Genomic DNA, 139,501 nt, shown 5'->3' with positions numbered 1-139,501 from the left:
CTGAGTTAAATCGTGTGGGAGCGGGGCGGGGGAGAGAGAGGGCTTGCGCGCTCCTCTGGCTGCTGTTGGCCGCCAGCGGGGAGACGGGGGTGTGTGAGGGGTCTGGAAGGGGATATTGGGAGAGGGGGGTGCGTGAGAGGGCTGCGAGGGGTCTGTGAGAGGGGGTGCGAGGCGTCGGCGAGGGGGTGGGCGAGGGGTCTCTGAGGGGTGCCTGAGGTGGGGTGTGGGGTCTGCGAGGGGTGCGTGAGGAGGTTTGTGAGAGGGCTGCGAGGGATCTGTGAGAGGGGGTGCGAGGGGGTGGGCGAGGGGTCTCTGAGGGGTGCCTGAGGTGGGGTCTGGGGTCTGCGAGGGGTGCGTGAGGAGGTTTGTGAGAGGGGGTGCGAGGCGTCGGCGAGGCGGTGGGCGAGGGGTCTCTGAGGGGTGCCTGAGGTGGGGTCTGGGGTCTGCAAGGAGTGCGTGAGGAGGTTTGTGAGAGGACTGCGAGGGACCTGTGAGAGCGGGTGCGAGGCGTCGACGAGGGGGTGGGTGAGGGGTCTCTGAGGGGTGCCTGAGGTGGGGTCTGGGGTCTGGGGTCTGCGAGGAGTGCGTGAGGAGGTTTGTGAGAGGACTGCGAGGGGTCTGTGAGAGGGGGTGCGAAGCATCGGCGAGGGCTGTGTGAAGGGTCTCTGAAAGGTGCCCGAGGTGGGGTGTGGGGTCTGCGAGGGGTGCATGAGGAGGCTTGTGAGAGGACTGTGAGAGACCTGTGAGAGGGGGTGCGAGGCATCTCAGGGGTGCGTGAAGTGGGGTCTCCGAGGGATGCGTGAGGAGGTTTGTGAGAGGACTGCGAGGGAACTCTGAGCGGTGCGGGGGGGGGGGAAGTATGAGAGGACTGAGGGGGTTTGCGAGGGGTGTGTGAGGGTGTCAGGGAGGTAGCGCACAGGTGCCTTGGGTGGCTGGGTTGCTTACAGCGAGCAGGCGCAGGACTGGGGAGATGGGTGCTAGGCAGAGCAGGTGGTGTTCCTTATGAGGTGGAGCAGCCCTGGTCATAGCTGTTTGGAAGGGGAAGGGGAAAGAGGCATTACCCCTGGACCCTTGGTTAGACCAAGGCAGCGTGCTGGCCCTGCAGGCTTGGCAAGGAGACTGCTCTGGGTCCACACTAGCGAGGTGGTTCTGGGTTTTATGCCATTCTCCATGCAGCAGCTTAGCTCTGATCCAGTTTCATTATAAGAGCACATCTAAGTTACAGTCTGCGCTTAGTGAGTTTGCACCTTCATTGAACAGCGTTAGCCCTGTGTCCGGGAAGCTGTACCCACATAGTGCACGCTGCTTAAGCCCTGTAAATTCATGCAGGGCCCCTGAATGCTGGCATACCTCAACTGTGGAATATTCTGTAATTATACTTCATGGCATACCTGCTGGTAGTTGAAAAAAAGAAATTTGGCATGAGACTGTTACATAGGTGCCACTAGAGTTCAGTTCTGGACCTACAGAAATCTTGCTGTTCTTGATTTAATGCCTAGTGACGACATGCCTCTCTCTTTTACAGCTGTCTTCATAAAACTAATGCTTGTCATGTGTTTTATGAACAGTATTTGCCATTTATTTGGAGAGACTTCACTGTGAATGTGTGGTAGAAGTTCTCACTTAGAAGTAATGGGGCTGGTTTGTGAAGGAATGTAAACTCTACTGAGTGGGAAGGGAAGGGAGATAAATACATCTGTGAAATAATAATATTCATGCAAAGTAGCCATGAACTTTTCACGGTCCACTTTCATCCCACCTTTACAATAAAGCTCCAAGAGCATGAAACAACTTAGATTGTTGAGACTTTTTTACCTGGTCGTACGAAGAAGCAGCAGCAGCATTATGCTTGTGGCTTTTATTGTATGAACAACAGCTGGAGAAAAAGGCAGAGTTGTGTCATGAGATGTGACCTTTAGGACCATGCCAAGAGCCTGGGAAATAATACCATTTCCTTGCTGTAAAAATCTCCGCAAATTGACAAGCATCAAAGCAATTTACTCTTCATATGAAATTCACCTTTGCCCTAAGCACTTCTTTTCATATTTGAGGCTTAGTACAGATTGATTAAAGGCAAAACAGCAAAGGATTTCTGAAATGTCAGGACCTTTCTGGTGTTCATCCAACTGCACTTGTCTCATTTTATTACTCGGCTAAGATGCAGAGGAGGTGTGCTGGTGCTCAGGACGCTCTGCGTTCCTCTCCCCTGCACCCTTCCCGCCCTCCCAGTCAGTTCAGCTGCACTCTACAGCAACCACAGCTTTATTCCAGCTTGCCCAGCACCAGGGAGGGCTGCTGCCTTTGCCATCAACTCTCAGCCCCTCTTTGACTCTGGAGTCAAGGTGAGCAGAGTTAGGGGAAGGTGATGGTACTTGCTCCCCATCAGGAGGGTACTGCCTTCCAAATTGCTGCACTCCCTGCAGCCTCCAGGCGCTTCTCCTCTTGAGTTGATGGTTGGACTTGATGATCTTACAGGTCTTTTCCAACCTTAGTGATTCTGTGATTCTCTCTCTCGCTTGGGACCTCAGGCACCCCTGCTGGGAGTTCTCCTTCCTACGGTACCCACTTTTTTACAGCCACCCAAGCTACAGTCTCTGCCGGCTGCTTGAGCAGCACTTAGAACTATTCACCTCCATGTGGTGCTGCCTTCCAGTCGATGCTCTTGCTCTGCTCCTGCCACAGCTCTGCTGAGATAACGCCTCTGACTCCCACAGCCTCCAGTCCTGACCGTACCGAAGTTACTGGATTGGCTTTAGGCATGTCCATACCACTCAGCAATGCCCTACGCTTGGGGAAAACAGCTATAGGGTAGCTGTCTTCTCTTGTGTGGGTGGTTCCCAAACACAGTCCAGCAGAGGACCATGAGGGGATTAAGGGACTGGATCATCTGTCAGGAGAGGAGAGGCTGAGAGAGCTGGGGCTGTTCAGCCTGGAGCAGAGAAGGCTGATTTTCCCAATGTGTTTAAATATTGATGGGAGAGAATGAAGAGGAGGGGGACAGGCTCTTCTCAGTGGTGCCTACTGACAGGACAAGAGGCAATGGGCACAAATTTAAAAAAAACCAACATTAAACTAAATCTGAATACAATAATTTTTAATTTTTGTGGTTGGTTGGTTTGGGGTTTTTGGTTTTTTTACCATGAGGGTGATCAAACACTGGAGCAGGTTGCCCAGACAGGTTATGGAGTCTCTATCTGTGGAGACATTCAACACCCCACTGGACATGGTCCTGGACAACCTGCTGTAGCTGACCTTACTTGAGCAGGGGGGTTGGACTAGATGATCTCCAGAGATCACTTCCAACCTCAACCATTTTGTGATTCTGTAGCTAGCATGCCCCAGCTATGACTGAGCCTCTCATATTTCCACTTCATTCTAAACCTTACAAATTTTGGTCACACCACCAAAACTGCCTGATTTTAGTAGGGATTTGGCTTTTCTTTTTTTTTGCAGTAAAACCTAAGTGTTGGCAAAGGTGTTGTTTCAGGGTCAGCCTGAAGGATGGGACTTGGCAGGAATGGGTGCAAAGAGCCTACCTGTGGGACACTGACCAGAGGTATGAAGCAAGGAACCCAGGTGGAGTGTAAGGGGAGGAGAGGAAGAACTGGCTGGGTGAAGTAAAATACCCATTAACCATCACCCGAAACCCCAAACATGCAGGAAACCTCATGTCACCTTCTGCAATGACCATGTGGTGAATTTAGAGGAAAACAGGCTTTCTCATCTTCCTGATTTTCACTGACAATGAAAGCTGTCTGCCCTGTGAGGCCAGGGGTTTTGGAAAGGATTGGAAGCAATGTTCCGAGGTTTCAGCATTTTGTCGACATAATGATAGCACTGCACTCCGCTTGGCCAATGATCTCTCCTCAGTGGAGCCCTCAGACCTTCCCAGAGTATTATTGTCTGTGAAGTTCATTAATGTGCAATTTGCTCCCTCCTCCTCCTGATTAATAACCATGTCAAATAAGAATAGTCTTAACAATCCTGCCTGTGGGGAATTTTTCTTTTAATGAGAGTGATTCAGGCTTCTTACTCAGACATAAATATGGTATTCCCTAGGTTTTCCCACATCGCTCCCAACCTCCCTCTCTGTTACTACTGCTTCATGGTTTTGTCGCTCTTTAGAGGCTTACATGTCAAATTCATGTGGGCACCCCAAAACTGAGACAGCTGCATGGCTTCTTTTTCAGCCTTTCTGAAATAATAGTTCCATATATGTTCAGCCCCTTTCTGGCTGTATGTAGTGATGACCCAGAGCATTCAAAGCACTAGATATATGTAAATGCAGAGGGATAACCCTAAGCTAAGTTTCTCTCTAAAAAAAAAAAAAAAAGTCCAATCAGATACCTTAGAGCTAAACACTCATTCTGGTTCATTGGCATTGTGTTTCCAGATTTGTTGTATTCATTTGTAGTAGATTCTGACACAGCTGTTAATTTTGCCTTGGAAACACAACAGGTAACAGTTTGAAAAAAGATCTTAAAAGAACTATTGAAGTTCCACCTTCTGGGTGGGGATTTCTCACCTATTCAAAGGGTGGCCCCACAAGTCATTGATTCAGCACTTAGCCCAGATGAGATGTAAAGATCTGTTCCTGATGGAGGAAGTTTCAGCTCGGCCGTCAGTGGACGTTGTGAGTAAGCTGTGAAACTCCTCAGCCCAGGCTGCTGTGGATGCCAGAAGATCGAGTGGTTTCAAGTGAAGGCTGGACAAGTATACAGAAGGGAGGTCCACTGAGGTTTATCAAATGCAAAGAGGAAACAACTCTGGCTCCAAAACGTCCCTGAGACACAAATTGTTCAAAGCTGGTATCTTGAGGAAATACTTACCCTCTCTTCTTATACCCTTGCCTAGCCATTGGCTTTTGGCCACAGCAGAAGGTGGGATTTGGGGCAAAAAGGACATTTGCTCCCGAGCTGCACAGCCACTTTTGTGATCTCGCACTTCATCAGGTTCCCGTCCCCTCCTGACCTCCATCCCCTTACCTCACAGGAGGTCTCCACAGCACCAGCTGAGCTGAACGCTGAATGACTGAGCTCTGACTGAGGCAACGAGAATCGCATCTGCGGGGAGAGGTAGTAGAAACCTCTTCCATAGGAAAATAAAAGAGTTATGGTTCATAAAAACAGTTACTATTAAAAAGCCTAGGGCTAAAGGAGAGTCCCTCCTTTAGAATGAAAATAAAGCAGAGGTTCTCTTGCTCTCCTAGCTTCATCTGATCCACAGCAAGATGACAGGAGCAGTCAGAGGGGTTGATGGTACCTGCCAGAATGCTTGCCTTTGCTGGCCTCCTGTTACGGAAAATGAAGATTTTTCCAACCAGACTAATCAGCTGCATGTTGCAGCTGGCTTACCCCATAATACTATGCAAAGACAGCATATGGCTCATTACAATATAGCCTGACTAAGTGTTCAGCCAAACAATCCACCAAGGCATTTTTGCTTCTCTGATGTGCCATTTGCACTTTTTGCAAACAAAGCAACAAACAATTCCTTTGGAGGCACTTTTCAATTTTAGATGAGGCTTGGGGATGCTGTATTTCTGGCTGTACTGTGAATGATGTTACAAGCTGATTCCCAATCCCTTGCTAGATGGACAGTTGTCTGTTGCAAACCAGCTCCAGTTCAGATTCCAGAGGGATCTGAGCTTCCTCACACATCACGTATCTCTGACAGTGGATAGTTGCTCTCAAGACGCCTCCCCTGGTCATGTCCCATCTGCGTCCAACACCCTTCTTGGCCAATGGCATCTGTAACTACTGTCTTGATCCTGCGCAGTTTCCCATCACTTAGACGTTACCTGCAGTGTCCACCCTGGGGTGGGAGCTCTGGTTTCACCACAAACGCCTTCAGGGGTTTCAGGCTGAGTAAAGGAGTTTATGAACCACACTTTTATGCTTAAACATCCTAAAAACTTAAACATAAGAAAAACAATGGAGTCCTAAGAGGCAGGATTGACCATTGTGGTGTCCCAGCAGCGACTGAGACAGAGATAACAGTGTTGAACGTGTAGGTGAGTGCTTGTATCTCAAAATGGTTCTCTTGAACAGTTGTGCTGCATTGCCTTTGATAGAACCCATGTGTTCTTCGTAGGCTCTTTTCTTTCCAAGCAGTCATCATTTGGCTGGAGTAGTGCGCATAATCTTGACATTTGTACTCTTCATTCTCTGCCTTATCATCAGCATACAGAAGACTTGTTTGGACTGTATCTCTCACTCTGGAGACTGCCAAAGATCCCACAGAAGTACACAGAAACACTTACAGGTGGTTTGTCTGGCAGAATCACAGAATCATTAAGGTTGGAAAAGACCTGTAAGATCATCAAGTCCAACCATCAACCCAACCCCACCATGCCCACTAAACCATGTCCTGCAGTGCCACGTCCATACATTCCTTGAACACCTCCAGGGATGGTGACTCCACTACCTCCTCCCTGGGCAGCCTGTTCCAGTGCTTCACCACTCTCTCAGTAAAGAAATTTTTCCTAATATCCAGCCTAAACCTCCCCTGGCACAACTTGTGGCCATTTCCTCTTGTCCTGTCACTAGTCACTTGGGAGAAGAGACCAACACCCACCTCACCACAACCCACTTTCAGGTAGTTGTAGAGAGCAATAAGGTCTCCCTTCAGCCTCCTCTTCTCCAGACTGAACAATCCCAGTTCCCTCAGCCGCTCCTCATAAGACTTGTGCTCCAGACCCTTCACCAGCTTTGTCGCCCTTCTCTGGACACGCTCCAGCACCTCAAGGTCCTTTTTGTAGTGAGGGGCCCAAAACTGAACACAGTATTTGAGGTGGGGCCTCACCAGTGCTGAGTACAGGGGCACGATCACTTCCCTACTCCTGCTGCCCACACCATTTCTGATACAGGCCAGGATGCCGTTGGCTGTTGACCAGCACCCCCAGGTCCTTTTCTGCAGTGGAGCTTTCCAGCCACTCCTCCCCCAGCCTGTAGCATTGCATGGGGTTGTTGTGACCAAAGTGCAGGACCCGACACTTGGCCTTGTTGATCCTCATCCAGTTGGCCTCAGCCCATCGATCCAGCCTGTCCAGATCCCTCTGCAGAGCCTTCCGACCCTCCAGCAGATCAACACTCCCGCCCAACTTGGTGTCATCTGCAAACTTGCTGAGGGAGCACTCAATCCCCTCATCCAGATCATCGATAAATATATTAAACAAGACTGGCCCCAAAACTGAGCCCTGGGGGACTCCGCCTGTGACCGTCCGCCAACTGGATTTCACTCCATTCACCCCATCTCTCTGGGCTTGGCCGTCCGGCCAGTTTTTTACCCAGCGAAGAGTGCGCCTGTCTAAGCCACGAGTCACCAGCTTCTCCAGGAGAATACTGTGGGAGACAGTGTTGAAGGCTTTACTAAAGTCCAGGTAGTCAACATCGACAGCTTTTCCCTCATCCATAGGCGGGTCACCTGGTCATAGAAGGAGATTGGGTTGGTCAGGCAGAACCTGCCTTTCATGAACCCGTGCTGAAGAAGCAGCAGAAGCAACAGCACTCTGGATTTGGAGGCAGAGCGGGCACTTGGCAGGTGGTAGCTTCCTCACAATGCCCTCAAAATGTAAAAAGCCCTTAACAAGGACAATCGCATGGATCTCAGCAGCTATTCCTACCCCAGGTGTTCCAATTAGTACAGTACTGGTGCTCTGCTCAGTATGTTTGGCCCCCATTAAATTTCTTAATCACTGCTGCTGCAGGTTGTTGTCACAGGAGTAACTTGTCCTTCAACAGCAACTCCAAACTGCAAAATAAGGCTTTTGGCCCTGTTCTGTCCTCGCAAAAGAAGTGAGATAACTTAGGAAAACCCCTCAGAAATGAATGTGTAAAGAGCCAAACGTCAGACAGGTGCTGCTGAGTGTCAGGTAGAAGCTCACAGTCAAAATTAGCAGAAGCTTGGAGACCTAAGAACACTGTGGCAGCGACATGGAACATCTCGTGAGGTCCTGCTTGTCTGACCTGATGGGTTTGCACCAGTTGTGCTATGTGGACTGCAAGGCACTGGCTGGCACTAGCTCAGGGCTATCCGAAGCATGATCTACTGAACTGTGTAGGCATACCTTAGGCTTCTGCACAAAAAGAGAAAGCATCCATGGGTGATGGGTTTCTGCATTTTTAGCTTTAGACATGGGAGATAGGGGATACTCATTATGTCAACACACAGGATGCCACAGAGAGGTTTTCTATAGGTATTAGTAGGGCATTTCTCCAGCAAACAGGTTTGCATCTCGGGGGAGTTCCCAAGACACAAACGTCTTGGGGACTTCATTTCTCAAAGTAATTCAGTTCTCAAAGTAATCTTGGGATCATGTAGGAGCATCCACAAAAGATGCCTGCAAGGGAAGAGTCTCACTCAATAATACCAGGAAGGGACAGCGCACACGACCAGGGTTTTGCAGCAAAGAACACTTTTGAAGCCCATGCAGCTGGGCAGTGGAAAAGGAGAATTTTAGGTATTTCCCATTACCCAAGGAAAGAGTTTTCAAGTCGTCCTTGTGTTCAGACATTCCAGTTGATATGTGGGGAAAAGAAAGACACCAAACCCCTCACACAGCACAGCATCCCAGAGAAACAGCTGGCTTTTCCCTCCAGCTCCTGGACACCTACAGTCAGAAGGATCTCTCAGCCATCCACGATACTAGTTTTTATTTTCCCAAGTTGATTGTTGCCTCAGAAATTTACAGTCTGGTGCAAGACATGAATCAATGAGAGCAATGAGGGACAGTGAAACGGGGATGCAGTAATGTGAATCCAAATGAATATACAAGTTATCTGGATGCAGAAAACATGGAGACAATGGGTTTTAGCACTGAGGTAAATGGTATGATACAAATGAGATCAATACGCTGGCACTGAACGGCCCATTACAGCTAATATGTGCTGGCAGATTTCCACAGGCACTCAGGTGGAAAAAGGTCCTGAGGAAGGCTTTCAAATGGAGTGGATTTGGACTGTATGGGGTTTCTCCATCAGAGGCAATGGCAGGGGATGTGAAAGTGCAGACGATGTGATAGGTGATATTACAGTGCCCTTAGAGCAGGAATGGGGTTTGACTGCCTATATGCTAAGGAACTCGGGAAGCCGGAAGGTCTCAGCTGGGACCTTCCTGTACATTTGGTTCAGGACAACCCGCAAACCACCGCAACAGGATGGACATGCAGCCCGGGTCAAAATGTTCAGCTGGCTGTACAAAGAAGCACTGCGGCTACGTCTGAATTTTGGAGAAGGTCAGATCTGTACCAAGGCTGGCTGTCCCACTGCTCATAGTCTGAATATTAGTAGCTGTTTGGTGAGTCTGGGAAGGAACTTCTGGATTCAAATACTTCAGTCTCACCTCTTTTTTACCACGCAGTTACAACCAGCTTTAACACGTGCTTAAATCACCCAGACACCAAAGTTGAGCATAACCATTGAAGTCATTCCTAAGATAGGCCCAGGAACAGGGCTTTGCAGCTCACCTGGGCAGGATTACTGTAATTTTTTGTAAGATAGAGAGTTTCTCATGTTCCTGCTCAGCATCCTCAGCAATTCCCACTCCTGAGAAAAGGACTGGGTGGGTGGGAAGCAGAGCTGGGGTGAGGCTCCCTCCGAGCCTCAGCGCTTGCCCGACGCAGAGGAAACAAACGCGGGATGGTGGAGCCCTTCCACCAGCAAAAGGGCCGCCCAGAGGAACCGAGGAAGGTGCCTGAATCACTGTTCAGGCCGGGAAAAGAACGTAAATAAATAAACCGCTGTGTTTGCGCCTCTCCGCGCTGGGAACAAAGAGTGCCTGCGGCGCCGGCCGGGGCCAGCAGGGGGCGGCCGAGCGCTGCCGAGCCCCCGGGGCCGGGGCCGGGGCCGGGGCCGGGGCCGGGGCGCTCCCCCGCTGGCAGCCGAGCCCCGCCTTGTGGCGGTCGGGAGGACCGTTGCGGGTGTGATCTCCCCATAGCGCCGTAGCAGGTTTTTCTCCCCCACCCCGGCACGTTTTCTGCATGTGCTTGAGGTTCCGCCCCGAACTTCGGAAAATGCAGCGGGGAGCAAGGAGGAACTCCGATTCACTGTGCATTTTATTTAATCGCTGCAAATTAGTTCTGCGGCCAGACGAGCGTCGGTTGCAAACTGCTTACCCACAGCATCATTCGAGCATCGGTCCCCTTGGCGTGTCTCCTGAAGCAGGAGTCGCAGAAGGCATTGCAACAGCTCTTGCATCTTGCTGCTTAAACACACTATTTAAATAGGACCGCCCTGGCATGCCCGAAATCTGGGTTTGAATGCTGTAGCCTGGTTTAATCTTTGTCAGAATATGAAGGCAGTCTCGTCAGATGTTTCTGGCAAAAGATACGCGAATTTGCCTTTCAGACTTGTAAAGATCTAGTTCTAAATTGCTGTGACTATCAATCGCTGTGCCCATCGCTTTACCACGCTATACAAGCATAAAGCTATAATATACAACAAAAGCCAATGAACATTTTTCTACCAGAGGTGAGAGAAGCAGCTGCTCTATAGAGGATTGACTTAGTCGACATGGCAATGCTAAGTACCAAGTTTACCAGCATATTGGTCACTTGACCATGATGGTCACATTTTCCAGACTGCTGGGGAGTATTAAATTACCGTACCAGGTACAGAATAGCTGCAAAATTTGTTTAGGATGGCAAAACCTAGGAAAAGGGCAGAGAGAGGGAATGTGGCCGTTCAAAGTCTAAATCACATAGCTGAACTCCTGGAGGTAAATGCATGGCGTGTTTTTATATCTATTTAGGCCTCTGGGCTATTGCACAGAAGCAAATTTGTTCTCTTTGAGTTAGCTTAGGCTGCATAGGAGAAATCCTTCCAGAAAACTGCAATGGGGGAATCCAAGTCTTGTGCAGCAAATTCAAAGACTTTTTAGAAAATCTGGATGATGCTGAAGTCTGAGAGAGTCACCGTTGTCCTCCAAAAGGAAAAGACTGTCTCTGAATTAAAAATACATGCTCTTCTGGTACAATGCATTCTAAAGGAATTTAAAATACATTCAGCAAAAGGCAACCAAATTTCTGGTCTTTCTGGATTTGTATGATAAAGGAAAGGGAGATCTTAATTCAGCTAATATTTTTACCCTGGAAAATTGTGGGTCATTCCCTGAACAAACTTGGCGACTCTGCTGCATGCATTCCAGATTCTGTTCTCTGTAGGTCTGTTGAAAATGTGGATGGTCTCTCCGAAACTTAGTGTTGCTGTTCTGGGTGGATTTCAGTAAAAGTTCTTACACAGCTCCATGGGAGCGTGTTTGGATGTCCCCCTTGATCCAGAGTTAAAAGCCATGAATGCCTGCGGTTCTGTTCCTGTGAATGCCTTATGACCCATGTTAGCCAAGGTGGGCTGTCTGACTCTGAAATGAGCTCCTTCTAGGACCTACCTAGTGGCGCTCACCCTTACCAGTATCATTGGTATGTACTTCATATAAAAGTAGCTGTATTGGGTCTGACCAAAGATCAGAACTGTCTCCACCACTGACCGATTGCAGACATCAAGGAAAGGGTATAGGGAAGAAGGAAAGCGTATCCCAAGACTTTCCAGCCCCCTTTCCCAGTCTTCTTGCAATCTGTGGCTGGTTCCGCCACAACTGATGGCTTTACGCTTGGTAGGTGTGGACAGGTTTTCTTCCACTGCCCATTCCCCTTTGGAAGTCCCACCAACTCTTTTGTTCACTGTGTCCTGTGGCAAGGATTTCCACTGTGTAACTACATCTTCTGTGAAAGAGGACCTCCTTTTGTTATCCTGGAACCCGCCACCTGCCAATGCCATGTTCTTCATTTGGTGAAATGGAGGAGGAGTTCACATCCTCCATGCCACTTGTAGTTTTATAAACTTTGATGGGCACTGTTAGATCTCCTGCTATCCTTCTGGGATGGTGCACGGAGGAAGAAGTTCCTGGGGAAATCTCTTTAGCTGGAAATGTAGGGAGAAAGTGTGTAAATGGTTCTCAGATATGTGATTTTCTGTGGCCAGCTCCCAAACCACTTTGCTCAGTCCAGAGCTGGCCATTGAGCAATCTGATTTAGGACTGTTGCTATAAATGAAATGAAAGCTGGAGAGCACTTGTAGTGCCGGAGTTGTTGTTGGTGCTGAATTCAAGCTACACACAGCCTTCACATCTACAGACTTCTCAGTGAAGGTTGCAGGCAGTGCTCCTGCTCCGTTTTCTCCTTCTGGGAGCTCTGGATTGTGAGAATAGTCAATCCAACCAGGTTTGGTTTCCTAATCTAATCCCATCTGATAGCAGCAAGCAGGTGGAGAAGGTTGGATACACATTCCTCCCCCCAAAAATCTGGACATCCACAAGCTGTACTTGTCATCTGTCCCCAGACCCTGCAGTTCTTCCTGGGATCGCTCTGCCCATCCACACTGAGACCTGTCTCCAGGAGACCTGTGTGGAGCCAAGGGAAGAAGTTTCCTGAGCAGGAGACAGTTCACACAAGCAGCTCTATTGGATTCTGGTGACAAGCAACATTAGTAAGAGCTGACATCAACTCGAAACCCCAGTAGGCAGCAGCAATAGAGAACCTCCCTTCTGCTGTTTCCACCACTGCCACGCAGGGCCTGAGGCCTCCTCTTGGAGACCGGGTTCATTCTTCATCACTTAGCTCCTCATTGACTCGAACTGCCAAAGAGGACATCTGGTAGCAAAGGGAGCTGGTGTTTTTTCTGAGGCAGAAAGACAGTATCTTTATTAGCAGCTGCATTTAGACTTCTAACTAATTTCATCTAGGCCACTGAACAGTTGGAGGATGACAGCAACTCCACTGAGTTTTGAGGGTACAAGTGCACCTAAAGGCTTCAGCTGTATTAACATGTTTGGCTCCTGTGTGACAGATCTGCCGTTGGGTATGAATTCAGGGATGGCACTCTAAGAGGAGCTGGCATTTTTGATCGGTTCGTTGGTCATGACACCTGAGGCAGGAGTTTGCATAAGTCTCAGACCCTATTTCCAACGCCTTTAATGATTGCAGTCACTGAAGTGAGTTGTGTCGAGGGGGCAGAGGCTCCATTAGGAGGGATAAAGCAAGCACAAGTGTGAACAGCTGCGTTACTCTTCACTGGGGCTCGGATATCCATCCTAACCCCAGGGTGGGCAAGAGAAAGGGCTCCAGGATCCTCAGCAGAGATTAACTTCCTCACTGCCTCACAGTTTATTTTTAAGATCCTCGAGTGTGGGTATTGGGAACTGAATCCCACCCTAGATTACCAGATCTCCCAAGGGGTAGAGTGGAGCAAGAATTCAGAAATTAGTGTAGGAGGCTTAGGGAAATGGAGGCCATGAGCCAAACTGATTTCATAAGCTTTATGAGATGCACAGGGAGTCAGCAACAGTGCTGGAAGATGTTAAGAGGTCTTTTTCCAGATGTAGCTGTGAAGTGGACTGCCACTATCCCTGGTCTTGTTGCAACATGAGAGAGTGTAGTGAACAGAGAAACAGATATGATATTTGATGAGAGCATAGCATGCTCTGGGCTGGCAACCTTCCTGCAGGAGGGAGACCAACAGTGGAAAACTCCCAATAAGGGTAGGCACAGTAGGACAACATATCTAGGAGGGTAAAATAAGGATTTTAAATAATTTGTGAGATGCACAGGAAGCCAGAAGAGTTTTAAACAGGGATTGTAGGGACAAGCTCATTGCTCAAGCAAGGAGAATCCTGATCCGGTTGACACCTCAGATGCTTGCCACATTTTTTATACTAAGTGGAAAAAGAAACCCAACTTCTTCAACTTGACTTGCTTTGCTTCCTGTGAAATGTGTTTCTAAGGATCAGTTTGTGGAGCTGAAAGAGATGCACGGGACATGAATGGAGCATGGTGCAGTGATGCTAACACGCTATAGCATTTCCAGTATCCTGCATCAAGTATCTCTGCATGGCACAATGGGGACCTACCAGCTCTTTCAAAACCAACTTACAGATCTTAACCTTGACATCCACTTGTATAACAGACTCAGTCATTCTGGGCTTGCTGAGAGGGACTTTGCTTGTTACTTCTTCGCTGGACATTTTTTCCTAGTCAGAAATGAACTCCATGTCAGTTCACCCCTGTTCAGTTCAAGTTACAGTGGTGGGAGAGGGAAAGCTACCAATGTTTGCTTTCTGTACCAAGAACAATAATGTTGGAAGCACTAATGAAGAGTAGGAAGGGTGTTTTCATAGAAAACATGTTGCCTACGTTTCATCTGAGAATGCGAAAAAAAACTGTGGTTGCCAGTTCTAAACTTGACAAGTTGCTGCCAAAACAGAAGCATTGCCAATAAAAGCAAGGAAAGATTTGCTGAGAATACAGGCAGAACTGCCTTTGCTCCTCGTGAATGGAGAATAGTTGGGAAGTGATTAGTCCACAGTGCCACTTAGAACAACTTTATCTTTATCATATGTGCCATATGGACTGCAACTCAAACTTCTCTATAGTTTAATAGTTGCTAATAAAGAAAGAAGTGAAAAAAGACGTATGTAGAATGAAAGGGAAAAAGTAAAAATGGAAATGGGAAGTCTTTTTTTGGCAGGGATGCGCTGCTAGACTAGCAAACAGTCAAGAGGTGGGACCCCCAGATTTGGCCATGGGGAGGAGATAAGAACTAGCCATCAGCCAGCATTGATGATACAGCTCCTGGGAAAGGGAATGCAACACTGGAGGTAGAACTGAACAGCCCCTTCTCCAGGACCTGCTGTGATTTTAGTAGTCCCATGTTCCCCACTGGCATGTTCTGGCCCATCTTGACCACTAGTTAAGTTATATTCTAATACAAAAAGAGGAACCATACTCCATAATTCAGATGGGGATCTAGTTTTCCAGCTATTTGAAAGTCAATAGAGACTCGTCAATGGAGTCAACTGAGAGCTGTGATCATAGCCAGGTCAGTCCTATGCAGAAACCACAGCACCTGAGGAAGTCAGTTCCTAGGTTTTAGGTTGGAGGAATCAAGCTTTTCCCTAAGCCAGGAAAAGATGGGGCCAGATTTGGATAGGCTAAGGTATTTTCACCCCGTGTGCCAGAACATACCTGCTGCCACCCCATCCATCCAACATTATTGCCTCTAAGCAAGACTGTTTTAAGAATACACTCATTAATTGCCGATTTCTTTTGAGTTCCAGTTGGGCTCATTGAATGAATTTATATGCCATTTCCAATTATCTGTAAATAAAACAACAGCTACACAGACACCAAAGGAGGGGAAAGCAGAAATGGAAGAGAGAATAGTCAAGGGAGCTTTTTGGATTCAATTAAAAGAAGTTTGTCTTTAATTCATCCTATACCAATTCCATATGAGGCTTTGGGATTTTTCTAAATTGGAAAGTTTCTTGAAGCGATTTGAATTTGCACTTGGAAGTTTAGCCCATTCCACATCAACTGAACATCCTCACCCCATGGTCAGTACTTCCTAAAACATACGTATTTACCTAGTGTCAATCTCAGATTATCCAAGCACCACCAGACAAGCCTGTTCACCTCTGTGCCTCCATTCCCCCCATCCCCTCCAGAAGGAAATAGATTATTCTTCTTACCTACATGCCAGGATTTTCCAGAACCTGCATGTTTCCTTATTTTGGCACTGATCCAAAAGCAGCTTAAGGTCAATGCAAAGATTTCAACTGATTTTCCTGGGCTTTACCTTAGTTAATAAATATACTCTGAAGTCTTTGGACAAATAGCACCGTAGAAATGCACTGTGTTAGTGCTAGTGCGTCTTATGCGGTCTTCAGTCAGTTCTTTGGCTGGCAATATTCCCACAGAAGACAGACTGAAGGAAAGCCAAGTGTCAAGCTCCAGATTTCACCCATTGTCTTCTAAAACACCTGACTTGTAATGCAAATTCTTCCACTTTGTCAGGAATGAAGTGTAGCAACTCACCAGAAGTGTTTATTCCCAGGGACATTTCTTGATAGGCAAGATGCATTGCGCCCAGGTGGTGGGGCTAACACCCTAAGAAGTTTAATGGCCACAGGAGATCTAGCTTTTTATTACATCTTAGGCAGCGCAAGCCTGGAGAAGCTTCCCTGGTAAGCAGAACTATCCTTATTTCCTAAGTAGGGAAGAGGAGGCAATGACAATTTAACGCCAAGCTCCTGGCAGACAACAGGAAGCCTCCCATTAGCCTCAGAAGTGCCCAGATTTATCTAATGAACGGGTGGCACAGGCAGGGAACTGACCCAAACCTCACATGAACAACAGTAGCTCTGCAGATTGCCCCCATGACTCTGCTCCTTCTTTTAGCACTGTCTAAAATCCTTGCATTCATTTAGCTGTGTTGATGAATCGTTGTCCGCTTTGGCCATTTGTCAGTGCTGATGCTGGGAAACAGTGTGGAGGCACTTATGGCCTTTTAGGTCTCATTTGGTTTAACACTGATCTGTGAGGTGTCTGTTTAGCATTCAAGACCCTGACAGGAGCCCTTCTGTGGTGAAGATCCAGCGCTAGTTAAAACTAGAAAAGAATCCTGCCAGATTGAGAAATCCTGCAACATTTCCTCAGTGTCGCCCAGGCTATAAGGGTTTACCTCCTAACAAGATCACCGAGACAAACAGATGCACCCTGACCTGAAAATTCTCAGCATTTTGATCAGTGTATTAACACCACAGCACTTGAATTGTCAAAATCATTTACACCTCCAAACACACTCCTTTTGCCAGGCCGTTGGAAGAAGTGTGTTGAACATCTAAACAAACACACGGACCTATATGTAAGACTTGGCTAGCTCTTTGGATCGCACACCCTGTAATGTTGCTTGTCAAAGCAGGACTGAGGTATAGTCCCCAAGTCTGAATTGCCACTCTGGAGTCACACCAGCCAGGACAGACGTTTCTTTGATTCTGGCCTAGAAGAGGTGCCACATGCAGAGAATCCCGTGTTAGCTTTCAGCGGTGCTGCTCATGCAAGCGCACCATGTCAGGTACGTAGGCTGGGAAAGACAATCACGCCGCTTCTCACAAGCTGCTTCCCAGGGCTGGGCAAGAAGAACAGCATTTATGGTCAGATAAAAGTCAGGAATCAGTAGGTTTCAGGGCACATTTCTATGATCTGTTAATCAGCAAGTTCATCTTCAGATCCTGTTACGAAAATGTGCTGCAGCATTCATCCTCAGGGGCTGTCTTTGAAGGACAGATATTGAAGATTTCTGTTTCTGTAGCCTAGGATGTCTTCAAGGAGCTGCCAACATCTTATTTCTGTCAAGTAATACACCATAGCCATCAGTTCATCTCAGAGGAGACCCACGGAGTAAGGAAGGAATGGGTAACAATAATTCGTTATTAGACCTGGACTGTTGACTTCTTCCACAGATGAATAGTTAGGCGACCAGGGATCAAAGACATTGCCTCCAACAGGAGGGATTTGCACACACATCTGCTTGGCACTAACAAAATTACTGCTAAACAAAGTGGAGACTCCAGCCTTTGAAACATACCCATCTATTGTTTGGGGCTCACAGTTCCTTGGACCTGATTCGCAGTGATTTTAAGGATACAACAAGAGACATCTTTTCTGATGTAGCAGTCTGTTGAAGTGGGAAGGAAATATTGGGGAACTGGTAAGTCAGTCTGAATGCACGTATTTTAATGCTGGCTGCCATTTAATTGTAAAAAGACGTCTTCATCCCTAAGAAGACTTTTCTTTTATAGATGGAGCCCTTTCTGGTTCTTACCCAGTGAGCATGTGGCAATATGGAAGAGGATGACTGCCTGCATTCCTGCAAGATCCAGAGCAAGAATGAGACTACATGGAAAGTAACTTGCAGAAATGTTGTGGGGATACTCTATTTTCAGTCTGGAAACCATGTGCCCAAGCCTGCAAGGCAGTGTTCTTGCTTTGGTGCTAACACCGTTGGTCAAGGAGCACATGGACACAGAAGTTAAGCTACCCCTTTCACATCTCACTGGAGGAAAAGGTTAAGCAGTGAGTGAGATTTTTGTTGTCGGTAAACACCCCCACACAATATAGGGAAGCCTGCAATGTATTCGGTGAGTACAGTGACTACAGGGAAACGAGAATTCAGAGAGCTGCTTTTGGGGAAGCTATAATGTGTTGGTGCTATACAAACATATAATGCAGAAGAAACATAACACAGAAGAACATACATACACTTAGAGCAACAAATCTGGCATTGGGACTCACTAAAGATCCCTGCAAGTTGATCCCACCTCTGAACTGAGAGAACTGCAGTTTGTCTAGAGGGGACAGACCCAGGCCTAGGGAAAGAGTAGCAAGGGCTGCTGAACTGAACCAAAGACAGCATCAAAACAATGCTACAGCAGAACAAGTGTATTTGCCAGAGCTAAGAGTTTTCACAAAGCAGGAAAGCCAACTAATAAATCATAATCTAGTGCACACCCCACAGAAACAATTCAAGAGACAAGGAGGATAATATACAGGTCATGAGCAGCTGTGGAAGATGTTGGAGAAACAGCACCATTTCACCTCCCAGTGGGGTATCTTCTGCAGAAGGAAAGCACAGCTGTGTAATGGATGGTAAGGTACATGACACAGACTTCCAGTGAAGAGGATTTCTGTAGCTTGATAACAGAGCCAGAGAGATTCACACATGCTAGACACATCTCTGAAAACTGCTACCCATTCAGCTACCATTGTGGTAACTCTGCTCTGAGACCAATGACCAGTTTGATTTCTGGTGGACTGCAGACCCAGCTGCTGTGTAATACTAACAAAAATGATAAGCAGGAAAATGAGCTGGGATAAATACATCCGTGTGCTGATGATATGCATTGGCCAGTGCAGGGCAAATGCAATATATACCATTTACAAACATACAATTCAATGTATTGTATACATATAATATATAAACATATCTATACACATATAATAAACATATAATGCATGCATTATTCTGTGCAGGAGACGGCAACCTATTATGTGCTTGAAACAGTTAAACACATCCTCTTTCAGGAAGGATTCAAAGGAAGCCACAACCATGCCTCAGAAAAGCCAGGAGCAAAACCACAACAGTGGGAAGAACTTCAGTGTTGATGTCTGCAGTGTACTAAAGCGAGCTTATCTGGGTACCAACATCTCCCAGAAGGTTATAGGCATGATGACTTCCTTGTCTCTCTGGATCAACACAGCAACATTCAGCCATTTCTCCCAACAAGAACCGGAAAGTTGACTGCCTTGTATTGCCGTGGAGTTGACCAGGCAGGACATGTCTGACAGCACCAACGTGACACCTGTCCAGGAGCAGCACGATAAGGACTACTCCACAGGGGAGGGCAGGCAGGGAGCTGAGGGTGACCTCAGCACAGTCAGGGCAGCACCTTCACCAACACAGCACAGTCCCATGGTACCTGAGCAGGGCAGAGCGGTGACAGTCCCAGACAAGGTGAAGTGATGGGTCAGGTCAGGGATCCTGATCAGGAGCAGCAGGAGACAGGGTCAGAGCCAGGACTTGGAACAAAGCTGCTTGCAACACAGGTCTGGTGTCCAGCCTTGAAAACCAGCCAGTAAAGGGAGGACAAGACAAAGGTACACCTAGGACACAACTCAGGAGGGAACTGAGTACCTGTGCCCTGAGCTTATATAGAGTCCTTGGGCCTGTGGGGGTAGGCTGTGTTGGTGGAGAGCCTAATAAGGGCTGGGCAGGGCAATTAAAGTTAATTGGTGCCCTCAGCATCCTAACAGCACACAGAAACACCCTTTTCAAGTAGTATTTCAAACTTTCAGACTGAAAACTTCAGGAAATGAGAGATACTATTGCTTAGTTTATGATATAGCACCATGGTAGAATGCCAGAACATCCTCACCATGTGTAAGGATGAAGACATTACTGTAAATCTTATCCAGCACTGTAGCAAAATATTTCAAGAAGGTGAAAGCCCTGCGAGGCTAAGATAAAGTTAGGTATTGACCCCTTTGTGTCACCTGTGAGACTACTGAAGTATAGAGTTCTGATGGCCCTGATTGTCAAGCCAGCAAACAACAAAGAACAGATCCACATCTATAGCCATCTATAGACTTTTTATGCCAACGTGAAGAGGAAAAGCCAGTGGCAAGACAAGCCCTGGTCGTATAGTGAAAATGGAGTATGCGGTCTGCCACAGACATGCCTAGAGTTCATGACCATGCACAGCATTAAAATTATAATTTCCATGAGTGACTGGACCCTTAGAAACTGAGATACTTTAAGGATGTGATGGGAATCCAGGAGCTTATTAGAAGAGATCAACAGATTCTGCCTACACCACTGAGAGAGAAGTGTACAAGCCCCTGAATCGGGCCATACACCCTGGGTACATCTGCTGTATTTCAAATGCAAATCTGGATATACACTTAAAATCAAACTTACCTCATGTCATCAGTGCATACCTAAGCAGCATCTGCCTTCAGTGTGGGCAATGGGAGACACAGTTTCCAGACTGAGGCTGCCACCATGATTCATGATTTGTATGTACCACCACAGTGATACCACATGAAGAGTGTTGGGCAGATAAGATCTCTGTTTGATCCTTACAGTGCCACACACCACAAGAGCCCCTGGGACTCATAGGTGGCCCAAGGTTGGAATGTCCTTATAGCAGCATGATCAGAGGAGTCACAGGCTGATGATGTACATGCATGGAGCATGGTGAGGTGAATGCACCACAGTTTTTGCTCGTTTCCCAAAAGTACGTAGACATAACAAGTGAAGCAGCGTGAGAATAGCCAGGGAGTTGCAAAAAGACTGTTGAAAAGAAATCATGTGGAGGGAATCAAACTTGAAACGCTACAATTTCTGGGACTTCTATTTAAGAGATCCCTGAACTAGTGATGCTGGAAGCGGTCCCTCGCTGTCTTGGTTTTGACATTCTTCCCTAGCCAGCTGCTGCTGACCACGGCTGGAGGCAGGACACTGGGCTTGGACTAAATTTCATCTGATCCAGGATGGCCACGCTTGTGACATGTGTGAACTGAGTGAAGAGTGTAACCACTAGGAATAGAAAGAGACTCTACGTAGATTTAAAAACCCCAACCCATCACTAGAAAGGGCCAGAGGCGCTGTTTGCTGTTCAGTGACAGGATCATGACAAGTTACTCAAGCAAGGACTGTGATCAGGAAGTTGACAGTGAGTTTTGTGAGGGCTGGTATACCAGAGCCACCTTATTCACGCAATGGATCAGAAGGCACTGCAAGGCATGACTAATTAGCAGTAATTCGGAACCTCTCCTCCAGATGCTGTCCCTTTTGAACATAGCAATCTTTGGGAAGGTAGAGTCAGTAGTGAAGGCAGCCAAGCAACAGATGACAAAAGCAAAGGGAGTAGAAGGGGATGCATGCCAAGCCGGACCATCACAGGACAACCTTCCCACATAACAGAATCGCCCAGTGTAAAGACTTAGTGGCCAGAAGAACAACACTTCTTCACCTGAAAAGTGGTCTCCTGCAACCAATGGCAGGAATGACATGTGGGATGCAGAACTGTTGAAAGGGCTATCAAGATAGGCAGGCCTGAATTACAGCAAAAGAGTCTGAGACTGTGCTCAGGAGTAGGTCTGCTTCAGCTATCAAGTAGTCATGCAGAGGGTGTGTGGCAGGCAACAATTTGAGCTGTAGTGAGATGTAAGTGCTGAGGTAGCTGTAGTCTCAGGACAGAGGGGTAAACACCAACCAACGGCAATGGAAGAGAAGCAGCAGACCGCACACCCAAAGAAATAAGAGCCACATCCAGAAATGGGAGCACTTATACGTAGCCTCTGCCATCAGCTTGCTTGACATGGGAGAGTGGGGAAGAAAAAGCTGTGGGAGCAGCAAGAAGGATCAGCAAAGTGGGTGCAGCAAGAGGAATGAAATTGTGCCCCTGAGAACAGCAACAGTGCAAACGATGGGTAAGAGAGGGAATCAGTGTCTGGCCAGCTTTAAAGGCAGTAGTAAATGTTCTTTCTAGATGGGGCTGTGCACTGGTAACCACAGGGTATGGCAAGTTTGCAAACATTCAAACAAAACAGAGCAAGAAAAGCAGTTAAAAGAGAGGTAATAGCAAGCTGCATGGGTCATGGAGCAGTGAGCACAGGGTTGGGGGAGGCTAGAGTTTGGAGGATGCCCTGGGAAGTCTGTCTAGCCACATGCAGGTACAATGCCTGCTGTAGCTGCAATGCCTCTAAAACAGCCGTTGCCAGTGAAGCAGAGATTTAGTCTTTGAAACATTGCACTGTTCCTTGCTGTGTGTCCCACTAAGCAGTGCATGAAACAATCTCAAAAGCTGTACGCCAGGTTGAATTCACTGCCAGTGGTCCCAGAGAAATTTAAGGCTCTCCTCCTGCCTCAAACTGCATCAGCCCTGGGACAGGGCAGGTTTCTAGAAGAACCTCAGGTCCAAACCGTACCAGGATTCCTGATTTGCCAATTAAATTGGCTTTTGGGCTGCTGAGGGTGAGCAAAGCTGTGCGATAAGACATACGGGAACGCCTGACCCAAAGCCCCTGTCTCCAATTCTTTCAAAACAAATAACATGCAAAAAAGGAGCAGGTTTTAACCAGCCTTGGTTTGCAGCCAACATGGGCACATGGTTAGCTTTAGCAGGACTGGACAGCATATGGCACAGCGACCTGGCTTGTTGTGAATAATGGAGTATAATAAAACCTGTCAAACTGCTATTGGCAGCTAGGGTGAGGAAAAACTCTCTGTGCACAGACAGTTTGAGAAAACCTACTTGTCACTGTCATGCAAAATATTTTCCAGCAGTAAATATACACTCATAAAGTGCCTCTCAGCCTAGGGTGTTTTATCCTCAGTTCCTGAATTTCTACAGGAATCCTGCACTACTGCTGGGATGGCGAAGTGGGGAATGCTAACAGCTGGGAGGAACAAAAACCAGGTGCATGGGGAGAGGAAGGAGAAGGAAAAAGAGCCAAGGAGCAGATCCAGAAGCAAGAACAGCAGCAGGAGCTAGAAGGGGTGGTAGCAGGACAGAGGAGAGTCATGGCCACCAACAGGTGTGTTGGCTGAGAAGCACATGATGGGGCTGCCGGGTGGCCGGGGTGGAAGAGGGGACAATGGTGTGTCCTCAGCCAGACGAAGGGAGGAGGAGGCAGGATGCTGTCGGAGAAGCTAGTGCTGGCTGGCTCGGTGATTGAGGAGGTCCTGGGTGATGCGAGGGCTGTATTTTGAGTGCTAAAGCTTGAAGGCAAGGAATCAACAGAGGAGTTTCTTTATAATCCATCTACCCAGCCAGTGCTGGCAGGGAAATGAGGGCTCGAGGAAGTGCAACTCTTTACCTATGAAAGTTCAGCCAGTGCCTGGCCTCCGTGACATCTCTGCAGAGCACGTGGGGCCATGAGGTGGGCTTGCAAGTGCAACTCCGGCTGATGTGCCGGGAACTCCAAGTCCCAGTTCCATCCCCAGCCTGGGAAGGCTGAACAGAGCTCTGCCAGAGCAACACAGGTCAGAACTAACCTTGAATTTTCATGGCTCGAGTCATCAGGGTGAGCTTTGATTTTAGGCTGCATTTCTGGACAAAAGCAAGTACCACAAAGCTTAAGGGCAGCTCAGCCTGGGCTTGTTTGTGCCCTGCAATGTCCTTCTCCCTCTGGCCTTGCATTTGACTGATTTCTGCAGTTGTCCTGCTCTCCAAGAGCATCACAGGGAAACAGGAGCACTGCTTAGTCATTACATCCTGCCATTTCAAACATCAGTCTTGCTTTTTTCGAAGAAAAATGCTGGAAGTACCTCCCTTATAGCCTCACATGCCTCAAAATGTTGCTACCGCTGCTTGGGGTGTCTGGTTTGTAATATCAACGGCCTGCCTTAGCTGTGCTAAATGCACTTACATGGGAGCAATAGCAACAATCTGGAATTCAGAAAGTCTACAAACAGGCAGCCCCGTTTTAATTAGTTGAGTACAGAGACTAATTAATATGCAAATGAGGAGCTTACCAATATTAATCATCTGTTTTACTAGGCTGCTTTACTAAATAGTTTCCAACGAATTTGCAGATTAAGTTTCCATGACATTAAAAATCAGCTAAACACCTATCTCAGAAATACTCTCCACTTAATATAAGGGAAAGAGAGAAAGGGAGAGTGGGGCTTTGTTTTTCTGGAAGGAAAACAGCAGCGACTAAAACTAATTTTGTCTTTGGCAAGTGTCGCACAGGCTGACTGAGTCAACCTTTTCCAAAACCTAATTGAAAGCATTTCAGCAAGCTAGACACCAGGAAGCACTTGGACCAGTAGCCGCACACGCGCGTCTGTGTGTGTGTGTGCGCGCGTAGGTGCTTGTGAAGCATATATTGATTAAAAAACTGCACTATTGAGTAAAAGCATGATTGACTAAAAAAATAACTATCTACCTTTGACATCTATCAATAGCTCTCAACACTGTGGAACATAAGCCCCAAGTAAAATCACACTGGGGTGTATCTTCTGTGATTTTCCTAGCTCTATTCCTGTTACTAATGCCTTAAAACACGGTAACTGAAATCCTGCCCCTGAGCTACGCCACTCTTTACTCTGCTAGGTTTACATTTTGCACTTCACTGAGCTTCTAGGTGAGTTTGGAGAAGCTTCGTCTCAAATCCACTCTCTGATTCTCATACATTACTTCAATGCAATTGCATATGGGTTCCCCTCACTGCCCCAGGGAATGCAGAAATCAAATGAAGAATGTTTTCATTTCTTACAGATCTGCCAAAGCATTTCTGTACCTCCTGGTTTTCTTTTCATATCCCTTTACCCCCATGTTCCGTCTATTAAAAGCGGAGCCTCAATTCTTGGTGTGATGTGTCCCTTTAAATGACTGAAAAAGTGAGAATGAGATTTGCAGATCTCTTCTTGAGTCACAGGTGGGACCAAAAATCCGCCAGCAAGATACTTCAAAAAATTAAAGACAGCCTTAAAAATGAATCCAAAAACACTGGCTGGTCTTCAGTGCCAGTGAATGGAGCTTGGCGGGTGGTTTGGATTAAAGAGGTTCCTGAGGTTGCAGAGCTGGAAAATGGAAATAGCTCAGCAGCACCTGCCATCACTCCTGAGATAGGCTTCTCCCTCCCAGCTGACCACGTGGAAGATACACATTTCATTTATTCAGAAACAAGACCCGGGCTGAGCCTGCCCTTGCTCTTCATCCACCTGCATTTAAGTGACAGCCAGGGCATGTTTCCTTCCTGAGCTGGGGATACTGAGACGAGAAGGATAGCTGAGCCCCGTGATCACTCGGTGAAAAATCCTACTCCTGCTAACTGGTACCCAGTTTTCCCGTAGCTGCCTGTAACATGGAAATCTGCTTTAATTTTAGGGTTTGCATTTAATGCAGGAGCATTGCTCATTCTTCCTCCCAGCACTGTCTCTTTTCCTCACTCCTTCCATGATGCTTTTAGCTCCCAGCCTCAGGAGCTCTTGGGGCGGTGCAGTAGTGCCAGGGGAGCGCCAGGGACGGGGATCATGCTGAGGTGCTTGCAGGATGCTGTGGGGGACAGAGCGGGGGCAAAGGGGAAAGGATGGGCTGTGGGTGCATGTCTGGAAGATCTTGATGTGCCTGGGAGTAAAGAAGGGCAGCAAAAGTGCGGAAGTGAGGACTGGGAGATGTCACGTTAGTGTGGGAAGATCTACAGGCTTTGAATCCACCTTGGGAATAGGGTTTAATACCAACTGCCCTGCTGTTGTGAGTGCATGAGCTCCAATATTCCTCATAGTCCTAAAGAACCCGAATCTAGCTTTCATGGAAAGAGCTGAGGTGTGCTCTCAAACCAAGGACGCTTCCCTAGGTGTTCCAGCTCTTTCGGAGGGGCTGGGGTATTAGGCGGGCGTGTAGTGTCTCCCTCCATACTCCATGCAGTACAAAGGGTTTTGCTTTCTTCTCTTTCTTCTTTCAAAATCTTTCCAGGTAAGGCTTCCCTTGTTTGCTCCTGTCCCAACATCACTTGGAGAAGACCCTCGCCCTGATGGCAGGAGCATGCTGGAGGGATTGTGCCCCTTTCCACCTACCCTGTCCCACCTTACACAACCCTTCCCCCTTGGTCCATGCCTTCCCCACTCTCCTGTCACGATCCCCCTCCCGGACCCCATCCCCATGCTCCCACACACCTCCCACACGCATGAAGATCTGAGCCTCATCCCTTTGGGTACTTGTGGCACATCCCATCTCCCTGTCTTCTGCCTGCAGAGCTAGGAACACCGATCCTGGCACTCCCTGAGTCCTGAGCCGCAGCATGGGGATGGAGCAAGCCGGGGGACAGGAGGCTGGCAACCTCCCCACGTTGGTTAAGGGTCCCCTTCTCCCTGAGGGATGCCTCTCTGCCACCTCTCAGCCTCGTCCCCTTAGTCACTGAGGTGATAGAAATATCTCCTTCTACAGAACTGCTGAAGGCTTGGGCGCATCTTTCCCAAATAAATCCACCTTTGAGTGGTCACAAGGAACTGGCAGGCTGCAGTCCCCAAAATGAATATTTTAGAAAGTTATGAGTGACTGAAAATTGGCGAACGGAACAAAAATGTTTAGCTGGCTTTAGCTGCAGCTGTCACTAGCAAGACACCCACATCAGCAGGCAGAAAGAAGGCGAGTGCAAGAGACGGGGAGGTGCGATAAATACAACCAAGTAGTCTAAAAAGCAAAGACCTACCATTTTGCTGATACGAGCAAGTTAAAGTAGCCTCAAAATTTAGGGTCTGTGAAACAAGCTCTTTCTAAGCTTAAGACTAATAGCAATATTCCTGTGGGGGGAAAAAAGACCCCATTGATTGGAGAGATTTTTAACAGCGAAATGTTTTCTCTCAGTATTAGCAATGCAAATAACAGCATGGTGCTAGAGTTTGGTAATGGAAGGATGAAATCATGTAGAAGCCGACTGAGGAAAAACCAGAAAGCGTGTCTTTTTTTCCTTTTTCCATGGAAAGGTAAGCAGATCTGAATGAGATGAAAAAAATCAGGCAGGATGTTTCAGGCTATTTTATACAGGAAATTTCCATTGTGTCACTAGCCAAACTTCTGGAGTCATTTTGGTTTGGTTTGGTGTTTTTTTTAAGGAAAATTTGCTGGCTTTAATATGGCTTTATTATTTTTACCACATGTTAAAAGTTTCAGGGGAAAATGAGGAGCAATTTTGTTCTTTGAAGGAAGCACAAGGATAGCAGAAAAGACAGAAAGAAAAGAGTAAGTATGAATAAACAGAAGGAGTAAAGTGTCTCACCTTTGATACAGAATCCAAGAAAAAAGACCATTGAAATGGTGTTTCCAAGCCCTGGAATCATGTGTCTGTATGATCTCTTCAAAAACCTCAGTGATTATTAATATATTTTTGGTTGTTTATATGAATGTTGAGGGGGAAAGGAAGCTTCTGCCATTTTAATTCCTTTGTTAATGTCTTTATGAATGCAATTAGCACTTCATTCACGCTTCTTTGTTTCTGGATCCCATTACGATATGGCTTATGCCAACTTCTCTCTCCCAGGAGAGGTGAGGCATCACGCAGCACTCCACTCAGCTGTGTGGCTGAGCACTGACAAACTCAATTTACTGGAGGAGAGCGTGAGATGACACCACGCAGTTGCTGTTGCTGTGATATGGACAAATGGCCTCTTTTGTTCCAAACAAGACATCACCTATCCTGGGGAAACGCGTCTGTACATAGGTAAGTGAAAGAAAAACAAGGTTGATTTACCTGACAAGAAAGTAACCTACCGCAGCTGGTCTTAAAACAGAAATATCTAATTATTCAGTCCCTTTTTTACTGTTGTACCTCACCTGCTTACAAAATACCCATTCAGTTGCTTTTCATTTCTAAACGCGATGCTAAAGTCACCCCTCTTATAACCCCATCAGTCTCTACAGTCCCAAACCAGGGATGGATCTGGCCCCTCAAATTTTTTCCTGTCTGCTCCAAATGGCTTTGACATGAGCTGAACTCCACAAGCTCCAGCTCCCGAGGCTGCATGGCTGGAAGCTGGACCTTTACATTACCAGGAGCTTGAGCTCACTGGGGTCTGATCCTGACCTCATGCTCCATTGGTGTGAGTTAGGAGGAAGCCCAGTGAGATGAGTGGGCTTGCAGTGGTGCAAAACTGAAGTCAGAAGGAGCTCAAGCCTATCAGTCTGTGAGGGCAGCTTTTCAGCGCTACGTGGACATTTACAGATGTGGGGACTGTATGCTTGAGTGCTGCAGCACCCATGGGCAGTGAGGAGCCTAGGTCTTTCTGAATAACCCACGGGGTGCCAATTCACACCTAAATACTTTCAGAAATCTGGTTCTGAACTCCTCCAAGGCCAGGGGCCAAGGACCAGCCCTGATTCAGGAGTGTGCTAACTGCACACAGCCAGGAAAATCCGGAGAGATTTAAGCCTGTTGGAGCCCAGCAATGCTCCCAGCTGCAGGGTGACGAGTTTTTTGCCACCTCCATCAGGGCAGAGGATGGAGGTGGATGCAGTTTACCCACAGGATAGATTCTTTAAAAGCATGGAATCATAGAATGGTTTGGGTTGGAAGGGACCTTAAAGATCATCTAGTTCCATGCCCCTGCCATGGGCAGGGACACCTTCCACTAGACCAGGTTGCTCAAAGCCCCATCCAGCTTGGCCTCGAACACTTCCAGGGCTGGGGCATGCAGTGACTACAAATGACTACAAATAAAAATTACTACAAATAACTGCAAATAAAAATTACTGCAAATAAAAATTACTACAAATATTCCACGTAGGGTGAAGACTTCTCTCCCCAGACAGCGGGATGAAGGCAGTGAAGCCATAAGCTGTTCCTCCTGCCAAAACCTTCCGGGGAGGGAGACTGGGGGAAGCTGGTTTACAGTGCTGTAGACCCTTTCTCCCACTTTTTTATGCTGGTCCCATGCACTCTTTGCCTTCCCCTGCGGATCCTGGCACACAAAGTGCATCAGCAGACACTGAAGTCCAGATGCTCCCTGTGGGCTCCAGATCCCCTCTTGCACCACCCCCTCATCCCCGAGGAACCCACTGCCAGGGAAAAAGGATCGCTGTTTCCATCACAAAACAGAAGGGAGGGAAAAACTGTGGGCTAAAAGCCCAAGGAAAAGAGACAGGAATTCTTTATCGCTTATTAAATGTGCAATTCAAAACCTGGTGAATAGGGAGATGAAAAGCTCCTGCTGAGAAATGGAGAGAGAAATTGCATTTTGGCCTCAGGGAAACCTATGCCTATAATATTAAAGATGTGCAAATAAATAAATAAAGGCAATAGCTAGATTTACGTGTCTAATATCTTTGCATGCCGTGATCAGTGTCGATATTTTACTTTTTTATGAGGTTCTCCAAAAATCTATGGCCCTTTCCTTTATTAATTGTAGGTCCTCATTGCAAAGGTCTTTCGCATGTCTCCAGCAACTAGGTCTTAGCTGTCAACTCCATTAAATTCTATTATAATATGGCATGATTGAATGCTCCAGTGGGATTGGCCAGCCAGTGTGTATTAATATATTATGGAGCACACAGAGGCAGGCACCAGCACCTTGCTGCATTCACAAAGATGCTGTTGTGTTTACATTTTTTTTCCTGTCCGTGTGCACGTCTGCTGTTTCAGTGGAAACCGGCTTTACCGTAAATTATCCCTAGCAAAAAGAACAATGTAAACTGTGAGGGAGCTTTCCCTGGGACGTGGAAGCCAGTGGTCATCCCTCAAGTGAACAGATTCTCATTCTCTGCCTGGGATGTATTTGTACGACTTTAATTAGTTTGTGTTTGTACAGTATGAAAATCTGGGAGGCCCATGGTATTGAACGCTAGGGAATATTGAAGAGCAGAGGATTTCCTACCCTGCCGATTAGAAACAGGGATGTTATGCTGCTGGGAGGGACCAGAATCAGAATTCAAATAGACGGGATCACAGATTTTTTTTTTTTAAAGTAAGATACACTGAAACATCACCCCTGGCCGCCTACAAATGAGGAAATATTTCTAATCAAGACAGTTTTTACTGGGGCGGAGGGGGATTGTGTGACATATGTTTCAAAGAATGGGGTGAGGACTTTTGTGGTACAAACACCACATCCTTCCGCACCAAAAGCTCTGTTTGCTGTCCCTGTGGGAGGGAGAAGTACCTGATTATGACTACAAAGCTGGTCTTCGCAATCCCTTACTTCTCCCAGAGCCTAAGCAGCCAGCTAGTGCAGAGCCCTGAGCTGGTGCAAGCTGAAACAGCCCCCTGCAAGCGGGTCCCCTCTCCAAAGGTGAGGTGAGTCCCTTGACATGCCACCCTGCCTCCTGACATCTCCCTGACACCTCACACCCCGCCTCACCCTTCCTTGCAGGGAGTGGAAGTGATCAAATCCTTGCACCTCTTGGATATTGGCACCAATTCAGGCTGACGTTTTGGTCCAAGTGTCAAGTTGGGTCTCAGCTGCACGCATGTTTAGTGTTCTTTTAAACCCCTATAGCATTCAAAGGGGTCTGGCAGATCGTATGTATGGGTAGTGGAAGACCTGTGTCTTTTTGGGGCAGTTAATGTAGGGTGGCTAGGATGTCACCTGCAGTGACACCATTTAGACAATTTAATCCCACCCCCAGTGCATATTTGCAGCCTGAAATGAGCAGCCCGGAGCTCTGCTGGGTCACCGGCCTCTCAGTCCATCGCAGCTGTGTGCATTGGTGCTATTAGCTCCCTTTGCCTGTGTTTACACTTGACATTTCCAAAGCCCTGTGTGCTACCATGAGCAAGAACACGGCCAGGGCAGCACCAGCCACAGCACTACAATGGATGAGCTTTGATGAGCATTAACACTGTGGCTGCAGAAGACAGAAGAAGTAGCCTGATTACCTTTTGGGGGCCACGCTGAGGTCAAACCAAAGGGTAATTCATGTCTGCCCAGCCAGGATACGGCTGTCAGGGAATCAGGCAGGGCTCTGGGTACCTGGGTGGTGCATGGTAGGCAAACCTTGTGAAATTCCTAGATGACTGGGGGGGGGGCTGCCACAATGATATTGCCTGAAATGCAGCCGCCTCCTCCTCCTCTTCCCTCGATTCATGCAGGATCATATTCTGCACTGCATGGATTCAGTTCTTGACATACTAATTAGTGTGCCTTGGTCAGAGATGTTGCCTTGCCCAACTCAATCTGCTTTTAAAGACAAAAACCTCACCTAATTCCATAATTCATCCTTAGCATCACACTCCACTTGCTTCCAAGCAGGAATCATAGACAGATTGATTGATCTGTCACAACGAGGGCTAAAGACGGTCTAGTATTAGGGGCTGAGGCCAGGGAGAAAAAGATGCTGCTCATACTAATAGATTGCAATTCTTTTCCCGGAGGATGTCATTGCCTTTAACCAATTCAAGAGACTAACCATCCAATTTAGGAGAATAAAAATAATCATTATGGTTACAACAGTGACTGGGGGTGAGGGGGGAAAAAAGTTAATAATCAAACCTTTCTGAGAAGCGAAAGGGGAAAGGGGATCTTGTCCTGCTTTACCAAAGATGTGCTTCACCTTTGTGCCTGCGCTGCGCAGAGAGGAAAATCAGTCTGCTTTGTTCCTCCTGGAGCCAAGTCAAGGGGCAACAGTGTAAAACAGAAGCATGAGCTACGTTTTCCTAGATCCAAGGAAGATGTAAATGCGTAATATGTGATGGAAGAGGTTGGGTATTTTTTTTTTCTCCTTTCTTTTTTTATTATTTCTCTCTCAGGAATGGTCTGACAGCCCCAGGCTCGAGTATGTGTCTCTCCCAACTACTCTGTCACCCGGGTAACCATGGAGACCATGACGATCGATTAGATGCCATCTGATCTCAACCTCATAAAAAAAAAACCACGTGCACCCGCGCGCGCGCATACACACCCGCACTCACGAAAAAAAAACAGGCAGCAGATGGCAACCAGGCCACTAGACCTGTCTCCAGAGAGAGCGAGCCGGGGAGAGGGACTGAGAGACGCAGGCGGAGGGAGATCATGAAGGAAAGGGGAAAAAAAAGACAAAGAAAGAAAAGGTGGGGAGGGGGGAGACAAAGAAGGAAAGAAATCAGGAGAGAGAAAGGAAAGGAGAGATGGGAGTAGGTCCGCGGCTGGTGTGATTTCTGGGGGACCTGTTTGGGTGGCGTGGCGATCATTTACACTGCCTTGCAAGTCTGTCTTGCTTTGAGGGTGGAGAGCGAGGCTGAGAGAGGTCTGGGAAGAGGAGAAAAGTGTAAAAATCCAAGGGAAAGCCAGTGGAAGTGCAGTAAATGCACCTTTGCGCACTTCTGCCCCTGCAACAGCTAACCCCCCCTGCAACTGGTCAGGCCAAACAAGGTCTCTCTAACGCTGTGAGAAGGGGTCCAAATGGAGATCAGACCTCCCCACCCCCTGAGGCCAGAGCGGGTATACTCTGAGAGCTCCTGCACTAGCTCCATGCCACCAAGAGGACTGCTGCGTTGTCTGGTCACCCCACCTGAGATCTGCATGCTGTGAGGGATGGAGCCAGAGGAGCCGCCTCACCTGTACCTCACCTTGAGGACCCATGGCTTGTCTGGCCAGACACACTAGCCCGGAGGTGACTGGCAGGAGTAAAACTGCCTGAAATCCTTCACAGCAGGAACTCCTATGTCTGTACAACACCTACAACAACTGGGTCCCTCCACCTGCTGGAGGCTCCTGTGGAAATGCCAAATAAACGAACAAATCGTGGTGGGTACTTCACCTCACCCTGCCACAAATGTCTAAAATAGGCTAGATGAGTCGCACCATCATAGTGTCTCCTTTTCTCCAGTGAGTGTAAAGGAAGCCAGGAGGAACTGCCTCAGATGAAGTGGGGATATAAGAAGCTAACTGAGACGAATCCCACTCCAGGTGTGTCAGCGGCACCAAGACTACTGCTAAATAACTCATTTTTCTCCTTACCATCATCCTTTTACAGACACATATGCAATCACAACTCAGCAGACGGGATCTGGTCCCTAAGGATACCTTCCCAGGATGCTCTCAAGAATGGTGGGCACCCTGTGGATACCTTCACTGTGAGGACATTGCCAGGTGAGGAAAATGGTTCATGTTCAAAACACGTTGACTCAGGTGAGTTTGAAAATTGCTTTCAGGAACAGTGGACACCTTGAAAATTCAGTAACTGGCAGCACATATTCCCTAAAGTTAACCATATCTTGTTTAAATGGGGCAATGAGGGTTGTCCTCTTCTGAAAGTGGTATCTGTCCGCTGTTGGGTGGGGTGTGGAGGGCAGGGGGCTGATGATTGTCTGAAGTGGGGCTTCTTCTAGACCAGCTCTCAAGAAGGTGCTAACTCACCTCCACTTTAAGGACTGGGTGAAGAGGACCAGACCTGTGTTCATGCCGCACAGAGATTAGTCATCTGCATGTTCTCCCTTCCCTGGGCTTTCCTGAAACGTTCAAAACAGGGTATTAGCTACACTGATATCTAAGGTTGCTTCTTAGATTGACGTTTACCCTAGTTGAGAGAGCAATCCAAACTTGAATGAAGAACACTAACCATGAACATTAGTGAATTCAAAGAGTGGTCCTGCAGATCCCCAGGATGGCCTAGAGCCCATCTCCTTATTTTCAGAATTGTCAGTTTTCCTGTTTTCTTCTCTGAATCACTGCTATTAAAAGAAAGCTTCATCTACCTATCCCCAAGTAAGCATAGAAGGGAAATGGATCAGAAAGACAAGAAGAGGTTGCTGATGGGGAACTGCACCCATGAAAGCATTTTTGCCTAGATACCTTCTAGGAAGATGAAGGCACAAAATCATCTTCTGTTCTCAGCTACCCCTCTGAAAAATCACATTGAATATTTCTGCAGCCAAAAAGTTACTCTTGATTTGCAATAAAGAGACTGAAAAGGTAGCATGACAAGTCATCTCACAGCAGTCTGCTGAAGTCTAATGTAAGCCCCGTGGCCACACTCGTTATTCCACTCAACCTTAGTCCATCATCAGGAAAGTGTCCTGCACTTCTCTGAGTGTAAGCCAGTGAAACTGGATTAATGTTGCTAACTGAGGGATTAAATTGTTCCCAGAAGGCTAAGAGTCTTGCTATCTAGTATGTGATTCTTGAAATGAATGGGATACAGGTCAGGCATCCAGAAAGAGCTGAGTTCCAGGGGTGTTAGAGCAGTGTCATTTCAAAAGACCAGTATTGTTTCAGATAAAATTTGTTTTATTAAGTAGAGTACTAGATTAAAATCAGAAAGAGCCAAGGAATGTTCTGTGATCTGTATTACACAGAACTAAAAAATCCAAAACGTCAGTTTCCCAGTCCACTTCTCAGCCTGGGGTAAAATTCTGCTCCCTTGACATCAAGAGCAAGTTATTCTGTGGTTCAGATTTTCCTCTCTGGATTTTCCCAGCAGATGGGTAATGGGGAAATAAGGGATACAGCCCATGTGATCCAGAAATGCATGGCACTGACGTAGCCTCTCTTGAGACACTTGTCTTCCTGTTCTCTTGCAGAAGAAAGAGGTTAATTAGTGTTTGGTGTTTAAGCAACTTCAGTACTCATGACCAGCTCCCATGACTTTTTTTTCTGGGATAACAGGCCCAAAACCTCCCAGATAATTCCTGGCTTCACAGAGAGATGACGGAATTGATGGTTCTAGTTCTGTTAAGAGTCCACCAGGGACTCATATGAAACTTCCCTGCTCTCCACAGCCTTTCCCAGGTTGTACCAGTTGATGGAGCCTAAGAGAGGGGCCACGGCTTTACCAACATTGATCACACAGTAAGAGATGCTTCAGAGCACCTCACCAGCAGCAAGGATAGATGTATGCCCTGGTGAGGAGGATTTTTTTTTTAAGTTGGCATCAAGTTGGGTATAGGTTGACAGGGTGGAAGCATCTTTAAGCATTTGCTAATTACTAATGCATCGATCTCCCAGCAGAACTGGATATTCATTATCCTCAGAGCCGGAGGGCAATATTAGTGTTTTGTCACCAGGCTACTATATCAAGAGGTGGCAGCATGTGATACGGTATTTTTAAGCAAATTACTCTAAATCCCACCTGATTAGTTAAAAAAATACAAATACAGGCTCAATTCCACCTCAGAGATACTGCAAGAGGAACAGGAACTGGACAACGGGTTGAATTTGGACTGCTGAGTCGATGGGGTTTTTCTTGACAAGCAAGCTGTGTTTCTTTCTCCTGCCTGCCAAAAGACGACTGGAACGCCCAGTTTGGAGCAAATCACCAGCGTTACCTGGGGAATTTTCTGAAATACACAATAATGGAAATCAATATCCCATAATGATATAACACAGGAGTACAAGAAAACTGGCATGTTTGGTGTCCGTGACAAATTCTGAGTGGTTGGTTTCTCTGTTTTGGCTTAATTGCTGTGGATTCCATGACCGTATCCTTAGGAACAGAGCACAGAACATTTTGATTTCAGTGACCGTAGTTAAGTTTCCAAAAATCAAGAGGCACTGAAACAAATATGGCCTCATCTTCAGAGCTCCTGGACATCCACAAACCCTCTAACCTTAGCTGCTGTGGAAAATAAATGACATTTTTATTTAGATGGTAGGATCTGAGAGATTAATTTTATTCACTCAGGTATAAGAATATAAGCCACTGTGCTTGCCTAGGTAATTAACAGTGCTTGTGGGGATTCCTCTTGAAATGACACCCACAATGGACCCTCATTAAAAGAACTCACTGTTCTTGCTCTTTAGATAATGGTTCTTTTCCCTCTGGCTTAACTGAGAGAGGAGGCAGATTTCTTTCACAAGAAAGTACTTCCCTACAGCCCATTATCATCTGTCCTCATTTCCAAGAGTCCTACCAGACAGTCTGTGAGCCATAAGGCTTCCCTTCAGTGGAGGGAACGTACCATCCACTTTTTTTTTTCTTATTCTGTTTTCAGCCAAACTCAATGTTTGTTTTCCCACAACTTTGCCTCCTCATCCTGCATCTCACTTTCCACCTGCACACTTAGTCCAGATATCCCAAAAGACGGTGACCATTTCAGCCTCCTCTGTGCCAAGAGCACTCCTTCTTCAAATAATTTCTCAGAGCTTTTCCAAGTCTTATTTAACCAACAAGGCAAGAAAGATATTCTTACTTCAACCCCAGGCTCTCAAACTCAAAGGCATCAGCTCACAAAGCAGGACAAGGACAGATTCAATTTAAAGATGTCCAAAATGGCCTTTCTGTCTAGTCAACTCATTGTAAATACCTGATTTCCACAGAGACAAGAACAAAATATAACGGAGAAACTGAAGAGCAATAGCAATAACCCTAGACTGGGGCAAGAGGGTTTTATTTTGAGGAAAGAGTATGCGTGGGAAGAGTACCTAGCTTGGCTAGGCAGTGACCAAGGGAGAGCACAGCCTGCAATTTTTCACAAGTACAAGGCAAGTATTGTGGGGGTGCAGTAAGGAACAAAACAAGAAAGCATACTTGACATAGCAGTAAGAAAATCTGAACTGGACTCTTAAAGATAGAGGTTACCAATGAGGGGGTGAGGAGTTTTCAGGCTGGGCTGTCCTTCTGAAAGGGGGGGGGAACAACAAACACTGGAGCCCGAGTTTTGCTTCTGAGTCTAGGTGGTTTTGTGTCTTTGTTAATGAAACTAGTTTGAGTTTTACCAGGTCTCTGTACTTGCTTAGCCATCCTGTTTTTATGACAGAGGGCCTTAGGCTAAAGAACAAGAGGGCCGCTTACTCCCAGCTGCTCAGGATGGGCCAAATTCACTAATTTCAAGCCCTTCTAGGTTCGTTTGCCTGTTAGCTGGCCACAATTGTTGAGACCAGCCATGAAACTCTTCTTTAGATCCTTACTTTTCAGTACCACAAGTCCCAAGTTTTGCTTCCATCTCAAGTCAAAAATTATGCGGAATTCCTACGTGTGAATAATTTACATTAGGGGATGGTATGACAGCCAGTTAGATTAACATACTCAGGTAAGTTCCCCCCCCCAAGGATGCTCAGAGCTCAGCATGACCTGATCTTACTGCTAGGAACTCTTTTTCCTTTTTTCCTTTTTTCTTTTTAATCTTCTCCTTCCTCTTTTCCTACTCCTTTCTTCTTTCCTTCCTTTTCCTGCCTTTCCCTAACTTTTCCCTCCTTCCCTCCTTGCAGTACACTGTCACCTCTCCTTGCCCTTAGTTAGTACAAAGCCCAGTCTTATCTCAACAGAGCAGGATTCAGACAAGATGACCCAGAATGAGTGCTCATGGCTTCCAGGCCTCTTTCAGACAGTGCTTAGCCCAACGACTCTCTTCCTCATGCAGCTTTTTGTCAAGGCTTGCTCTGGATTTGATTCCCCCCAGCCTTCAGGACTGTTTGATATACTGCAATGCCAATTATTTCAGCTGTGACATGTGAGGATAAAGTTGTGGGGGAGGAGGCCGAATAAGTCCCTGAGAAATCACACTGGCCAGATCTTCAGAAGCACTGAAGAAACTAATTCCCTTCAAAATCAATACTGCAACGCCGTTGAGGAATCAAAGCAATGTACTTGAGCGAAAGCAGAGCTGCATATACCTGTGAACAAGTGTCCTGATCACGTACACCACGGTGCCTGATCCCCTCTCCCTTGCAATATTAGAAGTCATGAGGAAATTAATTGCAGTCCACAGGGCAGTGCAATCATAAAGCATGGGTAAATGAGTGGAGAATCAGGGCCAATAAAAATACACTCACAGTGATCGAAACACTCTTTGCCAACCCATTTTTTTCCTCTTCTATTTTTTGTCTTCTCCTCTTCATGCTTAACTTCACTTCTCAGGCTTCCTAGCACTATGATTATTATTACTGCTATTATTATTATCACTGTTGCTTTGTGGGCTGAGAGTTGCAGATCTCAAGAATAAAGCAGATGTCAGCAGCTCCGAAGGATCCTATTCTATTACAGAGCAGAACAAATGAGTATGTCAAGGAAGGGCTCTCCAATCTAACAAGAAAACAGCACAAACAGACACAAAATAAATAAATAAATAAACCCTGCGGGGACAGGCAGGCTAGTTCTGATTAGATATTATGCTAACATGATTCCTACTTTCTACGCTAACAGTGTTTTAATACATTTAAATGATACTGGGGAAATAAGTCATGAAATAGGAGAAGAAGCCTTCATGTCAGAAACGATTAAGATTATCCAAGGGGGCCAGAGTGCCTCTCTCATGGAAACACAGCTCATGGTGTGGGATTATGAATGTAGCCCAAACAGTATTTACACAGTGCGCCCGACACCATCTCATTACCTTTGCCAATGATTGCTTTTCCCAGCTGCTGGAAGAGCAGTCCGGCTGGCCAGGAGGAGGCCAGCACCAACGTCTGCACCACGGCAAAGCCTCAGCCTCTGCTGAGGCTCCAGAAGGCCCCTGGGTTTTGCGGGGAGACGCTACGGGGGAGATGCCTGAGCAGCCATAAGAGGGGCTGGAGCCAGCTGCCATGTTGGTGCCTGCACTTGACGCTTGCAGGGGGTGCATGCCCCCCTCCGGCTTTCCTGCAGAGGGGCCATGAGCAAAGCTCTTTGGAAATGCACATTTTCAGAGCAAGGCTGTGCTCACAGTCCTTAGAATGTTCTCCCTCCAAACTTTCCGAGAAGGGAGAAACCCAAGTCTTGCCCAACTCAACCTGTAGCCTTTCACCTTCCTCTTTTCCCCAGTTACTTCCCCATGCTCCCCTATCCCACAGATAGGAAGATCTCTTTTCTCTCAAAGAACTTGTATAAAAAGCCTGAATACACTTGCGAAGCTGCATACAGCGATGTTAATGTTGCTTGTGCAACTGCAGCCTTGGGAGACTCTCCGTCTCCCGAGTCTTTGCAGCCCTGGTAAATGGCCATTTATTAGCTGCAGCCCATAATTTGCTTCCTCCTGTGACCCATCCTGTAATTTTCCTTGAGATGACAAGCTCCAGATGAAAAGCGTACTCGTTTTCCAGCTATAGCATATAAAATACGGATATGGGCATGAGCTCTTGAATCCATCAAGAAAGCAGAGACTTTCCTTCTAGGACCTACGGCTCTAGGAAGCCAGGGCTGGGCTGAAGCCTCCATACTCTGTGAGCTGGAGTCTGCTCAGGCACAGGGCAATGATACTGATCCCAATTACCCAATTACTTGATTCACACAAGTGCTCTGATAGGTGAGCTTTGACGAACCCCGCAGCAGTAGTTTAAGAACTTCCTGGTGACCCTCTTCCCATTACTCCCTTTGCAGATTTGGCCGATGGGAATGTGTCCCCTCTCGTGGCTCTGCCATGGCGGAGTCTGGTGCATTAGTTTAAAAGCACCGAGACACCAGATGATGAACTGGAGCCGCTGAGACTTTCTGTCACAGGGGCAATAACTTGTGGCTGATGGACGAGGCAGACAGCTGGATATGAAAGTAGCCTAAACTGCCACAAAAAGACTTGCCAGCTCATCTGTCAACCCTAAGTGAGCGGTGAATCAAACTGCGTTAGCTTCTGCTCAATACTGCAGAGCAGCAGTTGTCAGGAAGATCGTGCTCAGTACGCACAGGGGGGCAACTCACAACTCAGTCCTCATTTTAAGAGTCTATGGAGAAAGTGAGCAGAGGAGAGACCGTACATGAGCAAACAAGAAGAGGACTTCAAGATGGCCTAGCATACAACTTTATTTCTTTAAACCTAGACCCTGAATACAAACAAACTATGGCAAATAGCAAGCCAGAGTGATCGCAGTCTAAAACCAGCTGAGAGGTCTGATTTCGTGGAGCTGAGGACTTGGGGATGCCGTGCTGCATAAATGCCCCTACAGAGTCTATGGCTACCACCAGTCTGTGGACAAATTCCCTTGGGAATGTTCCCCAAACTCTGAGGCCAGTGAACGACAGCATCGGCGGACCTGGGAGCACAGTCATGTTTAGTTTAGCAGAGCAGCAATAGTTACGGCTCTATCCTAAGCCACCTCATGGAGGTAGGCAGGGGCCTGTTCTCCTGGGTAAAAACTCCTGACATCCGAGCCTTGGTGGAGAGAGGACTGGATCATGTTCCCATCTGTCCTCTACCAGATTTCTTCTGTGACTATAACTCACCCATATCCCATCTTCCCTTGCCCATACAGCAAGACCAGTGAAGCTATTCACCTTTTAGAAACACTTTGAGATCAATGGGTAGAAACCTTCTCTGTGAACAAGTGGTATTATACTGAAATCATTCAACAAGAGCTTCCTGGGGCAATGGGTGCAGTCCTGTCAGGGATAAGAAAGGCAGTTGAAGTGGAGCTATGTGGAGTTGAGCGTTTAACTGCAATCTGCAGAAATGGAAACATCTTCTCCCCCACAGCCTTCAACGTCAGGCACTCTTCCCCACCTGGAAATGCATACACTTGCTAAACTGTATGGGCTTTTAAGTGCTTTACAGGGTCCTATTACAACCTCTAGTCTTATTAAAAAACTTGTGAGTAGCTGTGCATGATGAAATTAGACTCCATCAAAATGATGCAAGATAGTTCATATCTCATAGAGTTTTGACCTCAGGACACTACATACACATTCGGACTTCTCTGCATCTAACACCCTCCAGACATATTTTCAAATTCATCTGAAAACCAGGAGGGCTAGAAGCACTTTTTCAAGGGAATGCTGTAATTTTACATAATCATGACTCCAGAAGAACTCCAGACTCCCTAACTAGATATAAGGCTTATCCTAACGCTGCAGAGATGAACATGCAGGCCACAGAAGAAGGAGTAAATGAGAACGTGAATTACAACATGCAATTTCATAGACATGCAATTTTTTCTGCCTTTTTTTTTCTTCTTCTTTAAATGTAGCCCTAAAGTGAAGTTTTCTTGAGAAGACAAGCAGAAAAACTGGAGCCTGAGAGGAATCTAAAGAAGCAGCCTTACAAATGTGCCTATCTGAATACATATGTATACATAGATATAGATATAGATATAAAGAGCTATTGCCCTAGGAAGCTTTAGTAGAGTTCCTATAAATGTCAGGCATTGTCCTAGATACAAATAGGAATGGTCTGAGTTCATGAGGAAATCCTGAAAAGATAACAGAGGTTATTTTACCCTTCAGGGAGGCTGTGTTTTCAGCTTAGACTGAGCCCTGACCAGCCAGACTTCTGGGTAAGTCTTCTTCCCTTCAAACATGGGACCACCCAACTGAGGGGTTTGAGAATCATTTATGATGAACCGTAACAAATAACAACGTGGGGAAACAAAGGAGAAAATTGGCAGAAAAGACAACTGTGGGCAACAGACAGATTTCATGTTGAGAAAGATATGAGGAGACATGTTCAAGAAAAGGATGCAGAACCAACTCTAGAGCCTACAGCAGGAGACAGAGGTCAAAATTATGGGAACAGAAGGAGAGGAATGTCCAGCAGGTTGTGACACCAGCTGGTTTAAGTGCAAAGAGGATCTCAAAACCCAGGAGGACAATGCTACATAGCCTCAGTGGGATGGGGGAGGGTGGTCAATGGAGATGACTGAGAATGCAGAAGACCCAACATCATCTTCCATATACTCAGGACTAGAGAGCCAGAAGTCTGGAGGTTGAGGGAGAAGCAGCTGCTGGAGCACAGAGGAGGTTAAATCTTGCACAGAGATGGAGCGTAGGATATGGTGTGAACCTCTATGGGAAGGGAATGGCTTTTTAGACACCTGATTGTATTCCCTGGAAATATTTTGTTAGGAAAAACAATTTTTTCGGCCTGAGCAACTTCGTGGAGCAAACCAATTTGCCTCCTGTGCCAGGAATGACCATACAACTCACAGGAGCCCGTGTAAAGCCAGTTACACCTGGCCCGAGCTATACAAGTAGAAATAAATCAGTCAGTCTGCACCCTTGAATACTCTGCACGCTAGCAATACCCTTGCTGCTTGTTCCAGGCTGCTTGTTCCAGGCGTTAAAGTTGTTTGAATTTTCATTATGCTTTTTCATTATTTATCAGTTAGTTTTAGTCCCTGTTTACAAGGGTAAGGCAGGGAGTGAGAACACAGGGAGTGCAAAAAGCCAGGGAGGGATGCGAAGAAGAGCGTTACAACTTCCTTTGTGCAAACATAATTAGGGCTGACCCTAATTAACACTGGCCTTCCCTTTCCTGGCAGCATTCATCCGGGCATCTCAAACACACTTATCTTGCTTCACACTGTTTCTTCTGTGTTAGGTTGGGGAACTGCCCTTTCCTGGGGACAGAGCTGAGGCACAGAGAGGTGAAATTGTTTGTTTGAGACTTTCTGACTCACTTGTAGGTCTGGGCTTAGACCCAAGACGTCCTGGCTTCTTCTTCATCCAGTATCACCCCCAGACACCTGTGGACCTCCCATCTAGGCATAAAACTACTGGGAAGGAAGGCTGAACAGGCAGCCATTTTGGGAGCTGGTTGTGTCAGGCATGGAAAGAAAAGGGATACACGACATAACTGAAAGCACCGTTGTATCCCTGTATGAATCTATGATGCGTCACAGAATCACAGAATCACAGAATCACTATGATTGAAAAAGACCTGTAAGATCATCAAGTCCAACCATCAACCCAACACCACCGTGCCCACTAAACCATGACCAGCAATGCCACGTCCACATGTTCCTTGAACACTTCCAGTGATGGTGACTCCACCACTTCCCTGGGCAGCCTGTTCCAGTGTTTCACCACTCTCCACGTCTTGAAGAGTACATTCTGGTCCCCTCCCCACCCCAAATGACATAGCAGAACTTGTCACAGTAAAGGAAGGGCAACAAAGATGGACAAAGGTAGGCAGCTTCTCCCATGCAAGTTACTACAAGAATAAGTAGCAAGTAACTACATAGACTTAAGAATTTTGTGGCTGGAAAAGAGACCGCTGGGGAGAAAGATATGATAGAGGTCTACAAAAGCAGGAAGAGTGGAAAAGCTAACACATGGGAGAGAAGAGCAGAGAACAGTTGTTCATTGTTCCTAAAAAGCAAGACATAGAAGGCAAATGAAATACAGCATGTTCAGAACAAGAGAAAGGAAGGAGGAGTGTGTATATGATTTTTTTTTAAAAAAAAGATGGAACAAATTCATGGGAAATGATCCTTCAGGGGTTGTTAAGCCCCTCAAACCACTTCTGGCCCCAGGAAATAACCAAGTCACAGTTTGCTGGAAGACGAGACCATGCCTGGCGATGTAACTCACCTTGTCCTCATCCTCCTCCTCTAAGCCTCTTTTACAAACCAGTGTCATAGAATCATAGAATCATAGAAGCATTTAGGTTGGAAAAGACCTTTAAGATCACTGAGTCCAACCGTAAACTTAGTCCACCACTAAACCATGTCCCTGAGCACCTCATCCATACGTCTTTTAAAAACCTCCAGGGATGGTGACTCCACCACCTCCCTGGGCAACCTGTTCCAATGTCTGACAACCCTTTCAGTGAAGAAATATTTCCTAATATCCAGTCTAAACTTCCCCTGATGCAACTTAAGGCCATTTCCTCTTGTCCTATCACTTGTCACTTGGGAGAAAAGACCAACAACCACCTCTCTGCAACCCCCTTTCAGGTAGATGTAGAGAGCGATAAGGTCTCCCCTCAGCCTCCTCTTCTCCAGACTGAACAACCCCAGCTCCCTCAGCCGCTCCTCATCAGACTTGTGCTCCAGACCCCTCACCAGCTTCGTCGCCCTTCTCTGGACACGCTCCAGCACCTCAAAGTCCTTTTTGTAGTGAGGGGCCCAAAACTGAACACAGGATTCGAGGTGCGGCCTCACCAGCGCCGAGTACAGGGGCACGATCACTTCCCTACTCCTGCTGGCCACCCTATTTCTCATACAAGCCAGGATGCCATTGGCCTTCTTGGCCACCTGGGCACACTGCTGGCTCATCTTCAGCCGGCTGTTGACCAACACCCCCAGGTCCTTTTCTGCAGGGCAGCTTTCCAGCCACTCGTCCCCAAGCCTGTAGCGTTGCATGGGGTTGCTGTGACCCAAGTGCAGGACCCGGCACTTGGCCTTGTTGAACCTCATACAGCTGGCCTCGGCCCATCGATCCAGCCTGTCCAGATCCCTCTGCAGAGCCTTCTGACCCTCAAGCAGATCAACACTCCCACCCAACTTGGTGGCATCTGTGAACTTACTGAGGGTGCACTCGATCCCCTCATCCAGATCATTGATAAAGATATTAAACAAAACTGGGCCCAGTACTGAGCCCTGGGAAGCACCGCTTATGACTGGCTGCCAACTGGATTTCACTCCATTCACCACAACCCTTTGGGCCCAGCCATCCAGCCAGTTTTTTACCAGCAAAGAGTACGCTGTCCAAGCCCTGAGCAGTCAGTTTCTCCAGGAGAATGCTGTGGAAGACAGTGTCAAAGGCTTTACTAAAGTCTAGGTAGACTATATCCACAGCCTTTCCCTGACCCACTAAGCAGGTCACCTTGTCACAGAAGGAGATCAGGTTAGTCAGGCAGGACCTGCCTTTCACAAAGCCATGCTGACTGGGCCTGATCGCCTGGTTGTCCCGTACGTGCCGCGTGACGGCACTCAGGGTGATCTGCTCCATAACCTTCCCCGGCACCGAGGCGAGGCTGACAGGCCTGTAGTTCCCTGGATCCTCCTTCCGGCCCTTCTTGAAGATGGGCGTCATATTTGTCAACCTCCAGTCCACTGGGACCTCCCCGGTTATCCAGGACTGCTGGTAGATGATGGGAAGTGGCTCGGCGAGCACTTCCGCCAGCTCCCTCAGTACCCGTGGGTGGATCCCATCTGGCCCCGTAGACTTGTGTGTGTCTCAGTGGTGTAGCAGTGGTGTAGTGTCAGTATGGGGCAAGACAGCCCTTTGACATGGCACAACAGAGCCGCTCAGGTGTCTTTAGGCTAGTGAGTAGCTGCTCTTCCACCTCTGTCTCATTAAATTGCTCCTCAAGAGCGCTTACCTGGTTGACATTGGCCACTTGCAGTACGAGGTAAACCTTAAAATGACATTTATGACTGCCTGGTTGCTAGGTGCCCATTGTGTCACTCCTGCAGACATGCTCTTAACCTTTGAACTCTGTTTCATACAGGCATGTCCTATTTTCAGGTTGCAACACTAGGCATTTGCATCAGCATCTTCCAGAGGGCTCGGTGCACCCACCTGTGAGATGCCCGATACTGGTCATGGCTGGGAAAAGGACACTGAACTGGGCAGAGCACCTGGATGATCCAGTGAGGCAGTCCTTACACTGGCTGTATTGCATGGCGGGGTTTTTCTTCCCTGGTCAGCGGTCCTAAGCTGTCCGGTTATGATCACTGGGTTTTGTTTTACAAGTTCTACTTCTTCCAAGTGAAGAAAGGAGACCTGGGGGCTGGGGTGCGCGGCATCAATGGAGGGAGAAATATCTGCTTATGGAATGCAGGTGGCTTCAAAATCTCTTTTTTTTTTTTTTTTTTTGTCTTTTTCACAAGAAAGAGCATTCCCCATGGCTACACACAGACAGCAGATTTAAAAATAGCCAAGTTCCACCTCGACTGTGGGGGAGTGAAAGACAGAAGACAGATGCATTGGCTGCCAGCTAGACTTGACATCCACTTTTTCTTTCCTCACCCTGGCAGCCAGCAGTTGCACACGCGTGCACAGGTAAGGTCCTCGGTGGCAAAGCGCACTGTGTCTGCCTCCCCCTCCACTCACTAACTGCTGCACCCCAGCCATGTGTGTTTGGGAGCCGCGTAAGCCCATGCACCCTATTTAGTACACCAGGCATGTATCAAAATCACCATGTTCCCCCTATTTGTCCTGCTTAATTCGCAAGCTACTCACTAGTCGTTTGTGCATGTGACTTGTTAGCGCGTTGCAAAGGTTACCATTCACATCTCTGTTTCTGGCTTGTTTTGTTAACTGCTTTAGTGCCTGCTCCTCACAGCCACTTTCCATGGCTCCAAGCTGTATAACAAATGCATTTGCGTGTGCATGACTGGTCATATTTGCAGACCCCGGCCCAGGTCAATTTAGGGTGATCAGCTGCTGTCAAGGAGCCAGGCCTTGGCCTTGCTACCTTCCCCCTTCGCAGGCACTAGGAGATTCCTACTCTTTTCCCTAACTGGCTATAATCCACCCACTATTTATGCTCTCAACCAAATGCGTTCATTGAGAACATAAGGCACTACTGCCCACATACTCAACACTACTCTTCGTGTACTCATCAGCGGTAGAAGCCACAGTAATACAGCAAACTTGGCTAATTTATTTGCAAACATGTTGACAAGCATCTATTTACGCATTTACTTATATTGCATGGCTCACAGAAAATGCCTTGACATGGAAAATTATGGATGCTGAAAGTTTACATGAATTCAAAAAGCAGCTTGACAAATTCATAGAAGAAAAGTTCATCCAGTGCACTAAACTGCAATTAACCAGATGTCAGGAGGATATTCGGGGGCAGTATCACTGTAGATTTATCTTACTTTCACAGGTTTCCCAGGTTTTAAGCATCTCATTTCTGGGCTAGGATTATGGACGGGAAGAATGGGAAATATCCCAGAGCAGAACCACCTTAAAAGTAAAGCGTGCTTAGACTCTTCTGTGTGATGATAAGGCATTCAAACCTGTTCAGTTTAACAAAAAGAAGGCTGCAGAATTGCTATGGCCACTACTAATGGATACTGACCTAGGAAGGACCGAGAGATGTCTAAATTTACTCTGACGTGTCTTCTCTTTCTGCTGGAAATGTTTGCCCAGGTGGAATTTTTCCCATTTGTCCAGAATTTCCAGACACCTGACCAGAGCAGCAGCAATAGCTGTAGCTAGGCTCTGCATGACCGGAAAGTCCAAGCTAATAACTGGTGCATGCAGGCATATCAGCTGTACAGCACACATGCATGCACACCTGTTTACAAAATCCCTGCCTAAACCTGATAATATGATAATAGAGAACTCTTAATCCAGGGGGCCATGATATAACAAAATCCCACGGCTGGATCCTGAAGGTGTGCATGCTCATTTTCCCTATCTGTGTTTCCAACAGTGGGGAGAAATGGCTTGTAGACTAACTGACCAAGGATCATAGTGAACCCTTCACCACCACCAATGTTTAGACCAAGCACAAATATTATTTCTGAAAACGTGTGCTCATTCATACAGGAAGTAAATAGGAAAGTCCTGTGGCCTTCGACTTGCAGAGAGATGCTCACAGTGGTCCCTTCTGCCTTTGAAAACTCAGCATCATCCTCCATCTCCTGAGACACCTTACCCTCAAGAGAGCTGTGAATATTAACTGGCATTGCAAGGATGATTTTTGGAGAGGTCAAAACAATATGGCAGTGAAGGGTCATGAACACCCTGACGATGGCACCTGGCTCTTTACAGTAGCAACTAGAGCTTGATCTTAACGTCACGGGTCCTCTAGTCCAGCAGGCAAAGGAAAAGGCTGGAACCAAAACAGAAACCAAGGGACATGAGCCAAAGGCTGCAACTAGGTAAAAAGAATCAGGATTTTGTCCAAAAGCCATAGGTTTCAACTATTAACTAGCTTGGAGACTACTGGTTTAAACACAGCAGCCAGTCCCAGAGACAGTCTCATTTGCAAGGGAGCAGCTGAGGGGGCCTGTCTGTCCGGCAAACGCTGGCAGACCTCAGCCAGGGTGGCCTCGCATCCAGACCTGGTGGCCCTGGTCCCTCTGTTCGTGGCCCAGAAGGGACTCGATTTTTTCACCTCCCCCAGTTGCAGGCCATTCCTGCCAGCAGCCTCAAAGCTCCCGACCAGTTATTAGAACAGCCTCAGTCCAGCTGCCTAGAGAAAGCAAACATGACCGGTGGAAAACAAAAAATATCACCCCAACATCCAAGGAAACCATGAGCAGAGGCACTGAGGTATACCCAGCACAGATCTTTCAAAAGGACAAGGATTTTCATGGCTCAGCGTTCTAATTTGTTTGACCGTTTATTTCCAAGGAACACATCCAGGAGTGACAAGCTCCATTTATTTCAATGGGCAGCATATGCCAGCAACATGAATGGCGTATGCTATAAAAGAGAATGGATGTTCTCAAGCATCCTGGAAAGCTGTCCTTTCGACAGATAGAGGACGTGTCGGTAATGGAAGCGCAGCTCTGCTCTGACAAGCAACGCCATAAAAGCGGCGTTGTGGGTTCTCGTGTTTGATGTCTCCCCATGGCGGCCCTGTGAGATTTGCTCAGGCTGCAAGTGAAAAACGATTTTGCTAATACCTGGCCAAGCGCTGGAGAGCCCAGCTGAGTTCTTTTGTTCTTCTGCTTTGGAGGCCAGAATGACATCACCTCAGGACAAATGGCTACGCCAGGGTGTTAGTGCTGCACCCTTGCAGACTCTTCGTGGGTATGTGCCAACCCAGGCTACTCTCACAAATGGCATTACCTTCAAATGATCGTGTGACGTGAATCTGAGGTATTCACACAAGCAAGTACCCCCCTGCATAGAACACCATCACACGGCAGCGCTGTTTTCAGTCTCGTCTCTTCTGACTACACCCTGAAGACGATCCTCTTCCAAATCCTGCCTTACCAAAGACCGATCCCACTGGCTCCCTGAAAAATCCTGGGATGTGAGTCTCTGCTGCAGATCCAGCACCGCCTATCACTTGATATTGTTTGGTGGCCTGTGATGCTTTGCTGTAAGTCTCATAGCAGTGGGCAGCTTTTAATTAGCTATCATTAATGAATAAGCCAATATTAGTTCCATGCTAGGTCTTATCTACCGAGCAGTTCTGGATTATAAGGTTTTATTGGCTTGTCAGCGAGCACTGGAAGCCAGAACATATTTTCTTCTTGCTTTTCAGTGAGATGGTCTCTACAAAGGTGGGATGTGGGTTTTTTGATACTGAATCTTCCTCTGGCCACCTTTCATTCTCATTAAACTTATGAGGTTGCTGGGAAGGAGATGGGTGTTGTGTGAGCTGCAATGCCACCCGCAGGAAACCAGCTCCACCTCTCCTGTGCCTCCAGTCCTGGGAGCAACATCTCAAGCCAGGTAAACAAGAAGAGGTGCTCATGGCTCCCGTACAGCCCTCCAGCATGGCAAAATATAATCCCAGATTCTCCTCCCGGAGACATCTGTCCACTTAATGCTTCAAGGTTTGCTATCATGGATTTAGTCTGCAGTAAGGCCACAGCCAGGCAATGCCCCTGGATGTCCATTGTACAAACCGGAGACCCTTGTTTTTCCTATTCACTTTCCCTTTGTCAGGTGCAGCTGAGAGGTTGTGGTTTCACCTTTTACAGAGAAGCCAAACTATTGCTGTTCATGCTATTGAGGTCACCTTTGATCCATCTGGGAATTTCAGCTAGTCTTGGTGCCATTGAGGTACTTGCTTAGTGAAGAGACCAACCATAGGCTTGCACTGGCGGTGATTGTATTTGGGGATACAAGTCATAAGGTGGCCTTGCGTCTACGCAGCTTCCTTTGGGTCCATACTGATTCCCAACGCGCAGGTCTCCTCTTGCATCAGGCTATATTCTAAGAAAAAAGATACAGAGAGCTTGAGGAAGAGCTTTAGTCATCCCTCCTTTACCAAAGTGGAACTGGTTTAGTTTCCATCAACTGCATTTTCGCCCCAGAATTTGTGATGATTTCTGATGACCTCCATGTCCGGGCCAGTTGGCCTCAGGAACGTTGAGCTCTGGAAACCAGACTCTTCCTCCAAATGTGAGCGGTGGGAGGCAGGAGAGCTCTCCTCTGGGAGAACGTGGCCCTTCCTCTAGGCTTTGGGGCTTCATCTGTTCAGGGAAGAGCCAGACTGACAGCTCCGGCATTTCTGACTGGCTTCTTAGGGCTAAAGATACAGAAGCTACACCCTGGCTCTTGTGGTTGATGTGAGAAGATTGGTGGTATCCCAGCAGGGCTGTTTTGGTAGATGCTGCAGTCCTGGCATGTCCAGGGCAGGGTGGGAACCTTTACATTTAACACGCTTGGGAGCAGAGCAGTGGGGTAATCGGATCCCAGTGGCAGTAAACAGTGCTTTGTGAGGTGTCAGAAACATCCAGGGCATCGAGAAGCAACTGCTCGGTCTCTTCCTGGAAATTAAAAATAAAGAGCAAGCCATGTGATGACAGCGTCTGCAGCAGAGAACAGGGTGGCTTGCATGAATTAGCAGCTTGCTGGCTGTTATCTATGGCAGCCTTAGCCAGCTACTTGTTCCATCACCTGCAGCTGCTGTGGGCTGAAGACTCAGACTTACACCTTGAGCAGTACTGCAAGCCAAAGCCACCAGCCCTCAGCCACAAGACAAGTAAGATCTGGAGAAGGTCTCCTTCACAGCTTGCTCCTTGAAGTGTAGGACAGCGGTCATTTGGTGGAATGGGACCTTGGGTCTTGCAATGTAGAGCGCGGTGACCTTGAACGGCTCAGATCCTGATCTCCAAAGAGCGCCTGTGAAAGCTACCCCAGAGCTGAGCTGAATGGGGATGTGCCACAGCCTTGGGGATGTGCATCTGAATCTTCCTGGCAGGGTAGCTGTGATTTTAGTTACTTCTCTTCACAGCGGCAAAAGGGTTTGCCTAGGAGCTCAAACACAGCCCCGAGCACCAGCGTAACCCCCCTTTCCATGCAGAGCAGGTACCTCACAGCAACGCCTCCCCACTCCCCTCAAGCTCGGAAGGAGGCTTTCTGCGGATCTAGGAAGCTCCTTGTCAGGACTGGCAGAGAGGTGGGCTGAGGGCACACGTGTTTCACACCCTCTCAGCTAGAGGCTGCACTGCATTTCTACGCTCTGCCTTCCATGGTGGGTCTCTGGCAGGCGTGGCCCGTGGCAGCCAAGGACCACCTAGCCAAACATCTGCTGGGGCAGTATTGGCTAGCCGTGAATCCGGTGCTGGTATGTGGAGTCAGGGTACTTAAACAAGTGACAGCATCCTGCTGCCTTGGAGACCTGTTGTGGGCAGGGAAAGGGAGAGAAATTCCCAAATTCCCCCTGAAGAAATAGCCATGAGGATCCTCTTGCAGGCATTTCTTTTGCTAGTGGGCCAGGTGACATGCAGGGAGGTTGTATTCTTTGGCAAAGTATCCATAATTTTCAAAAAATTTGACAAAACCCAAAATAATTCAGGCATGTTACTCAATCTTGTTAAGGTCCTGTAGATGGTATCAAGATTCTGTGATTCTGTGAAGAGCAGAACCTCTCCCCATTCAGAGATCTCCCAGCCTGTTGCGTATGTTACTGGATGAACCGCAGGGACCGCTGCAACTGTTTTCCTGCCACCTCGCCCCCACCCACCCTACTGATGAGACCCAGGGAGAGAAGCATCTCTGGCAAGACCAGGCACCCGCAGAGCTGCTGGCGAGGGAAAAGGGGACCAGCGCGGGAAGGGGCTGCCAGCTGGGAGGGTGCTGGGGCAAGGTGGCACCAAGAAGCGTCACCTCGGTCACGGACATCCCCTGGCTCCGGCATGAAGGGGCCTGGCTCCATCCAGCCTCTCGTGAGCAAAAAAGCCACAGACCCGTGGCCGGCTCCCTCGCCTCATTGTCTGTGCGGCAGCGCGGGGAGGCGGGGGGCAGAGGCACTGGGATGGGGGGCCTCTCTGCCCCCCTGGCTCTGGCAGGGCCGTGCCTGCCGTGCTGCGGGATTGGGGATGGGTGGGAGACAGGGCAGGGGGACCGCAGGAATAAATGCACTAGAAAAACAGTCTGACGATTCTCCACACGCTCAGTGTACATGATGCAAATTGATGTTTAAAGCTTATTTATTAGCTTGCATGTGAAATGCCAGGGGTGTTTTTCTAGATCAGTGGGTATCCAATATTTTTTTTTGGGGGGGGGACACGACGGCGGTGGGAGCGAGCATGGCTAGAGACTGTATATCCAGAGGCGAGGGTTTATATCATGGGCTGCTCTCGACTGTTATAATTTGTGGCACAGATTCAGCGAGAATCTGATCTGCTGAAAATATTTGGGCTGTGAAAACTCCCACACTGTGACAGATGTCAAGTCCAATTAAGTGACTCATGTCCAGGTTTCTGTCCAATAGGCTTTCCCATTAAATATCAATTTAAGAGGGAAAAAATGCCGTCCCCTTTTCTCCCAGCCTTTATCTCTTCCGACCATCTCTAGGCTAAACCCTTTGGTACCAGGAGCGGATCCACACGCAGCTCCGCTCTGTCTGTCTGTCTGTCTGTCTCGCCCCTGCCACCTCCCGCACCCCTCCTTGGCTTCTTTGCCACTCCGGGAGGGGTGGGAGGAGGAACCGCACTTTCTTTTTCTGCGTGTGAGCGTACCCTTTCCTGCACCGACGTTATCCCTCGCAGCCCCTCCGAACCCGCGCTGAGATTTTCGTTTATTTTGGGGGTTTTTTTTGGTTTGTTTTTCTCTTCAGCGTTCGCATTTCTTTCTTTCTTCTCACTCGAGAGATGCAGGAGGAGTTAGGAAGCTCAGGGACGGATGGGGGTTTCGTTTATCCTTTTTTTCCCCCCCTTCGCCAGCTCTTGAAGGACCAGAAGAAAAACTAAACCAAACATCGCTTTTTCCGACGGCGTCTCCCCCTCCCGCCCCTCTCCGCCGGACCGGGGAATTAACGAAACCGCACCTTACACCCCCCAAAAAAAAGAAAGAATAGAGAAGAAAGGAGGGAGCGACGCATTGTTACCCCGACCCGCGCCGTGCCTGCGCGCCGGGCCGCGGCGGAACAAAGCCGGCAACGCCGCGCCGGGCTCCGCGCAGCGCGCAGCGGGTTCCGCGCCCCGGGCTCCGCGGCCGGCCCGGCCCGACAGCGGCGGAGGGCGGCTCCGCGGGCCGCCGCGGGGAAGGAGAGGCCGAGGAGGCGGGGGAGCGGGAGTAATCCCGGCGGGTGCTATCGCCGCATCCCTTTTGTTATTTATCGCGACCGGGGAAGAGGAGGAAGACGAGCGGGGGAGCCGGCACTTCCCAGCGCAATTTTTGCCACCCCCCTCTGCGCCGGTGCGTTGCAGCCCGCTGCCCCCAATTAACGGGCGGAGGCAGACTTTGATGGGGGAAACGCTTTTTCTCCCCTGATGCATCGTAAGTAACTTAAGTTGTTATTTATACTCCGCGAACAAACCCGGCGATAACATCTCCCATCTCTGGAGCGCTGGAGGCCGCGGCGAGGGATGAGAGCTGCCTTTCCCCGTCCCAGCAGGACGCTGTTCCGCTCCTAATTCATTTGATTTGATTTTTTTAAATTATTATTATTATTACTATTATTATTATTTTTCCATGCTCCGCTCCCGGAGGGTCATTTGAACCGTAAAGGAATCGCCGAGGGGGGCGAGGGGACCTGGAGAGAGAGGCTGTCCAAACGACTCCGCCGAGGTAAGCAGCCCTAACAATATATCCCTTTTCCAGGTAGCAAGGGCATGGGTTTACTGAAAAGAAAGGGGGGAAAAAATTACAAAAAAAAAAAAAAAAAAAAAGCCTCTTTCCGGCTCCGTCTGGGTAAAGCCAAACCAAACGGGAAAATTCAACGCACACAGTCGAGGAACCTTTCAGCAACTTTCTCCAGCAACCGCCTCGGTCCTTGCGCGTTTGCGTACCACCGCCCTGCAAACCCTCCCTCGGCTAGTCTGCTTTCGCATAAACCTCCTCGCGTGGATCTCAGCTGAAAGGTGATTTTAAACCTTTCCTAGTTGGTGTGTGTGTGTGTCCCCCCCCAAGACATGCCGGCACCCGCCCTGCGCGCTGGCCGGCTTTATTCCCTGCCTTGGGGGCCTGATTAACGCTCCTTATGGAAAATAGGAGGGGGAGCGTTTCCCAGGGCCCCACAAGCGGTGGCCCCTTCCCGGGGAGGCGAGTCCTCTCCTCTCCTCTCCCCCGGCCTCTCCCGGGGGAGCGCCCAGCCCCGGCCGAGCCCCTCCACGCGTGTCCCGCGTCTCGCCCCGTGGCGGGGAGCCTTGACTCTCGCCCTGCCTGGGAAGTATTCCTCCTTTCACGCCTCATCCTGATTAGTATTTTCTTTTCCCAACCGGGTCTGAGAGCCGAGGGGGACTTCGCCTGGAAACTTTCCGTGGGGAGACCGCGGGGATGCGAATTCGGGGGAAGGGAGGACGTGACGCTCTCCCCACGCCGCTTCCCCACCCCGGCCGCACACGCACACGCGGGATTTGTGCCCGAGGTCCTTCACTACTTGCCTGCTGTATTGTTTTATGACATGCCGGCGTGTCCGCGGCCGCGCTCGGGTTTGTGTTGCTGTCTGCGTGACAGATGGTGCTCTGGGAGGCCGGGGGAGACACGATTCAATTTTCTTTTGAAAGGCACGTCCTCGTTTATTTATTTATTTATCTCGCTAGCCTTTCTCCCTCTCTCCCCACCCCCCCGCCTTTTCGCGCAGGGAGGGGAGAGGAGGGAAAATTTAAAGGAATGGAAAAGTTGGGCCGCTGCTTTGGGGGGGGGGGGGGGGTTTGTGTCTTTTTGGAATCCCACCGCCTCAAAACCGGAGACTCTCCAAACATCCCCCTTCTCTCGCTGGCGGATCGCTCTCCGCCCAGTTAAGCCCCCAGAAGGAAAGAAAGAGGGAAAAAGAAAAAATAAGGAGCGCGGAGAAAAGAGCGGGGGGAGAGCCCGGTGGGTCCCGCAGTTTGGATGGGGGAAATAAATTTCCCCGCTGGCCTTGTTACCTTTGGGGAGCCTCGAGCTGTGACGGTGAAAGCAGCGCGGCTCCAACCCGCATCCCGCAAGCGTCACGGGCAGAGAAATGCTCAAGCAGAGATTGGCAGGGGAGGAAATACGGTATTAAAATTAGGGGGGGGGAATCGGCCTAATATTGAGCCGCTGGATATTAGCTTGTTTGAAAAAAATAGATATTCTTTTATCGCTTTCCGGGCCTGCTCCACAGCCGAGCGAGCACGGGGGAGAGCGGGAGGAAGCGTGCTCCGCCGAGGCTGCCCTCGGGGCTGGGGACGGGACGGTGGACGCCGGGGCACCGGTGACCCCCGGCGCCGCTCACGGCAGCGCTCCCCGAGGGAGCGCCCGCCCGCCCGCTGCCCCCCCGGCTCTCCCGCCGCCCCGGCCGGGCGGAGCGGGGCTGCGGCGGCCACCAGCGAGGGGGCCGGGGCTCGGGGAGCGGCGTGTCCCTCTCCCTGCCCGTGTCCCTGCCCGCTGCCTCGCCCCCGTGGGCCCCCCGGTGCCGCGGGTGGCGGGGCTGGGGCGCTGACCCGCTCTCTCCGCTTCTCTGTCCCGGGAAGGCTCCTCCGCCCCCGCCAAGATGATGCTCAGCCCGGACCAAGCCGCCGACTCCGACCACCCCTCCTCGGCGCCCTCGGACCCGGAGTCGCTGGGCGGCGCGGACGCCCGGGCGCTCGGCTGCTGCGTCTCCGACCCGGAGCCCGCCGAGGGCGGCGGCGGCGGCGGCGGGGAGGGCCGGGGCGGCGGCGGCGGCGGCGGGGAGGGCCGGGGCGGGGGCCGGCCCGGGCTGCACCCGCCGCCGCTCAGCCGGGAGGAGAAGCGACGGCGGCGACGCGCCACGGCCAAGTACCGCTCGGCCCACGCCACGCGTGAGCGGATCCGCGTGGAGGCCTTCAACCTGGCCTTCGCCGAGCTGCGCAAGCTGCTGCCCACCCTGCCCCCCGACAAGAAGCTCTCCAAGATCGAGATCCTGCGCCTCGCCATCTGCTACATCTCCTATCTCAACCACGTCCTGGACGTGTAGCGCCCGGCCGCAGCCCCGGGCGCCCCCCCCCCCCGCCCCTGCCGCCGCCGCCCGGGACCCCCCCGCCCGCCCGGGACCCCCCAGCGCCTTCCGCGGGGCGGGCGGGGCGGGGGTCCCCCCGCAGCCTCCCCTCTCGCCCCGGGGCTCTCCCGCCCGGCGGCGGCGTGGGCCGTTTTCACGAAGGGAAGTGTTAAACCCGGATTGTTCCTTCGGGCTGCCAAGTGCCCCCTTATATATATCCAAAAACATCTACTTGTGACCTTAAACGTGTGACCCATGGGTGCAGTTACAAATAACTATTTTTTATTTATGGTAGAAGGAGTCGACAATTTATTTTTTTCAAGATTTATTTATTTTTCCGAGTGGTGGCGATTTTCCTTTGGATACTTTGTGCCAATTGGTTTCTATAGTCGGGTGTTTACACTTTCTCCTGTGGAATATTATGTTTCACTTTATGAGTGTTTGCTGGGATCAATACAGTGTTCCTTTTCCTTTTTTTTTAATTTATTTTTTTCCCTCCAATTACATTGCACTTGTGTACGACAAACCTCCCCTTCCTCCCTGTTTATAAGTATATTTTATATATATCAAGGCATTTGTTCTTGACCTTTTTTTCTTTCTTTTCTCGTGTGGGATCGACAACCACTAGCACTTAACTAGGAGGGTTTTTTTAAAACTTGTTGTTATTCCGATCTATAGTTATGTCTGAAAAGTACTTTGCAAATCGTTTATAAGGGAAGTAGTTTCTTTGTGGGTGTATATGTGCGTGTGCGTATACATGCATGTGTGTGGGAGTGAGCGTGGGCGTGTATGTGTGTGGTATATTTTTAGGAAAGGACGTTTTTCCTAAAAAAAAAAAAAAAAAAGAAAAGAAAAAAAGAAAGAAAAGTAAATCCAGGACTGCTTTCCTTTGTGACAACCAAAAAAATTCTATAACCTGAAAATGTTTCATGTTCTTCGCTGTGAATCTCTTAAAACAAGAAGCGCATTTTAGGGGCGAAAGAGAAAAAGAGAAAAACCACATCTGCTATCCAAAGATTTTAGTCTTTTTCAGGGTTTTTTTGTGTGTCTCTGTTGCTTTATATAATGCAATATTTTGTAGTGAAAATAGATAAATCTGGTTTCTATCTGATGCGTTTTTCATATCTCTCATGAATGGTGAGCTGTTTTGCATATAAATAAAAGTATCAAATAAAAGCTGTTTTTTCCTAATTCTTTTTCCCCTCTTGGTCTTTCTGTGAGATGGAGGTGCCATGCCCTTACGAATAAGGATTGCAAAGGCTTCTCGAGTCGCACGTGGGAAAGCCTCAACAGGTTACCTGCCCCTTCCTAGGGAGCCTGGGACCGCGGTCCCTCCGCCACAGCACCCCTGCTCCAGCTGCTCTCAGCTGGCTGCGCTGCCCAAATGTGTTGGGGGGCACAGGGTCCTCACCGTCACGTTCTCCCGGTCGCATCACGACTGGCATCCAGTCGCACGTTTCGAAGTTCAGGCTGTAAAATCCAATCTCCATGCTTGCAAGCATCCTGGTTTACCACATCGCTCTTCGATACAGCCGACTTTGCAACCAAAATGTACGTGTTTCGTCCTGCCTGGATTTTCTTTCTCTTGTTTAAATTCAGTTTTGATCCCTCTCTGGCCAGGTACGATTCTAGTGAAACCCAGTAAAAATCTTGGGCCCTTTCCCTGTTTTTGAAAACCTCAACCACGCTCCTTTATATAAGGCTTCACTGCCAAAGCTTGTCGTTTGAAACACGGCACAGATACAGACTCAGTAACAGACGGGTTATTACCTGAGTAACGTGAGACCTCTGAGCCATCGCATTTATTAAATCCTTTTCTTGTTTACCGCAAGGTGTTAATTTTACCTATAATTTGAATATCGCCATTGACTGGGGCGGCTGCCTCATCCATTGTTGGAGAGATAAAACCCTCCCCTCCCTCCCATTTTCATGGCTGACACTTTGCACAGTGGTTTAATTAAGTGTGGGCTTGACCAGCTGAAAAGCTCCATGCAGGAAACCTGTCAGAGAGGTTGTTAATTCCACTTTCTACCAATGCACGCTTCCCACGTCCCGAGGGAGCACACGCGGGTTTGGTAGTTCGATGCACAGTTTTCAAATCCTGCCTCTTTCAGGGCTGAAATAACTCCCCCAGCTTCGGAGCTGGTTTTCTTTGGGACAGGCTTGTTTCTTAGCGTCTGTCAACAGCTGGACACTGGGTCAAGTTTGATGCTAATTGCCCATGCGATATTATAAATCCTGCCATCCCGCAAGCCTTCGTGCTACCAACATTCGGGAGGACTTAGTTAATAAGAAGATTATCATATTATTTCCTTCTCAAATGTGGAAGGCACATTTTAGGGAAGAGAGTGCTTACAGGAAAGGATGGTGTCCGCAGTCACTGGTGGTTGATTCAAGCACGCAGAGTATGGGATAAGGAGGTGTGAACCCCAGTGTCCCTGTGGACACAGCAGCAGTTGTTAGCCCGGGGTCTTGAGGCCCTAGCCATGGGACCCTGTGCCCGAGTGATGAGCCAGTGAGCCCGCTGTGTCGTGAGCGTAGGAGAGCATGGCATGGAGATGTCTGGGAACAGCTCAGGTTTGGAAGTAAGAATATTCTCCGCGTCATCCTGTTCCTACCATCCCCTGGGAGATCGGAGAGCCTGCTTGCACTCAGAGAGAGGGCAGGAAGGGCTTTGCTTTTGGTGGTAGCCACAGGATCGAGTCTCAAGTTTAACCTGCAGAAGGGTCAGGGCACTTGACCTGAAGGTGCGTCCTTTACTTCCAAAGGTTCATTTGATGGAAGAAATGGTTTCTCCCTGCAAGCCCTGTCTCACTTCCATCTGCTCACCGCCTTGCTTATATCCTTTCACCACGATGACATCAGCCCAACCACTTCCATTTTTCCTGCCGGCATCAAGGAGGAAACGCATTTTCATCTAGCAGTTGATGACTGTTGAAAGCAAAACGTAGGTTTTGCTCCTCCATCCCATCCCTTTTTTTATTCTTGAGAAAGATCTGAGTAGTACGTACAAGTTACACGGCCAATGCAATAAAAAGGCTGCGTGGCTACACGCTCAAAAGTCTGTATTTATGAAGAATGGGTAAACAACTTTAACTCCATCTCATTGCAAGTCTGCGTTAGATAGCAATAAAGTCTAATTATGTAATCAAAGTTACTGTGCCTACGTCTATGTTCCCTCAGTGATACAGGAACAGATGACCTTGAATGACAATATTATAGGAGGAGTGGGGTGGAACTGCTCAATGGAAGCTTATATCATGCGTGGCCAATCCAACAATTGACAGGGAAGAAACACAGAGTTAATATTTCCTGGTATTTTTAGGGATTAAAGCTAAGATTAAAGCTACATTCAGATACCTTTCTTTCACGTTTAAAAAGGAGCTCGTCCTACAAACCATGAAAGAAAGCATACTCAAAGACAGAGAAGGCAGAGCACTACCTCTGGACCTTTAGCTGAGGCTAAAAGAGGTGCTTTAAGCCTGACTCAATCCAGTATATAAAAAATGGCATGGAAACCTCCAGCATTCATAGTGAAGAAGTATTTTCAACGGATAGATCTAGAATATCCCGGTACAAGGGATATCCAGCGCACCCTTAGCATAAGGTGATAACACCTGTTATGACACATTTGCAGACCTATATGAACATATACGGACATGGGGCGCAATAGGCATTCACATCGGTGCCATTAGGAAACAGGGCATCTAATGCATTTGTCTGAACCCTAGAAACAGATCCTGTCCCTGACACAGCAAAGGAGAGACAGCAAGCCAAAAGCAACTTCTACAAATAAATGTACCGATTTCCATGGGACTGTACAGCTAAGGGGGAACTGTTTCTATGAGTATCATGTACTTTCCTAAGAGATTAAAGGATCTAGAGCAGAAAATATTCCCAAATACAGATGTGCATTTATGCCGCTATTAGATATGCGTCTAAAAAAGAAAAGATTTCTAGACACAGACCATCACTCACCAGCAAAGTGCATGGTACATGTGCATTCAGGATCACGCTACTCACTGGCCACAAAATAGTGCCTTACTGCTTGCGTTAGAAAGGGGGTGAGCCAGGTGGGTTATTACAACTGATACTTACAGCAAAGAAATTCTGAGGGTCTTGGGTGTGATTTGATCTCTTTGCTGTATTTCTAGCAAAGAGCGTATGTGCATACGAGAGAGAGATTGCGGGGGTGTGGGGGGGAGCTGAAGAGTACTCTGTAGATGAAATTCAACAAAGAAATGGATCTTTTCCATTATATAGCCATGAAGAAATACCAGCGACATTCTATCTATCTGTTCATGTATCTATCCATCTAGCCATCCTGTAACCCAATTAACCCAGTCCTTTTAGGGTGAATAAATGTGTTCTAATATCAGCCATTATTTTTCAGTACTCTCAGTTTATTCTCCAGCGTGGGACAGATCAATAACCACAATAGCAACCGACCCAAAAGGAAAAGGCAATCTACTGGCACTTCTTATTTATTTCTTCAGAGGCGATTTTGTTTTTCCTGACTCTTCCCCTGGTGATGGATTTTGCCTTGCCTGCCCAGAATGGCCGTGTTGTTTCATCCTGGGCTCTATTTGCATGTGGGCTTCAGATTCGTCTTTGGCTCTTTGCACGGTTTGGGATGAGACCCTCCTGTCCCCAGAGAGGGGGGCAGGTGTTGCTCCAGTCGAGCGAATGGAACCAAATTACAGGACCGTCTGTCGCCTCCTCTGGGAGCCAGCGGAGGGAGGGGAAGGAGGGGAGGGGAGCGGGATGCCGTATGACAGAAAAGAAAAGCAGAACATCATACTGATGCCGATAAGAGCTTGAAAACATGAGTCACCCCAGCCCACAGCCCCACCCAAAACCAGGCAGCAGCCACCTGAAGAGAAATGTCAGGAGCAGAGGCAGAAATAAATTGAGTCACTGGGCTGGAATAACTCAGGCTTAAAATGAAAGAGAGCTCAGACCCCGTCCACTTTCAGACACACAAGCGCAGGCACAAAGTTGGGCCAGCTAACACCGCTTTTTTCTCAGCTCCCTGCTGCGCACTTTGATGTCTCCCCTCTGTCCCTCCAGAGATGCCTCCCGCCCTCCGCTCCTTCCTCTGTCCACCGCTGCTCTCCACCAGCTCCTCGCAGCCCAGCTCTGCAAGCAGCTCCTTGCCTCCGCTCCTGCCTCCCCTGCCTCCAGCTGCTCCTCCTGGCCTCCCCACCGCCACCCTGCCCTTCGAGGTCCCTGAGAGCTGCAGGACTGCCCAGGGGCCCTGCTCCTCCACCACCACCAGCCCGTGCCCTGACGTGCAGCCGGTCCTTGCTCCTGCAGGGAGCTGCTTGGTGCTCCAGCTCCAGGGCAGAACGGCAGCGCTGCTCCCTCTCGCTTCCTCTCTAATCTGTGGATGCTTTTGCCCAATTGACCTGAGAGAGCAGGTGACGTTACAGAAGTTACGCTCTTCTCACACCCACCCTGCTTCTTCAGGCTTTCTTAGCAATTTAATACAAAAAACCCACTTCTTTTCCGTGCTTTTTCCTCCCAAGCTCTCCTATACAGACACACAGAGGCACGTTTGTGTGTGCAATGACAGGTCTCAGCATGGCGGGGCACAGAATCACAGAATCACAGAATCACTAAGGTTGGAAAAGACCTGTAAGATCATCAAGTCCAACCATTAACAAAAAACCCCCCACCAAAACAAAACAAAAAAAAACAACAAAAAAAAGTCACTTGGAAAGCAACAGGTGACCGTTGTTCTGCTACTCCTCACTGAAATGTGATCATCACCAAAGACGAGAAAGCTGCTCTGGGGAGAATTCAGAGGAGACTTGGGAGAAGGGGTGAAAAAAGGTGACATGAGAAGTGCTTAAAGCAAAGCCAAAGCAGCGCAGGGTGAAAGAAAACCCAGGTCACGTAGGTGGAGGAGCCACATCATTCAGAAGCGGGGCATAATGTAAGGCATTTTGCATGAGGGTGGCGGGGCGCACAACTGAACTGGGGCACTTGCAGATGGAGCAATGAGAAAGAAAGCACATGAAAAGGCAGGCAGCAAATACGGGAAAAGATGGCAGCAGAAAGTGTGAGGAAGGAGAAGGATATGAGCGGCTGGGTAGAGCTGCTGCTATGGGAGGATGGGGAGAAGATGCTCCGGCAAGGCAGAAGTAGCAGCTCGCTTGAGGGGTTAGAAGTGGGTTCAATCCAGGAACAGACACCAGGCAGGGAGGGAACTGGAAGGCATTCTTAATTAAACATTCAGGACTACTGAGGAGAGATCACCACGACTTCAATAGTGGCCAGAGGGATGGACTGGCCCAGGAACAGTTTTTCAAGGAGCAAAAGACAAAGGGTTTGTCATATAACATCCATCCTCCAGTGAAGTCTTCTGTCTTCCTCCTTCTTCAAAACTGTTCTGCGCATGGAAGTGGCAGAAAGATTTGCAAACCCCAGGGCTAGAGCTCAGCAGAGGCTCACAGACAAGATAAACACAAAGAAAGAAAAGAAAAACAGAGCAGAGCAGGAGAGAGGAGGATTCTACTGTGTGCAGACACAACATTCAAAGACAACCCTTTCCCACATCTCAGACTCAATATTCCCAACATCGAGGGTCTTCTGCCCATTTAAGCAATTTCAAGATTTAAGACAGGCTTCGAGACTTTCCCAGAAATGACCCCTATAGGACGGAGCCACAAACCTGTATTGGACTTTTGTTACTCCAGATAATAAAGACTGACCATGAAAAATTGCAGGAGGACTGTGCAAGACTGATAAAACTGCACAAGACATTCAATCTAAATAAAGTGGTAAGGTGATGCACACAGGGAAGAACATTTCTAACTTCACATATAACTGATAGGTCCTGAGCCAGCCATAGAAGCAAGATCTTGTAGTTATGATATATTGTTTCCTGATAACATCAGCTTGGTTCTTGGTGGCATGGAAAAAGAAAATGAAATGTTAGATATTATCATCATCGTAGAGAGAACAGAACAGGCAGAGAACAAGACAGAGAGCATCATTATGCCATTGCATAAACCTGAAGTAAGTCTGTATCCTGAATAATGTGTGCAGGTCTGGTCCTTCAGTCTTTCAGTAAGAATACAGTAAAAGTCCAAAAGCATCTGAGAATGGCAGCAAGGATAACCCAAAGCATGGAGTAGCTTCCATACAAGAAATGACTAAGCGAAAAGGACTGAGTCAGTGGTGATTTTACAGAAAGCTGTTGTATCCCAGTTAAGAAGGGGAAGGTGGAAAGGGATCGGTTGTTCCCTGTCTCTTCCAATATAATTTGATAGCAGGAGGCATCAAATGAAACTGTCCTCAGGCCATAAACATCTGAAGACCAGCAGACTTCTAGCAGGAAGTATCATATATACCTCCTCTACTGTGACATTCCCCAGGCATGTGGTTTTGGCCCCCGTTTGAACTGGGATGCTGGGCTAGGTGGATGTTCAGTCTGGCTCGGTGCAACTGCTCTTACGTACATCTTCACAATCTGAATGACAGATGCCAACTTCTTTCAAGCCTCGGTCTCTTTGGACCCGAACACAAAAGCTCTCAGGATGGTGAGTCCCCAGTGAGCCAATGCGACAAGTATGATCTTTTAGATAGGGAGGGAGAAGGACTTGTTCCCTGGGGCAATAAGCAAAACAAGTGCGGTTTTCCTGAAAGCCAAAAGGTTGGAGTTTGATGTCAGACACATAAAGGTAAACCTACAGTGGTTCCACTGATCTCAATGGAGTTACTTATGATGGTCACCAGAGTAACAATCCTAAGAAGGATCCTGAAGGTAATTATGGTACAGTAGGATGGTCAAATGCAGGATGGGGTCCTGCCTTGAATTTGGTCCCAATTTTCTTGTCCTGACATTTTTTTCAGTCCTTATTTGGACAGGACTACCCTCTGCACAGGTAGGTCCTATTAGTCAAGGTCACAAGTTCTTTTCTTGCTTGAATTGCCCCAAGGAAACCTAAGCTCAGGAGACCTTAAATAAAATTAATCTAGCAAAGTGTTTAAAAGGAGAAAGGACTGATGAGAGACTTGAGAGTTTAGATTCAGCCATCCTGGTCATCAAAACCTGCCAAAATTTGACATATTTTAGATTTAAGCTGCAGAAAGGAGAAAGAAACCAGAAAGAGGAAAAGGAAGGGATGGTTAAAATGGTGACATAAAGAGGAGGAGTGAGAACAAGGGAGTACATGAACTACGGAGGGAACGTTCAATCATCTTCTAAGCTCATCCCATTGGGGCTTCTTAGGTATTCAAAGGTGTCTCAGACAGAGAAGCGGTCTCAGACACCATAGGTAGTTATTCAGACAATCCCAGTATAAACAGACCAGCCTAAATTTTGTGGCCGGAGGTCATCTTCAGTATCAGCCAGGTCTTGCTGCTCGGCTAGGTGTGCAATCTCCAAAAGTGGTTTCGGGACGCTCATCCCTGATTTCTTGATGGGGAAACCGAACATAAAAAGGATCCAGAGATTCAGAAATGATCTTTAAAGGCAAAAATCACTTTCCTGTGCATAGTCATATGACTGTCTCAAAGTCTACACTCTCTAGTTCAGCCTGTATTAACAAAAGCATGGCTTTCAAAGAAAGTATCTTTAAAAACCTGCAGAGTAGCCCCGCTGGCTCTCCCAGTCTGGGGCTTCCCACATGAAGCTCACCAATGTCAAAGGATTTCTTGAGAACGACCAGATTTCTTGACCCATGAAGTAGCTTCAGACAATGTACAAAGTAAATCAGTGCAGGGCTTCCCTACTCCACTCACTCTGTAACAGTATCTGAGATTTGAACCTCACTCTGTAAAGGTGAATTTACCTCACTTGACCTTTTCTTGAATCACTCTTAAAGCAGCTCTCAATGGTGGGTTTACAGTGCATGCTTGACCTACAGACACTCGTAAAACCTCCTCTGTATCGTTTCAAGACATCCAGGACTCCTGCTACCAAACAACTTGCTTCTCAGTAGCATCCAAAAGGTGAAAGTACTGCATAAACCAGGACTCAGAGTACAGATTTACTAGCTCCCAGAGTGCATAGTGTTATGAGGGGCCAAGGCCAGGGTTAAGTCCCGTCAGTTGCACAGGGATTCTAGCACAAGGCTGCATTGTAGCCAAAGGGTAGAACCCCCTTGTAACCTTTTTAACCATGCACAGGACAGTAGTCTCTTAAATAGTTCCATCAGAAATAGAGATTCAGGTGGGAGCCAGCACAGTATAAGCTATTGAGGCAGACCCTAGTGGGATGACTGTTTCAAAGTCTCAGAATCTGAAACCCATGGAGGATTCATCAGCAATTTCAGAAGACGACCCAAGGACTAAATACATGGTGAAACTTGCATATGGCCTAAAACAGTCACTCTAGGGTAGGGTTAAGCCATGCTGGCGGGATGACACAGAGAAACCTGCATTGCTTGCTAGCATAAACAAGCCGTAATAGCATTCATTGCCTTTCTACTCAGACAAACCACATTTAATTACTGTGTGTCGAAGTTGCGGTAATCTGGATGCAGATAGATCTGAAGTAAATTGAAAGGAAATGGATTTTACGTGACAATGTAGAAAGGAAAAGCACATTAAGATAAAGATGATTAGGTGGATTTGAAGAACCTTGTAAAAGATAATTGCATTCAAAACAATACCATCTTCAGCAGGGGAATTTCTGTCAAGTGAAAGGTATACCACTGTTGCGCTCAGAGAAGCGTCCACACCAGATTGGCTCCTTCCTACTTTGTATGGTGGCTCCTTGAGTTTCTCTAAGAGTTGCAGTTCTGGCTTGACTGACACCAGCAAAGCCATTTCTCTGAATCTCTGAATCTCACATCTCTCTAAATCTGCTATTTCTCCATGTCTCACATCCTCCTGGGAGACAACATATGCTTCCCTTTTCCACCCTTTACGTGTTTAGACTGCAAACGCTCTGTCAGCAGTATGAGGACCTGACCCACCCAGGGGGGAGAATCGCAACCTGCCCAGTCTCACTCTGTCTCTGAAGCTGACCGGTCCCACCTAGCTCCATCCCACCAGGAGAGGTATATAAACCCTTGGTTAGCACAGGTGCTTCCTCAGTCCCATGAGGTGACTGAGCTACTCCGGCATGTGCCTCTGGAGAAACAAGAACTGGCTCTTACTGTTTGAGAGCAGTCGCATGGGGATCTAATCACTATTGCTAGCAGTGACATCTGCAGCAGAGAAAGGGAGATGAGCAGGGCTGTGTTTGCCCATCTGTAGTCAGCCAACTTGTTAAGGCATTATTAGATCCATCCACCAAACTAGGAGCCAGCTTTCAAGCAGTTCAACATCCCAGGCTGTTTTGATCCTGAGCTGTGGGTTACCCTTGGCTTTACTGTGGGCCACTGCATTACGAGAGTAGAAACTCTCTCTAATTACTGAGTGCGAGTAAAAGGTTGCACCCTTCAGCAAGTACTCAGAAGCAAGGAGGTCACCATCATCCACTCCCGGAGTGGATGGTACAGTATGACATGAGTCTCCATACATGCTGCATCACAGCTGTCCTTGCCTGTTTGTCCCAAAAGCCAGTTACTGATATGGTTCACCATATACCAGGATCCCTGCTTGACATCCCTGCAGCACAGAACTTTGAATAAATACCTACAAAAAGTAGAAATATCCAGTTAGTCTCTGGATTAGCTGGTCCAACAATGCTGAGTCTAATTGTGTCTTAATGTCTCCTTTGAGAGAGCAACAGCACAGCTGCTAAGCAGCAGTAAGACTGCTCGTTGTGGTCATGTTACGTTGAGCGTCCCACCATGATTCTGCTGTCTTTGTCTGAGGCCCTTCCAAAAAACACGGCTGCCTCACTCCAGCTTCATTTTCACTGGTGTTGTGAGAAGGTGCTCCTTATTTCTTCACTGTATGCATCTATCTGACAAGCCTATTTGACAACAGTCTTCCACGGTGGTTGGGCTAATCCTACCATTCGCAATTTTGCCTCCTATCATAAGGTTTCATAATAGCAACTCCCAGGTTCCTGAACCACGTATTATTTGTTTTATCTTGGCTTTTTGTATGTTAGAGTCCCCAGGGACTCTCATTCACAGTGTTTTTGTCAGTTTTTTTCTTGTTCTTCATTTTCCTATTGACCATATGACAACCCACACTGTTGTGGTACCACTCCGAACTGTAACAGTGCTGAGCATCCGTCCGAATATGGGTCTGTGTCTTTCTTCACTAAGTACTTTAGTAGCCAATCCAACAGATTGGGGAGTGCAGATATTTTGGTGTCAGGTATATTGCATGCAGGAAAAATTGCTTCCATGCATATGGAAGCCTCTTGCTTGCTGACAATTAACTGTTTTTGGAATGGGTCCTTTATATCTTTTCAGAGTCAGCAGTATTTATGGGATGAGTTTTTGCTTCAGAGTCTTGTTCACTTCAGCTCCACAAACCTTAGGCATGGTTGGCACCCACACCTCTGGTTTCTCATTTTGGGCATCTCATGGTTATTTGCCTGCCTTCCTTTTGGGATAACAGGAAGATCAATGGCACATTCAATGCCCTGTAACCTTGCTGCCACCCTCCTGTTTATCAGCGCCCTTATCTGCTGAGGAGATATCTGTGCTGGGGCCCTGTTGAAGTCCAGGCCTGACATAAACAGCATCTTCCTCCATGTCTACAAGTTCGATTGCTGTCAGTTATACCCTTGATGCTCAGTACAGACCAGACTTTCAACCCTTGCTCTATTTTTTCTCCTTGTGGTTTCACACAGACCCATATTTCTGTCCATATTTCCTTCGTGGTAATCTTACTATTTCACTCATGGTAACCCTACTATTTCTGTTACTTATCTCTAGATATTTGACAAGCTTCATCAGCTTCCTTGATGCCACTGGCCTTCTGATGCCAGCATGAAACACCTTTGGCTCTTCTCTTTGATCTTTTTCTTTCCTGAATACCTTTGATGTATCTCTTGGAACATATTTTTCTTGCCTACCTGGCTGTGTTAATTCCTCTTTCAGCACATCATTTCCATCACGAGAAATACACAGTTTTGCTCATTCAGCTGGAAACTCCAACTTTTTCCAAAGTTGCTCCAAGCCACCAGTCATGGTATTCACCTGTTTTTCCCCATATCCAAATATTACCTCTGCAGATGTAAGTATATTTATACCACCAGCCTTGCTGCTATTTTCCTGGGAGGGGGGTAAGATGAAACACAGCCTGAATGACAGTCAAAGGAAGGGATGCTTCCTAGAAAGGGTGTTGAACACATGCTAAAGACCACTCTGTTTTTCTAAAGCCTTGTGCTGGAAGCCTGATGACACATCATGTCCAGGATCACGAAAAATGTCTCTGATGGCTTGCAGTGAAAAATATTGCCTTTAGTTTATTTGTTTCTCATCAGGAACTAAAGGAAGGATTTTATCTATTTCACCTATGACAGCAAATACCTCCTTAAGTGACTTTTCTCCTTGCTCAGTTGACTCCTGATGCTGTAAGTCTATTCAGCTATACTTTTGGCCATGGGTGAAATGCAAAAGAAACTTTCCTGTGTGTGCCTCTCAGCTGTATTCCCACAATCTGTGCTTCATGCTCTCTCTTGTGGTACCCAGCACCAAAGCAGCCCCACATGATTAAGCACATTGCAAGGAAAATGCAGCTCAGGGCTGCACACTCCTTTGCTCCGCAGGGATGGGTGATGCACAATGGTCATGCATGCCAAGGATGGACAGTTTGTCTGTTAAGCTCTGACAAAACTCTATTGGGCAAGTGCAAATGCGATTTCCGCTGGTTTTCTTCGGAGGCTCACAATCTGGCCAAACTGGGACAATTTTTCAGGACATGACAGAAATCATATCCCCCACAGTGGAGGCTCTTTCAAGCCAAATTTCTAGTCTCTGCTCCGCAGAAGCTTTAGGTCTTCTCAAAGAAAGACACTGTGAGTCAATTTTAAACTACAGATACATCTGTTTCTTTTTCCCTAGCCTACTTCAGAGAAACTGCTTTTGAACTGCTTCAGATTAAACTCAGCTCCCCCAATCCAAACCACCAGAGACAGCAGATCTCAACCTCAAGGGTTGCATTTGGCACAGTTGTAAGAGACTGGGAACAGATTCTTACAATGCAATCAGCCTTGTAGAAAGTGTTGTCAAAAACTGTGTTTTCTTGTTTTCTGCAAATAGCTGTTGTGGAAAGCAAATAGAGGAGCTAAAAGCAACCCACCTATTGATCTGTACCAATCTGCAATGCTAAGGGCCCTATTTCTGCCACGTTCATTTTTCTGTCTTTTCAGTAAACCAGCTACTACTGTGATCCCTTCTCCCTTTAACCTCTCCCTACACCCACCAGCGCATTAATCCCCAGAAATCACCTCTTGCGGTTGCTTGATGGATGAATTCAGCAGAGGCACGTCCTGCTAATATATCAATAGTGCGCCGTCAGGCCAGGCTCAAGGGGTCTGCTTTCGAATGATAGACAAGGGACCGGCCATAGCGTGCACTCTACGTGTGAGATGGATCCCCTGTGAGAAGAGGTGTAGAGAGAAGAGGGGATGTGCTGCTCATGCAAATTTTCTACATTAGATTAGCTCCGGGCATTGACACACAGAAGCAGGTTGCTCCCGATTGCTAGGATTCAAAAGGAAAGGAACACAAAGGAGCAGTGCTGGCCAGTCCTACAATCCCCACACCTTGTTTAATCCCGCCCTGGAGAAGAATAACTGATGACCGCTGGAACGGAACAACTCCTGTCTGAAAGGAGCATGTACCTGCCTCGCTTGGAGTGGGAGATGCCAACGAAGGGAGGATTTCATCCATAAGGAAACAGCTCCACCTGTGTGATTGAAATGAGATGTGAGACACTTAGAAAGATTTCTAAAGCTTACATGAGCATAACCACTGCTTGTACTCATTGCTTTTTAAATGTGTTTATTTGCATTTCTTTTGGCGTGAGCGGGTCAGCTTCAGCTTGTTCGCTGTTTCTGATCTGTTTCATTTTTTCTGCCTCCCTCTCTTTGAGTCAATGGCAGTCAGGCACCCCAGAGTCAGGCACCCGCACGCATGTCAGTAAACTTGCTGGATTTGTAGGGGATGATGGACACATTCTATGGGATCTGTTGTGTGCCACTTCTGAAAACGAGGCAGAGCCACTAACAAGCACTAGAAATCTCACTTGGAACAATTGTTTCTGAAAATCTTGGCCCGGACCAGATCTTGTGTTTTGCAGAACTCTCTCTTCTCCTCCCCAAGATTGATGCTACTACTTCGCTGTATTTATTGCAACCTGGGTGCAATCGGTTCTCATGGTGAATATCCCTTAAACAGCCCTACACTGATTACTTATGTGCTGCCTGCTCAATGGAAAAGAATCAGAGAATCTCATTTCTTCACTCGCCAAAGATTCCCCCGCCTCCCTTTCCACCGTTACATTTCTGGAAGCTCTTTTCCTCCTTTTTATTTTAGTCCTAGGTGTCCCCTGAGCTCTGTGATTGCATTTAAAACAGACACAACGACATTATGAAGCATTAAACTAATGGCATTTGAGACCATTTTTCTCCCGTAAACCATTACAACCTCCCTGGAACGGCTGGCAGAGGGCTGAGCACCAGCGCCGCCATCCAGGGCTGCATCCCTCTCTGCCGCTCGGTACCCGCTTTGGGATTTGAGGTGCCATCTCTCGTGCTGCTCTCGCTGTAACAGTCCCCAAGAAAGCTGTTTTGATCTTCAGATGAGTTGTTTGGCATGACCGTAATGACAAATACGTGAATGGGGGGTTAACCATGAATTGCAAAGTACCCATCAAATCCCCAAGGTGGAGAGGAATATATCTTCCTTCACACCCTTTTGATGTATAGTTAATTACATGAATCTGGAACTGTTACCATGTGCAAACACAGTGAAAATTGACTTTCTAAGCCATCCCCGGCCCCTCTGCATATGTCGCTCACTCTAGCCCAATGCTGTGCTCTGTCTGTACACACACAAATATATAATCAGTGCTGTTTTAGACTCTTTTTTGATAATCTGGCTTTATGAAATATTAGAGGGATAGAACAGAATGTAGCATCCTTCAGGCCTGATGCAGCTTTTTTAAAAAGAAGGGGAAAAAAAAAAACTTATTTTATATTGGTTGTTCTTTCTCTTGCCTGAATAAAAGCTTTAGCACAGCTTGAAAGGGTTGCATGTGCTGAAATGTAGCCCAAGGATATGTGTTATTATCCATCCCCTCTTGACCAGCAGGGTCTCGGCTCTCTCTCCCTTTCAGCCTTTTGTTTGAACAGATGGGATTGGGGAACGAAGGGAAAGAAAGGCAGTCTGTTCTCATTAACTCTCCCAGTACACAAACACAAACCTGAGCACAGGGGACCTACAGAACAGGACTGCTTCCACTCCATACACATCCACTGAGACCATATGTACCCGCACACAAAGGCAGACAGAAGACCCACATCGAGCCAGCTACTAGGCATTTACCAAGGATGACTCCTCACCAACTAATTACATTTTTTTTTTTTCAAAAGCCCTCATAGGCCACTTCCTTTTTATTCAGCTGCACAATTTCAGAAATAACCTTCAACCGATATGGTGTTGAGGTTGTTTTAAAAGAAAGATTGTCATCAAATCCCCCTAAAACTGAGCTGGGAGCATTTGTGGTGTCTTGGTCTGATGTGAGCTATGTGAAGAGGTTTCAGGCTGAACCTGGCAGACCAGGGACAAGTTTCATCCCACCCAGCCTCCTGGCAAGGGCCAAGGCTGCTTCTTCTGGAAAAGGTGCTCAAAAACCTGTTGTCGTCCATGATGGACTACCTGTCCTGTGAGAACACCTCCTTACAAACTCTGTGGCCAGGGTAGGCTGTGACCCTTCAAAACTGAGTTTCTTCAAAACTTCTGTTTCCATCATGGCTCTTGCATGTTCCTCCGTATTTACTGATAGAGCTCTTGGGAGTGCCATTTAAACAAATAATTGACTCTTTTTTTGAATTGTGCATGGTCGTTGGCCTCAGTGATCTCCTGTGGCAGTGAATGCCTGTGTGGGCAGCATGTGGGGAAACATCTCCTTCCAGCAAAGCTTGACTCCTCACTTTGGAGAAGGACAAGCAGCTCCAAGCTCTGCAGCCCAGGGCTCACCACCCTGCGGCAGCTGAGTGAAGGTGACTGCCCGCAGCCCATGACAAACCCAAAGCCACTTGAACTAGCTTGGCTTGCAAAGACAGGGAGGTGAGGTGGGTTCCTCAGCACTTCGCCACACACCACACATCCATCTCTGGTGCAGGGCACACACAGATGGCTACTGCGGTGCGGCTGGCACATTGCAACTCATTAAGCTGCCGTACTGAGGCCGCATGCTGGGCTCAGACCGTGCTTGGAGCTATGGCAGAGCAGGTCTCTGCCTGAGCACGGCAAACTCCTCCAGATACAGAGCTTCCCCTGCTTGCCTTCCCAGGTAGCAACCTTCACCGCAGCACGGAAAGGAGTTTCAGTCAACTTGGGTCTCACCACCTCCTTCTTCCTCTCCAGGTCAGCTCTGGCTCCGCTTGTGCTCACATGCCCTCTAACAGGGTCAGGTCTGAAGCGAAGACGTGCCAGTCATCTGCAGCCGCCTCACAAGGAGCCCCCAGATCAGAAGCACGATGGGCACTTGGCAGCTCTGAAACAAGCACCGGTGAAAATGAGTAGAGTCAGGAACCAAATCCCCAAATAGGGTCCTTGGTTAAAGCCCCTGACTGACCTTTGTATTTGATGATATTCCCCCAGGAACCTCTCTATACCCTAACGAATATCAAGTCTTTATTTATCTGTCGGGTAACAAGGTGAGCGAGGTTCAAGAGTGGCTCTCCTCCAGCTGCAGGAGGCTGCTGTGAGCTGGAGACATGGCAGGCTCTTTCCTCAAGTGTACAAGGAAACACCCGTGTATTATGTCCAGTATCAGCTAGATCTATATTTCATTACAGCCCCGGGCATTTGACATGTAGTCTCAAGAAAAGAGAGCTGTCATTTTTTCCCCAGGTATTGCGAGTGTAGGGAATGCAGACCAGAAAATGAAGTGGTTCTCCCCGCAGGGCTGTTTGCAGAAAGATCACAGGGGGGCCAAGGTGGAGAAGCGTTAATGCTTCTGCTCGCAAGCTCTCATGCGCTCTCTGGGCATGCAGAGGCAGGTTTCCATAGCCACACACCTCCTTTGAACATCATCGCACCAACACGTGCGCTTCAGGTTATTACCAACAGACGAGCGGCTGGCAAGGCACCCTGTGCTGACTTTTTTCCATGCACGGTTGCCCAGTTTCCACAAATAAGAGCAGCAGGAGCAGAGCCCAACTGCAGCCCCCCCGCTACCCCACCACGGACTGGCACAGAGTGAGCTGAAGGCTTACAGGCGGCTCTGCGGGCGGTGGGTCCAGGTTGCACGTGAGCTGTACCATGACTGTGGAGGCCCCTGCGCTAGCTCCATGGCAAGCCACCTCAGGCCCAACTGCTCTTATTAGCTGAAGCACAGTTTGTGTCCTGAAGCAGCCCAGTCACTTCAGCGTGGTGCAGAGCACAGCTAATACACCTTGACGGGCCCGAACCGGCAGCAAGCCAAGATCAGCACAGCCCTCCTCGGATCGCTGTCAGTGCAAGTAGCACGGCGAAAGGAGCCAGGGCCAGGACACATCGCTTGGTAGAAAACGATGTTCAGGAGAAACCCCCGCCTGTCTCTGCAGCACACCTCCCAGTGCTCCCAGCCCAGGACTGGGGCTGCAGCACACCGGTACTGGGGGCTGAGTTGTGGCCGTACTCAGAGCTATCAAGCCCTGCAGCAGCCCAGAGCACAGTGCAGAAGCCCACGGGAGGGCTACCAGAGCCAGGGCCACCCAGCCAGCCAAGAGTTAGAGCTGGCTCAGCCTTGAGCTCCATACAGGGCCTTACGGGGTCCCTGCACAGGAGACAGGGTTCCCATTACCCGGGGTACCCCCCGCCTCAGATGAAGGAGAGGCTAGTGTGCCTCACTAGCACCTGCAGTTAGCAACATTCCCCCTAAGGTCTGCCCACACCTCCCAGGCAATGAACATCAGCTTTAACTGCACAGCACTTTGGATGGGCAACGGTTAGCAGAAGAGAGCAAACCACCAGCCACTATTTTCATCAGCCTGTAAGAACATCATCGTTATCTCTAGGCTGATGCTTTGCCCATTAACGCATCTGCATGGCACCAGAGAGCGAAAACAGATCCTGCTCTTAAAAACCCACTCAGCCAACCAAGGAACACAGGCCTCCAAGATTTTCAAAGCAAAACACTTGAACTTTGGGCTCAGCAAACATGATACGGCTCAGCAGCTTTCACTCTTTCCAGCGAGGAATGGCAATACTTTCAGCCCAGACCATTACAGTCTGTTTACAAGGGAAGAAAATTTTAAAACCTGAACAATCCAGAAAATCATAACTTAACAGTCAGAAGGTGACCAAGGGTCAGCTGAAGTCTAGGAGTATCGAGGTTCCTTAGTTTTCTTCTGTCTTTTTGGCAGAGGCAGTTCTACCAGTTCAACCTTTGCTTTCACGCCATACCAGAAAAGCAGCCTGGAATTTGAAGTTTCACATCTGACAAAAACCCTTTGCAAAGAAACGAGTTTCAGATGAATGAAAATATTTTGCTTCACCTTAAAAAAAAAAAAAGCCTAAGTGACAAGCTGCTTGAAAACAAAATACTGAAACAGAGCATTTCATTAACTTGGAGACGTTTCACATTTAAATTAGCTGTGGGGGAACGGTGCCTGTGTACAAGCGAAGGGAGCTCACGGTGCAGCTGCAAAGACAGCAAACAGCTCAGGCTGTGAGTTGTCCTGCTCCAGTTACGCTGTGTCATAGGAAGATTGATCAAACTCCTCTCTGTGGATATTTCCAAGATGTCCCAAAGCTATAAAGGTGAACATGATAAGTACAAAGCAATCCTACTCCTGGTACCTATACCTTTTCCCTATGCAGCTGCTACTAGCCGAGCTTGGAAACAGGATGCTGAAGGACAGCTCTTTAGTCCACTAAAGTTGTCACAAAATTGCATATGATGTTTTTCTCCATCATGTACAAGAGAGTCTCTTCCAGACCATCTGTGCCTCAGAGCACAGAATAGCACTGTGCTACCTGAGCTGGCAGTGCCACGGGAGGGATCAGCCTGTGCCAGGCTGTGTCCTGGTGCCACCGGACAACCACTGCTTGAGCTCCATCCGTTGACACTTGCTTGGGTTGGCAGCTGTCAGCGGCTGGGTGAGCCCTGCCGTACCCCAGCTCTCACATAATTTCAGATGCCTTGAACAGAAAACGGACGAACACCCAGGGTACTGCCACCAGTGGGGCTCAGGCGGCCAAATCCCAAATGCCAGCTAGCAGTGGGGGCCCCACCAATGCCACCAGGAGCGCTCCTTGGGCCTGTCTGATCTGTCAGTGTAGATATACCTGTTTATACCCAGCTGAAAAGGACCAAGGGGTTGCACGTGGAGGCCAAGCAGAGTGCCCTCATTGCAAATAATGCCATCCACACTCTGGACTACATTAGGAGGAAGGTGGCCAGCAGATCAAGAGAAGTTATTATCCCAATCTGCTCAGTGCTGGTGAGGCTGCTCCTAGATATTTTGTCCTGTTTGGAGCGCTCCAGTTCCAGAAGGATGTCGAAAAACTTGGAAGCTGAGACAGTGAGGGGCCTGGAGCACATAACCTATGAGAAAAGGTTATAGGAAATGAGCTTGTAGTCTGGTGAAGAGAGAGTACTAGGCAATATGATAGTAGCCTAGACTTATTTCAAAGGGAGCTCCAAAGACGATGGAGACAAAGTCTCATACAGCCCTAGTCACCCACAGGCTGGGGAGACGATGTGGAGAGGCTGGAGGGAGAGTTCAGTGTGACAGCTCCTAAGAACAGGTGGAGCCATTCAGGAGCCAGAGCCACTGCAGGCAGAATGCAACTGCCCTCTCTCCCAAGTTTTCCTGGGATCAATAGCCAGAGGTCTCAGTTCAACTCAAGGGTCAAGTGTTTTCATTGAGCTTCAGAAGTTGAGATAACTCCTTTGTGCAACAGAGGCCGCTGCAGAACTATCTCAGCTGTGCAGGGATGCCTTTAAAGCGGTCCTGGCTCTAATTTTGCATTATTTCCCACCATCTCCCTGCATATTTGCCCTCCAGACGGATGTGGCATCATGACCATCCCTAATCTATCTACAGTGTTTAAACTTGGATCACAGCTAATACAAAGGGTCTGGAGACAGCAAGTAAAACACCATATGTTAATTAGCTTTGAAAATTGCACAAGTCCAAAGCCAAAACTTCCCTTCATCTGAACTCTGCAAAACTGCTGATATGGATGGAGATCTGAATCTTGTGTCTGGCTGATCCAAGTGCTCCTACGTGGCAATCCCCTGTTGATGGGGAAGGTGGGCTGGCTGCTGGACTGCAACTGCTAGCTGCTGCCAGTTCCCAGTACTTCAACTGTGCCCAGCCTGCCACTCGCTCTGTTGTCACTGAAATAGCTGAAGCTGGGATGTTCAACTTGAATGGACCTTCAGCTTTGCTGCTTGAACCAGTTTCTACCTGACAGCTCACTCCCAGTTACATGGAAAACCAAGGCACCCAGTGTAGCTCTGACATGGACTGGCACAGACTGAGGCTTAAGTGCCAAGTTAGGGGAAATCGGGGTGGGTAAGGAAGGCCAGATGAAGATGGGCTCCACCTCGCTCCTTGCTCCAGGGCCCAACTCCATATCATCAGTAGTCACAAGAGCTCAGCTCTACAGCTACGTGTTCAAGCCTTGCATATGAATGTGATTTAGGGTCCTCAAGAAAAACTTGGTCCTTTGGTCTCAGATGGTGGGTGCACGGGGAGAACAGCAGAGAGAACAAGCAGCCCATCTTGCAATCCAAAATGAAATAAGAGGGCTCGGCAGTGGCAGCACTGGCAGGAGGAGCGGTGGCCCCTCTGTGCTGTCTGGACTATTTCCCAGAAGGAACGGCAAGACCTGTGTAATTAGGCTCAGCTGGTAATCAGACAAAGTCCAAACTGGCATAAAGACTAAATTATCCCTTAGTCCTTCCAGCTCAGGGGAAGGGATATTGATAGCGGAGGTGAGGATGGCTGCTGGACTGCAGCTGTCAGCAGCAGCCCACGAAGACAGAGGAACATCTTTCCACCTAACCTGTCCCTCGCCCCATTGTCATTCAAATAGCCAGCGCCTGATCTGGAAAGGGCGCATGCAATTCCCAGGCGCCCTGCTCAGCCGCACACCAGCATAGCTGCGGGCAGCCTGTGGCCCTCGCGGGAGAAGTAACACCATCTGCACCTGCGAGCGTTCACGGAGAGCTGCCCAAAGACCCTGCCTGCTCACTTATGCAAGCCGGGTGGGTTCACCCCGACTTTCTCCTCTCCCCGGATTCCCGTCTACGAAGAAGGGGGGGGTGATGCCAGGTTGTCTGAGTCAGCACAAAACGTGGGCCCGGCAGACTAGGCTAAACCTGTGTCCAACTGGCCAAGTAACCTTGTTTCCATCAGTGCTGGAAGAGTGTGGGATATCCCACTGTGGGAAAGGTAAGGGTCTGCCTCGCTGGTGGATTCGACCCTGGGAGAAGGGTTTACCACACCTTTAAAACCCAGTGGGCCCATCCCCATCTGTTAAAAAATCATAGCCCTCAAAGTTACATGATCATCTTTAAATCACAAGGTTTAACTTAAATAAATAGACTTGTGTGTGTGTTTTTGGTTGAGAGGGGGCAAACTTTTTTACACTTTGGTTTCTGAACCTTTAAAACCCTGCCATGGATTATGACTTCAAGCTGCCCTCTGCAACTGCTGGGGCGGGAGGAAATGGTAGGTTTTAAAAGTGGAAAGCCAAGATCTGCATTTCACAGTAGCGGTGACCTCCAAGGTCCTCCGACTCTCAACCGCTCCTTCTCACACTGCAGCCACTCTGTTGGCTGTGCAAACACTGTTTGTGGGGACCACCCTGGAGCCCAGACCGCTGAAAAGGTCCTGGTTAAACCACCACCCAACGTAAGTGAGAGAAGGTCCTTCTTGAGCTGGACCCTTCTCCGAGCTGGACTGTGGTTTAACCCCTTGAAATGTTGCCGGCGCAGCTGGGGGATCAGCGGTCTGATGAACGGTGTGACGGCTCAGGCAGCCCCGAGCTGGCGAGGCAGGTGAGGAAGGAAAATGGCATGCCACATGGAACATCACCGCCGCTCCTTCTTCCAGGCACGGGTTTACCTGTTGGCCCTCGGCGCACCTAAACGCAGGGCGGGGCGACTTTATCCCGCAGGCAGAGCGGGCAGCGCGCGGGCAACGCCACACGCGGAGCGGCGGCGCCACCTGGCGGCGGCGGCCGTGCCTGCCGGGCCTGGAAAGGGGGATCCCGCGGCCGCGGGCGGGGGGTGGTTGCGGAGACAGGGAGCGGGGATGGGGGGGGGGGGACAGGAGCGGCGCGTTAAGGCCCTTCCGCTGCCGGGAGGGAGGGAGAAAGCACACCGATGGCGTCCCTGCTTAGACAGGCGCACTCTTCGCTGGGTAAAAAACTGGCCGGACGGCCGAGCCCGGAGAGATGGGGTGAATGGGGTGAAATCCAGCTGGCAGACGGTCACAGGCGGAGTCCCCCAGGGCTCAGTTTTGGGACCGGTCTTGTTTAATATCCTTATCAATGATCTGGATGAGGGGATAGAGTGCACCCTCAGCAAGTTTGCAGATGACACCAAGTTGGGTGGGAGTGTTGATCTGCTCGAGGGTCGGAAGGCTCTGCAGAGGGATCTGGACAGGCTGGATCGATGGGCTGAGGCCAACCGGATGAAGTTCAACAAGGCCAAGTGCCGGGTCCTGCACTTCGGCCACTACAACCCCATGCAATGCTCCAGGCTTGGGGAAGAGTGGCTGGAAAGCTCCCCTGCAGAAAAGGACCTGGGGATGTTGGTTGACAGCCGGCTGAAGATGAGCCAGCAGTGTGCCCAGGTGGCCAAGAAGGCCAATGGCATCCTGGCCTGTATCAGAAATAGTGTGGCCATCAGGAGTAGGGAGGTGATCGTGCCTCTGTACTCGGCGCTGGTGAGGCCGCACCTCGAATACTGTGTTCAGTTTTGGGCCCCTCACTCCAAGAAGGACATTGAGGTGCTGGAGCGTGTCCAGAGAAGGGCGACGAAGCTGGTGAGGGGTCTGGAGCACAAGTCTGATGAGGCGCGGCTGAGGGAACTGGGGTTGTTTAGCCTGGAGAAGAGGAGGCTGACGGGAGACCTTATCGCTCTCTACAACTACCTGAAAGGGGGTTGTGGTGAGGTGGGTGTTGGTCTCTTCTCCCAAGTGGCAAGTGATAAGACAAGAGGAAATGGCCACAAGTTGTGCCAGGGGAGGTTTAGGCTGGATATTAGGAAAAATTTCTTTACTGAGAGAGTGGTGAGACACTGGAATAAGCTGCCCAGGGAGGTGGTGGAGTCACCATCACTGGAGGTGTTCAAGGAATGTGTGGACGAGGCATTGCAGGACATGGTTTAGTGGGCATGGTGGGGTTAGTTGATGGTTGGACTTGGTTTTTTCCAACCTTAGTGATTCTGTGATTCTGTGATTCTGCGTTGCTGCGTGGGTAACAGCTCCCGGCGCGGATGTCCCAACAAATTTTGAATTGGTTGGACAATTATCTAAAAAACAATGACAAGGTGAGGGTCTCAAAAATGTGAAATAATGCCTACGGGCTTCGTGGGGAAAGGTGGCTGGGCAGAGGTAGAAGCTGGTGTTACTGCCTGTGTCACTGAGCTGCTCTGCAAGCCCAGCCCTTATTCGAGGTGATGTGATCCACTCAGAAACATGCGCCTAGACAGACATCTTTAGAAAGCACGTTTTTGTCTACATTGCCCTGTGAGAAATCAGTGTCTGTGTGTGCTGAGCAGGAACACCACTTCTGCATCCTCATGCGTACCCCTTGCCATTTACTGTGGCAACTCAGTAAGGCAGCAACTCCCTCTGTCCTGGGCTTGTGTGGCACCAAGCACTGCGGATATCTGCTCCCCAACCCGGGGTCCTCGATGCTCTGGGAATGCAAGTGAAAGATACTTGCTTGCCCTTTTTTTAGGACGAAAACCCTACATGTGCCTTTAGGAACAGGCTGAGTGTGGAGAAGTCAAGGACAGCAGGCTGCAGGGAGCAACAGGGCAACCTCATTCAGAGGCTGTGGTCATCCCATCATCTACTTTGCCCGTGTCAGAGGAGACGGAGGGATCAGTCCCTGCCTCCTGCAGTGGCAGGCACACCACCATGTAGGTGACACAGGGGGCTATATCCCACCACCCGGGTCATGTGAGGGCCACCAGCTCTGTCTGATGACCTGGTCACCCTGCGGCAGCTGCTCTCTGTCTTCTGACAACTCCGAGCTGAAGCAAAGTTGCTTTTGAGCTTCAGAGCTTGGGTCCTAATTTAGACTTCTGCAAGTGGGCGCTGGGTCTGCGAGAAGGTACAGCCTTGATCAGCTACAAAAAGGCACCCCAGAGAGACTTCTTTAATTAGAAATCGTCGATGTGCATATAGCTGATGGTTTGTGAGAAACTGATGATGACTGGACATATACTTCTGATCAGTCCAGCCTACCCATCACAAATCAGCCACTCATAAAAAAGAGAGCAGAATCCCCTTATATTAATTGCACTGTATCATTTGATGAGCTCTATCTAGCTAAATCTTGAAGGACCTTCAGGAGTTGGGCTCTGATCCAGGAAAACAGTGACCCACATGCTTAACTTCTAGCACAAGGGCAGACCTAATGGGATGCAAAATTAAGCGCGGGCCTAAGTGTTTTCGCTGAGTTCGGAGCTATACAGGCTAACACTTCAGAGAACGTCAACATCTCGCAGCATGTCGGCATCAGCGGGGAGACGGATGGAGTGCTGCTTCCTAATTTTACTTATGTTAATAAAAAATTCCCCACCTGTGTCCAGTAATTTACAGGCAAAAAAAGCCAACCTGCTGTCATTGGGTAGCTATAGAGAGCAGCTGGTCATCGTGTTTGGTTCACTAGAGTTCAAGAAGTGAAGCGTCTCAGGGCCTGAGGACCGTGGGCAGGTTCGGACGCTCCTGTACCCTCTCCCTGGGTAGCGGGCTCACTGGGTTTCCTTCACAATGCTCCCGGTGGATGGGTGGTGTTTGGGCCTGGTACTCAAGCAGTGGTCTCCCAGCTCTCATTTGAGACACAGGTTAGGTACAGGAAGGAAATTTTGGATAAAAAAATAAAAATTAAAAATGTCAAAAGAAATACTTTCACTGTTTTAGCTGAACAGTTCTGTCAAATTAAAACGCAATTCTAAAGTCCTTTATATTACAGGATCTGTGCTTTCTGCCACTGGAGAGTTTTGGCTGGATATTTTTCAATTAGCACTTCAATTAATGTCATTGAGGGTTTGCTTGATACAATTATTAGGCAGTCTTCCCCTTTTTGGCATGTGCAGTTATTTAGGGTCACCCTGCCAGTGTAAATGATACCATTCGGCCACATACTTCTGTGTATGTTCACAACACAAGGGAGTCAAGAGGACCTACTTAAGTCCTAAGTACTCGGGGTCTTCAGCAGATTTGAAAAATGTTAAATGCCTCATTGAATCAGGCCCTGTCCTGAGTCATTTAGTTGCCTAAATCTGCGCTTTGTGGGTCTAATCTGGCCAAAGAGTCATCGGAACAAACTGTAGGAGCAACAAAAAAATAAAAGTTTCTTGTCTTCACAAGACTAACCTTAAATATCTAATTGCCTGTTTAAACCCCAAAAATCTGCTACTTGCAAATGAAATAGTAATCCAGAGATGAATGCAGCCTGAAATTGGTCTTTAAAAGGGCATTGTGCTCATAAATCTGCAGGCTTTAACTCAGACAAAATAGTAATATAAGTAGCCCAGAAAATGGCACTTTATGGCAAGGCAAGCATTGGTATCTTTGTCAAAAGGTCCCGGATAGCATAAGGAAAGCTCTGTAATCCTCCTGGGAATCTTCCCCTCTGTACTAGATTGAAATAGAAATAAAAGAAAAAAAAAAAAAAAACCCCACACAGAAAAAAAGGAAGGAAAAAAACCCAGACAAGAAAAAGAACTTGACCAAGAAAGAATGGTTATATTTACTAATTTAAAGCTGCATTTGTTTCTTGCTACTGGCTGGTAAGAACAGAGCACAAACTGCTGTGCTAGATCATTTTAGATCCTCTTTTCACATATGACATTTGCCTAACTGAACTAACAGTAACTCTAGCTCAAATTACTCCGTCCCTGCCCTGTATATCCACACCTGCTAATCTGGGGAGCTTTGTAGGAGCTTAGTTGCAGCCTTCAGCGTGCGGATGCTACACACAGCCCTGACCTGTAGCTCCCGAGAGGCGGAAGAGCCGAGTTTGCGGTGCTGGTTCCTGACACCACACACGTGCTGTGAGACAGAGGAGGATGAAGGACACCATCAACGTATAACCTCACTTCTTCCCTAAAACCTGTCACATCCTCTGAGCTGACTTGCATCTCCTGCCCACCAAACTACCCCTTGTTCAGGGGTCTCCAGCCTTCACTAGAGCCATGGCGCTTGGTTAGGGACGTGTTGAGAGCAACATCATAGCTTGTTCTCCCTGTCAAACCATGAGGAATATCCGATCGTTGGCCACAAGCCGGCATCTGGTGGTCTAACCTTCTCTTCGGTACAACTCCACTTGGAGTGTACCATGTTGTACATCTGGCAGCTGAACAAATAAGTCCAAAGTCATTGCTGATGAACTTGGAGGAGAAGGGTCCAAGCCATGTCCAGTGCAGGAGCCATGCCCTAGTTTTTGAGATCCTCCTTACCAGCAATGCCAACTAAAATGCACCTGAAGAAGAAAATTCTTCACTTGCCTGGAGACAGCCTGTCTCCCATGGGGATATAGTGGCTCACACTTTCCCTGTACCACTAGAGAAAGCCACACACCTCCCAGAGCTTACACTACAAACCAGGCACCGTATCTCCTATGCACCCTCTTTGCCTGTCCCTGGACCATTCTGCCATGCACCCCCAGGTCCCGTCTGCAGGAGGCCCCTGGGCACTCAGGGATGGAATCAGGAGCACACCCTGTGGAATGACTCCCCGCACCCGGGGGAGAGCTAACCTCTGCAAGCTGGCACGCCGCAGCGAAGGCGAGCGTTATAAATACGAGCGAACCCAGCAGCCCTTTATGGAAGCCACGGCCCAGGCTGCAGGCTGGGGGTGCTGTCAGGTGGTGCTTAGCTAGAAACCTCAGGTTAGAAAGGAAAGCAAAGCCATGCTCTGGCATAACACCCTGCTGACCCTGGGCTTGGAGAGACACAGCTAACTGCCTTTTCTCCAGGGAAGTGCTGGCTGCATGTTTTTGGGTGTGTTGGTCTTCTCTTTTGCATCCCAGGACAGAGCTGGTGCCGGAGGCTGCTGCTGGGGTCTCTTCCTTCTAGCAGGGCTCCTCTGAGCATCCAGCCTCACCAGGTGGAGCCTCAGCCTCCACTTCCCAACCTCCTACTGTGAGACTCAGAAGCGCTCTGTCCCAGGATGAGGAGACTCTTCAGCAGCCCAAGCCAGAGTCTCGTCAAGCATGGGTGACAATTTCTGAAGGAAAAGTGCAAAAAGATTCAAAAGGAGCTGTGAGATGTCTCCTCCAGCCAAAAAGCTGCTAGCCACCCTTAATTGCTGGTAGCAGCCCATTTTCAGTAAGGCAGAGACATGCTTCTTCCCACCGTCAGCTGCAACAGCAGTTTTTAGCCATCCCTAAGGAGCAAGGCGAGGTCTCAATCTTTTTGCTAACTTCCACCATATCATAGAATCAGTACAGTTGGAAAAGACCTGTAAGATCATCGAGTCCAACCTGGGGGGGGGGGGGGGGGGGGGGGGGGGGGGGAACACAACACAACCACAAAACCCACGCCACACAACAACAATAACAAGCCACAACCCACCCAACACCACACAGCACCATGTCCATCAAGCTACATCCCACAATGCCACATCCACTTGCTCCTTGAATACCTCCAGGGAGGGTGACTCTACCACCTCCCTGGGCAGCCTATTCCAGTGTTTCACCACTCTCTCAGTGAAGAACTTTTTCCTAATGTCTAGCCTGAACCTCCCCTGTCGCAACTTGAGGCCATTTCCTCTAGTCCTGTCACTAGTCACTTGGGAGAAGAGACCAACACCCACCTCTCTGCAACCCCCTTTCAGGTAGTTGTAGAGAGCGATAAGGTCTCCCCTCAGCCTCCTCTTCTCCAGGCTAAACAACCCCAGTTCCTTCAGCCGCTCCTCATAAGACTTGTGTTCCAGACCCCTCACCAGCTTCGTCGCCCTTCTCTGGACACGCTCCAGCACCTCAATGTCCTTCTTGTAGTGAGGGGCCCAAAACTGAACACAGTATTCGAGGTGCGGCCTCACCAGAGCCGAGTACAGAGGCATGATCACCTCCCTGCTCCTGCTGGCCACACCATTTCTGATGCAAGCCAGGATGCCGTTGGCCTTCTTGGCCACCTGGGCACACTGCTGGCTCATATTCAGCCGGGTGTCGATCAACACCCCCAGGTCCTTTTCTGCAGGGGAACTTTCCAGCCACTCATCCCCAAGCCTGTAGCGTTGCCTGGGGTTGTTGTGGCCGAAGTGTAGAACCCGGCACTTGGCCTTATTGAACTTCATCCGGTTGGCCTCAGCCCATCGATCCAGCCTGTCCAGATCCCTCTGCAGAGCCTTCCAACCCTCCAGCAGATCAACACTCCCTCCCAACTTGGTGTCATCTGCAAACTTGCTGAGGGAGCACTCTATCCCCTCATCCAGATCATCAATGAAGATATTAAACAAGACCGGTCCCAAAACCGAGCCCTGGGGGACTCCGCTTGTGACCGGCCGCCAGCTGGATTTCACCCCATTCACCACAACCCTCTGGGCTCGGCCATCCAGCCAGTTTTTTACCCAGCGAAGAGTGTACCTGTCTAAACCACGGGCCGCCAGCTTCTCTAGGAGAATACTGTGGGGAACAGTGTCAAAGGCTTTGCTGAAGTCCAGGTAGACAACATCAACAGCCTTCCCCTCATCCACTAGGCGGGTCACCTGGTCATAGAAGGAGATCAGGTTGGTCAAGCAGGACCTGCCTTTCATGAACCCGTGCTGGCTTGGCCTGATCCCTTGGGTAACCTGCACGTGTCCCGTGAGCGCCCTCAAGATGAGCCTCTCCATAACCTTCCCCGGCACCGAGGTCAGGCTGACAGGCCTGTAGTTCCCCGGATCCTCCTTCCGACCCTTCTTGTAGATGGGCGTCACGTTGGCAAGCCTCCAGTCATCCGGGACCTCCCCCGTTGACCAGGACTGTTGATAAATGATGGAGAGCGGCTTGGCAAGCTCTTCCGCCAGTTCCCTCAGCACCCTTGGGTGGATGCCATCAGGCCCCATAGACTTATGAGTGTCCATATCATCATACAGTTTGTGATTTTCAGGTCCTTCTGTGGCTCTTGACAGCAGGTTTCACACCATTTCTCAAGCATTTCAGTCCCATTTTTAAACAGAGAAGCTTTAATAGAGAAGCTTTTCCCTCTTTTGTGGCTGCAGGTAAAAGCTTGAGCACAGGCATACAGAAGCTGCTATGCTGGGGGAAAATCACAAGCAAGAGAGATCTCCTGGTTTCTGGGCTGACTTAATGATCTGAGGGAAGGGGATACCTGGATCATTACTTCTGAATGCTTGGGAATGCTGTGTAACTGTACCCCAGCTACATAATAATACCTATGGTGGGTTTGCTGCCAGTAGGGCTTGTTCACATAGAAGAATTTGAATTAAAAAATTGCCTGACGTAAAAAAAAAAAAAAGGCACGCCCAGAACATGCATAAAGGACTACCCGTAAGACATCAGTACTGCCTGGAAAGCCATTCGCCCTAGAAATGCACATGCCTGACGGCTGCCAACAGACTTTTTAGAGAGATTCAAGGCTGCCCCAGACTGTACAAAGTCCCGTTAGAGAAGAGGGAGGTCAAAATGGAGCAGAAATTCAAGAGCAGCAAATCCTTTCTGTCCCCTTACAATATTAAGGAGGGCGCTAAGCTTGTCCAGCTCATCATCTGAAAGGAATGAGGTTCCCGGTGGCACAGTGAGCTCACCCCAGCGCTTCCCGGCTGCACCCTGGCAGGCATCACGGTTCAGGCAGGGGAGGGGGAAGGTTTTGAGGGGCAGCACAGGAGGACTGGATGGAAGGAGTGCTGAGCTGCCACTCCAGTGCAACAGGTGTAAATCTGCTGGGCACAGCTCCGTCAGCAGCAGCCGGCGCCACGCCGCTAAATTAAACACCCCTCCGATCATCAAGATGTTATTAAATACGCCGGTGCTCTCATGGGTAGGAGAAACCCGAGGTGCAAGTGGCACCCCAGACCTCACCACCCCAACGTTGCCTGGTGCAGGATCCTCAGTTTAGACCCTGGCCCCGGAGGTTTGGGTGGTTAATGCATGCATGGGCACGTGCAGGCAGAGATATGGACATATGCTTAGACATACCGATCATGGCCAAAGCTAGGCAGGAGTCCAGTGATCCCACCTCCTCCAAGAAAAAGGCAGCCAGGCTGGGCTGTATGTGACCTAAGGGTTTCCAGAAGGGAACACACTGTGTCAAACCATGTGGTTTATTTCTTTTACTTTATTATTCGTAATTATATTATTCCTATATTATTAGTAATTGCTGAGGTCCCTAGGCCAGAGCTCAGCCTGCATCCATTCACACCCTAGCTCTTGGGGGACCAGCTTTGTGCCACGCTTTCACACCAGCTCAGGGCTTTGCTCCGGATCACCAGGTTTTCACAGAGATAGCCCAACACTCAGCTCTCCGCATCTCTCAGGGAACATGCCTGGCCAGGTCTCTCAACCAGCTCTGCTGAAAACGCAGCCAGCAATGGTTGTGTCCCCTTCTCCAGCTCTTCAGCATGCCAAAATCTTAAGGAGCCCGGAGTTGGCCCAGGGACCCTGCTTGCCTAAAGCACTAACCCCTGTTAGTCTAGTTTCTAAGCACCTTGCAATATCATACCATCCCCGGGCCCCACTGGCATAGTTCGGATGGAGAACTGAGACACAGAGGGATTTTTCCGAAGCCCCGTGGGAAGCCTGTGGAATGGAAAACTTGGGTGTCCATCTCCTACCCACAGCCACCTCCTGTCCCTCCTGAAGCACCCGTCTGCACCTTTCCCCCGGGGGGGCAATTATGCCCCTGTCCAGGGGCAACTGCTTTAACTCCTCAGTTGTAACTCACAGCACACGCAGGTGACATAGAACAGGGTGGGGTGGCAGTGACATGCCATGGGATTTGTCCTAGGGGAAAGTTTTTCGGCAGTGGCACTGGAGTTTTTCTGAAGCAGGTGTGTTAGAGGTACCTGGGCAAAAAAGGACCTCTCATCAGTCGGCTTAAAATTGTTACGTAGGGATCTGCACTGACACCAGAATGATTTTAGGAGTTCGTACATCAAAAATAAAAAGGTTAAAAGCCCCAGCACCAAATGCATATCACACCCCTCCTTGCTCCCAAGTCCTGCAGAAGAGAAGGTGGGCAGGAGGCCATTGCAGGCAGCAGCATGGCTGGGTCTCCACTCTGGCTGGCTTGAGTGCGTGATCGGCAGGGCTCTGGGGCACATCTGTAGGACCACGGCTCATTGTGATTACTGGCAAGGCAAAGATATTACTAACCAGGCTATGGTTAAGTCACACCTCCCCATTTTCAGGTTAGATAGAGCCAGAAGTCCAGATGCTTGCTCAAAAGTCTCTTCCAAACACTAATTATTTGCCCAAACGAGGCTGTCTTCCTGTGGCTCCGAAAAGGCATTGCCTATCAGACCCGAACACAAACAGAGCTCCCCTGTGCCCGGCCCCGCAGAGGCAACGTCCAGCAAACTGCAGGCATGGGCTTCCATTAGAGGCTCAGTGAATAAATCTGGGTCTGACTTCTTTAGGCAGGATGCCAGTTACCCCTTCCTCAGAAAGAGGTGTTTCCACAAACAAAAGCATGGGGAGCAATGGGACACCTAAGCATAGCCCTGCACACTTACCAAATGTGATTGGGGCCTGCAGAAATGTTCTTTCTTGGAACATTTTCAGCTCAGGGGTTTTTTTTACCATCTCTGTCCACTCATTAGTAGGATTCAGGCTTCTTCTAACATGTCTAACGCCATGCAGGTACGGCCAGGTACAAAGCTGTCTCCCCAGCTAGGATTCATATAATGCCGAGTTTAAGCTCTTCTTTCTTTGAAACTATCTGGGTGTATTAGAGGCAGCATCTGTTTGCTGGCTCCTGTATGAGCAACAGAAACAACACAGAAAAGCCTCCCATCCCAGTGCTACCTGCAGGAAGGTGCCCGGGGAGCCCCTCCATCCTTTCCAGGGTGGGTTGCCTGCGGATAAGTCGTACCCTGCTCCCACAGGCTGGCAGAGCTCCCAGTCCAGCTGGAAGGCGTAGGCAGGTCGCTGCCTCTGTGTCCTGCTGCAGGCTATCTGCAGCCTTTTCCAGCCCACCTGATGGGTCCCCCAGCCACCGCAGCAGGTCGTCTTCTTGATGTGTAGGGATCATAAACCCATGAGGAGGTAACTATCCCCATCCTTCTGGGACAGTCCTGGTTCTGACCTTCTAAACTACTTTCTGACCTGTATGAGATGCAGGTGCCAGACCAGCCCCCAAAGACAGAGACGTGCAATGATCCCCATAAGGTCGCACAGAGCAACTTTGTTCTGGGGGACAAGATGTCTAGAAAAGACAAGACTTTCTTGAAACGTTAGTGAGTGGAGACCCTACATGGCTCAGAATGAGTCAGGAGTTCTGAGTCATCTCGTTGACCTTCCCTTTACAACTTCAATAGAATTTCGTGTAAGTGCTCTTGTCTGTGCTGTGGTCTATTTTCCTCACCAAAAAGAGTGTCCGTGTGTCAGAAAATAGGAGGGTTTATAGCATCTTCTTATCACATGGCAGGTCTCAGGACACCTCAGTCAAAATATACGAAGATCTCTGGCAGTTTAAAACAGGAAAAAAAGCAAGGGAGTGCAAATGATACAACTTCTCTGCCTTGTACCTGCCATCACTGACATGGCTGTGTTAGAGTACAGGCAATGTAAAGCACCATAAAGGACTTGTCACCTTTCAGGGCTGAAGGGAAGGGAGAGAGAGGTAGGTTTTCCTCACACTACAGAGCTTTTCTTGAAATGACAGTGATCCCCTCAGTCTCCTTAGAAAGGTTCAGTGCGTCTCGGAGGCTTCCACCCTAATGATAGCACTCAAAGTTATCACGAGCTGTGACCTTGCTTGGCTAGCTGGTGGCAAAAGGCATATTTTCTGAATACTCCTATCTTGCAAAGCATACGAGGTCTTAGAAGCTTGAAAAGAGATTAGCTAAAGCAGAACCTTAAATCCTGAAGATCTGGAAAAAAGGCTCACCAAAGCATTTGGATCAGCAGTGTCTGGGGACCTCTTTTACTGTGTGAGTGAGAAAGGACAATGAAGGTGAGAACAGCGGCGTGGAGTGCGGCTGCAGCGGCCAGGAGGGAGGAGCAGCAAGTGGATATCCCTAATTTCTAATACAAGTAGGACAAAAAATCAACAAGAAGGAGATTTTTATTTATCCTACATCCCCACCCTGCATTTCTGCAGGCCTGAAGTGAAGGGCTGAGATCGTACTGTTTTGAGCACTTCTGTTGTATTTCTGTTGCTGGCTACCTATCCTCACAAAATTCAAAGAAACAAAGTAAAATCCTACTTCAGTGCATGTCAGGGGTGGTTTTGCAACTTAATTCCCTGGAGCCAGGATTTTGCTCAATGAATATACCCCGAAGAGCTTAGAGTGGATAAACCAATGACCAGTTTTTTCTTTAATTCTCTTTCTTCACCTGAAGTTTTGGGGCCAATTCTGAAGTTTGTTTGAACGACGTGGGCACCTGCCCAGGTGGATGAGCATTGAGCCCTATCAGCTCATTTCTCAGAGAGTTTTCAGGTGGATGGTGGGATGGTTCGCCAGGGAAGAGTATCATGCTGATTTCTAGAGGCAGGACTAAAAGATGGTTAAGGAGTCGGAGTCGGGAGGTTGAGCCTTGCAGTCAACTCATACCAGAGACTAACAGATGCCAGCTTTGCCAGGGAATGAGCTGAAGGGCAAATGTCCCAGGACACAGCACTGACCATATCAGTCCCTCACATAGCTCTGGCCACAACCACGGGCAGCTAAATGGGATCAGGAAGACCTTGGACTATGCAGAAAGATAGCACAAAGTATTTGTAGTGAACCTGTGAATGCAAAATCCAAGATTTCACAGAAAAGCTCTTTGTTTCCCTCATCCTCCCCTCCTGTGGGGAACTGCTATTGCTCCTACCCTATGGGGGAGGACCTGGCACACAGAGAAACCTTTTGTCAGTGTCCTGTAGAAATGGGCCTTCAACAAAACTCAGGTTCCCCAAATCCATGAGCTCTACACACTGTCCTTTTCTTGACAGTGATCCTGCCCCGAAATGTCCACTGGATTTAGCACTAACAGTCCCACTGAGGTCTTGAGTGGAGAGACAAAGAGATGGACTCTGGTGACCGTGACATACAGTGTCGGTCTGCTGGAGGAATCTCCTTTGAAGCAGAGGTGATGCCTAACAGTCACAGATCTTTGCTATTCATGCCACAGGCAGATAAAATAGATGTGTCTGGGGCTAACGAGGCAACAGTTTTTGTGAATAAAAAGCCTTTTTGTTCCTTTTTTTGATAGCAAAAAGAGGAGAAAATGAAAATTGGATTGTGTCTATTTTTAGGCAGATTAAAAAGTTATTCAGACTAGAGAGAAAGCACCTCAAAAATAGCTTGAGTGATATGAAAGTGGAGCAATTGCCAGGGATCTACAAGAATAAAAGGAGGGCAGGAGCCTGGGAAACCAATTTTGAAGTAGCTGTGACCATCTCATTTTCACAGCCCTGTCTGATGTCTGCCTGCTTTAAAGCATACTGTGATGCCAGCGGAAGCCTGCTCCTGCACCCTAAATCCATGGGGTCCTTTAAAGGCAACCAACCAGCCTGGTGTATGCCTGGTCATCCCACAAGCTCAGTTGTGCGTTTTACAGCCGAAATACTCAGCAAAAGCCTAGCCAGCCATTGCCACCCACTGTGACACAAGTCTTGCGTCTCTCACTAAAAGCAATCAGATGTATCCAGGTTTGTCACATCTCCCTCTAGAAAGGACCGCCGCTGAAGGGTGCCTCTGTAGGGAGTGTATTTCTAAGGCTGTCTTGCTCTGGCTTCTACCCACATTCCTCAGGCTTCATCATTAGGACTTCAAGTTGCAGGCAAACATGGAACTCCTGAAAAGGCATGAGCAGAAACTAAGGGGAGGCTTTGGAAATAAGACAGACTTGGAAACTGTTGCCCACAGAGTTTCAGTCAGTACGTCGTGGGCTGTTCAGGTTGGAAATGAAAGCTGAGGGAATGTGTGCTCCTAAGTCACCCAGGAGATGGGTATAATCTGCCCAGGGAAGTGGTTGAGTCACCATCCCTGGAGGTATTTAAAAGACATGTAGCTGTGGCACTTAGGGACATGGTTTAGTAGTGGACTTGGCAGTGGTACGTTTACGGTTGGACTCAGTGATCTTAAAGGTCTTTTCCAACCTAAATGATTCTATGATTCTATAATTGCTAAGTAACGCTCGCCTTTCACCCTGAATACTGAAATAATCCCAGCCATACAATTAAATGGGAACAGCTGGTTGGGGCGAGAGTTGCGTGCACCAAGAAGGGACATCACCTCCTCCCCGGTGCGGATGGAGCAAGGCTGCGCTGGAGCAACATGCAAGGAGGAGGCCTGATAAGGTCACTTGTCTGCACATCACTTTGGCAAGGGGGGGGAGACCCGTGCCCCCTGTCAAGCTCTTCTCTGCCAGCCCCTCAGCGTGCCTTCGCCAGCGGATCCGCGTCAGCCCCGGTGCTGGATTGCGGCCAGCTGGCCTGCCTCCTCCTGCCTGTCGCTGCCAGTCATGGGGCAGTGGTGACACCCAGTCAGAGGAGGGTGACAGACTGTGCCACCAAACTATTCTCCCCCAGCAGCGTGGTGCAGGTGATGCAGCAAAGAGGCAGCCAGCGCTGAGGTCCCGGGGAAGGGGGAACTGGTCATCATTCCAGGGAAATGCAGAGGAAGGAATATACGGGACTGCTTGCTGGGAAATGCAACAGGGTTCTGTGAAAAAACCCCTCAAGGCCAGCAGGCAGGTCCCATCGGCTAGGAGGCCAGCAGCGATGGTGGCATCTGTCCATCGTCTTGAGGAGAGCCCTGTCTCCTGCCCCAAGACACCGGCCTGGGCACATGCCACCTGCCCTTCATCCCCCTTAGTACGATAAGGTGTTAACAACGCATGGGGCTCGGTAACTGCTGTGGACATGGGAGGTTGCAATGCAAGGTGCCCTCTGCTCTGGGATTACAGGTCCAAGGGCCAGCAATTCTCCTGGTGCCCCGCAAGCAGAGAACATGCTTCAGAAAAGAGCTTGAATGTCAGCCGGCAGCGGCAGCTGATGCCCCAGGCAGGAGGAGGAGGAGGAGGGAGTCCCACGAGCGCTCACCTCCTTTGCTGCTGAGGAAACGGGACTTCTCCTCTTGCGGAGCAGATGAGTCTCTGAAACTATTTAACCTGAGATCTGTTATCCAAAGCCTAATCACTGTGATGCCCAAGGGGATACAAAGAGACATACCCTTATTATAAATTGCAGTAAATACCTTCTATTTTTGTTAAGCCCTAGTAGGACAGGCTGTGCCTTGGTTCCCTGTACAAGTGAAGTCTGTCCCTTCACAAACCCTGCCTGCGTATTCCCAGCATCGACATCTTCCACTCCCTCCCTCTCGCTCGCTCCCTCTCTCTCAGATGATGCAGAGTGCCAGCAAGTCCCTCAATGGTGTCATATCTGTCCTTTTTATTCATTGCAGGGTTTATTTTTAGCCTGAAACAACTGCTTCCTAAAAATGGAGTTCCTAATGACACGGGAGCTGGACACAGCTATGTAAGGTATCCAGGGCTTGGCCTGACAGCTTCTCCTGTCTGTCTCTTTGTTGTGAGCCCAGGACAGCAGAGTTTGCTGCTCCCCACCAGCCTTGCAGAGTTTGGGCTGATCACTAGGAAGGCAGCAGAAAGAGAAACTCGGTTCGAACTTCACCTGGAGCCTTTGGTCTCCCCCTCTTCCCAAATTAAGAAGGAGAGGGACATTTACCTGCCCTCCACTGCACTCCAAGGGCTTCCCTATGAAGGCGACTTGCTGGATCCTGGCAGGTTTTTACCTGCTTTTCTGCTGCAAAGCAGAAGAGGGACTGAATTTCCCCACTTACGATGGGAAAGACCGAGTGATCGACCTGAATGAGAAGAACTACAAGCAGGCCCTGAAGAAGTACGACATGCTCTGCCTGCTCTTCCACGAGCCCGTGAGCTCTGACAAGGTCTCCCAGAAGCAGTTCCAGATGACAGAGATGGTCCTGGAGGTAAGCGCTGCTGCATGTCCCAGCCAGGGTCAATACCACAGTGACTGGAGCTGTGGAGAGGAGCCACAGGATGGGACAGTCAAAGGGTCTTGTGCAGGGAGGGGGGGTGAGCACCCAAAAGTTTGGGTTTGTTTACTTGGATTTGAGTTAGCACCTGAGTTCTGCGAAGCCCATGAAAAAGCCTCTTTTGTGTTCTTCTGAGTTGTTTGCTGGGAAATAGGCTTTCTGGATCGCACGTCAAAAACCCAGGCAATAGCAAGTAACCTTGCAAACCTCAGCAACGTGAACTGAGCTCAGCTGAGCTTTCCCAAATCTCAGCACAGACCTGAGTCCGTAGCTTGACATTTTTAGATCCTTTCTCATTCTGTGCAAGCCAGTATCCCCCTTGTATTCTGGATTCAGTCCCATTTTCTATCCCACTAGGAGCAATCAGCCTTACCAAACTGTGCTGCAAACGGGTGTCCTAGCTCCACATCTCAAAAGCTCCCCGGCTGGTGCAGCATTCAATCCCTTTTTGTTTTTCTGACACTTGGTTGCCTGCTTGGAATCAGTCTGTAGCCAATTGTTAATCCAACCATTCACTTCTGTGCTGGAAAAAGAGTGTTGTTAATTCTTTGGTGAAAGAATGATTAATTAATCCTCAGTAAAATAAATCATGGTAAAAATTACAAAGTAGATTCATAGCATTCTTTCTTGTAGTGTAGCTGTAATCTAGGGAATCATACAGCGGCAAGCCTGGATTGTTAGGTGCTCATTTCTTACCGGGGCTTACAAATATTCCCTCTTAACTAAAAGACACATTTGCAAAGAAAGTGAGAATTGCCGAAGAAACACATAAGCTTTATTTATCAGATCCAGAGAGAAAATGCATTGCACTCCTAGGAGTATAGCAAATGGGAATTAGAAAATACACCTGCTGAGGGCTAGGACCTGCAAAAGTCCAATGTCAAGTTCAAAGTCTACTGACCTCCTCAGCAAGCCTGACAGCAAGAAAGATTCAAAAACTAACCAGATTTTGCTTACCTGTCAGGAAACAATCACTTGCTCCAGGTGAGCAATCAAATAACATTTGGCAAAGAAAAGAAAAAATAACACTGGAACTCCTGTTGAAATGTTTATGGTTGGTAGTATAATTGCATTGTTATTTAATAGGATAGCTATTTTGTGCTCGATAGATGGCAAACAGTTACTAGATGATACATATTTATAGAAACCTAACAGAAGCAGGTATCTGTTGTGTACTATCAGTTTTAGTCCACATGACACCTATACCCATGTCAACAATCAGCCATGTCAAGAGTGCGATGGCTACAATACAATCTGGCTTAAAGCTTTTATTTTGCAGGGCTTGATTCAGCAGTGAGTACTTTAGCTTAGGACTCTGGTGATTTGGTTTCCAATTGCCTCTCTGCCATGGACTTCTTATGTGACCTTGGGCAAGAAGTTGAGGATTAGATCTGCAGCAGACTTTATGTAATTGTAGTGCTCCAGCCCGCTAATGCTCAGCTACCGGCTAACCGTGCCACGCAGCAACCGGCACTTGTGGCTTGGACTTCAAAATTTCCCAAGCACTTGCAATGCTGATTCAGTGTATGCCTCGAAGTTTCACAGTCCTCTCTTGGACTGGGAACTGCAGCAGCAGCAATCTGACAGCCCAAGCATAAGAGCCATCTGCAGACTGAGCACTCCTTTGCCTCCATCACCTGATGGAATTAAATGGGGAGAAGGTCTCAGAAGGCAAGAGACGGTACCCTGAATAGGACACAGGCCAGCAAGGTGCTGGTGCTCCCAGTTTCTGTACTAACAGTTCAACCCTGGGAGCACTCATGAAAGGACCGAGCAAGCCAGGTATTAATCTGTTCCCTCTTGTGACAGCATGCACCTCCCTCACCTCAAGCTGTATCGTGTTGTGCCATGGCAGGGTGGGGTCACTCTCAATCTCCCCTGTCAGAGCTCATCCAGCTGTGGGACATCACTGATGTTCACCAGGACAGGGAGAGGGAAAGAAATGCCTGAGTGGCTCCGTGGCTGAGGTGTGGAGCCGTTCACCTGATGAATGCCCGGGATCGGTCTCCCTGGAGGCAGTCAGCAGCTGAACCCAGCTCTCTGGTAATTTGAGCAAGTACTCGGAGCAGCGAGCTGCTGGGTAGGCACAGGAGCAGTGACAGGGCTTCTCCTTCCAGCGAAACCTGGGAAAAGTTCACGCAGGAAGGCTTTCTGTATCTAATTTCAGTAGAGGGTTCAGGGCTCTGAGTGCTGAAGGTCCTTTATGCCTAAAATGAGGTATCTAAGAGGCAAACACTCCAGCCCTCGCTATTCCCTTCCAGCCAGCGTGGGCCGTTCCCAGCATCGGGTGCTGCCCGTGGTAAGATGCCTTTCTGGAGCACCTCATGTTTTTCCATCTTACTGTACTGAGAATTTACCTGCTGACTCACAGCAAGACGTGCCGCTTCCACAGCCTGGAAAACATCATGTCCTTAGCCCCCCTTCCTTACAATGGCACTGGTCACCGCCATTAGGAAGGTAGGAATTCCATTAGGAATAGGGAGCCTTCATCCAAAACACAGGCAGGTGTGGAACTAAGCAAAGACCTGAGCTGCGTGGTTAAGGGTTGTTACATCCTATTGCCTGATGAACATGAGTGTGTATGCACGTGGGAGGGAATGGGCTTAATGGATGTTAAGTTCGGAAAACCCCAAAATAGTCCACCCTTTCTGTTTCTCCCACATGCACCTTCTAAGAAATTTAAAATTCCACAGACAAAAGACCTGAAGAAATATCTTAGACACCAAGAAAAGAACAGGAGATATCCAATGCCTGGGTTCCTGCAAATTTGCTAGGATAAACTCCCAGATGTGCCCAGGCAGTAGATGGCATGGCATGTTGCTGGAGCAAGCAAAAGTCCCAGCAATGCCAACCAGTTCCTTCTTGACTCCAGATCCAGCCACCCGTTTAGGCTTCAGCATGTGGAAAAAAGCCATAGCTACAAAGTGCTCAAGGGCAAGATTAGTGCAAGCAAACTCTCCTCTGATGCAAGAATAAATTGTCCCTTGACCACGAGGATGGTTTCCTTGAAATATGTAGCTTGAGGTCAGTAACAAGCTCTGGCTGGGGCTTCTCCCACGACTGAGGAGCCCATGAGGCTCTCTCTTACCTGGGTTCTTTGGTGTCTAACAGGGGTTGAGCTCACATGGCAACTTTTCCTTCTTTCAGGGTACTTCAATCTCTTCCTTTCCAAGTCCTTCCTCTTCTCCAAGCGTGCAATAATTTTATTATGCCGGAGACCCCTAACTCTGGAAAATTTGGCTGAAAAGGGCCAACAGTTCGAAAAAGTATTAGGGGAGGCAGCTGTCAGACAGACCTGGGGGAAGAGAGAAGAGAATCACAAGGGTCTCATATCCTTAGGAAATCAAGCTGAAATCCTGGCAGCACATGAGTAAAGTTAAGCACATATTTAAGGACTTTCCCAAACCATAACTGTGAACAGCAGACTGAGAAGTGATACGATAGAAAAAAATTCCCTCCCAGGACAAAAGCCCAGCATGCAGAACTGAGTGACACTGTCAAATCTCAGGGTGCACACCAGCTATCACCAGAAAAGGGATGGCATCGTTAAGCTGATATTACAGTGGGAGAGCACATGGGGTCTTCAGCTCCCTGCACCCAGATTGCCAAGCAGCCCAGAGTCCCTTTCCAGTTTAGAAAGGGAATGAAGGTGAAGACCACCAGGAAGCAGTCCTGACAGCTCCTGCCACCTACACTACTGGGTGCTACCTGGTGAGGACAGGGTCTGGGGACAACCGAGCCCCTCTGGGAGCAACAGCATCTTCTATGAACCATCCTTTGTACATGGCAACAGCTCCAAGGACGGCAATGCCAGCTCCTCAGGTCAGGGTGGGAAAGCTGGGGGCTGTTGGGTTAGTCTGTCAGGAAAACAGTCAAAGCAATGTTTGGAGATGCAGCTGCCTACTGCTTTCTGGCTAAGGTGGAAGGATTGTAATAAGAGAACCCAGGGCAGAGACAGCATGAGCATACACTGCTTTACAGCTCAGGTTAAAGAGCTCTTCTCCTTTGCTTGTCTTTCTCCTATGACTCCACTCTTCACTGCTGGCTACTGAAAAGCACCTGCAGCTTGAGTGGGGAAAAGCCTCCATACAGGGCAATGCCCGAGGTTCAACCAGGCAGTCCCAGAGCTAACTCCAGCTATTCCTACTCTGTGGCGATGTTCGTAAGAGCCCTGCATGCCCTGTGAGGTGAGCACAGTGAAGAAACAGCCAAACACAAGGCTTGACAATAAGTATTTAATAGACAAGTCAGAAAAAAGCTACTTGTCCTAAAAGATCTCAGCTTTAATGAAGAAGGGGCAAAAGAGGAAAAGACCAAAGCAGTGAAACTGAGAGACACCGGTTCTGCTTTTTGTCTCCTTCGTAGCTCCCCTGCTATATTTCATTCTGTCTTATACTAAAACTTCTCAGACCTTCTCCCCTCTCCCTCTCATCTCTGAATCTCCTAAATACTGGGATAGTTTCACCTTCCAGTGGGCCAGCCCCTGTCTCTAGGAATCCTGTAGCAAGAATGATGAGCACTGGGGTTAGGGGCTTTCCTTTAGCACTTGAGAAGCTCTCTCCAGCAACTAAGGTTGTCTCACTACCATAGCAGGCTGCCTGCAATAGCAGACCATCATCTCCCTTACCCTCTCCCCTGCTGAAACTTGCTCAGTCCTGGCTCCCCTGTCATTCTTCCCTTGCCATCTGTGTGCATGTGGAATATCCTTAAAAAAAAGACAGTGGTCAGGCCCAGATATTTTAGGCCCTTTAGTGCAACAGTATCCCTGGGTTGAAAATTCACGGAGAACTGCCCTAGCACAAACGAGTCTGATTAGATGTAAGAGAAGAGGGACGTGGTGCTCCCCTTTCCAGATGAGGTCTAGGATCAGCCCAGCCTGTAGCAATAAATGGCAGAACAAAGTGAAACTCCTTAACGTTATTTGGCCAAATCTGTAACACAAGGGAAAATTTCTCCTACAAACCTGGGGATATGAGTCCATGAGATCACATTGCATGAGATCCTCCCAGTGCCCAACCACAGCCAGTAGCTACCTGTGGCGTAAGAGGGAAAGATAGATTTTGAATCCAGTAAAAGGCCAGGGTTAAACTGGGCATAAGGTTTAGCTCCTCCTAGTTCACTTGAGAGCAAGGATTTATTTTCAAGTGTTGAAACTACTGCAGCTTTCAGCTCAGGATGGAAAAACTGGTGCAAGATCAGCTGTTTTTGGGGTAGTTCCACCCATGTGGTTTTGAAATCTCTTGAGAGCAAATGGTTCCCATAAGAGTTCAGAGCCAGGTAATATATAGCAAAAAGGCGTTCTCTGCTTCTGACGCAACGCAGAAAAAGGGTTTACAAGTTTAGGTCTGTGCAGTTTATACCAGAAACTCATAGGAACCAGGAGACGAGATTCTAGTTTAGCCCCAACTCTAGGTAGAGTATAAATATAAATATAAATATAAATATAAATATAAATATAAATATGAAACCAAGCCCTTTCTTTAAGCACCCTTCTCTGTTTCGCAGACTCCGATTTCAGCCTTTTTCTTTGAAAATGGGCATGTTTGTGAGACAGTGCCTCAGCACAATTGGCTGGGCTGGGTAGGAACGTTATACAAGACACGTTCACTGGGTGCCACAGAAACTGCCAGGTCTCTGGGTCCCTACAAGGCAAGTCCTCAGGGTGAGAGGCGAGGCACACCTGGCTGGATAGGTATGTGCAGAAGCCTATAGTGCAAGTGGCTTGTACCTACCTGTAATAAAAGAGGTGGTTTTGTTTCCATGGCTACTAAAGCAGTGCCTTCCACTACAGATAAGTTAATGCAAAAATAAGGAAGGAAGGGAGAGAAAAGGAAAAAGTGTGCACTGATTACTTTGCACTTTGAGACCATGTAAGTAGGTCTCAGTTCATCACTGGTCAGTAGAGTAAGAAAGAGCACTGATTTTTAGCAGTAGCACCAAGAAGGATTTCACTCACTGACATGCCAGTCACAAAAACAAGTCACAGAGACGTCCCCATTTCACAGATGGGCACCCTGACATCCAGGGACAAGTACGTGATTTCGTCTTTCTGTATTACAGTGGCAGAAACAATTTCCAAGGCTGCTTTACCTGTTATTGCCCAGTTTCTTTCTTTGAAGTCCCTCCATCAGTTACCAGCAGTGAGTTTGGACTGGCTGCATGAGCAGCATCTAGCATAAGACCCTGCTTTCAATGCCATACTGCTCTTGGAGAGGCACCTTTCTCAGCTGCTAAAGTATGATTGGAGAGAGGTGTACTGACAGCAGAGCAGAGACCAGCTGTGGTCCCAGGATCTTAAAGAAAATCAAGCTGGTTTCATCCAGAGACCCAACTTTTTTGCAAATGTCACCCGGAGACATGGCAGACCCCTGTGAGCTTGGGTTTGCTTGTTGACACAATGCAAGGCTAAGCCTGCTTAGGCTGTGCAGGCTTTCTCAGCTCTGGCACGAGGAGCTCTTCGCACTGTCCAGCTGGAGAGCGGACAACCTCTGTAGGTGCCATGCAAGACCTTAAGCCACATAGAGAATCCTTCTGTGTCACCCCTCCCCTCAGAAACGCAATTGAGGAAAAAATGTTGAAAAGTCCATCCTCTTAGGTCTCAGCCATCCTGCCACACTAGTCAGCTTCCCAAAAAAGTGCCAGTGAGGGTTTCCCGTGCCTTCCTGCTGGGATGGTTCCCAGGAGGCAGGGTCTCACTTTTGTATAACAAGGCACCTTTGCCCCATGCTGAGTGGGGGGCCTCGAAAGGACTAGTTTGAGCTCACACTCACCTACTCAGTGGACATGTGTGGTGTTTATAGTTCTCATTTCGCATTCTCCGCCCCGGACCTTGACATTTCTCAGGAGCCTGCCCACGGGCTGGGGCAGCTGTTGTTCTGCCAGGCAGACCGGGTACGGTGGGCCATGCCATGCTCACCCACCACCTCACTGCAGAGCTTGGTCTGCCAGTGCGCTTCATCTAAATCCAAACTAATCAAAGCCAGTAACTGCCCTTCCTTCATGCCTGAGCTTCATTTGTGGGGAGAGTGGAAACGGGAGATAATTCTCTTTAAACACCCAAGAGGGAGAAGGGCTATTTAAGCACAAAGCCTAAGGACAAATGGGCTATGAATAAACCAAGTCTGGAAACGAGGAAGTCCCTAGTCACCAGAGGAGGAAAACATCAATGGGAGAACAGCCCAACGAGTTTTAAACGGACATTGACCGGTTTGTGACAGAGATTGAATGACGCGATGCCAGGTTTGATGACCAAAGATGTCCTTTCGCAGCCTCTGCCCCTAAATAACAGGCACCCAGGCAAAGAATCCATGGCCTGGGAAAGAAGTGACTTAGCAAGGTCCAAGTTCTCCTGTTTTTTTTTCCTCCTCCTTTGCACATTGGGATTTACCTACATACATGAGACAAAACCTTGCCCGAGGAAATAGAACAAGCAGCGACAGCAAAGAACTCAATTCCTGGGGGGGCTGCAGAGCAGGCGTTCGCTCCTCCCCTCCCTGGTGCCCCGGGACAGCCAGTGCTCCCTCCTAAGCAGTGCTGAGGGTGCTCATTCCTGCGGGCTCTCTGGCACAGCTTTGGCAAAGGCCATCTGCCGTACATGATACGTCCTTTTTCCGGGAATCCTGTCCGGCTCTGGCAGGAGACGGGATGCCGTCAGCTAGCAGACCTTTGACACCTTGAACCCTGTGCAAAGGGGGCTGCGTGGTTTTTTAAAGCTTTCCTCAGTTCTTGTTTCTCACCTCCTTGGGTAAAAGGCCTTTCTTGTCTCAAGGACCCCTCCGTTCCCCCAGGGCCCCCCTTGCTGATCCTTCCCATGGATGCAGGGTGAGAGCTCCCAGCTCCCGCCTGCGGCATCCCGGACTCTCCAGGGTTTCAGAGGTGCTGGCTTACACCCACTTGGTCAGAAACTCGAGAAATGCGGCTTGTTCCTGGGAGCTGGGGTCGTAGGAATGATGCAGGGCGAAGGTCTGCGGAGGGGAATGGGCTGAATATCAAGCATGCTTCCCTCCTCCAGAACCTACTGAAAGAAACCAGCTTGCACGAACTTCACCGTGGCATCCAGCCTTTGGTTTCAAAGCAGCCTCTCTGAGACCAGAAAAACAACAAGGCAGCGATGGTCTCACTTTTGTCGAGGACAGCCCCCAGATTGCGCCTCCGCTTTCCATTTTGTCGAAGGGGAGCTTAGCAGTGTGGCCCCTGGGCACCATCCCAGACCCCACAACCTGGGTCAGCATATGCACGCACGTACGCATGCATGCCCCGGGCTGTCCTCAGTACGCAAGCTGCCCAGCTGAGCTGGCAAAACATCTGTGATGCAGCGCCAGCGAGGACTGGCCGGGAGCAGTGGCAGGTGGCCCCTGCACCCGTGGTGGCACAGGCATTGGCCCCGCTTAGGTCCTGGCTGGGGAGGGTGCACTTTGGCTTGCAGCTCGCTAAAATTAGGGATGCCCCATGCGGATAAAAATACTAACTATGTGAAACCTTTAGGGAGGCAGCCAAAGAGCACATCGTATGTCTGACCGGGCTGAGTGGCTGTGTGGCAATTAAAGCCCCCGGGCAGCGTTCTTGGAGTGTTACCTGCGAAAGCCACCTCCACAGGAGTGACCTTTGGGTGTTCCATATTTGGGGACTTGCCTTTTAGTCCAAGGAGCAGCGACCCCCTGGGAGGGCAGGTTCAGCAATAAACAGCCTCTCCGGGCAGCTCAGGTGGTGGAAAAGGGCAGGAAGGTGGGACCAATGCGCTCTCCCCTGGTCCTGCTGCCAGAAGAGTGGCTCCTCTGGAGGCAGCTGCTCAGCAGGCTTCTGCCCCTTCCCTTTGACCACCACGATGCTTCAGGACCCGTAATTTGCCAGCCTGAATTGTGCAAGAATCCAAAACATTGCTGGTGGGGTATGCAAGGGGATGCTAGAGGAGACAGCACAGCATTAGGAAGGAGAGATATCCCCCTCTGCTCTCCAACAAACTGCCCACCAGCTCAAACAACAGAGAAGCCAACTGTAGCGGGAAGGCATGAGTCCTGCATAAGGATTCAAAGCTTTTGGGGAAATACCCTATACTTTTGCCATCTCCTCCTGCTGTTTCTGAAAATAAAAACCTAACATTTTGGGATATAAAATCATCATCATTACATCAACCAGGTTCTGACCATCGACATTAAAGTTCATCTTTAGAGAGAGTAAGAGGGAAACAGTGGAGAAGTGTAGATTGCTTGAGGGATGTTCCCTCATCATCTCCTGTTGTTCTCCTTGCATTGCTTGAGTTTTGTTCTTCCACTGCTACCAGCTAGGGAAACAGAAAGCTCCCCATGCTTAAGAGAGGTTTACTCACGATGGCTCTCACAGAGACCCAAATGTCCCCAGCACCCTGCTTCCCAACCTGAGCAGCTGCAGAATATAAACCTTACTGCCTGTGGGAGCTCCAGGCAGATGCTAGAGAATTGGGAAGAAAATCCAGGCCACAAAGCCATAATGTCACTCCACAACAAAAAACTGACCATGCTGAGACACCCACCCCTCCCACTCCCATTTGTAACCCTCTCTGCTGGATTTTTTCTGCCATTCAGCAGCAAAACTGACACCAAAAGCAAGGTTTGGCACAATCAGTATTGTCTACAGCTGGAATAGGAGCGTGGTCATCCAGCTGGTGACATTTCTGCTGCTCTATAACCTAGGATTTCATGATGACCCTGTGGGTCTTCTTAAATCTCCCAAAACTTCCCAGCATCACACCTAGGTTCAGATAGGTATGGTAGGTGTGAAGCTGAGATGTTCTGGTAGGGAGTTGTTTCTTTCCATCACTATTATTCAGATTGCCTGTAACTGTTGACACCATCCAAGATGAGGTGGTGCTTGCTTACTTGGTGGTACTCAAGCTTCACTTTGGGCTGGCACCTCTCACACATCCCAGAGGGCCATGCACGCCTTCTCGCTTACCCAAATTCTAGTATGGCTATTACCTGAGGGAAGTGGGAGAAAGGAGGAGTGCTCCCAAACTCACACCTCCTTTTCCCAAGGCTGAACAGGACACAGCTCGTGATCCTGTAGCTAGAAAGCGCACACTGTGAAGTCTTCATGCACATGAGAGGAAGGCTGCAAAATGTGCATGGGATATGAGCTTATAAGCTACCGGGATCTTTGCTCATGCCTTCAGCCAGTTCTGCCTGCCCAAAGCTCCTGCTATACCTCAGGGACTGCATGACCAGTTAGGTCCAGTTCTTCCAGGGCAGCTTCTCTCCTCCATCTCCCCATGCAGCTGTTGAAGCTAAATTACTCGCTAGAGAGGCTGACACAAATGCAAGGGCTCTGGCTGGTCAAGACTTCAAGCGATATGAATTTAAAAGGAGGAGGAGGAGGGGGCGGAGGAGGGGCGGTGTTCTTACATTACAGCCGCCTTTGTCCCAAGGTCCTGAGCCAAGAGGATTGTCAAGATTAGAAACATTATCTGCATTCAAATCCCACTAGCATTATGGAATCAGAAAATACTGTAAGGAGATATATAAATGCTTGATACTGTAATGAGCAGGGGGCAACTAGCCAAGCTGCTGCGCCTCTGGCATACTCTATATTTTGCTGCCTTATGGGGTTCAAATATAAGTGTGGGAATCTGTCCTTACCTAAGCACTGGTCAGACTCACCTGCTGCAGTGGAAAGCAGAGAAAGCAAGGGCAGGAGCAATGTCCAGCCCCTGCGTAACTTGCACTTGAAAAAGCCACCATAGGTACTGACACCTGCAAAGGTCTCCTGCCTCCAGGCACTGCCACAGTGGAAAGAGCTCCGGAGAGTCTCATGCTGCATAAAGATTTCCCCGGCGCAGGACCCCAGTGCTCTGCAGATGGGCACAGGCTGTACCACTCACCTCATTATCTTATTAGCATGAAAGTCGCAGTGAAGGAGGCAGGCTGCCCGCTCAGCTCTCAGCTCCGTCCCCGCAGGCGCATGCACACGCTATACACATGCACTCTCCTATATATACGCCCTGTTGCACATCTCTCAGGATGAGCCTCTTCAGAGGAACATCACCAAACACTCGTGCCCACTGTACATACACCTCCTAGAGACAGTCTCGCTAGACACAGTCACGCAAGCTGTGCCACACCGACAGGCACACCTCCAGCATTACTGTGACCCTTTTTGCCTCCCGAGCCCTAACGAAGTGCGCACTCGCACAGTCTCACACAAAGAGGCTTTCAACCCATCACCCATGTCTTCTTGACATGTTTACTCTTTCCCAGCCAGCTCCCATGCTCACAGCTGTATGGCTGCACGCACACCCCTCCAAAGAGCTACGTTGCATACGCTGCACACTGACATACATTACTCCTGATCAATGCTTCCTCTCTTGCAAACATCCCCAGTCACGCTCAACCACTTGTCTGCAGCTGGTGTTGCAGCTTTTCTGCATATTTCTGAGCTTCTTCAAACACCCCCAAGAAACCCTAACCATCTCCTGTGTGCAGGACTCAAGAACTATTGGGCTTAAACTGCCTTGACCCCGTCTGGCACATGGCTAACATAGATGTGAGTAAGTAGCCAGATCAAGTATGGACTGGATGGGACATGACTGGACAGTCGTCTTCCCTTGGGCTTTCTGTTTTACCTCTGGTCACAATGCAGCCAGAACATCAAGCATTGACTCTGAGGAACCTCTTGCTGGTCTACACAACTGCCAACAAGCAGGGACTTGCTGACAATGTCCCCTAAAGCTGATGATCCTACAGGCTCCATCCCTTTGTCCAGTAAATGGAGATCCCTGTAATGGGGAACAGAAGACAGCTTCTCCCACCACTGCCCGCTTGCAGATGTCCAGGGAGCTCACAAGAGGTGTCCATCTCTCCCTGCGTTATTGGGTATCATCAGCTGCTCTCAGGTGCTGTAACGTGGACGGCCGTGGCCTGAGCCAGGAGATGAGATGCCAGATGAGTCAGACCAGTGCTCAGATACCTTATCAATGGATGTGCAAATATAGACCAGTGCTCTGCCCCATTCAGGCAGTATCCCCTGTAAGAACGAGCCCTGAAGATGCAGCCTCACCTTTATTTCAAAGCACTGGTAGAGAACAAGGGAAGAGAGGTGAGACCGCATATTTCCTGCATAACACGAGCACCTCTTTTACCTCCCATGGTGGCATTTCCCCCTAAAGACAACAGGCCAGTAGCCACAGGGGGATCAAGGTTGCAGTGATGCTGTGATGCTTGGTGAATATGTCCTTCTGGAGGGCTTCGGAACAGGCCTGGGAACACGTGTTTTGTGGAAAGGAGAAGACAACCACATTCTCCATCACTCCCCTTTGCCCAAGCAAGGTCCCTGAGCCCTGATTGCCAGGGTGCCTGCTGTCTCCCCCAGGATTTTGAGGAAGGGCTGGGTGCTGCCAGCGCTGGCCAGCCCCGTGACGCCCCAGCATGCAGGCGAGGGGGCTGCTCCACTGCTTTTGCTCCCTGATGTCTTTAATCGCTGCTTGCTCTCGCAGCGGCTGGGCACATGCGGAGGTTATTTATAGCAGGGGAGTCAAGAAGCCATAGGGACAGTGCTGCTGGGTGACATTCAAACCAGCTTTGAGGCTGGGGGGGGTGCCAAAATGGGTCCTGGGGGAGGACGTTCCTCATAAATCAGCCCGCCATCCCTTTGGCCACAGCTTTTCTTCTGCCTCCCTCCAGCCTCCCGCCACTGAGCGCAGGCAGCTGTGCCCTAATAGGGACATTCCTGTTCCAGAGGCCCCCAATCCCTTGTGCCCATTGCCCCCCCCCCCCCATCCAGCAGGCTTGGGAGAGGGGCCAGCAAGAAGACCATCAGCATCAGAGACATTCATGGAGCAGGGAGGGAGAAGAGAAAGAGGGGTCTCTTACAGCTGCTTGGTGGTCTCAGAGCATTGTTACCGCCTTGTAGGGTCTCTGGTGTGTTTGTGGTGGGGCTAAGTCAGTCATCTAGTCAGTAAGGGAGCTCATTTACCAGGGTCACTACATCTCTATGGAGCCCATCTGGAATTCACAGGGTCTCACCCGGGGCCGCTCCCACCACGGGGCAATTGCAGAGCGTCTCTCCTTTCCTCACATATCTATTTTCACAAAACAGGCAGGAACTCGATATCTGCAAGAGGCCCCTTCATCAAAAATGGTGACAACGGGGAGCAGCGGTTTCTGAAGCTGCGAGGAGACAAACATGAGCATGGCTGGGATTAGACTCATTTCTGTAGGACAAAGGGGGGACCAGGAACTGGGGGGTGACTGAAGCCTGGACAGGAGACATGACTTAAAGGATTTCATAGGAGAAGGGACTGCTTTCACCAAGCCAGGAGTCCCTCTGCTTTATTTTGCTGGGAGCCTGTTTTGGCCGTGCCATCACATGTATGAAGGAAACCTGATGCTGCAGGTGCCCTGCATCCCCTCCAGTTTGCAGCCACTCCTGCCTGGCACCAAGCACTTACAGCGTTAAAATATCCGCTGTGCCCACATGTCATGCTCCCCTGCAGGAGGCCACCAAGGCACAAGGGAGGGGACAGCTTTTGCTTTGTGTCAGTGGCACAGGTCTTTCTCCCAGCCATGCCCACTGCTTTGGTGTCCCCGATTCGTCCAGGAGCCCTCTCCTGATGCCCAAGTGTCAAACAGCAGTTAGCAGCATGTGGTATCACCAGCAGATTCGGTGCTGCGACACAGTGGGAAGAAATCCAACCCTTGTGACCTCCTGGCAGCGTTATCGCAGCAGGCAGGCAGCGTGTGACGCATCCCACCCATTGGTGCTGCCTGAAAGAAGAATATGGGTCACTTGTGTCTGTCGTGCCATGCTAGCAGGGCATGATGCCCTTTAGCTACCCTGTGGTGTTAATGCTGCTAAAGTGTGGCTCTCTGGTTCCTTCCACAGCTGGCGGCTCAGGTCCTGGAGCCCAGGAGCATCGGCTTTGGGATGGTGGACTCCAAGAAGGATGCCAAACTTGCCAAAAAGCTAGGTAAGTCTCATGTCTGATATCTCTGGAATAGCTTGGAGAGAGTGTGGGAGTGAAGCCCAACAGCCAGCCCTGGAGAGGACAGCCAAATCCTTGTCACCAGGACGAGGAGGGTGATGGTGGCAATTGCACACTGACCACCTGCCCACCCCAATATGGGCAGGATCAAGTTGGGGGACAAGGATGAAAGGGGTGAGCCGACACCCTTCCAGCAAAAAGCTTCCTGGCTGAGAGTGTCAAAACAAACCCAAAACAAGTGAAAAAGAAAGCCAGTTCATGCCATAGTGATGACAGGGTGGAAGCTCACAGCTTGCTGCACAGAAACTGTAAATAGGTGTCATGGAGTAACTCCATGCTCTTCCTGCATAGAGACAGGTCTGACACAGCGACACAGAACCAAAACCTACAGGGACATCACATAGGCCTCCAAATGTCACCAGCCCTATGACAGAGTGACCCTCAGCCACTAATGTGGGAGCCACAGCCTTGCAATGGTTTGGCAGCCAGGTGTCAACCCTTCCTGACTTGCTCCCCAGAGCAGAAGAGGAAACCTCCCGTAAAGTTGAAAGGTTGCTGCATTGCCCACACCTGGAAACAGCTGCCTTCCAGGGGCTGGCGATTCCTTCGTATTTTAGCCCACAAAGGATTATGGAAATACTATGGCACATAAATACAACAGCACATAAATATATCGCTAGACTTAAGGTCAGACTGTTTAAGCATACTGGACTGTATACTGGACTGTAATTTTCTTTCCTAAATTAGAAGCTAAGTGTGTTGGTGGAAGCTAAACTAAAGCTGAGAGCTTCTGCCTCTCCAAGACAGAACAAACTACCAACCACCTTGACCCATGGTACCCTGCCATCATGCATCACAGGAGCTTTGTACCGCTGATTTTGGAGCCTCCACTGAGACGTTGTGGCACCCAGCCCTCAGTCCAGAGATATACGATTCAAATCTGCGAGCCTGCTGTCTGTGGCATCTCTACCATAGGTTTCTAACCCTTCTGCCAAGGCTAGCTAAGCCGCAGAGAGTTTGAAGCTCACTTTGGCTTCCAGCTCACTGTTTATGTTCACATAGTTCAGCCTTCTCCAGGCAGAGGACACAGCCCACATCAAAATCCATTTTCCATCTAGTGTCAGGTTGTTCAAATTTGGGATGTCAGTTAGAGCCCAGTACTGTTTACTGCAATATAGACAGCCAAGCTAAAACAAGTTCCCGATACAGTTTTCCAACTGAGGCCAAACTGTGACCTGAACGAAAAAGTTCAACATTGCCCTGGTGAGGCCACATCTGGAGCACTGTGTCCAGTTCTGGGCTCCCCGGTTCAAGAAGGACAGGGAGCTGCTGGAGAGGCTACGGCAAAGGGCTACCAAGATGATTAGGGGAGTGGAACATCTTTCTTATGAGGAAAGGCTGGGGGACTTGGGTCTTTTTAGTCTGGAGAAGAGAAGACTGAGGGGGGATCTTATTAATGCTTATAAATACTTAAGGGGTGGGTGCCAGGAGGATGGGGCCAGTCTTTTTTCAGTGGTGCCCAGTGACAGGACGAGAGGCAACGGGCACAAACTTGGTCATAGGAAGTTCCATCTAAACATCAGGAGGAACTTCTTTCCTTTGAGGGTGGCAGAGCACTGGAACAAGCTGCCCAGAGAGGTTGTGGAGTCTTCTTCTCTGGAGATATTCAAAACTCACCTGGACACATTCCTGTGCGATCTGCTCTGGGTGAACCTGCTCTGGCAGGGGGTTGGACTAGATGATCTCCAGAGGTCCCTTCCAACCCCCATCATTCTGTGACTCTGTGATTTGGGAAGAAGCTAGCACGAGTTCTGGCTGAGGTCTGCCCCTTGTGCTGTGAAACGTCAGTCAGGAGATTACTTGGGTTGTTTCTAACTGGACCAACTCAGCAAATTGGCAATTGCTAGAATAACAAGCAAGATACTCTGTAGTAAAAATGCTTTTAGTGACGTGTTGACCACATTATGTTTCCTGTCTCCTTCTTTCAGGCTTGGTTGAAGAGGGAAGTCTCTATGTCTTTAAGGAGGAGCGGTTGATTGAATTTGATGGGGAACTGGCCACGGATGTCTTGGTGGAATTCCTCTTGGATGTAAGCACAGATAAGCTCAGAGCTAGATAAAGGCTCTCAGAGAAGAGCTTGCAAATACTCACTTTGCTAAATAACACGGTTTGTCTTTATTTGAAATTCCATCCCCGTTTGCTACACGTTGGTAGAGATTACATTTGCCAGCTTCGCAAATACTTGTCTGACAATGAGTTCCCAGGAAAGCTGGTACCTTTGTATGCCACCAACCACTTATATCTTAAAGACATTCTGCTCTCTTTCCTGTTTATGGAGTATTTGATTGGAAGCAAGCAACAGTCCCACATAACTGCTAGTCACCCAGCTCAGTTAGCAAACTGGCGTGTAAACACTTTGCCATTTGCAAAATCTTTCACGCCTTTTTTTTTTTTTTAAAAAAAAAGAGTTATTTTCCAAAAAAATCCAGGAAGCAGCATTCCCATAGAGCAACTAAAACCAGCTCAATTCATTGAAAAAGGTATATGCTGTAAACTATTTGCTCATTTCTAGACACAACTGCACAAACAACACAGTGTGCCTTTTCAGTGAACTTACCAAATTGCGCTGCCATGAATTAGAGAAGAGCCTAGGACTTAGTGCTCTTAGGTCACTTTGTGCACGGGCACAAGTACATACTCACCCTTGCGCCTAAATGTAAAAGAGATGCTGACTCCCTCATCAATGTCTTGCACTTCTCTTTACATTTTATTCCAACAGCCCAGAAACACAGTCTTTGCTTTGTAGTGAAAACATTTTGCAGTGGCTTAGCTCTCCTTTGAAATGAGGCTCCCTTTACGAGTAACCATGCAATAATGCAGACAAGGGAGGTAAGGCAAGCAGCGGAGCTGGCAGGGTTTATTTCCCAGGGCGGCAGGTTGCCTAAACGGTGACCTGCGGTGCAGGAGTGCCAGTGGCGAAAGGCACATCTGGGGAAGAGAAACAGCTCCCTAGGACCTCAGCTCTCCTACGGCAATGCGTCTGTGGCTGCATCCACCAGGTACTGTGGCCAAGACACATGTAAGTGGCTTCAGGGACAGAAGCAGGTGTCTTGTCCCACCCAGGAGGGCCACAGGCAGGGCAGGGCTTTGCTGCGACCCCAACAGTGATGGGATCCCCGGTTCCTGTGGCTTAGGCCACTATGGCAGCAGGGAGCTGCCCACGCTGCTCTGGACACAGCAGAGGCACAGCCACACGCCAGAGCATCACTCGCAAGGGGTGCGGCGTAAGGCACTTTCTGAGGTTTTGTTTGCTGTGCTTTGCGGTACGCCACTGAAAAATCACGTTCTGTGAACAAAGGAAGAGAGCAAGGGTTTCTGTTTGTGTGTTTTCCACTCAAGGGGGAAAATACCCAGCAAAGCAGGGAAACAAAACCAAACATATCTGTGGTGCCTCGGCAGCCTCTTCTCAAAGGAAGACAAACGCAGAGGTCTTCTACTCCTCTGTAGGCTGTACAGTGGCCTGCCTGCATTGTTTTTTCTAGTGAAGCCACACCTGATTTACACCAGTATCGCTGGGCAAAAAAATCAGACCAAATCTTTTCACCAGCAGTGGCTAGTTAAGAAAACAGAAAAAAAGGTTAGATTAATGACAGGCTGAAGCGGCAGATAGGTCTTCCAACTTCCTCATCAACACTGTGACGTGTCTGGGGCCAAAGCATGGGTTTAACCCAACCTGCACAGGAGGATCAGCCAGGAAAATTCACATCCAGACTTTCCACTGCTCTAAAACATTGTTTGGCCACACTCTGGCATGCTGCTTTTAACATTTTCTGAAAGCAAGTTCTTTGTAGTAACCTCTTCCAGCAAATTACAGTTAAAAATGAATATATCCATCATTCACGGAAGCTCATGGTCTCCATACCAGCCCCTTTCAACTGCTCTTCCTTTTTCTCAGCTGCTCTAAAGCCTGTTGCAATTGCTACCCCTTATCTCACATCACAGCAGGTCCCTGAGCATCCATTTGGGCTACCCAGACCTCTCTCAGCTTCCCTCCTGATGCTTCAACCAATGCAGTGAACCTACTAACGGCTCCCTCTGAAGGTGACCTGCATCTCTCGGTTCCTCGCGTTAAGGCAGAGAGCACTAAGTAGGGTTTCCAGCAGCAGGGAAATTGGGTGACCTCTTTCTCCCCACTTAGGCTGCTAGCGACACACCCTGCCAGGCATAGGTTGGTGCTGCAAATTGTTGCGTTATCAAATGCATTTATCATGGCAGCTGCTAGAAGACCCTGTGGAGATCATAAACAACAAGCTGGAGCTTCAGGCCTTTGACCAAATCGATGAGGAAATCAAACTCATTGGCTACTTCAAAGGAGAAGACTCTGAACGTAAGAGGAATATGTTCTTCATGGAGCTTGGAGCCTGGCTGGGGGCACTGGGGGCTGGCCATTGGTTCTTCTGCATGAACATTAAGGTGGTGGGGGTATATGGCAGGCTGTGACAGTGCCAAAATTGCTGGAGGATGAGGTGGGGTTGCAGGCAAGTTTCTGCTGTTGCTATGCATGAGCCCATTCCTACACCAACAGTGGTGACCCTTCTGCAAGGTGTCTGCTGGCAGGAGAAGGGGGCGATTATCCAGGGTCTCCTGAAGTAAAGTAAGTCTGCTTCACCCAAAATCAGCTGAGGTTACAGTTACACTGGGTGAGCACCTAAAGGGAGCAAAGCTCCCCCTCTCATGAGCAGTGAGACCAAAAGGCCAAACAAAGAGGGAGGGAGAGAAAGGGAAAGGGAGACACACACATTAAATACTAACTAACTTGGCAAACATACAGCAGCAGTAAGCAGGACGCCTTAGGGCAGCCTGGCAGAGGCACTGACCTGTTTCTGCTCTCTGGACCCCAAGACTGAGAAGAGGCTGGTCCCATGCCCTGAGGGATGTCCAACTCAGGGACCATTCCAGGCAAAACCATCAGCTTTCATGAGTCTTGAGAAGCCCTCACCCGAGACTCTCCCTGGCAAGCCCCAGCAGTCTCCCCTGCCAGCCCCGAGCACTCCCCCTGCTCTCCGTCTGGTGCTGGCAGCGTGCACCCCACACTTGCAAGGCTTGCCTTTCACGAAAAGACAGGCATTCTTACCTGAACGAGCAACGTATCACCAGGTCTGCTGCACCGCAACAACCCATCCACCTCTCCCTTCAGCTTTCTCACCCGCTCAAAATGGGCTGCAGGGCAGCTCGGGCAAGGGCTGTGCCCCTAATGCTGTTCAGTAATAAGTATTTTGCAGAAAGGTGGGAAATACCTGTTGTAAAGAGCTCCCACCAGGCTGAGAGCATCCTTCCTGACCCCAGCTGAGGACCCGATACCAGTAACACTAAAAACGTACCTCGTTCCTGCCCCCTCTTCCTGCAGCAGGAGGAGTGTGCCTAATCGTGCTTGGTGACCGTTTAGGGAATGGCAGCAATCATTAATGCTGGAGCAACTCCATGCGTTTCCCAGGTTGAACCACTGCTCATGCACGAGGGCAGCTGCAAACACCCTTATCAACAGGCTGGAGTTGTAACCCCTGGACCTGCTTCACAGGGCTACTGATTTCAGCCCCAGTTAAGTGTGGCATGCTGGGTTCTGTAGTTTTCCTGAGCACTCTGGGGCTGCACAGCATGTGTCCTGTTTGCTCCATATGAAATGGACCTTGTTGGTAAACTCTGGAAGGGTGGAAGAAACATAGTGCCATCATCTCATGTATTTTGCAATAGTTTATATTTGTTCTTCCCTCGTGCATTCTGTGCTGATGCGAGCGTAGCCAGCTGCCTGTGAAATCTTTTCTTCATTCCCCTTTTCTCCTTGCAGATTACAAGGCATTTGAAGAAGCTGCCGAACACTTCCAGCCATACATCAAGTTCTTTGCCACCTTTGACAAAGGGGTAAGCATCCATGGACCTCACCGTGGGAGCTCACAGCCTCCACCACCTGTTTTCCAGAAGCTCAGGGTGCTCCCAGATTTAATATCTGGCTCCATCTTCTCATTTTCAGCGTTCCTGTAGTTTGTGGTCCTGGTGTCCACATTTGGATTTGGCCCTGTCGCAAGACAAAAGGCCATTGCTGCAGCATGGAGGCAGGTCCTGGTCTGGGTTCGGAAACCAGCCCCATTAGGTTTGCGGGACCTTGACTCCGGCCTTGCTCTGCCCCAGTGCTTGAAACCAGTAGTGTAGAGAGCATCGGTGGGTTTTTAAGCAAGGAAAGATCCATTCACATTTTGTTGGCCACCCCTAAGAGTGCATGCTCTGAAAGAGAGCAAGCACCTTGACCTCAGCTCTGCCGTCGGCAGAGACTCTGGGTAGGCAAAGAGGCACATCAGGCTCACTCACCTCTGACTCTCTGCACTGCAACAGGTTGCCAAGAAGCTAGGTCTAAAGATGAATGAGGTGGACTTCTACGAACCATTTATGGATGAGCCGGTTCACATCCCCGATAAGCCTTACACAGAAGAGGAACTGGTTGAATTCGTGAAGGAGCACAAAAGGTACGTAGCGTACAGGACACTCCCGGCTGTGGGAAGCGGGTAAAGGTATCTGTCACCACAAGGCTTGCCCCTCTAGGGTATCCCTCTCAGTAAAAATTAGGATAACGACCACCTTTGGGCAATATGCTGACCCAGGTTTGAGGTTTTGGCTGGTCTTTTCCTATTCCCAGAGGTGCAAGTACGTGTGCTGCAATCAGAACCCACCACCATGGGGCTGTGACAACACAGCTTCCCTCCTCCTCCTCCCTGCTTAGTCCCCCCTCAAAGAGCAGGGAGGCTTGCAGGCAGTGGAGAGAGGAAACCTTGCCCTACTTGCCCATGCTTTTAATTTAGGTCTGTACAGAAGATGATCCTCTCCAAGGCCTCTCAAGCCAAAACCAAGTTCTGTCCAGTCTCCTCCTTCCCAAAACAGCTTCACTAATGGGTTTATCCCTCTCCTGATGTCAGATATGTCTGTAGGCAGGTTCTGAGCTCAGACCAAGCTCAGAGGAACTGTGATGGACTAAGAGACTCCTGCTGACCACAGGCACAGAGAGGAAACCACTGCTGTTATGGCTGTCTTAGTCCTCATCTGCAAAGGTGCTGAGCACCTACAGTGTTTGATCAAGTCAGCGGGAGCTGTGGATGCTCCACGCTTCTTGAGATCAGGTTTATTGCGCAGTTGTTTAGGGACTTGGCCACCAACAGTCTGGAAGTGACTGGAAAGGCTGATCCTGTGTAAAAGCACAGGGTTAAATGTAAGGGCACAACTCCCTATGAGGTGCTGTACTTTTACATACTTAAAAATACAGCACAGGATAGTCATGCAGGCTATCTGCTCTTCCTGCAACTGCATTTCCAAGCAGACATTCAAGGGACCAGGAAAGGGTTCAAGAAAAGCAGGGCCATTGGTACTGTTAGGGGAGCCCAAACTGGGCTAAGCTGGAAGTTTGTGTTCACACACAGAGGGTTCAGAGACAGGAGATCATCTCCAGAGTCTGTGAGTCACCAGACTTGGAAACAGACCTCTGCTTTTTCTGAAATATGAAGGGGTCCTCTATCTCCCATGTGCTCGGAGGTCACTTTGCTGACCTCCTCGACATCCAGACCTCAGTCCTTCCCATCTTTCTTCCCAAGCTCTTTCTGTCAGGCAGCAGCATCAGGAGGCTGATTAAACACAGCTACCTGCCAGCCTAATAAGGCAAGCTCTCCACCAGCACAAAATTGCAGTGGAAACCCCCCCTGTCTTACATATTTCAAGATGCCATGTTGTGCTTGGTAGGAGGCAACGGATTGGGCCATATATTTTGCAAGTGCCAAGGCTCAGAAGGGAATTGAAAGGAATCTCATGAAATCAGATGCCTGAAATCCCAAACCTGCCAAGGTCCTGCCATGGCAGGGGAAAAAACCTGGGGTGACAGTGATATGTTCCCAGCAGTTAATACCGAGTCTCTGGGAGCAAGAAGTGCTTCTTCCTGCCTTGCCACCAGTAAAGGACCTAAAGCCAAACTCTGGAAGTGGAATTAATCAGACAAGGAGATGATCAGGCCTGTAGAGAAAAACAAAGTGACCTCAGCAGCTGCCACGTGCTGGTTCCCTGTAAGACAACTCGGCAGGATCTTTTGCTCCGCAGGAAGGTGTAGAGGACCACTTGCCTCCCCCGCCTCACACAGCAGACCTTGTCACTTCACCCCAGCCGGCAGGCATGGGCTATCCCTCTGCTGAGGTGTAAAGCCCCTCTGCCACGTCTCCATCCAGCAGAAGAAGCCCCATCACATCACTGGGGAAAGCTCCTAGTGCTCAGCAGTACCCAGGCTCTTCAGCATGCTTTAAACAGCCCTTCCAAAAAGGGCTCCCCACTGCCGTGCCCAGGTGGTCTTCACCACCTCTTCCTCCAGCCCTGCGTGGGAATTGGGATTTGCTGCAGCCTCAAGACAGGAGCTGAAGCGGGTACCCAGAAGGAGCCCGTACGCAGCCTCCCGGCTGATGCTTCCCAGGGCAGCCGCAGGCAGCAGTGGGAAAGTTCATCCTCTCCCGAGCAGGTCAGGAAGCTGGTGTTCAGCACAGTGGGGTGACTCGTCCAAGGTCAATAGGTGTCCGGCTGAGGGTGGTGGCTGGGCACCGTCACTCCCAGGTCTCAGCCCAGATTGTGCTCTCAGTTGCACAGATCCAAATTACGTGGTAGTTCCCCTGCCTGCAGCAAGAGGCCTCTGGGTTTATGCCTGTTTCGCACACCAAACGCTGGCGGTGGACACCCCGCTGCCCCCCGCCTTGCAATTTTGGTATAGTGATGTGGGGGCTGAATTCCACTCCCTCATATTCACCTAAACCCCAGTTACCTCACTCCCTCCAGCATTAGGGAGTAGCCAGAGTAAATCTTGAGTAACTCCACAACAATTGGTACACATGGGTGTGATCAAATCCTTCCCGCTGAGTTTCCTTTCTCCAAGAGCTGCCCCCAGAGAATGGCTAGGGAAAGCATCTTGAAAGCCAGGCACAAGCACATAACATGCATTCACCTGGTATAATATCCAATTTCTGACAATCATCAATGAGGAGACTTGCTGGGTCAAAAACTGTATCCCTGATCTTGTGCTTAGTGGCTATTTCTTCAATTTCTATAGTAATTTTTTACCTCATTTCTATTTTGATGCTGAAAGTATTCAATTGTAATGAGTTCAGTGGCTGAATTATGCATTGCATCAAAAGAACATTCCTGTTTGTTCAGTTTATACTTGCTATCTAATTATTTCACTGTGTGCCTACTGGGTCTCGTGTTATGAGGAACAATGACTAGTCATTCCCTGTTTCACTTTGGGTTTTTTACCACTCCCGATTTTTTAGACGCCCTGCCAATATCCTCTTTGTTCACCTCTTTTACAAGATAAAGAGTTCTCATCTATTTAATCTCCCCCAAACAGAGGTCATTCCATACCTTCATTCATCGCTGCTGTGTTTCCATGTCCCTTTTTTAGTTGTCCCATATAATTTCTGTGATGGGGTGACCAGAACCACAAATACATTCACTGTGGAGGTGCATAGTGTAGTTGTCCATTGCTATAATGGTATGATGTGTTTTCCCAACTGTTTTTAACTTTCTTTTTGCCTTTTGCCTTTGGAGCTGATGCTTTCTCAATTTGTGACACCTGGGCCCCTTTCCTGAGAGGCAATCATTAATTATAACTAATTTAGAACCCATTGTTGCACCTGTATAATCAGGGTTGGTTTTCTGCCAGCGTGTTACTTCCTATGTCTATCATGCAGACACTCAAGTCTCAGGAGATCCCTCTGTGTCTCCTCATAGTCAGGCCCGTGTTGGTCATCTGAAGAATTGGATATGATAAGGAAACGCTGTCATATTTCTATTTCCCACCTTATCCATATTATGTGAGAATATGTTATGCATATAATCATGCTAAAGCATATGCTATGAATCTTAATTGGTTAATTCCCTCTGTTGTGAAAACTGACGATTCATCTCCACCCTTCATCTTCCAATGTCATTAACCCACAGGAGGACCTCTCCTCTGGTCTAACTGCAGCTTAGGTTCTCTGAAACCCTTTAGTAAGGGACCTTGTCCAATTGTCCTCTGAAGGCTGTTCACTGCATTGACCAGCCCACTCATTGACTTGCTCTGGGAACTCCAACAGATCCATGGCCATGATATTCCTCTTAAAGGTCATGTGTCTCTTGTCCTATCATGTCATATTCCTTCAAATGTCTGTTAACTCTACTTTTTCTGGTAGTGTCATGCCCATCAAGGAAGTCACTCTTCCAGATCCATGTCTCCTCAGGTCCTTTAGGAACCTCTAAAAAATGCTCCTTGTTCCCCCTGCTCTGGTAGTGAGGCAAACTGAAGGGCCAGGTTACACATCTCATTGATGCCACCTGGTCCTGGCAACATGCTGCTACTCCCTTTGCCGATTTGTTCTAGGACCTCATCCACCAACAATTCTCTTTGCAACAGCTCCTGGGGCTGGTCTCCCAGCTCTGCTGGGGGAACCTCCCTGAACACCTGATGCCAGAGTGAGCAGAGGTGCGGAGGATTACTTGTGCTTGTCTGCTATGGCCTTGTGTTCCTTGGGTGTTCCTTGGGTGCCCCTTTAACACCCCAGTCACCTCTCAGCCTGCCAGGCTCTCTGACAGGCTTCCTGCTACGGATGTGTCTGAAAACATTTACAATTCTTTTTTTTGTCCTTTATGAACTACTTCTCAAAAAAATGTGCTTTGGCCAGTGTTATGGTTTAAATTTTCTTGCCAGTGGTTATTATGATCTAAATTCTCTTGCCAGAGGTTATTCTGTCTTCTTTGCTTCAGCAGTGTTTGGAAGGATTTTTATGGTGGAATTACGCTGGGGTAAAATCAGGAGAAAAGGGGAACAAAGCCCAGTAGGAATGTTCCAGGGACTGCAATACACAAGTGAATGGGTAACCTCATGCTCTCAGCACGGACAGAACAATCTGCTATGTGTGGGACTAATTCACCAGCGTACCCCAGCACAGACAGGCATCTCATCTTCCCAAGCACAAATAGCGTCTGCAGTGACTCCAGTGGGGGCAAGGGCAGGGTTTTATCACCATAAATAAAAGCATAAGTTGACCTACTGTGCCCCCATGCTTGCGTACAAAACGTGGTGGCCGATGGTGCTGACTCCAGCCACCAACCAAACGTGCCACGGTGACCTTTTCCATGACGCCAGCAGTGTCATGTGTGATGGTGCTGGACGCGTCCTCAAGGAGCGTTTCTGTCTTCCTTTCAGGGCCACCTTGAGGAAGCTGCGCCCAGAGGACATGTTTGAGACATGGGTAAGCACACGCGGGTGGGAAGCCTTGCGTCCCCTGCTAGCTTCCAACAAGAAACCACTGCTCAAAATCTCTAGCCTCTGGCTGGGCAAAACATAATCTTTGCTTCCCTGCAAAGCCACTTGCCCACCTCTGGGAAGAAGGGACAGCCTTGGCTATGATGCCCAGTGCCTGAGTTCAAACAACATGCTCAAATGCTTTGCTCAACAGCGGTAGACAGCTGAGCTGGGTCCTGTTTGCTCCACAGCGAGATCAGGGAAAGCTAACCAAGCGTGCCAGGCGGGTGTTGAGCATCTGTAGCAGCCGTGATATAGCTATGGAGAGCACCCTTGGGAATCTTATCTAACAGGCATCAGTGCTGGTGGTGGGGTGACTTCAGTGGCCTGCTCGCTGGGCGAGCTACAGAGGTTGTACCGAACAGATGACTCTCGGAAATTGTACCAGAGCAGTTTTACAATTCAAAATGCAAGCGAGGGCAGGCAGTTCATTTAATCGTATCGATTATGGCGCAAAGTGCGCATTGATCGCATTTCTCATGGTGTGAGCAAGCTGCAAGTCAGCGACTGTGAAGAACTAACCAGTGGTTTGGCACCGATCACACGCAGAGGACTCTCCTTGTCTGCAAGTGAGGGGGGAAAGGGGAAGGGTGAAAATGAAAGAAAAATCATGTATAACAAATTATCCCTTTGCTGTGAATGAGTACGATGTTAATAGCCAGTCAGGGACCTTCAAGTGCCAGCTGAGTGCTGAAAAACAAAGCTGAACAGGTGCTTTACAGACGCTAAGGAAGATGCAGTCATTCCTCCAGAAAGCTCGGCACATTTATGACAGCATTCAGTTGCCTCCTTGCTTAGCTGAGTAACATGAAACGCTGCAGGACTCCGAAGCACCAAAAACCTTGGGAGTCTTTAATACAACAAGGCAAGAGGTAATAAAACTGAATCAGGAGTTATGAGTCACTTAGGCATGATAGCTTTTCATTTTATTTTGAAATACAGATTCTGTATAGAAGATAGCTTCCTAGAGCCCTTGAAGTCCCTCAAAGTTTTTTCACAGGGCTTCAGTGGGACCCAAATTTCACATACAGTGGTTTTGCTTTTATACTGAATATATTCTAAAATAGACTCAGGAAAAGCGTGAATTGTCAGCAATGGGACGTTTGCTTTACCAGCAGCCTGGGAACGCAGAGCTTGCCTCTGCTACGAGCAGGGGACTTGTACCTACAGGTGACAACAGGCTGGATTCTGATCTCACTGCAAGTTCAGAACATCTCCAATGCCTTCACTGGAGTTACTCCAGTTTTGTTTGCTGCCTTGGAGTCAGAATGATGCTATATTATATAGGTATCTATATAATTATATATCGCAACTATATATATATATTTTATTTTGCTGTCTGACAGTGCTGTGGGCAAATACGGAGAAAAAGCAACAGTGTAGATTTTGCCAGCGGTAAGTGGTCTGAATCCCAAGTAAATCTGCCTAGAATGCCCAGGTGAAAATGTATTCCCCGAAGACACCAGCAAAGGCCCAGCATCTGCTATTGTTTTTAAAGATAATGTTTTCCACTTAATCTTTCAGGGTTTTTTTTCCTTTCAGTTTTTGATGGTGGCTTTGTCACCTCTGGGCTCAGAAGGGAAAAGAAATTAGCATTTAGATGGGAATTTTTTCTTGCATTAAAACCAATTGAAATGGAAACCGGGACCGGCAGCGGGCAAGGAAGGCAAAGCTGATCCATGGGATAATTCAGAGATGACATTCATAGCAGGCAGATGATGAACTGGCTGGCAGATCCATTGGCCTTTGCCAATATCATTACCCATTACTCACGTGTCTCATGGAGAAAAGCAGTCCACCAGGCTGTCATTTCTGTCCTCCACTCATTGGAGCCCTGAAATGAGCCTCCCACTCAATTCCCCTTGCTGCTCACGGAAGACCCTCACATACAGCAGAGACCCTTCACCTCCTGAAAGGTGTCCAAGTGAGCCATCTCTCTTCTCATGTTGTGAGGAAACCTCCTTTGCTGGCCCTGAAGGAGCATGTTTGGGATCTGAGCATGTTTCCCCACCAACCATCCCTTGACAGCTGCAAATTTATGAGGGTAGGTGGCCTCGGGCATGGAGGGTGAGTCTATATTCCCATGCTAAAGAGCCCTTGGCCTTCTCTGCGGGTATGGTTTTGCCCCACACCATCAGAAGCTCCCTTGCTTTTGCCAACATGGTGTCCACCTCATTTTTAGCTGAAGGGTTTCAGCAATACTACCCAAACTACCTGCTTCAGTGCCTAATACCTCCACGACTCGGCCTCACCTCAGCTCCCATTTCTAGTGTCTCAGTGGGGCTCTAGTCAAGCGTCCCTTTGCAATCGTCCTGTTCGTTTGAAGGCATCCCGCTGCTCGTCGTCTCCAGCAACAGCTCTGACTCTGTCCTCCCTCCCTGGCCCATCAGTAATAGTTTTGTTTTTTCCAGGAGGACGACATGGAGGGAATCCACATTGTGGCCTTTGCTGAAGAAGACGACCCAGGTATGAGGCCGTTTTCCTCTGTGCGTGACTCTCCATCACTCAAGACGGTGTAGTTTCACGTGCTTTGTTTGCATCGTGGAGCCCCACATGCCGGCCAGGCCAGGGACCCCCAGCCCGCTGGGATGGGGAGCCAGGATGCTTCTGGGCATTTACGCTAGCGGGTGTGCTAGCCGGGATTCAAATTCTGGATATAAACGGATGGCTGGCTAGGAAAAAAAAGTCATCCCTTCCACCCCAGCACTAGGATTTTCTCCCTAATTCTGCGTCCATCTTGCTGTGTGGCTCTGGGAAAGTGCTGAGGGCTGGGTGTGTGATATGCATGCGGGAAACCCGTGGGCATCAGCTCCTGAAAAGCCACAGCATCAGTGCTTCGCAGTGCCATCAGCATGCTGAAAAGCTTTGGCCTCGCGGGGGCTCAGTTCCTCCCTCTCCACAAGAAAATAGTGACATTGTTCCACTCCACGGAAGGATTACGAGACTTAATTCATGTGTAACTAATTTCAATACCCGGGGAGGATGCTCAAAATTAAAAGACTTATTATCAGCAGAAAGAACTGGGAGACAGCATTTTAATGAGAACTATAAACAACTCCTGTGTGCATAGGGGGTGAGGGAAGTTGAAAACCCCGCAAGCGAAAAGTGCCTGCACGTTTGCAGGAGAGGGCTGCAGTGGTTCATGTATCATTTCAGATGGTTTTGAGTTCCTGGAAATCCTGAAGCAGGTTGCCAGGGACAACACCGATAATCCTGACCTAAGCATTGTCTGGATTGACCCTGACGACTTTCCTCTGGTGAGTGGCCGGGGCTCCTTGCCTTTCTTGGTTTAATTCATGGATGCAGGGGGGTGGTGTGCACGCACAAGCACAGGAATTGCCCCAGGGATTTTTGGGACAGGGGAGGACTGGAAACCGGACCATGGGCGGTCCCTGAGAGCTGCTTGTTCAGGTCTGCCTCCCGTGAAGGTGGTGTCTTGGGAAGATCCCCAGAGTCGGCACTTTTCTTTGCCATGTGCGGCAGCCCAAGCCTGTGTTCAGCCTCTCTCCTCTCCCGGGCACTCGTCGATGCACGCTCCCCGCACCACAGCCCAGCCAGCTAAATTAATGAAACGGAGCATTGCAAACATGCTTCTCTGAGCTTTGTTTCTCTCTCCTGCAGCTCATCACTTACTGGGAGAAGACCTTCAAGATTGACCTGTTCAGACCACAGATTGGGGTGGTGAACGTCACAGACGTGAGTAGTGTATGCCTGGAAAAATCCAGCGATCCCAAGATTAGGGTGCTAGAAAGGACAGGATCTGTGGTCCGCTGGAATCGGTGGGATTTCAGCTGTTAAGTGGAAGTAGACCAGGCTTTTTCTCTAGGAAAAAGTGTAAAGATCTCACCATTCCCACACACAGCTTTGTTCATAACACCTCCGACGTCGGGCTTCAGGGCTTTGGTCTGAGCGTGTTTCTGCTGCCGAATCGTACACAAACCACGTCTGCTGAGGACAGGACCAGCCCCTGTGGTCTGAGCTTCAGCGCTTTGCCGGGTTTTGTTTTCACGGTCTCACATTTCCACCCCGACCCACATCACGCACCATTGTCCGTGCCCTGCTCTGACTGAAGCTGGGTGGACTTGTGGGGGAAAAGTGTGTGTGTGCAGGGGGGAAGCAAGCCATGCTTAGGGGAGGAGAAGAGGAGAAAAAGGAGGGTGTTTTTGCAGCAGAAGCAGAACGTCCCAGCTTGAGTGTAGGAGGCAAGGACGGTCCCCAACAGATGACAGGGAGAAACTGCACAGCTTTAAAAAAACCCAAATAAATACACAGCATTAATAAGAGTACAACATAAACTGGTAACAGAGGGATCCTGCTGGGGCGAGGAGGGTATACCACCGTTCATCCAGGCCCTCCTCCTCCTCCGCCACTGTTGTGCAGATGGTGCTGGAGGGATTTGGGTGGGAAGAGGCGATGTGTCCGCCCCATCCAGTGGCAGTGAAAGCTTTCCACACCATCCCACAGCCAGCAGCGCTGCAGAGGGAGAGCTGCACAGGCAGGTGCTGCTTTGGCGTGGCTGCGGCAGTGGTGGTACCCACAGCATCCGCAGCTGTGCTATTGGGCCAGCTTTCTAGCAGCTACTATGGTTGCCTTCAAGCCAGCAAGCCGTGGGACTGATGTCAGGTTGCCTGCACGCTGTGAGCTTTTAAGGAAGGTGGAGAGGCACCCATCCAACCCCCTCCAGCAGAGATCTGGGGAGAGCTGCTGAGTGCAATGTAACATGCATCACGACCCCGATACAACTATGTCGAGAAACCATTTTTTCTCTTTCTGACAATAACAGTCCAGATGATCAGAGAGCATGTAACGTGGCACGCTCCAGCCTGGCTCGCTTGTTACCATAGTTTGTTTTTGATGGTTAAGTGCTGGGTGTTTTAATCTCTTTAAAATGAACCTGTGTGGGTATGTAAGTGTTTCTGGAGGCAGAAATCTCTCCACTGCAGAAGTGTTTGTTTGTAATTTGGTGCTTGACCTCGTGTTTGAAATTTCAGCTGTATGGGAACCTGATGTTTCATTAGAAGAGAGAGAGGGACTTAGAATTGGGACAACTGTCCGGGGCTGGGTGCTGGTCCTGGCTCCACCACCAACCTTGCTTCCAGCCCTCACGTCCTCTCTCCTGTACCTCCCCAGAAAAAGAGGGACAGCGAGGGAGTACTAGATCATTGTGCCTCCTGTTATAACAAATGCTGCAAGACCATGAGATGGGAGACGTGGTAGGGAAGGCAAAGCGATGGTGTTACGAAGAAAGTGGAAGCCCTGGATCTTGCCCGTCCCACTGAGGGGAATGAGAGGGAAGCGCACAGGCTGGCTTGGGAGTTACGGAGCAGATGCGGCACTGGCTGGATGTGAGCAGTACTTTACCTGTAATGGAGCTGCATCTGCCAGACCATGGAACAGATGCCTACAGAGTGGGGAACCCAGTGGGTTAAGGCTTGTTAGCAGAATTGTTAAGGGAGAAACAAAAGGGAAGAGGGCCAAGATAGCATCTGTCACCTAAGATCATGAGAGAATTGAACAGAGAGGCCAGAAATAGAGCCCAAGTCTTCCAGTCTTTTGTCCTTATTATGAGTCCGCAGTATCTCCCTTCATTATATTTACTGCAGGTGGCCATGTTTAAGTCATATCAAAGCTACATTAAACAGCTATCAATGAAAATTCAAGGAAGTAGGATTGTCAGTGGCAAGAGAATCACATAGAAAGCAATATTAGGCAGGAACATATGCCTTATTATCCAACAGTCACTCAGAGACCTGTAAAAACTCATGCATTATCTAGCTTTGATAAAGTAAATGTTTCAGGTTGTTGATTATATTATTTGCAGTTTTTATTTCATTCCTCTTAAATCTGTTTTCTATTCCTCAAGAGAGAGATTTAAGAAAGTTCTAGGTTGGCGGGTGATATCTAAAACAAACACTGAGCTCATTTCGTTATTTCAGTGTTACATCATTGCATTCAGCCAAGTTACACAAGTACAAAGTGGGGCTTACACAACGGAGTAAAAATAAACACTGCTGTTGGCTTCGGTGGATATAACCCCTGTGACCCCATTGCTTCTCTAAAAACCTGCCAGTACAAACACCAGAGCTCCCAGTGGCCCCCACTGGCCCGTCACATCGTAGTGGCTCAGGATTAGGGCCATGACGAGCTGCAAAATATTGCTGCTTTATTTGCACAGCATCTTCTCTAGGTGCAGTGGGCCCGCTCCTGTTCCCCTTTTTTAACGGTGTCACTTTTTGCTGCTCGAACAGTCCTGAGGTTGGGGACAAGATCATTTGCATGAAGCAAGAGCTGTGTGCCTCTTCATGGCTCTTTTTTATTACCGTTTTGGTGTTTTAGGAGGAAAATATTGTAAGGGAGAAACAGCTTTCCCTGAGCAGAAATTGGCCTGGCTTTTTAGCAAGCCATACGACAAAGAGGTACCACAGACAGGGAAAGAAGTGGGGAGCATCTGCAAAAGCTGGTAGTTATCGTCTGACATATGAAAAGCACTTGCTTCTGCAACATCAAATGCTGAACGAGGTAACCTCTGCGAGATAGGAGGCTGATCCTATTTTACGGAGGGGAGACAGTGAAGGGAAAGGGGCTTACACAGGCATTTACCCAAGGAACCTAAAGGAGGGAGAAAACCTTTCAATTTCCAGGTCTCTGAGATGGTCTAAGCTATGCTTCCTGTCCCTGGCTAATAGCTGCGATTTAGACAGCATTTCTCACCACATTTTAGACAGCATCTTCCTCCTGAATTCCCTCATCCCCTCCCGTTTATGGAAGTAATGCAGACAGTTGGAGAGAAAGAGCAGGGATCACCTGTAGTCCAGGGCATTGGTGTTTTTCACCATTCTTCAGCTGGAGCATGGTCGAGATGATCTGAGGAAAGGCTTTTCCAAGAGGAGCAAATGCTATCACATGTGGAGAGTCCAGAGCAACATCCTGAGGCAAAGGTGACAGTAAAAAAGGCTGGGGAGAAGGGGTGCTGAGAGCAGGGTGCAAAGGCTTAAAGGAAGAGGTCCCAGAAGGGCTCTGGAAGGAAGGAGGGAAATGCTGTGACGTCCTGCGAACTGGGGCGACTCAGGGGTAGTTGGCATAGGTCTCTTCACGCTCTCTTTATGTAGATTTGGAGTCTACAGAACTGGCCAGGATGAGGACAATGCTCACAGGTGTAGGCACTGCAGGAGAGGAACGGGCAGCAGGCACACATCTAACCCAGGGCAAAGAGTACCACATGCTCATGCAAACCCATTGACCAGTCCCACTGCCCCTAGTCAGAAGCAACAGCACTTCAGGGGGGAGAGGTAATCCCAACGTGCGGCAGAGAGGTAATCCCAACGTGCGGGCAGAGAGACACTGTGGCTGAGCCTGCCCACAGGCTGCGGCAGAGAGGGAGCTAATGCCTCCACCCTCCCTGCATCCCACCTGTGGTCCAACCCTTACCCCCACAATAGCAGCGAACCTGCTCTCTTCCCTGTGTCTCTGAGGGTGGCTAATCCCCCATCACCTGTCCCCGCAGGCTGACAGCGTCTGGATGGAGATCAGAGATGACGATGACCTGCCCACGGCCGAGGAGCTGGAGGACTGGATAGAGGATGTGCTTTCTGGGAAGATAAATACCGAAGATGATGATGACGATGACGATGATGATGACGATGATGACGATGACAATGATGATGATGATGACGACGATGATGACGACGATGATGACGATGACGACTAACTGTGACTGTGCAGTTTGACTTGTGGGGGCTGAGAGACCTCCCCCCGCGGCAGGTCCCTCCATGGGAAGACCTGTGTTTGAGCGTCAGCAAGCACTGCTGCTCCTCTTTCCCCCCTGCCCCGCTCCCCCTGCCCCTGCCATTGCCGGGACCCCCCCCCCCCCCCGGCCTGATTCTCAGCGGTGCTGAGCCACCGGGACTGCCCCTGCTGCGGGTGGTGCCTGCAGGCACCCAGCACCGCTGCAAATCATGCCTCCTTAGTAAGGACAATAGGAATCCGCAGGGAATCTGCCCCCAGTGCCCTAGGGCAGGAGGAAAGTGCCTGCCCGCTCGCTGCCAGAGGGACACAGGGAGCCAATTTGTATTTTCCATGCTCATCGGCCCAGCACTTAACATCCAAAGACCAAATCTCACTTCAAGACACAGGGAAGGCCACTGTAAAGTTTAGTCCTTTTATTAAACACAATGCCCTTTGCAGCTACTCTGCCAAGACCACTCAATCCTGCAAGCTCTGCTGCGGGAGTCTGTAGCTACTCATTAACATGCTAGGAGCAGCAAAAAGCTTTGGGAGGGGAGGGAGGTTTTAGGGGTGTTATTTAAGTTTTCAGTGATTCCATATAACGACAGGATATTCTTGTCTGGCAGCGCAATGCAAAACCAAACACCACGGTCCCTGTCTGAACCTCTTTCTTCTTGAAAGCTCAGGCCAAAGATAGGGTAAGTCCAGGTGGTCCGATACAGGACATCAAAGCTTGCAAGTTCCTGCTGGAAAGGCTGATCCAGGTCTGAGCCCAAACTCTTGAGGCTGAAGATTACTGCACGGAGCCAAACTGTTGGTCTTAGCCCCAAAGAAAGACCAGAGCAGACCCCAGGCCAGTTCCAAACATCTGCAGAGAGGGCTGGGCTGGGCTTACCTTGCCTTTCAGGTGAACCTCAGTGGAATTGAAGGTGATGCACATGGGATAGACAACATACTCCTGCCAGTGGAAACATTCATAGGGGCCCACTCTGAAGCCCTCCTATTCCCCACAATCTTCCAGCTTCAAGCTGACTTCTAATCCAAAGCCTACATAGCATCTTTTCCCATGACCAAGATGTTGGGAGGAAACACATCCGTCCAACTATATTAGATGCTGGATAATGAGAGTTGGGCAATGAGCAGTGAAAGGATTCAAGCTGTTTGGCTTTTAAGTATTCAGTCGCACAGTTACTCCCTGCTTAGAGACTCGGATGTCCCATGGTAGCCCGCGAGAAGCCTCTTTTGACTGCAGACTGAGAAGGAGCTCAGGACGCCAGTTCACAGTCAAGGGGGTCACTCACAAAGCAAAGGGTCAGCAACTCAGTCCTGGCGAGTGCAGCACCATCCATGTGCAGGTCACTGCGACAGTGTTAGGTCTCCCTGCTTTCCCATGCCGGCAGATTTCAATTGTCTTAGCTTATTAGGTTTGACAATAGTGCAATGAATGGAGAGTTTGGAGATAGTTTTATCTTTATAAATACATTTATAAATATGTTCTCCAGTCATTCAGACTTGTTAGCATAGGTAGGGTACACACGTCCTCTCTTGCTACAGACAAAAAACATTGTTCTGACCTTTCTTGTGCTGGCTTATGTCAGAGGTAAGTTATGTTAGGGGAAATAACAGTACAAGGGACAGAAGAATCAGAGCTCGTTATACGGATGCAAATCAACCTGATGAGAAACAAGGTTTACACGCTACATATTTCCTTTATCAGATGAACTGCAAAGCAAGATTTTATAGATTTTTTTTTTTTCCTGCCTGTTGATCAGTCCCTTTGACTCTCTCTCTCTCTACATTAGCTGAAATAGAAATTTGAAACTACTGGTATAAAAAAGCTGAAGTACTGATATATTCCTACGTGTGCCATATCCCCTTGGTGGAAAGTGCCAGCATGAACAATACACAGCTGGATATCTATATATCTCTATGTATATGAATGACTACCGTGCTTATATGGTATATGACAGTAGGCCACATTAGCTCCTCATTGAACATCAAACACTCAACCCGTGCTTTTCAGGCACAGCTTATTAGAAGAATAAGCAGGACAGCAAAGCCCCTAGGTCAACTGTTGTCTTTTATATACTTGCCCTTTCTTGCTTCTTTATGACGGATAAGCACTGCCTGGAAGACGTGAACCAAGTGAGTTGGGGGAGACCATCCGCCTGGTCACACTGGGGTTATGGACAGCTCAGCCCCATCCCAGAGGACCTGATGGAGACTTTCAGAAGGCTCAAAATGCAGAGTGCTCTCAGCCTGGAAGTCCCCTCCTCTCCATCAAACACCCCTCTCTCCTGGCCGGAGAGGTGCCCAGCACACTCCTTCTGCTCTTTCTTAGCTGTTTCCTTGAGAGGTTTGCTGGAGGACCCCGGCTCAGAGAGAGAGGGAGCAAGTGGGACTCAAGGTTACATTGATGCACATCGGTAAGGAGCGAGAACAGGCAAAACGAGCAGTTCAGTAATCTCCTAGTCTGTGATTAAGGGACAAATGCTGCTTACGTTACTCGCCTGAGCAAAGTACTAGTTTATCTTGACTTTGGGGCTCCTTTACCAGGAGTAAAATATGCACAGTTTCACCCTGCGTGAAGAAACAACCTGCACAGGTCCTGCAGCTTCAGATCAGTCACTGCAAAGTGCCATGAATTTCTATAAACGTGAAGAATAAATGAAAAGTTGCTCTACTGCCTTTCCCAGCTGGCACTCTGTCCAGACATCCCGATTGCCTGGGTACTCTCCACGTACCTCCCCTCCCGCTGTGGATGCCTGTCTATTCTGATGTGCCCCTCCCTAGATGCTCCGAGAGGCACAGCTTACACAGGCAGACCCTGCAAACAGCACTACGGATGCGTTCGAGTGCACAGGCGTTTCACACGTTTCAATGCATCAAGCAACAGAGTGGTGGGGAAAAATGGTAATTAATGTAGTGGTGCTCAGGCTTATACAGAGGCCAGTGAGGCTGAACTCATACTGGGGCTGGTGTCAATAGTTTATGGAAAGTTTCCCTTGAGTTATGAGAGAAAGGGCTAATCCTATGGCTGTCACTCCTTCACAGTGCCAGCGCAGTCCTTTCCCTCTTCCCCCCATTACAGTTTTCATGGTTCTCTTTGCCAACAAACGGGAAGTTTTTCTGTTCAGCTTATGGAATAAACACATAAAAAGTTAAGAAAACATTGCAGCAGAGGAAGGATTGCAGCAATGAAGAAGAGCAGGCAGCAAAGCCTCTGCCATTTACCCGTAACACCTCGTCTGCCCCGAGTTCATAGTGACCAAAACACTGAACGAGATAATACCCCTTGTGCAGAAGATGGCAGCTTGAATTTGAGTGTCTTCCTTGCAGGGACAGGTAAGACACCAACATGTGGAGGTATCACACGCAGGACCCCACGCAGAGGTGCTCCTGGGCTCCTCTATCAGAAGTAGGCACAACGGGGATGTGAAAGGCACAGGCGACTCTGAGGAGCTGTGTCAGCCTAACCCTGCCCACCACGCACTCAAAAGCATAAGGTCAGTACGTTTGGATGAGGAACCAGCAAAAAAACATCTTTATTTAAAAAAAAAAAAAGTGTGCATGTGGGCAGCACTGAGTGCTTCCGCAGGCAAGTCTGTGAAGACTGTCCCTCTCTTAGCAAATAGTTCTTTTTCTCCAAAGTGTTAATTAGACATTCATATTAAAAGGGTCTTAATACACATAAAGAAAGACAAGGAATCGTACTTTGCCTTCAGCCAACTGCGAGTGCTTCAAGCTGATCAGTCACTTCAAAGTACCCAAAAAAACTAGCCTTACCAGCCCCCAGCAACAGTGAGGACCCCCATCACAAGCAATACATGGCAAGAACACAAATTCATACGCCACCTCCTCCCAGTCCCCAGACACGGGGCCAGGGGCCGCAGAAGAGGGGTTTGTTCGGTGTGCTGTACCACAGGCCACCCCGTGCCGTTCATGGGCAACGATCAAGGGAGAGGGACACCCACCAAGAGCCATATACTACACCTATCATACAGAAGCACAGAGGAGAAAGCTTCTGCCTTTGCAGGGGACCCAAGGACACTGACGGAAGGCTCAGAAACTGCTCTAAGCTAACGTCAACCCTTTGGGAAACAGCTCCAGAAGAAAAGGACAAGGGAGGCATGCTGGAAGTGACAGGTTACTCCGTATTTTCAGGGTCAGAAGTTTTTGTAATGTTTCTGAGGAGTGGTGAGAGTCTCCTGCGCTGCCCTTGGGAGAGGAATGGCCCCATAGTGACATCAGATATCTCGGCCGTTTCCCATCCCAGAACAGAGCTGCTCAGCCAGATGCCAACATGCACGGGCAGCCAAGGGCACCGGCTGCTTCTCTGTGTCTGTCCACACATCATACCTCAGAAATGATTGATTCATCACCGAGACCAAACAAAAACCATTGCCTTTTATTCCCAGAGAAATAATTAATTAGACAGGAACATATCACTTCCCAGCTGCCGCTGACTTACAGTGCTGTGAAAACAGGCCAGGATTGCATCTGGATTCCTCTCTGCCCCAGCAAAGCTTTGGCTTTGGGGAAGCCCCATACACAGCCGGTTGCACACTGATGCTTGGACTTGGGCGGCTGAAGAGTGAGAACGGCTCAACAGGCGACAAGCACCAAGGCCCTCCAGGGCAAAGCAAACTGCCTCCTGGCTACTTTTACACCCCAGGTACATCTACACTGTGCAGTACAACATCATCCACTAGAAACGGGAAAGTGGCGGAGCACAGCAGGAGGATAATTAACCTCAGTAATGAGGCTGCGACAGCGGGACTGCGTCCTACCCGAGACCCAAGACTCTGTGTGTCAACCCACTGTGCTGCAGCATCCCCTGCCTTTTCCCTGCTCCCTTGTACCATGGGCATCTGGGAAAAGCAGCCCTCCAACGTACCCCTTGGGACCAGCGGTGGGATGGCTCTCACATCTGTTTGGCAGAAGGAGATGTCTAATGACAACGTGGACCATGGGGCAGGGTCCAGGACAGAGCCAGCCCTCCTGGCCCTGCTCCCAGAACATCCCCTGACAGGTTTAAAAGGTGCTAAAGTATTTAAAGGGGAAAAAAAAATAAAAGCTACACAGCTTCCTTGCAGCTTGAAGACCCGTGTCTGAAGTCAGATTACAAGCGGCTTTTGGGATGGAAGCAAATATCTTTCCGGTGCCTCACTCCCGCTTTCCACTCCCCCCTCGCACCTTCTCTTTGCCAAGCCCCTGTGATGAAGGAGATCAGCAAAGCACTCAAAGGGCTTCTGCTATTGTCCCTAATGCCATGGAAAACAAGAAGAAAACATAGCTGTTTCACCTTCTTTTCATCCCTTTATTACTCTTCTGGTCTTCACAGGCTCCCCTAATTCCTTTTCTCTCCCCATTTCTATCTAGCCTGTCTTCCTCTTCTTCTCAACCCAACCCCATAGCATATGGTGTCAAGGGTTGCTTAAGGACAAAGCCCTCCCCTGCCGCTGCTGCTTGAGCTCATTCCTGGCCCAGGGAGACAGCAGCCTCCTTCACGCCACTGCCAGGAACTGGCTGTGGTAGACCCCCATGCCATGAACCATGGCTGTGAACATGGGGAGGGACAACAGTTCCTTCCTGAGGAGACAGCCAACCAGACAAGGCTGAGACTGGCTTTCCTTTGGGGGGAGACAGGTGGGACACGCTCAAGGCGAAGCTGTTTCACGAGCCTGGGCACTGTGGAAATACCAGGATTTTTTTGGGGTGGGTACTTTTTCTCATTGTCCCAAAATCCAGATGAGGAACCGTCACCCTTCGACCAAGCCCCAACTGCACGTGGAGAGGTTGGGCCACCTTGGCTGCTGCTGCGGGAAGAGACCCCCAGCAATCACACCACTACACTGCCTGAGCAGAAGACAAGTGGCGTAACTTCACACACAAGAAATAAGCCTCGAGGGTTAAACGAACTGAGTTTGCTGGAGGGGTTATCCCATACTTCAACAGCAGCCAGAAAGCCAACTACCTGCTCAAGAAGACAACTAGCTGTCCTGACTGAGTCCTCCTTTGGTCGCAGGTGGCAAATGACTTAAATAGCCATGGGCAACCTCATCCCCCGCTTTTGGATTTGGAGGAAGCCCAGCTGGAATCAGGTCCCTCCCTCAGTAACACAGGTAAAAATAAAATTACGAAATTTGCCTGGTGTTAGATTTTTTTGCTTTAAAATTCAATCCAACATGTCAAAGCTCTGCTCCTGCTTGTGACAAAGAAAGAAGCTACTGAATGACAAAAGTAACTAAATGTTTGAAGAGCATTTTACTCCCTGCAAAATGCAATTGCTGAAGGAATTTGCACAGCTTCCCACAGTCTAGTTACTGAATTACTAAACCAGTTTCTCCCAACCACTTTCAAAGCAAAATTATAATCAACTGTAGGATCTGGTATTATGAGTACTCAAGAATGAGCTTTTACAAGATAGAAGCTAAAAGGTTTGCAGATCTGTTTCACATCTGTGGCCCAGATATAATCAGCTCCTTCTCATTCCCTCTTTTAATGCATGCCCACAGCATCTGACTCGTGCTGGAGAGAGGTCCACAGAGCTAAAAAGTTCTGAGTGTCTCTTAAAACTTCCAGAGAGGCTGAATCAAATGTGTTTTATCAAGAACTCCCTTCTCTCCATGCATCCACTTTTCATTCGCGCTACTTTCTCAAGTAGTAAGGAAAAAAAAAAAAAAGAAGAAAAAAAAGACAACCAAGGCTGTAGATGTCTAAGTATTTGGAAGCCACTTAAAATGTTTCAATTTACAGAGTAGCTTCATGCCTAGAGCAATATGTGGTGTCTCTGTTTTTAAAATCTTTGTACCTTCATGTTTCTAAGGATGCTGGAGGGGAAAACCGCACCCTATTCTCCGAGGTCTCTTCCACTGACTTCACACTCATCTTACTCCTCCTCATCTTACTGTCTCTCTCGAGGCTTTGCTACTTCCTCTGTATTTTCATACATAAGCAAGGTGGACGCACTGAGCTATCCCAAATGCGTATCCACAAGGTAAAAGTTATCTCCCTTCTTCCTCTTCTAAATCGTATTCAGTGCTGCCCACACGGAGCCCGAAGACTGCTTGTTCCCTTCGCCTTGGCCGTGGCCCCAGCGGCAAACAACTGTTCTGCTCCTGCCGTGGGCAGGACCCACGGGCTTTGGGAGGCCGACAAGCAGCGGTATTGCTGCGTGAGGGCTCTTGGCGTCCCCACGTTATTTGCATTAGCTAAGCCGGAACCAACCAGGTCACATACAGTAGTGGCCATCTTCATCCCATTCAGCTCCCCAGATTTTGGGGGAAGGAAGATCAGCTCAGGGCTTTGGAGTAGGCTGGCAGTCTTGCAGTGGCCCCCAACTTGATCACAGACCAGTGTATAAGCAGTAGCTAGGGAAAAAAAAAACCAAAACCAAACCTTTTCCAAGTTCATTATGGAAGGGGACAGGGAGATGGGGAGAATCAGGAAAACAGCTTTTTTCCTGCTTGAGGTACTCTCCATTTTACTAGCAACCTGTCCGCATAAACCAACAGACATGCTTACAGCAGGGCTGTAAAACTTGTTGGAGCATTTCAAAGCAACTCGGGTAACCTCGTTCATAGGTAGTGATTTACGCATATGCAATCACCCCACTACACCATCCCTACCTATAACTGCAGACGTGTTATGCTCAGTGCTCTCCCTTCCCTCATCACCTCCTGACCCGGCAGTGCATGGATGCACACATGAAAAGGGAACGGACACCCCTGCCCCAGTGGATTATCTGTCAGTACCAGAAAGGACTGTAACCTAAACCCATCACCTTCCCAGTCCAACATAAACTCTGGAGTGGTGTTGAAAGACAAACCAAAGCGCTCCGCTTGGCCAGCTCCCAGCGCGCCTTCCCTTCCTGCCTGCTGTTGTTGGACACTACGTCCTGCTGAGAGATCCCCTTCCCCTCGTACCCACCCCACCTGCCCCGAGCTCCAGGGCCCCAGCTTTCCCTGGAAGCCCTCAGGTTCCAATCCCTCCCAGTTCAGATCTGGGGCTGGAACAGCAGAGCCAGTACGTAGCGCCAGGAGAAGCTGTTCTGGGGTTTGAAGCCCTGCCCACCTCTACAGCCAGATGTTCCATTGAACTATTAATTTAACTAACAATATTGTACGGTGAGGTGCTGCTAGTGCTTCACACAAGACTGGAGCCAGTTGTTGTTGGAGAGGGAGAACCACCCGGAGTAACGATGAAATCTCAATATGAGTATAGTCGTTCTCCCCTTTATTCAAGCTTACAGAGTATATATAGACAGATGCCAAGAACATGCGTCCGCAACAGTTTTATAATTGGCTTACAGCCTCTGTTCACGCGCCAGGGCGGCGAGTGTGCACGCACAGGAGCACTTCTCCTCTTCGTGGATGTAGCTCCTTCTTCTTGTTTACCATTCCACTGTCTCTTATCACAACAGGCTTTCAAGGACAGTTAACGGTTTCCTCCGAGCCTTCCCTCTCATCAGAGACTGGGTTGCTCATGGGAATCAGATCGTGTCCCTTGTTACTAAGCCATTCCTCCACAAGTTGTCTAAGGTGACAAATCTCTTTCTTAACCCACTTGTTATACCCTGACTGCATGGGGCCCCTTTGCCCCAATACCTCCCCACTGAATTCCCCACAGCTGATGTTTCCTCACCATCCATAACTGTGAGGCCTGGTCCCATCACCAACTGGGGTCAATCGATCTTCTTACGATTGAAGCCACGCTCCAGCCACCAAACACTCTACCCCAGTGGTTGCTGCTTTGCTGTCTCAGGGTAGCCACAGCCTTACGCCCTCAGGGACGGGAAGGGCACTGCAAGACAGTCATTTCCCTCCCAAGTGACCCCAGTCTGGTTTCTCCCTCAGGCAGAAGGTGCTACCTCTCCTCCTTCAGCACGCCGGGTCCCTCCAAGCATCGCCAGGTCCCTCCAAGCATCGCTTGCCAGTGAAAGCCTCCATCCCCTTTCTGTCAGAGGTTCGGGTTGGTAATGCTCAACCCAACATTGCACCTGAGGCTCCCTTGTGCCTCAAAGACCCCTGCCACTTCAGCGGAAGACTTGGCCAAACCAGAGCAGCACCTCAGCTGTCATTTCTGCTAAGCTACACACCACAGCCCCTTATGATTCAGACAGCCAAGCTCCGGGTGAAGGCCGGGGGAACTGGTCCCTCTAGCAAAGCCTGTTCCTTCCATCAGCTTCCACAACCCACAGCAGGAGAGAAAGTGCCACGAACAGCAGCGATCGGGTGTTGATTCGGTATCAGCATTAAGCCACAAATGAAACGGAGCGTGCCGAACTTGTATGTAAAGACACAACTCTCAAGGCTAAGAGCCTGGGACAAGCCTGACGAGCAGATTATCTTGTTTGTGCCAAATTCCTGCTTCCTACACCTTCCCGCGGCACACCCGCGGCCAGCTCCCACAGTGTATTTACCTACACAGCTCCAGTCCACCAAGTCAGGTCTTCCTCCCAGGGGCAGGAGGGACCAGCAATGGCTGCACACCCATCACAGGCTCTGCAGGGGGGTAGCAGCGTTATTTCCTTTCCCTGCCCACCTCCGGGAGCTGCACTGCAAACAGCCCAGGGCTGGGCGCTACCGAAAGTGCCAGCAGGATGAGGGGGACAGATGACAAGCGGAGAGATGAAGGGAGGGCAGGACCGCCCCCACCCCACCCTTCCTGCTTCCTCTTGGGCTTCAGTTCAGTGCTCTGTAGCCAAAATACATCCATCTCCCCCCCAAGCAGAGAATTACCCATTTGGTTGTTTCTCTCCACCAGCGTTTATACGTGTGCTGCTTATCTCCACAGCTATTGCACTCTATTTTTCCCACTGCACGGCAGCATCCTGTGGATTTTTCCAGCAAAGGCACCGAGATCTGCTGGGCAGGGCACAGCTGGGAGGCCAGGTACTCCCCCGTTAAAAGGGGCTTTCCTGAAGAGCAGCTCCCAAAGCCAGTCAAGGGAAGGCTGCTTCCACGTTTCCTCGGGCACGGCCACTCGGTCTTTCCAAGCTCTCGGCTTGCTGGTGATGGAAACTAGAGGTGGGGAGAGCCGCACCCACAGGTGCTGTTGAGGCGAGATCCCCGCACGTTGTTTTAGCAGAGCACGGGCTCGCATCCACACGAACAAGGAGCGCTGGCTTTTCCTCCTCTCGCCACTCCTCCTCCCTGCCAGGTCCAAATAAGGAACTCTGCCATGAATCCTGCGCTTCATAATTCATGTGCAAACTACGAGAGAAGACAGGAGGCAGAAAAACCTGTTCCCACTCCAGTCATGCCCCCCCCCAGCTGCGTTTGCCCCCCATCATTTAGGATTTCAGGTGTTCAAAGCAGTCACCTACCAGTCTTTCTTCAGGAGTGATAAATGAGTTTGCATTTTACTGTGGCAGGGCAGATCAGAAAGGTCTAGAACGAGGGTGACAAAAGGACAGCCTCAAAAAGGTTAAACCACATGTTTGCAGGGCCCCTCCCAGCCACAGCTAAGGAATGCTTGAAGGCCAGAAAAGCTTTTTTTTTTTGTCTGAAAGGATAAGAGGAAGAAGTGGGACAATCGAATCTGGTTTCAGTTTATTTCCAGAATTTTACTGTACAAAATATGCAAAGTGTAAAACGGTTTTATGTTTCAGTTTAAAAACAACAAAACCCCATCCAGCTATAACTTAAGAGAACCCAGCTTGGAACAGAACAATTTACTAGGCTAGACCCACAGTGCATTAATGTCACAGACACCAGGAATTTGCTTACTTAAGTTCACGATTAGAAAAGAACAGAAGGACGATGTACCATTGCAGTTAAAGTCACATGTGCAAAGAGGAGGGGGAAAAAAAAAAAAGGAAATAAATGCTGGTTAGTGTCTATTAATTAGAAAACCTTGGCAAAACCCATCTTCCTATACACGGTTTGTGTAGAAAAAGAGTATTACACAGTGATCAAAAGAGGGCGAGGGAACGGTGTTCGCTCCCACCCCCTTCCCCAAGACACGATAATGCTGAATCAAAGAAACAGGCACAGAAGAGTGTAAGATTCCTTCACAGTTACGGCTGTGCAGGTAGCAAGCCACAGCACCCCTCCATGCATGCAGGAGATACCCCCCCCAAGCTTCCTTAGCGCTGGTGAGAGCTGCCCGCAGGGCTTCGGTGTGTTACAGGGATAAAAACGTCTCTCGGAGGGATGCAGAGGGGCGGATAACACCAGCTGAACCGCTGGGGCTGCAGGGACCAGGCTCAGGAGTATCCCAAAGCGATCCGCACTGGTCACGGAGCAGCTGTGGGAAATGGCAAGTTTTGGTCATCATCTATCGGAGGCAGCAGCCGGAACGCAGGAGGACACATATTCCTGTAGGAGACTTCACGGCCCAAAACCATCTCTTTTTGGAGAATAGAAATTTGGGGGGTCTTGGGGGGGTTTAAACTTAAAAAAACCCCATCAAAACAAACAACAGCTCAATTCCAAGAGCGCTTCCTTCTTAACACAGCTTAAACACTGAACCACCAAGCCTGGCTTGAGGCTTTCGACACGTATAATGCACGCACCTATAAGGGAAAAAGCAGACAGACACACAAGCTGAATGAGAAAACCAACATCTGTCCACACATCTCGTGAGCTGCGCTCATATGGCAGGGCAGAACTGAGCGCAACTGAATAGCGGCGTCTGGGACCAGACTACAGCATTTCTGCAAAGGACTGCAAGAATTTTGTTTTACCTTTAAAAAGGGCAGATTTACAAGTTTTGGTACGCACGATGAAATTGGCTTGAATAGGTTTCCACGTTTAGCACGGTATGGAGCTTTCCAGTTTCTTCAGCAGCAAGTGTTAGAAATGAGCACATCTCAAACAAGACTTTTAAAAGCAACTTATACAGGGCCAGCTTCAGAAACTGCTTCCCCACAGCTTTTGGCACGCTTGGCAACAACTGATTTCCGAGGCTTTGTGTGGAGATCCTCATCCCAAAGGAAAAGGTTAAGAGGCTCCGCAAGGGTTGGAATTTGGTCAGATCTCCCCAAACTTGTGCCTTATCGTGAGCTGCCCCCAAGCTCCAGCTCGTCCCATCCCAGCGGATACTTGTTCTGCCTCACTAGGGAACTTCAAGGGGAAAAAAAACACACGGAGGGGAGGATGGGAGCTGGAGGTGGAGTGACTGAACTTGCTGGCAGGAAAATTTTGAGAGGCAGCAGAAGTCAGAGGAATAGCTGACAGAGGCTGAAATCAGATCTGCCTTTCTCTCCAATACCCCCTTCAGGGGGGACTGCTCTTGAAGGCACCCAGGACAACCCCAGAAGCAGGAGCTGACCTTAGTCTGCGAGCAAGCTGCGTCACGCCAGCCCTTCGTGCGCGGTGCATCCCCCCGCAGCTTCTCTGCTGCCCACAGGAGCGTGCGGGTGGCAACGTCTCCCCTCTGCGGTGTGAAAACTGGTAGTTGCAAGCAGCCCCCCCCACCTCCCCAAGCTGACCACAGGAGCTTGGCCAGGGACTGGTACGCCTCGGAGGGGAGTGCTAAAATGTTTATGCTTTTGAGAGCGCTGCCTGCTCTGCTCCCATGAGCAGGAAGGGAGTCCGAGACCTGGAGCAGCCCCACAGAGCCTACGCAAGGATGGCTGCAGCCACACGGCAATAAGGGGCTAACAGATATGCTAGCCACCTTTGCCCAGGCCTAGTTAAACGACTGACAAGGTATTAAGGGTCTAGTATCTGCCCCTATGCCCCTAGAAGCTGCAAGAAATCTGGATCTTTCACTCTAGCCATGAAAGAGAAAGCCAACCTTCGTGGAAACCCACAGCCATTTCCATCTGCTCCGGAACAGCTGAAAGTCTTAGCTGCGTCTGGTTCTGGAAGATCTCAGCATTGTGTTGGATTTCAGCTGTAACAAGTCTGAGAGCAAACACAAAGCCTTTGAAGTATATGAGCAGCATACTTGAGTGTCACAGGCAAAAACACCAATATGGGAGAGAGGAGTGGGGCAACACCACCTCTGGCTAGGCAACACGGCACCCTATGGAATGGTTCAGCCTTCGGTGAAGGATGTCCAGTGCAAGGAACGTTGTCCACTTCACCACAGACAGGCTTGTCTTATAAACCACTTCAATTCTAAAAAACCCAATTCCCAGCCAGGTACAAGCATCCAGGCTGGGAGAGAGGAGGGAGAATATGTGCAAGGAGACAATGCAGGATAGGAAAGGCATTCGGAGGAAAACAGCCTGCGCTTGGCTGGCAAACCCTACAAGTCTTATTTATGCTCAGCTCTTGGCAAGCTCTGCAGAAGTAAGGACTGCAGGATTTGGATCAGCGCTTCATTCCCTGTGACTCGATTCTTACTCATTAGCTGGCTATAAACAGAGTTAAACAAACCAGTCTGCTCTCGCTGCTCAGTATTTTTATAAAGAGTCTGAATTCCTATAGATGCCACAGATCCATCTGTGGATCTCAAAGCACTTGATGACAAGTCGAGTTTAGCCTCACAACACCCCAGTGAGGTAGGCATGACAGTGGTCTCAATTTTGCATGGAGAGGAGAAACAAGAGAGACCCTGAAAAACAAAATGTCATAGAAAAACCCAACAACAGGGAATACTCAGGAGTCCCGATCCCCCTTTTAGTCTGTCCTCACCTCTAAGCAGGTTACATCTCTAAAGAGACTGAGAGGCCAAGTC

The 139,501-nt window shown here is 48.9% G+C and overlaps 2 protein-coding genes across 2 annotated transcripts; both read left to right on the top strand.

The window, feature by feature from the left end:
* The first annotated feature begins 54,925 nt into the window (after positions 1-54,925).
* Positions 54,926-55,369, top strand: NHLH2 (nescient helix-loop-helix 2). Its single transcript, XM_059825211.1, has one exon. It carries the CDS (start codon positions 54,926-54,928, stop codon positions 55,367-55,369), a length of 444 nt encoding a protein of 147 aa, XP_059681194.1.
* Positions 55,370-92,362: 36,993 nt separating this feature from the next.
* On the top strand, positions 92,363-128,550 carry CASQ2 (calsequestrin 2). Its single transcript, XM_009814925.2, has 11 exons — positions 92,363-92,768; positions 106,686-106,770; positions 108,774-108,874; positions 111,061-111,172; positions 112,631-112,704; positions 113,173-113,303; positions 118,043-118,088; positions 120,553-120,607; positions 121,298-121,398; positions 121,763-121,837; positions 125,646-128,550. The coding sequence occupies exons 1-11, from the start codon at positions 92,535-92,537 to the stop codon at positions 125,847-125,849; spliced, it is 1,218 nt and encodes a 405-aa protein (XP_009813227.1). The 5' UTR covers positions 92,363-92,534; the 3' UTR covers positions 125,850-128,550.
* Positions 128,551-139,501: the final 10,951 nt, after the last annotated feature.

The sequence above is a fragment of the Gavia stellata genome, chromosome 1 (assembly GCF_030936135.1).
Source record: "Gavia stellata isolate bGavSte3 chromosome 1, bGavSte3.hap2, whole genome shotgun sequence".
NCBI lineage: Eukaryota > Metazoa > Chordata > Aves > Gaviiformes > Gaviidae > Gavia > Gavia stellata.
This window is presented reverse-complemented; position numbering and strand designations above follow the sequence as displayed.

Bases quoted from the DNA above. Each gene is read 5' to 3' on its own strand.
- NHLH2 (XM_059825211.1), top strand. From the start codon at position 54,926: ATGATGCTCAGCCCGGACCAAGCCGCCGACTCCGACCACCCCTCCTCG.
- CASQ2 (XM_009814925.2), top strand. From the start codon at position 92,535: ATGAAGGCGACTTGCTGGATCCTGGCAGGTTTTTACCTGCTTTTCTGC. The intron at 111,173-112,630 runs GTAAGAGGAATA...TTCTCCTTGCAG, and splicing joins CAAAGGAGAAGACTCTGAAC to ATTACAAGGCATTTGAAGAA. The intron at 112,705-113,172 runs GTAAGCATCCAT...GCACTGCAACAG, and splicing joins TTGCCACCTTTGACAAAGGG to GTTGCCAAGAAGCTAGGTCT.